We start from the raw sequence: 144,179 nt of genomic DNA on the forward strand, positions 1-144,179 counted from the left end.
GAGTTGGGAATAACACAGCTTAATAATTGGTGAATTTTTTCACCTTGCCTTCTTAAATCTGTGTTACTACTGCCAACAAGATAGGCATATTAAGGCATAAAAATGACCATTTTCTAGAACCTGAGGTCAAATCCACTTTAGATACCAAGATATTTATGTCTTTACAGATCTCATTGATCAGTTTAGACTGCCACTTACGATTCTTCTATTCCATCATTCCTAAGCATGAATTTGGTCACAGGAAATATTTACAGAAAGTTCATTTCTTTATTAAGAATTAATGGAGAATAACTTATTTAAATATGCTGGGATTTAAATGCATTCTGTAAATGATTTACTTATCAGAAATCAAATATTATGTTATATTATCTTATCTTTAACTATAAGATGAATGGGTGTCTTTTAGCATCTGGCTCTGCCCCTTCCTTGCTGTGGGCTGTTTACTGGACCTTCCTTGCTTGTTTTCTCGCATATAAAAATAGATAACAATTGCAGTTATCTCATAGGATTGGTGAGAGAATTAAATGAGATAATATGAATATGAAAACCATGTATCTGGCACATAAAAAGGGCTCCATAACTATCATAGTTAATAAATTAAAATGATTGACAGTCAAAGTATGATTGAGACTTTAAAATATGTATTTTTATATTTTGGTATTTCTTTCCAATTGCATTTTACTTGGGGCGCAATGTAGCCGTCACATTCGTACTATATTTAAATCCATGCATGCCATAAAATAAGCTGTTATAAATTTTATTTACGGGCTTAAAAGGGTGCTTCCAACTGTTAAAATTATGCAACTTCTTTACGAGGAGAGAGGAGAAAAGGAAATAATGTCTATTGAAAAAATATATTGTCTTTTTTGTCATTGTTTCATCTACAGAATGGGCAGTATTCCCTTTGGAAGAGCTGATGGGAATAATGCCATTTGGAAAGTACACAACACAGCAGCATGGCAGAACACAAGAAAGTTCTGAACTGTCAACTTCCAGGGTCCTTGCATGGCCAAATGACTCTTATTTTCCTAAAATTACTCTAAGAATATTTTGTAGCAGCAATTTGAATAAACGGACTCACTCGTCACTGTGATTTAATGTCTGCTTTGCTACTGAATCAGCTGTATTTGGCCAGCCCTGCTGTCTTCACATTTTTCTTTGTGTTTATCCCTAAGCTTAGCAACTAACCGAACACTGAGTGGAATATCGATATTTAAAAGTGAAATGTATTAATAGTTTACTAATTGTTCCACAGAGAGACTGAGTTTGTATGGTTTACATTTTTGTACTTCTTTCTGTTCTACTTACGATATTCTGAATGTCTGAAATTTTTTGACTTCCCCCCACTATTCACAAGCTTTCAAATACTGGTAAAGACGTGTCTTTGTGTGTCTTTAGTTCACGTAAGATTGCTATGTTAAGTGCTGATGAATATAGAAATGTTAAGACCACAAGAACAATTTTAATAAAGAATCAAAAAGTAACAGATTATGTAAACAGGACAGGTGGTTTTCTTAAGGTAGTGACCAAAATTAAAGCCCCCCTCCTCCACGCCCTACCCCTAACAGTTTTCTTTTGATCAAATAACTATAAGCCTGTGTTTCTGGACACAGAATGATGTTTTAAGTTGAAAAAATATTACTGACTTTTACTGAAAGCAAATTCAAAGCAAAAAGCTTTATTTTATGCCATTTAAAAATTGTCAGCCATATATTTACAGTCATAGAATTACCGTTTTGGGGTTTTGTTTTACCTTGGAAAGGCTTGAAAATATTTACTTTAAACCCATTTTTATACGTACTAAAGTATTATAACACTCTTTCAAAAAAAGAAAGTGATCATGTGTCATTTCAGGCATCAAATTGGTCTAGGCAAGGGAAAAGTATTCAGTGTTTTTGCACTGAGCTCTGGGCTCTGAATGGCACCTCTTCCACTAATCAGAAAAACTTTAGAGCCGGCAGGGTCTTTAAAGATCATTATTTTATACCCTCAGTTTAAAGCCTCAGAGAGTGTAAGTGACCTGTTGAAGGTCCGGAGCTCTCCAGACAGCGCTGCAGGATCTTTCCCCAACTTCACTATTGTGGAGGCTGCTTTCTATATGCCATTCTCTTCTTCCTACGACCCTCACAAAAATAATTTCGAGGTTTTTGGAAAGATTACTGGAAAATCTCGGGGCTTATGAGATGTTTTATTCCTTTCCTAACCCCTTTTCCTTGATTCCTATGCGTCCCCAGCCGTCCGCGGAGCCACTGGAAGAGGCAGCGGGCAAGGGCCAGGCTTCTTTTCCGGGAGACATGGATGGTGGCCCCAGCTGACCACTTCCCGCGGCCAAAGGCCCAGGCCTGGATCATCCTCGGGCTCCTGGGCCCCGTGATGCAGCCTAAAAAAGGTACAGCATCGCACGTGTCCCTGCCAGCGTCCGCGCCTCGCGCGTCCAGGCCTCGCGCGCCGCCGCCCAATCGCCGCTGCCGCCTGGCGCTCGGGTCGCGTCCGCCGGTCGCAGGGAGACTGGAGGCCGGGAGCCGCGCCGCCCGCCGCCATGCGGTTCCGCTTCGGGGTGGTGGTGCCGCCCGCGGTGGCCGGAGCCGGGCCGGAGCTGCTGGTCGTGGGGTCTCGGCCTGAGCTGGGGCGCTGGGAGCCGCGCGGGGCGGTGCGGCTGAAGCCGGCGGGCACGGCAGCGGGCGCTGGGACGCTGGCGCTGCAGGAACCGGGCCTGTGGCTCGGGGAGGTGGAGCTGGCGGCCGAGGAGGCGGCGCAGGACGGGGCGGAGCCGGGCCGCGTGGATACGTTCTGGTACAAGTTCCTGAAGCGCGAGCCGGGAGGAGAGCTCTCCTGGGAAGGTACTGGGAGCTGCGCCGGCCTGCATCCTGGCCTCGGCCTCGGCCTCGGCCTCGGCCTGGGGCGGGCCCCACAGTCCCCGCCGCGACTTCCCGGGCGCTTTGCCCGGCTCTCGGGCTTCACAAGCTGTCTGAACTCCCCGGACGCCCTGGGCTGACCCTTCTCTGTCCGCCCAGCTGTCGCCCCAGCCGCGCCTCCCGCACCCGACAGGTTCGCTAGATGGAGGCTGGGTTTCTGTCCTCCCGCCCCTTCGGTCTTTGCTCCTCCGACCTCTTTCCCACAAACACAGGACCCGGTTCAGGCCTCGGTCCCCCTCGCCCTCCGCGTCCTCCCTGCGCGGGTCCCCGGACTGCCAGGTCCCCCGCCGCTCCTGGGTTCGCTCCTCAACTCTGCCTTGACGGTTTTTGTGCCCTCATTTTTTTGCCCCGATTCACTAAAGAATGACCCAACCAGTGAAGCTACCCTTTTCGCTAATCCTAAATTGCAACGTACTATCTCTAGTGTATTTTTTTTTCTTCTTTTCGATTTGAGAATGAACTACTGGAAAAACATTGAGCGTTTCTCTTTTTGATTTTTTTTTAAAGTCCCGAATATATGACAGTTGAGATATGCTCTGATTTCTTAAAATATAAAAACAATACATGCTGGCTGTAAAATATCAAAAACAAAAGCAAAAAATGTACAAAGTAAAAACTTGTGTCCTCCACACACCCTGAGTCCACTGCACACCGACCAATATATGACATGTATCTATCTCACACATAAATTGGTTAATATATTATTCTCTATCCTGCTTTTTCTTGCTCTGTAAAGGTTGTGGATACCTTTTAGTGCCAGTCATATAAATGTATATTTCATTTTTTAAATGGTAACGAAATATTCTGCATCTACCAATGTGCATTTAGGTTGTTTTCTGTCTTCCTCTGTTATAAACAGTAATAGCTTAATTGGAAATCCGTGTATAAAGTTATCTTTGAGCATTTGGGAATGTTCCTGTATGGTAGATTCTGAGAAGTGAAACTGTTAGGTCAAAGCGTGGCCATATTTTACATTCCAGTAAGGACTACCAAATTATTCCCTGAAAACTTTATGCCAGTGTAGAATCCTGCCCGCGATGTGTGAATTTAGACAGTCCTTTCTTTAAATGAAATGTGCAAAGTTGGGGATTGGAGTATGTGTGGCTCAGTAGTTGTCTAAAGTGGATGAAATGTCTCTGTGGAAGTTTATATGACAAAAATGGGCCACTTAGCCCATAATGATGTGGAATCAAAGAATCTGCAAAGAGCATGAGTGTTCTGTAATATGTTTATATATATATATATTTTCCTTGTTCCTCTTTTTGTACCCCACTGAGTTTCATGGTCTGGTGACATTTATTGTCCTTTTGTATTATGATGCCGGAACTGAAAGGTACTCTCATCAATTGTGCCCTTCTTTACAGGATATTACTATTATTAATAGTATCATATAATTATTTTTCATAATAAAGTAATATCTGATCATTTTAATAAAAATTAGGATGGTAAAAAAGAAAGATTCTTCCCTTTCCCCAGTCTGTCTCCTTTTCTATTTTTAGTTTTTCTGCTATTCCTCCCAAAGTTCTGAATAATTTGCTTATATTGCTATTTCTTAATATAGCAACTTGAATTTTTCTGTTTTTAGATTTTCTGAGTTACCATACAAGTTATATATTACATTTAAATTAAAATTAGACAATATCTATTGACAGCTGCTGTATACCCATTAAATTAACCATCATACTTGCTGTGAAATATGAGGAATTTAGCTCAAGTTCATTATCTCTCTCCTCCCTGCTGGTTTTTATATTATTATTTTATACTGCATATATGTAGTTTATTGTTGACTTTCTATTATATAGAAATTTCTGTATTATGCTTCTGTTACACAGAAAGTTACTCCTATGTAAAAGGATAAGAAAAATAACTCACCTACACATTCCTCCCCTTCTCCTTACTTTGGTTAATCATCATTTCTACATTAAGTTCTATTAATATATAATTTGTATTCTGTTTTATAATTGTTGCTGTGCCTTCTTGTTTTAGGTGGATAGGTTGATTCTAAGAACTGTAAGTTAACAAAGAGCATCACGAGGCGCAGCATAGCCTATTTTGTTTGTTTGTTTGTTTTTTTGCGGTACGCGGGCCTCTCACTGCTGCGGCCTCTCCAGTTGCGGAGCACAGGCTCCGGACACGCAGGCTCAGTGGCCATGGCTCACGGGCCCAGCCGCTCCGCGGCATGTGGGATCTTCCTGGACCGGGGCACGAACCCGCGTCCCCTGCATCGGCAGGCGGACTCTCAACCACTGCGCCAGGGAAGCCCGCATAGCCTATTTTTAAGAGCAAGGATTTTAGAGCCAGAATGGCTTCACCAACCAGTGTGTGACCTTGGGCAAGTCACTTTACTGGGCTGTTGTTGAAAGGACTAAACTGGCTAATAAATCTAAAGAGCTTAGAATAAGACATATATTAAGTGTTAAATAAGTGTTTGTTATTGTTACTATTATGATTAGGAAATAATTAGTGTGGAACTAAGTAGTTCAGTTGCACTCATTAAAAGTTTGGAAATATAATTCTGTGACATGAAACCTGTGTACCAGGAGGAAAAGCTCTCTTCTCTCACACTGTAAATCATGCTCAGATTTTTATTTAAAGTGATACCAGAGTTCATTTTACTTTATATTTGGGTGGCCATGCTCTACACCTTGTTTCAAACTTTCTAGTTACTTTTTAAAAACAGAAACAGCATGTTGATCGTCAAAATTTCCTAGCTTAAATGCAGTATTGGATGAATGCAAATTCCCCACTTTTTGAAAACATTCTTTTCCTTGAAGAATTAGGATTTTTGTTCCAATTTTCACTAATATATAGCTTTCTGAGCACAGCTATCTGAGACTTTTATTTTTGTTGTTTTTAATTGAACTCTGATGTGTGTTGCATTGTTAAGGATTCCAAATCTTCCACTTTCTTGAATGTCTTAATCATTTCATTGGATTGTATCCTCAAATAATTTTTTTTTAGTTTTTTTTTTATACTTTTATTTTTCACATACACACCCTGTATTTTATTTTTACAAGAGATAAATAAACTGACATCAAGCATTGTAAATGGATGCCCACAACAGAAGCAACAATGATTGCAATTACCAAACACGAAACACACTCACACTATGTCATAATATTGACATTCAGTCCAGGAATCCTCCACTGTAACAGCTCCTTTACTTTGCAGTGAAAATTGATTTGTATATTTTTTGCCTCTGAGTCTTTGTGGGATTTTTTTTTTATTCAAGCAGAAAGTCACAAAAATTATAATCATCCTCATCAGTTCACTCAGTCCCATGTAATTAATTTTTATTTCATCTTGATCTTTTGTTAGCACTTTTATAAATTCATCAGTTTTCCATTAGAGTTCTGAAAATCCTTATTCATTCAGTTCAGCAGTATAGTCAGTTACCAGAAACCTGTACTTGTCAGAGTCTTTTCCATGAATTCCTTGAAGATGAAACCCTTTTATAGGAATATATTTGCAAAAGCATCAGAGTACACCCAGAACTGTCTGCAAATGACAAAAGACTTCAAAATGACTGTGGTTAAAGATTTGATGAAAGTTCATAATAATGCAATTGACAAGGAAATTTAGTTATTTCTGAGATACATATTTTAAAATAATAACTAGAATAATGATATAACATTATACCAGAACATATAAGATTTTTAGAAATTTCATGTAATGTCTGAAACATTTATATTAACATATTTCCATACAAATAACCCAAAGAAAATTTAGTATTAGTTGTTTTTGTTTGTTTGTTTTTTTATACTGCAGGTTCTTATTAGTCATCAATTTTATACACATCAGTGTATACATGTCAATCCCAATCGCCCAATTCAGCACACCACCATCCCCACCCCACCGCGGTTTTCCCCCCTTGGTGTCCATATGTTTGTTCTCTACATCTGTGTCTCAACTTCTGCCCTGCAAACCAGTTCATCTGTACCATTGTTCTAGGTTCCACATACATGCGTTAATGTATGATATTTGTTTTTCTCTTTCTGACTTACTTCACTCTGTATGACAGTCTCTAGATCCATCCACGTCTCAACAAATGACTCAATTTCATTCCTTTTTATGGCTGAGTAATATTCCATTGTATGTATGTACCGCAACTTGTTCATTCATCTGCCAATGGGCATTTAGGTTGCTTCCATGACCTGGCTATTGTAAATAGTGCTGCAGTGAACATTGGCGTGCATGTGTCTTTTTGAATTATGGTTTTCTCTGGGTATATGCCCAGTAGTGGGATTGCTGGATCATATGGTAATTCTAGTTTTAGTTTTTTAAGGAACCCCCATACTGTTCTCCATAGTGGCTGCATCAATTTACAGTCCCACCAGCAGTGCAAGAGGGTTCCCTTTTCTCCACACCCTCTCCAGCATTTGTTGTTTGTAGATTTTCTGATGATGCCCATTCTAACTGATGTGAGCTGATACCTCATTGTAGTTTTGATTTGCATTTCTCTAATAATTAGTTATGTTGAACAGCTTTTCATGTGCTTCTTGGCCATCTGTATGTCTTCTTTGGAGAAATGTCTATTTAGGTCTTCTGCCCAGTTTTGGATTGGGTTGTTTGCTTCTTTAATATTGAGCTGCATGAGCTGTTTATATATTTTTGAGATTAATCCTTTGTCATTTGCAAATATTTTCTCCCATTCTGAGGGTTGTATTTTGGTCTCATTTATGGTTTCCTTTGCTGTGAAAAGGCTTTGAAGTTTCATTAGGTCCCATTTGTTTATTTTTGTTTTTACTTCTATTACTCTAGGAGGTGGATCAAAAAAGATCTTGCTGTGATTTATGTCAAAGAGTGTTCTTCCTGTGTTTTCCTCTAAGAGTTTTATAGTGTCCGGTCTTACATTTAGGTCTCAAATCCATTTTGAGTTTATTTTTGTGTATGGTGTTAGGGAGTGTTCTAATTTCATTCTTTTACATGTAGCTGTCCAGTTTTCCCAGCACCACTTATTAAAGAAACTGTCTTTTCTCCGTTGTATATCTTTGCCTCCTTTGTCATAGATTAGTTGATCATAGGTGCGTGGGTTTATCTCTGGGCTTTCTATCTTGTTCCATTGATCTATGTTTCTGTTTTTGTGCCAGTACCATATTGTCTTGCTTACTGTAGCTTTGTAGTATAGTCTGAAGTCAGGGAGTCTGATTCCTCCAGCTCCATGTTTTTCCCTCAAGACTGCTTTGGCTATTCGGGGTCTTTTGTGTCTCCATACAAATTTTAAGATGATGTTTTCTAGTTCCTTAAAAACTGCCATTGGTAACTTGTTAGGGATTGAATTGCATCTGTAGATTGCTTTGGGTAGTATAGTCATTTTCACAATATTGATTCTTCCAATCCAAGAACATGGTATATCTCTCCGTCTGTTGGTATCATCTTTAATTTCTTTCATCAGTGTCTTATAGTTTTCTGCATACAGGTCTTTTGTCTCCCTAGGTAGGTTTATTCCTAGGTATTTTATTCTTTTTGTTGCAGTGGTAAATGGGAGTGTTTCCAGAATTTCTCTTCCAGATTTTTCATTATTAGTGTATAGGAATGCAAGAGATTCTGTGCATTAATTTTGTATCCTGCTACTTTACCAAATTTATTGATTAGCTCTAGTACTTTTCTGGTAGAGTCTTTAGGATTCTCTATGTATAGTATCATGTCATCTGCAAACAGTGACAGTTTTACTTCTTTTCCAATTTGTATTCCTTTTGTTTCTTTTTCTTCTCTTACAGCCGTGGCTAGGACTTCCAAAACTATGCTGAATAATTTTGGTGAGAGTGGACATCCTTGTCTCGTTCCTGATCTTAGAGGAAATGTTTTCAGTTTTTCACCACTGAGAATGATGTTTGCTGTGGGTTTGTCGTATATGGCCTTTATTATCTTGAGGTAGGTTCCCTCTATGCCCACTTTCTGGAGAGTTTTTATCATAAATGGGCGTTGAATTTTGTGAAAAGCTTTTCTGCATCTATTGAGATGATCATATGGTTTTTCTTCTTCAGTTTATTTATATGGTGTATCATATTGATTGATTTGCATTTATTGAATTTGCATATATTGCATCCCTGGGATAAATCCCACTTGATCATGGTGTATGATCCTTTTAATGTGTTGTTGGATTCTGCTTGCTAGTATTTTGTTGAGGATTTTTGCATCTATATTCATCAGTGATATTGGTCTGTAATTTTCTTTTTTTGTAGAAAAAAAGAAAATTTCTTTTTGTCTTTATTTTTTTGTAGAAAAAAGAAAATTTCTTTTTCTTTATCTGGTTTTGATATCAGGGTGATGGTGGCCTTGTAGAATGAGTTTGAGAGTGTTCCTTCCTCTGCAATTTTTTGGAAGAGTTTGAGAAGGATGGATGTTAGCTCTTCTCTAAATGTTTGGTAGAATTCACCTGTGAAGCCATCTGGTCCTGGACTTTTTTTGTTGGAAGATTTTTTTTTTTTTTTTTTTTGCAGTACGCGGGCCTGTCACTGCTGTGGCCTCTCCTGTTGCGGAGCACAGGCTCCGGATGCGCAGGCTCAGTGGCCATGGGTCACAGGCCCAGCCACTCCACAGCATGTGGGATCTTCCCGGGCCAAGGCACGAACCTGTGTCCCCTGCATCAGCAGGCAGACTCTCAACCACTGCGCCACCAGGGAAGCCCTTGTTGGAAGATTTTTAATCACAGTTGCAATTTCATTCCTTGTAATTGGTCTGTTCATATTTTCTGTTTCTTCCTGGTTCAGTATTGGAAGGTTATACCTTTCTATGAATGTGTCCATTTCTTCCAGGTTGTCCATTTTATTGGCATAGAGTTGCTTGTAGTAATCTCTCATGATCCTTTATATTTCTGCTATGTCAGTTGTTACTTGTCCTTTTTCATTTCTAATTTTATTGATTTGAGTCCTCTCCCTCTTTTTCTTGATGAGTCTGGCTAATGGTTTATCAATTTTGTTTATCTTCTCAGAGAACAAGCTTTCAGTTTTATTGATCTTTGCTATTGTTTTCTTTGTTTCTATTTCATTTATTTCTGCTCTGATCTTTATGATTTCTTTCCTTCTGAGAACTTTGGGTTTTGTTTGTTCTTCTTTCTCTAGTTCCTTTAGGTGTAAGTTTAGATTGTTTACTTGAGAAAAGATGCTTGATACGATTTCAATTTTCTTAAATTTATTAAGGCTTGATTTGTGACCCAAGATATGATCTACCCTGGTGAATGTTCCATGAGCACTTGAGAAGAAAGTGTATTCTGTTGTTTTTGGATGGAATGTCCTATAAATATCAATTAAGTCCATCTTGTTTAATGTATCATTTACAGCTTGTGTTTCTTTATTTATTTTCATTTTTGATGATCTGTCCATTGGTGAAAGTGGGGTGTTAAAGTCCCCTACTATGATTGTGTTACTGGCAATTTCCCCTTTTATGGCTGTTAGCATTTGCCTTATGTATTGAGGTGCTCCTATGTTGGGTGTATAATATTTACAATTGTTATATCTTCTTCTTGGATTGATCCCTTGTTCCTTATGTAGTGTCCTTCTTTGCCTCTTGTAATAGTCTTTATTTTAAAATCTGTTTTGTCTGATATGAGAATTGCTACTCCAGCTTTCTTTTGATTTCCATTTGCATGAGAAAGTTTTTTCCATCCCCTTACTTTCAGTCTATACGTGCCCCTAGGTCTGAAGTGGGTCTCTTGTAGATAGCATATATCTGGGTCTTGTTTTTGTATCCATTCAGCCAGTCTATTTCTTTTGGTGGGAGCATTTAACCCATTTACACTTAAGGTAATTATCGATATGTATGTTCCTATTACCATTTTCTTAATTGTTTTCCATTTGTTATTGTAGGTCTTTCCCTTCTCTTGTGTCCTGCCTAGAGAAGTTCCTTTAGCATTTGTTGTAAAGCTGGTTTGGTGGTGCTGAATTCTCTTAGCTTTTGTTTGTCTGTAAAGCTTTTAATTTCTCCTCCAAACTGAATGAGATCCTTGCTGGGTAGAGTAATCTTGATTGTAGGTTTTTCCCTTCCTTCACTTTAAATATGTCCTGCCACTCCCTTCTGGCTTGCAGAGTTTTTGCTGAAAGGTCAGCTCTTAACCTTATGGGGATTCCCTTGTATATTTTTTGTTGTTTTTCTCTTGCTGCTTTTAATATTTTTTCTTTGTATTTAATTTTTGATAGTTGTTTTAATGTGTTGTGACATATTTCTCCTTTGATTTATCCTCTATGGGACTCTCTGTGCTTCCTGGCCTTGATTATCTTTTCCCATATTAGGGAAGTTTTGAACTATAATCTCTTCAGATATTTTCTCAGTCCCTTTCTTTTTCTCTTCTTCTTCTGGGACCCCTATAATTCAAACGTTGGTGTGCTTAATGTTGTCCCAGAGGTCTCTGAGACTGTCCTCAATTCTTTTCCTTCTTTTTTCTTTATTCTGCTCTGTGGTAGTTATTTCCACTATTTTATGTTCCAGGTCACTTATCCGTTTTTCTGCCTCAGTTATTCTGCTATTGATTCATTCTAGAGAATTTTTAATTTCATTTATTGTGTTGTTCATCATTGTTTGTTTGCTCTTTAGTTCTTCTAGGTCCTTTTTAAACGTTTCTTGTATTTTCTTTATTCTATTTCCAAGCTGTTGGATCATCTTTATTATCATTACTCTGAATTCTTTTTCAGGTAAACTGCCTCTTTCCTTTTCATTTGTTTGTTGTGATGGGTTTTTACCTTGCTTCTTAATCTGCTGTGTGTTTCTCTGTCTTCTCATTTTGCTTCACTTACTGTGTTTGGGGTCTCCTTTTTGCAGGCCGCAGGTTCGTAGTTCCTGTTGTTTTTGGTTTCTGCCCCCAATGGCTAAGGTTGCGTTGTGTAGGCTTCCTGGTGGAGGGGACTGGTGCCTGTGTTCTGGTGGATGATGCTGGATCTTGTCTTTCTGATGGGCAGGACCATGTCCGGTGGTGTGTTTTGGGGTGCCTATGACCTTACTATGATTTTAGGCAGCCTCTCTGCTAATGGGTGGGGTTGTGTTCTTGTCTTGCTAATTGTTTGGCATAGGGTGTCCAGCACTGTAGCTTGCTCGTCGTTGAGTGGAGCTGGGTCTTAGCATTGAGATGGAGATCTCTGGGAGAGCTTTCGGCATTCGATATTATGTGGAGCCTGGAGGTCTCTGGTGGACCAGTGTCCTGAACTCGGCTCTTCCACCTCTGAGGCACAGGCCTGGGACACCCAGCCATAGAACCAAGACCCTGTTGACCACATGGCTCAGAAGACAAGGGAGAAAAGAAGAAAGAAAGAAAGAAAGAAAGAGTAAATAAATAAAATAAAGTTATTAAAAGAAAAAAAATTTTAAATTATTTTAAAAATATTAAGAAGTAATAAAAAAGAATAAAAAAGAAAGAAAGAACAACAAAACCAAAAAACATATCCACCAGTGATAACAAGTGCTGAAAAGTATACTAAAAAAAAAGCAACAACAAAAAAACAGACAGAACCCTAGGACAAATGGTAAAAGCAAAGGTATACAGACAAAATCACACAAAGAAGTATACACATACACACTCACAAAAAAGCAAAAAAGGAAAAAATATATATAAAAAAAAAGGAAGAGAGCAACCAAATCAATAAACAAATCTACCAATGGTAATAAATTCTGCATGCTAAACTATGATAAACATAAAATCAGAAACAAATTAGATGCAGAAAGCAAGGTTAAGTCTACAGTTGCTCCCAAAGTCCACCGCCTCAGTTTTGGGATGATTCTTTGTCTATTCAGGTATTCCACAGATGCAGGGTACATCAAGTTGATTGTGGAGCTTTAATCTGCTGCTCCTGAGGCTGCTGGGAGAGATTTCCCTTTCTCTTCTTTGTTTGCACAGCTCCTGGGGTTCAGCTTTGGATTTGGCCCCGCCTCTGCATGTAGGTCACCTGAGGGCATCTGTTCTTTGCTCAGACAGGGTGGGGTTAAAGTAGCAGCTGATTAGGGGGCTCTGGCTCACTCAGGCTGGGGGGAGGGAGGGGTATGGAATGCGGGGCTTCCCCCTCTCCCCATCTCCACCAGTGAAGTGGCTTCCTAGTGTGTGGAAAGTTTTCCTCCTGCACGGCTCCCTCCCAGAGGTGCAGGTCCCATCCCTATTCTTTTGTCTCTGGTTTTTCTTTTTTCTTTTGCCCTTCCCAGGTACTTGGGGAATTTTTTTGCCTTTTGGGAAGTCTGAGGTCTTCTTCCAACGTTCAATAGGTGTTCTGTAGGAGTTGTTCCACATATAGATATATTTCTGATGTATTTGTAGGGAGGAAGGTGATCACCACGTCTTACTCCTCTGCCATCTTGAACGTCTCCCCTCAAATAATTTTGAAGAAACAGTAAGTGGGTGATAAAATATCTGAGTATTTATTTATTTATTTATTTATTTTGCTGTATGCGGGCCTCTCACTGTTGTGACCTCTTCCGTTGCGGAGCACAGGCTCCAGACGTGCAGGCTCAGCGGCCATGGCTCACGGACCCAGCCGCTCCACGGCATGTGGGATCTTCCCGGACCGGGGCACGAACCCGTGTCCCCTGCATCGGCAGGCGGACTCTCAACCACTGTGCCACCAGGGAAGCCCTCTGAGTCTTCAAATGCCTGAAAAGGTCTTTCTTTTGATTTCACACTTGATTAGTCATCTGGTATTCCAGTCTCAAAATAATTTTCCCTTTGACGGAACTGCCACAGTACCTTTTAGCACCTGTTGTAGCTGATATTTCTGATGTCAAACTAAGCCCATTTCTTTGTAGCCACTTTTTTCCCCTCTTTTGAAGCTTTAACACGTCTCCTTGCACTATTTTACCAGGAGGTATCTGAGTTTGTTGTTCTTATGACTTGACAATTGGTTGGTTGTTTTGATTCCAGGAATTGTTTTTTTCAACTCATGGAAATTTTCTATTATTCCTTTATTTCCTCCTCTCTGTTTTCTCTCTTCTTTTGTCTGAAATGTCTGTTGGCCATATATTGTACCTTCTGCTTTTATGTGAGTATCTCTTAACTTTTCTCCTGTATTTTCCATCTTTTGTTTGAATAGATTTCCCTGGCTGTGTTTCCAGATCACTGTTTGGTTTTTAACACTAACCATTCCATCATTTACTCCCTACACTATATTTTTGAAATTTTTGGCAATTGTATTTTTAAGCTCCCACCTTTTTTTCTGTTATTCTCTGATTACTTTTTTTCCAGAGCTGATTGTTTTTCTTGTATGGATAATTTACACTTGAATCTTTCTGAGGACATCAAATAGAATTGATTAAAAGTTGTTTTTGTCTTACATTAACTTTTTTTTCCCTCACTGTAGTCAATTTTTTTTTAATGCTAAGGGTTTTCCTCAAGTATCTGGTAATCCCTAGGTGACCATTCATTTTTATGAATAAAGGTTATGTTGATTTGTATAGGCAGCTGTGCTGGTTCCCTGTTGAAGTTGCTTATGTTTATCCAAAATCTTCTCTAAATGGGTGGACACTCATGGGCTACCATGTAATCTGGCAGATTTTGTGGAGGGGAAGGTTTCTTCACTTAGGGTTAATGGTTGAGGATCTAGCAGGCTCCAGGTCCTTATCATTAGCAAAGTAAAGAAACAGAACAAACAAAAACTTGACTATAGGAAGAGATATTTCAGTCTGTTTTATTCCTGAATGGTGTTGCCTTTTTCTCTCATCTTCAGGTATGTCATTGGGTCCATAGATGTCTCAAGATCTGTTCTGTTCAGATATCTAGCCCCTATACCCACACTAGGGCCCTTTCCAGGAAAGCCATTCTCTACTGTGTTTACAGCACACTTATTTCATGTTAGGGGTAAGGTGGGGTGGAAGGAGGCAGGTGGGAAACCTTTCCTTCAACTCCTTTCCAGGTTGGCATCTCTCTATTTATTACGTCTCCTCTTATAAGTCTTCCCTAACTACCTTCTTATTCTTTCTCACAGCACCTGTTTCTTTCCTTATATCTCTTATTATAGTTTAAAATTGCATTAGTTATTTTGGCTTGGACTCTGATTGCAAGTAATAGAAACTGAGTATGAACATGCCTATAAAAGAAATATTATTAACTCATATAACCAAATTAAAGACGCATGGGGTCCAACCTCTTTCCTCACCTGCCCTCTAGTTTTCTGTCTCTTCCCTGTGCATTTGCCTTACTCAGGAACTTCATTTTCTGAAGCTAACTGACTCTGTCAAGCTGGATTCTCCACACAGAGCTCCAGGCTTACATACTTAGAACCAGAGAAGAAAAATATAATCTTCCCTGCCAGCTCTAGTTAGAAAAATCTGGGAGAAAGACTGAAATTCACCTTGTTGGAACCAATCACTCTTGCCAAGGAAGTGGGAGTACAGTGATGAGCATTTCCAACAACAAACACTTCCTGGAGTTGGGAGGAGGAACTGCCCCCCACCCCACCGCCGCCCCAGAAAGCATGTACTGTTTCAGAGGCAGATTGGAATGCAGTGGGCCACAGGTTAACAGAAAACACAACAAGCCCTTGCTTTAAAAAATAAGGGTTTGTTTTTCTGCTGTAAAAAGTTCATTGGTGGGTGGCAGTGGAAATGGGCCATAGCTCATGGATGTCAGGTGAGGTGTTATTGCATTTTCTTGGCTTTTCCCTCAAGGCAGCAGCTGCTGCTCTAATCATCACATATGCATTCAGTGGAACATGGGAGGAGTGGGAAGGATGGAAATGTCAGCCGTGGGTATCCCCATTTATCTAGAAAACATTAACTTTGCCAGGATTCTCCCCACCACTCAACATACATACAGGTATACCTTGTTTTATTGTACTTCACTTTATTGAGCTTTGCAGATATTACAATTTTTTTTCTTAAATTGAAGGTTTGTGGCAACCTTGTGTTGAGTAAGTCTTTAGGTGCCATTTTTCAACAGCATTTGCTCACTTCATGTCTCTGTGTCACACTTTGGTAATTCTTGCAATATTTCAAACTTTTTCATTATCATTATATTTTTCCTGGTGACCTGTAGTCAGTGATCTTTGATATTACTATTGTTATTGTTTTAGGGTGCCACTGACGGTGCCCATATAAGACAGCAAACTTAATGCTTAATGGATAAATGTTTGTGTTCTGTTCCACTGACCTGGCCATCCTCCCCTACCTTAACCCTCTCAGGCCTCCCTATTCCTTGGGACACAGCAGTATTGAAATTAAGCCAGTTACTAACCCTACAATGGCCTGGAAGTGTTCCCATAAAAGGAAGAGACACATTTCTCATTTTAAATCAAAAGCTAGAAATGATTTAACTTAATGAGGAGACCATGTTGAAAGCCAAGACAGGCGAAAAGCTAGGCCTCTTGCATCAGTTAGTCAGGTTGTGAATGCAAAGGAAAAGTTCTTGAAGGAAATGAAAAATGCTACTCCAGTGAACACATGCATTATAAGATAGTGAAAGAGCCTTATTGCTGAAACAAAGAAAGTTTTTGTGGTTTGGATAAATCAAACCAGCCACAATATTCCCTTAAGCCAAAGCCTAATCCAGAGAAAGGCCCTCACTCTCTTCAATTCATTGAAGACTGAAAGAGGTGAGGAAGCTGCAGAAGAAAAGTTTGAAGTTAGCAGAAGTTGGTTCATGAGATTTGAAGAAAGACGCCACCTCCATCACGTAAAAGTGCAAGGTGAGCAACAAGTGCTGATTGGAGAAGATGCAGCAAGTTATCCAGAGACCTAGGAAGATAATTAATGAAGATGGCTACACTAAATCAGATTTTCAATGTAGCCTTCTATTGGAAGAAGATGCCATCTAGGTCGTGCATAGCTAGAGAGGAGAAGTCAATGCCTGGCTTCAAATCTTCAAAAGACAGACTGACTCTTTTGCTAGGGGTTAATGCAGCAGGTGACTTGAAATTGAAGCCAATGCTAATTTACTATTCTGAAAATCCTAGGGACCTTAAAAATTATGCTAAAATGACTCTGCCTGTGCTCTATAAATGGAACAAGAAACCCTGGATGACAGCACATTTGTTTACAACATAGTTTATGGAATATATTAAGCCCACTCTTGAGACATACTGCTCAGAAAAGAAGATTTCTTTCAAAATATTACTGCTCATTGACAATGCACCTTGGTTACCCAAGAGCTCTGATGGCGATGTACAATGAGATTAATGTTTTCATGCCTGCAAACACAACATCCATTCTGTAGCCTATGGATCAAGGAGTAATTTTGACTTTCAAGTCTTATTATTTAAGAAATACAATTCATAAGGCTATAGCTACTGTAGATAGTGATTCCTCTGATGGATCTGGGCAAAGTCAATTGCAAACCTTCTGGGAAGGATTCACCACTCTAGATGCCATTAAGAACATTTGTGATTCATGGGAAGAGGTAAAAATATCAACATTAACAGCAGTTTGGAAGAAGTTGATTCCAAACCCCGTGGATGACTTTGAAGGGTTCAAGACTTCAGTGGAGGAAGTAAATGCAAATGTGGTAGAAATAACGAACTAGAATTAGAAGTGGAACCTGAAGATGTGACTGAATTGCTGCAATCTCATGTTAAAACTTTCACGATGAGGAGTTGTTTCTTATGGATAAACAAAGAAAGTGGTTTCCTGAGGTAGAATCTACTCCTGGTGAAGATTGTTGAACTGACAACAAAAGATTTAGAATATTACATAAACTTAATTGATAAAGCAGCAGCAGGGCTTGCGAGGATTGGCTCCAATTTTGAAAGAAGTTGTTATGGGTAAAATGCTATCAAACAGCACTGTATGCTACAGAAAAATTGTTCATGAAAGGAAGAGTCAATTGATGTGAGAAATTTCACTGTTGTCTTATCTTAAGAAATTGCCACAGTCACCCCAGCCTTCAGCAACCACCGCCCTGATCAGTCAGCAGCCATCCTCATCGAGGCAAGACCCTCCACCAGCACAAAGATTATGACTCGCTGAAGACACAGATGATGGTCAGCATTTTTTAGCAATAAAGTATTTTTAAGTTAAGGTATTTAAATTGTTTCTGAAGATATAATACTAATTGCACACTTAATAGACTACAACATAGGGTAAACATAACTTTATATGCACTGGACAATAAAAAAATTCATGTGATTTGCTTTATTGTGATATTTACTTTATTTTGATAGTCTGGAACTGAATTGGCAGTGTCTCTGAGGTATGGCAATACTTCTTTTCATGTTTAGAATTGGACAGAACGGTTGTGCTGGGCTACCTCTACTGCAGAAGAGACTGGAAAAGTACATTATTTAGCCTAGCACATTACTGCCCTGAGGAAAATTAGGATTCTATTTACCAAGAATAAGGAGAATTGATTTTAGGGAGGCAATTAACAATGTCTGCTACATTTTAAACAAAAGATATCAACTACAATATTTATTTGTTTAATGTATACCTTCCCACCAGACTGTGAGCTCTTATGAGGGTAGGGACTATGTCTGCTTTATTCACTGTTTTATATCCTGCAATTGTAATTGGCACATAGTAGCTGCTCAATAAATATTGGTTGAATGAGTGAAGCACAAACAGAAAGATCAAAGTTTTTCTTAAGTATCTATCATGTGCTAATTACTTCTTAGGTGCTTTCAACTAAATTACCCTTTGTTCTCCCCAGCTATGCTGTGAGGAGGAAGAAATTCAATTGCCTCTTACACAGATGAAGAGACCGAGGCTTTCTGCAGGGTCTAATCTACAATCTGCTGTTAACCTCATCCAGTGAAATTTTTTTTCAGATATTGTATTTTTCTTCTCTGAAAGTTTCATTCATACTCTTTTGCATATTTTCCTTTTGTTCTTATTTAGTTTATGTTTTTCTTTAAATTCTTGGCCACATTGAAATTATAGCTAGAGTCCATATCTTCTAGTCCCCTTATATTTGTTTTATATTTGGGTCTGATTTCTACTGACTAATTTTCCTATTGGTTATTAATAATACTTCTCTGCTTCTTTTCATGCCTTTCCCCCTAATATAATGGAGCTTTATTTGTGGATTTTATTTTTACACATTTTGGACCATACTGCATGTATTTTTAAAATGTTAACTGTATTTGGAATGGTTTTAGCTTTACAGAAAAGTTGCAAAGATAGGGCAGAGTTCCCATACACTCCCCACCCACTCTTCTATTGTTAACGTTTTATATTAGTATAGTATACCTGTCAAAATTAATTAACCAGTGTTAAAAAAAAAAAATTAATTAACCAGTGTTGATACATCATTATTAACTAGGGTCTATACTTCATTCAGATTTTTTTTTTAAAACATACCTTTCCTCTTCCAGGATCCTATCCACAATACCACATTATGTTTTAGTCATCATGGCTGTGTTGGTTTCTCAGATTTCAGTTGTTTTTGAGATGACCTTGACAGTTTTAAGGAACTCATCAAGTATTTTGTAGAATGTTCCTCAACTGAAATTTTTATGGTGTTTTTCTCATGATTAGACTGGGGTTGTGGGCTTTTGGGAAGAAGATCATAGAGGTAAATTGCCTTTCTTATCACATCATATCAAGGGTACATACTTTGAACATGATTTACCTTGATCACCTGGCTGAGGTGAGTTGTCTATTAATCTTCTCCCCTGTAAAGTTACTCTTTCCCCCTCTCTTTCAATACTGTACTCTTCGGAAAGAATTCATTATGCACAGCCTACAGTTTAGAAGTGAGGAGTTATGCTCCACCCCCTTAAGGATGGGCTATCCTCATAAATTATTTGGGATCCATCTGCATGCAGGATTTGTCTCCTCCAATTATTTATTTATTCAATCCCTTTGATTTTGGTATGGATTCATAGATATTTATTTTATACTTTGGGTTATAATCTCAGTATTTATTTTTTATTGAGGGATAATTGACATTTAACATTATATTAGTTTCAAGTATACAATATAATGATTCAATATTTGTATATATTGCAAAATGATCACCACAGTAAGTCTAGTTAACATTTGTCACCATACATAGTTACAAAATTTATTTATCTTGTGATGAGAGCTTTTAAGATCTGCTCTCTTAGTAACTTTCAGATATGCAATATGGTATCATTAACTATAGTCACCATGCTGTACATTACATCCCCATGACTTGTTTATTTTATAACTGGAATTTTGACCCCCTTCATCCATTTTGCCCACCCTCCCATCCATCTGCTACCCCCACCTCTAGTATTTTATTTATTTTGTTGCTCAGTTTGATCCAGCTTTGGCCACTGAGAGCTGTTTCAGTGGCTCCAGTGGCTCTTTGAGCTGCTCGCATCATTGTGTATGTGGTTTGTTTCTTTGTTTGTTCAACTTGAGCACTTCCTTACTTTCTGGTACTGCAAAGTACTCCAGGCTCATCTTTTGTATTTCCTGCCCTCATGCTAAATCAGCCATTTTTCCAAAGAGTTCCGGTTTGTTTTATTGTAGAATGGTATTAGAAACCAAGATCTGGGCACTGAGTATGCTCCTTGCTTCCGGGGTATTGCTGCTTGTAGGCCCTCTTAGCCAACAGAACAAAGAAATATGTATGTGTATATATGGGGAACAGATATACAGTTTGTAATATAAAGTTTTATGGGTTTTGACAAATGCACAGTTGTATATCATCCACCATTATAATATCATATAAAATAGTTTCAAAATTCCCTTGTCTTTTGTCTATTCAAGCCTCCCCCATCCTCAAACTTCTGGTAGCCACTGATCTGTTTACCATCTCTATAGTTTTGCTTTTTCCAGAATGTCAAATAATTAGAATCATTCAGTGTGTAGGCTTTTCAGACTGGCTTCTTTCACTTAGTAATATGGATTTAGGATCTACCCATGTCTTTCTGTGGCTTGTTAGATGATTTGTTTTTATTGCTGCATAATATTCCATTTTGTGGATGCATCATAGTTTGTTTATCCATTGTCTTATTGAAGGATATCTTGGTTGCTTCCAGGGTTGGTGATTATGAATAAAGCTGCTATAAACATTTATGTGCAAGTTTTTTTTTTTTTGGTGTCTTTTCTTTCACATTTTAAAAAATTGAAGTATAGTTGATTTAAAATGCTGTGTTAGTTTCTGGTATACAGCAAAGTGTTTCAGCCATATATATATTATATGAATATATATTCTTTTTCATATTATTTTCCATTATGGTTTATTACAGGATATTGAATTATTGAATATATTGATAGTTCCCTGTTCCATAAAATAGGACCTTGTTGTTAATCCATTCTATATATAATAGTTTGCAATTGATGTGCAAGTTTTTACACAAACCTGAAGTTTTCAGATCAGTTGGATAAATACCTAGGAGTGGATTTGCTGGATCATATGATAAGACTATATTTATCGTTGTAATAAACTGCCAAACCATCATCCAAAGTGGCCATAGCATTTTTCATTCCCACCAGCAATAAATGAGAGTTCCTGTTGCTCCACATTTTCATCAGGTGGTTTTGTTCATTTTGGGGGTTTTAACTATTCTAATAGGTGTGTCGTGGTATCTCACTGCTTTAATTTGCAGTGCTCTAAAAATAAATTATGTTGAGCATCTTTGTATATACTTATTTGCCATCTGTGTAACTTCTTTAATTGGATGTCTGCTCAGTTCTTTATTTTTTAGTTGGGTTGTTTGTTTTCTTATTATTGATTTTTAAGAATTCTTTGTGTATCTCAGATACAAACTCTTAAGAGATATGTTATTTGCAAACATTTCCTCCCAGTCTATGACTTGTCTTTTTATTCTCTCAACAGTGTCTTTTTTAACGTAAAAATTTTAATTTTAATTGAGTCCCATTTACCATGTTTTTCTTTCATGGATTGTGCTTGTGGTTTTGAATAAACAACTCTTCCCCAAATCCAAGGTCATCTAGATTTTCTCATATGTTATCTTCTAGAAGTTTTGTAATTTTGCATTTTATATGTAGGTCTATAATCCATTTTGTGTTACTTTTTATGTGTGGTGTAAAGTCTGTATCTAGGTCTTTTTTTTTTTTCCACCTATAGGTGTCCAATTTTTCCAGGACCATTTGTTGAAAATACTGTTCTATTTTGAATTGCCTTAATCAAAAATAGGTTGACTAGATTTGCATAGGTCTATTTCTTGGCTCTTTATTTGGTTCCACTAATCTGTGTCTATTCTCGCACCAGTGACACACTGTGTGGATTACTGTAGCTTAATACTAATCTTGAAATAGTGTAGTGTGTGTCCCCCAAGTTTGTTCCTCTTCAGTATCATGTTGGCTTTTCTTGTTCTTTTGCCTTTTCGTATACATTTTAGAATCGATTTGTTGAATCTACAAAATGGCTTGCTGTAATTTTGATTAGGGTTGCATTGAATCTATAGATCAAGTTCAGAAGAATTGACATATTAATACTATTGAGTTTTTCAATCTGTGAACATGGAATATATCTCCATTTAATTAGGTCTTTGATTTCTTTTATCAGTGTTTTGTAGTTTCCATATACAAATCCTGTACATGTTTCATTAGATTTATACGTAAGTTTTTTAAATGGGGGGGGTGCTATTTTTAATGGTATATTTAAAATTTTTTCAGTTTTAAATTTCAATTGTTCATTGATGGTATATAGGAAATAAATCAACTTTTATATATCTCTTGATTTTTGTTTGGATTGTAGACATTGTAGTTTTACATTGTTTCAAAGAAAGTTTGGGATTTTTTTTATAGCAGTTAAGTTATTGTTTCTTCTGAGGTTTATTTTGAAGGTTTATAAGAGAATAACTGCAGTAGCTTTTACTGTAGGACTAGTTTAGCCCCACTACTAAGCAATGATCCTTCTGTGTTCTCTGCTGGATGCTTCACATATTAAACAAGATCTTCCCACTCTATCTGGTGGAAACTCAAATGTTTCCCAGTTCTGTGTGAGCTCTGCCAATTCTTTGGCTTACAATTTTCAGAAATTGTTCTTTTCTTGTCATTTGTTCTTTGTATGGCTCTGTCAAATATCAACTTATGCATCCACAGATAGGCATGAAACCAAAGAATCTAAGAGACCTTTATGAAGATTTTTAAAAATTAATTATTTGTTTTTATTTTTGGCTGTGTTGGGTCTGTTGCTGCACACGGGCTTTCTCTAGTTGAGGCGAGCGGGGGCTACTCTTCGATGAGGCACACGGGCTTCTACTGTGGTGGCTTCTCTTGTTGCAGAGCACGGGCTCTAGGCACGCAGGCTTCAGTAGTTGTAGCACTCGGGCTCAGTAGTTGTGGCTTGCGGGCTCTATAGCGCAGGCTCAGTAGTTGTGGTGCACGGGCTTAGTTGCTCTGCGGCATGTGGGATCTTCCCGGGCCAGGGATCGACCCTGTGTCCCCTTCATTGGCAGGCAGATTCTTAACCATTGTGCCACCAGGGAAGCCCGAGACCTTTATGAAGATTTATGGACCTCTTTGTATGGCTTTCTCATCTCTAGAATTTGACCCTACAAATTCTAGTTACTTCATTCTCCCAAATTTGTATTTCTAGTTCCTCGATCAGTGACACTGTTGGGTTCTCTTTGGGATTCCATCCCTGTGTCATGGTTCAGAAATTCTCTATAGGCAGAAATCTGTGGCATTCATACTGTTCACTTTGTTTTTCTTTTCTCAGAGATTTCACTCCTGCACTGCCTTTTGTTCAACATCTCAAAACCGTTGTTTCATATATTTTGCCATTTTTCTAGTTGTTGCTTTTATAGGCAGGAGAAGTCTCTGACTGATTTTTAAAAGTTTACTGTTAGATATTTTTATAGCATATTATTAAAAATTTTGTGAAATGGCAATTCCTGATTTTGTCATTTAATTTATTTCTAATATATTTATGTATGTGTGTATATATGTATATATGTGTATACACACACAGACACACACATATATGTATAGTCTAACCTATATCTTTCTTGTTAAAATTAGGTTATTTTATTTGGTAATAGCTTCTTTCATGCTGAAGATTCCTAACTAATTATAAACTGGCATTAAATTCTGTTTCTACTGATTTACACTCTGGCTTAGGCATCCTAGTCTTAGATTTTAATGGCCATAAATTCAGCATTCAAATTATCACTATTTCTTACTCCACTTTTATCCCTCTGCAAAAACTGTAATTTGTCTTCATTTCATATTACCTTTCATGCCACTACAAAGATTGTGTTAGAGTAGAATTGACATGTTAAAATTTCTAATCCTTAAATAATCTATTATTATAATTTAAGAAGATTAAGCAAATCAACATGCAATTTTATGTTTTTAAGATAATGCGTTAGTTTGCTAGGGCTGCCATAACAAACTTTCACAGACTGGATGGGTTAAACAACAGAAATTTATTATTTCACAGTTCTGGAGGTTAGAAGTCCAAAATCAAAGTGTCAGCAGGATTTGTTTCTTCTGAGGCCCATGAGGGAAAGATCTGTTCTAGATCTCTCTCCTCAGCTTGCAGGTGGTTTTCTCCTCCCTGTGTCTTCACATCACCTTCTCTCTATGTGTCTCTCTGTCCAAATTTCCTCTTTTTATGAGGATACCCGTCAATATTGGAATAGAGTCCACCGCAATGGCCTCATTTTAACTTTATTACCACTGTAAAGACTCTGCAAATAAGGTCACGCTGAAGAACTGGGAATTGATTAGGGCTTCAACCTGTGAATTCTGGGGACACAATTCAACTGATACCAATAGCGCATCTCTTCCAATATTTATTTAATTCATCAAATTGTTCTTTACATTCTAAATTATTAAAGAAGGTTATCATTTGCCTTTGGGTAGAAAAACTTACCCTAGAGCTACTTCACTGTTACGTGTATTCAAGATAAAAACATCTATTTGGAAGGCAATATAGAGGGACACCATAGTATAAAGAACAAATGTTTGCAATAAGGTAAACCCAGATTAGACTCCAGGTTCTGCCATAGACTTGTTGTATAACCTTACATGAATTACTTAACCTCATGAGTTTGTTTCTTTCTTTCTAAAAAGGGATGATTAACCACACCAGGCTTGTTGTGAGGCCTAGTTTGTAAGGTGTCCAGAACAAGGTAGTAGGTATAACTTTAAGATAGCCAGCAGCTCTGGCAGCTGAATTACCTCTGCCTTTCCATTTTTACTAAGACGAAATTTCTTGATCTTAAAGACAGTTTATGTTCACAGAGGCATCAGTTTTATGTAATATTGGACTATTGCATACACTGACCCCAAACTATACCAATGTTCCAGTATATTCTAGACCATGCTGCAAACTCTTGAAAATTACTTGCATTGCCCATTTCTACTTGTGCTTCTACTCTGGCTGTGCTACGCCTTGGTGAAGACTGGGTTTGACTATGCCTACTACGCTCAAACTATCAAAGGAATCATTAAAAAGGGAATATAAACTGGTACCTGGTAGAGAGTTACATGAGATAGCTTAATGAAATAGATATGAAAGACAAGTATAAATAAAACTTTGAAGAGTGACGCATTAAATGGTCAAGAGAAATATTCATTTTGACAATAGTTTATTGCTGTTGAGTGAAAAATGCTACTCACTAAAAATTACAGTAGGTTTAATTTTCCTGTTCCTTGATCACCTGAAACCATCCAAGGAAACCTGAATCTATGTTGAACCATAACATCATCAAATTAACCCTCCTTATTTTTTTATTTTTATTTTTTGCGGTACGCGGGCCTCTCACTGCTGTGGCCTCTCCCGCTGCAGAGCACAGGCTCCGGACGCACAGACTCAGCGGCCATGGCTCACGGGCCCAGCCACTCCGCGGCATGTGGGATCTTCCCGGACCGGGGCACGAACCCATGTCCCCCGAATCGGCAGGCGGACTCCCAACCACTGCGCCACCAGGGAAGCCCCCTCCTTATTTTTTGATGGAGAAAGTGGGACCCAGAGAGGTTAAGCTCACACACTGCTAGCCTGTGAGAAACACTGGGGTAGAAGGCTGGTGTCATGATTTAGCACTTTTCCTTCCAGATTAGATTACATCACCTCTGCTAGGCAGGGCATGGAGATTTGGTGAGTGAATCTTAATGTCCTGTATATAAACTCTGAGCTCTGGGACTTCATAGGTGAGAAGAAGTTCACGGTGGCTGTGTAATATCTGGGATATCTCTGCATGATCAGTGAGAAGGGAACTGATGGAGAAAAATGAGAAAAAAATGGAGAAGTGAGTTGAGACTCTGTTCCAAATGGTTCTTTCTTTTAACATTCTCTTAATCCTCTTCCCACCTTCTTTTTCTTCAGAGCATTTATTTAATGTGTTGCTTCAGCTAAAACGACCCAAAGTTTCGAGAACATCAATAAGAATGGTATTTAAATCAGAATAAACAGCATTTTTTTCTCTGCTCTTGGACCAAACCACGGTCTACCATATGTCCAGAATAAGTTGTGCCAGACTAAAATAATCCAGGAATAGATATTACTGCAGTTTCTCGTTCCATCTTCCCCAGTACCTGACCCTCCATCATTTGCCAGAGAGCTGAATGGGAGCTGAAATGAAAATCCTTGCTGCTTTTAGATGACTTATTCATGTCCCCAGAAGCAGAATGGGGTTCTCATTTTAGGGAAAATTAAAGAAAATGTTGTTGGATGCTCACACAGTGGAGAGGGAGAGATGCTCTGGAAAGTTTTTATCAAAAAGTGGTAGAACAACTAAATGTTCCTTTGTGCTCCTGTGGAGACAAAATAATAAGTTGGATAAAGCATTGGTTTAAACCAGTATAACATTCTGTGGTGGGGAGTTTAGGGTAGTGAAATGCATACGGTGCAGATTTTATACTTCATTAATTATGTTTCTTTGTGTAAAGATAATGCTCATGAGTGTTTGGGACATGAGAGTGAATGAGAAAAAGATTTATAAATTGTGATTTGTAGAAAGCCAGAGATGGAGAGCTTAATGAGATGAAAGAAGCCTGAGAAGATTTCAACTTTCTGTGCAAGAGATGGGCTTGGCTGGCAGGTCAGGTCTAACTAGCTGTGTGGGTCGCTGCTGGGCGTGAGAGGTGGCTCTGTCTTGGTACCAGTGTTGGTGCCAGTGCTTCCATACTCGTAAGCTCCTTAAAGTGTTTTGTTATTCCAAGATGATCATCAATTCGAGTTTCATTATGTAGAACATTTCTCAGTTTTCTTCTCTGATGGTGGGATCATGGGCCAGTATCCAGCTAGTTGAGGTCTGTAGTACAGCCAGTATACAACAAAATGAGAAGCTTAACATTTTCAATTCTATGACCTTCATGTTTTTAAATGTTAAATCATAATGTCACATTAACATAGAGCTTTATTCCAAATTTTAGCTAATTAAACCATAGAGAATCAGAGGAATGGTTACTTTGAAATCATTTCCTTTTTCAGTTTAGTTGTAAAAGGCTCTATGCTATTTCTAGGAGAAATAATAGATCATCATTTGATCTGTTATTGCCAAAATTTCTGTATGTTATAGTTGTAGATTTGTACCTTTGGAAAAGGTTAATATAGCATTTACATTTGTGTCTTTTGCCATAAATTACCAATTTACTACCACCTTTATTGACTGCAATCACTAAAAATCTATTTGATGAGTGTGAAAGTCATTATCCAGAACTAGAATAATTCAGGCTCCCATATACAGAAAATTATATTTGGGAGTTAACACTGTTATTTCCCTGATCTTAGATTCAGAACTATTCTATACATCACCTACTGAATTTTGAGGTTGTGCAAATTCTGAATGTGGTGCAAAAGACATCGGTTTAAAGTGTTGCTTTAAAACTTACTAGTTCAGAATAATTATGGGGAAGAATTGAGTTAATATATAGGAACATTCTGTGTAAATGGAAGTGATAAATATTTTGTATTAAAATATTGCCAAGATTTTGTCATTAGTTTATTTATCTTTATTATTTTTTGGTGACATTTCACATTTTATTTGCAATGAAGGAGTATCCCATAAAAAATTTATTAGAAGTCCTTTACCCCTGAGGTGTGTATACTTTTTTGCACAGACTTCTGTCTTTACTTAATCTGTTTTGTAATCTGAATCTGAGATTTTCACTGGATAATATTGTCTTTTGATTGTGGTTGAAGAGGTTTTATTATTTCTCAGAGAGATGTACTTAGAATTCATTAGTGGATCAAACTAATTAGGTGTGGGCAATGTAGAGGGACATAATCCAAATCAAACTTAAAAAAGTAACTCTTCTAGGTAGTCTGCTATTACAAAGGGAAAAGGTGCCATGAAAATACAAATATATTAATACCATTAAACCTCGAATTTTAGTATTATTAAAAACCTTATTTTGGTTTTAGCCTTTGAGAAAGGATCTCTTTACTTTCCCTAACTCAATTAGGAAAAACAACCCCTAAGAAATCATAATCAGTATTGATTCATTTATTCAACTCATCTAACACAATTTTGAGGCTCAGTTATCCACCTGGAATTTCAATAAGTGCTGGCAAACGAAGATGAAAAATCACAGGTCTTGCATTTAAGAGACATATTCTAGCAGAGGAAAAAAAAAGGCTTTCAATCAAGTAAGGACTGTAACAGAAATCTGAAGATCTTTATGGAGTGTAGTGGAGCAAGTTTATCCTGGTGGGAAATCAGGAAATGGAGGAGGATGGGAAAGTCTCTATAGAAGGCAGAATATTTTGAACTTGGTATTTAAAGAAGAGAATCTTCCCTCGTTTATTTTCTTTCTGTAATTATGAAAATAAAAACAAAATTATTTTTTAAAACCTGCCTGATGTGAATCCAGCAGGAAATTGGTGCCCTGACTTTATCCTCCACAAGCGAGAGTCATGGTTTTACTAAACTGAGAAGGAAAAAGCCCAGATCTGAGGGCTCAGAGGCACGTAAGCCTTTCACACTTTTGTGGAGGGGCTCCTTGGGAGTCCTGGGATGGGGTGGGGTGAAGTGTAGGAACATCAGTTTTTGGTAAAGGAATCCTGAGGGAGGTGCTTTAGGGGCATCTGGTGAGGAGGGTGGGAATGGGGTCTGCAGGGGTCTGGGGGCATCCACAGGAGGGCCTTCTTTCTCGGGACCTGGAGGACTTGGGCAGAGATAGCCTCTCTTGCTGCATTGCTCATTTTGAGCTCTCTCTGTTGGCATCTTTTCTTTTTCTTAAAATGTAACTCAAGTAACTCTCTGGTGAAGTTTCTAGGTACATCAATGATTCCCCAACCTGACTGAGCATTAGGATCACCAGGGGAGCTTTTTAAACATACAGATTCTTGGGTCAATCACAGACTACAGAATATCCAAGGATGAAGCTTGGAAATCCATATTTTTGTTGTTGTTGTTGCCACTGTATTTATTTATGTGGGTATAGTTGCTTTACAATGCTGTGTCAGTTTCTGCTGTACAATGAAGAGAATCAGCTATGCGTATACATATATCCCCTCCCTCTTGGACCTCCCTCCCACCCCCATCCCACCCATCTAGGTCACCACAGAGCACTGAACTGAGCTCCCTGTGCTATACAGCAGGTTCCCACAAGCTATGTATTTTACACATGGTGGTGTGTGTATGTCAATCCTAATCTCCCAATTCATCCCACCCCCGCTTCACCCCCGTGTCCCGTGTCCGTATGTTTCTAACAGTTTTACTGAGATATAATTCACATATCATAAATTTCACCCCTTTAAAGTGTACAGTTAAGTGATTTTCAGCCTATTCACAAAGCTGTGTAACCACCAACACCAATCCCCCGATATTTTCACCACTCCAAAAAGAAACCCTGTACTCATTACTAATCAGTTCCCATTCCTCCCTCCCCCATCCTCCGGCAAACACTAACGTACTTTCTGTCTCTATGGATTTGCCTGTTCTGGGTATTTCATATAAATGGAACCATACAGTACGTAGCCCTGTATAACCTACTTCTTTCACTTAGCATAATGTTTTCAAAGGTTCATGCATGTTGTAGCATGTCTCAGTTCTTCGTCTCCTTTTATTGCTGAGTAATATTTCATTGTGTGGACGCACCACATTTTGTTTATTCGTCAGCCCATACAGACATATAGGTTATCTTCACTTTTTGAATTATGCTGCTATGAACATTTGTGCGCAAGTTTTGGTGTGGATGGATGTTTTTACTTCTTTTGGGTCTATACCCAGAAGTGGAATTGCTGAATCATATGATAACTCCATTGTTTACCTTTTGAAGAACTGCCAGACTGTTTTCCAAAGTGACTGCAGCATTTTACTTTCCCACCAACAGTGTATGAGAGTTTCTGTTTCTCACATCCTTGACAGTGCTTATTATTTTCTGTATTTTTTATTTTAGCCATCCCAGAGGGTGTGAAGTGGTATTTCATTATGGTTTTGATTTGCATTTCCCGAATGATTGATGATCTTGAGCATCTTTTCATATGCTTATTGGCCATTTGTCAATCAGAAGATACACGTGTCTGTGTATCTTCTTGGAGAAATGTCTATTCACATCTTTTTACCCATTTTTAATTGGGCTATTTGCCTTACAGATGTTGCGTTATTGAGAGTCCATGTTTTTATTTTATTTTATTTTGTCTTCTATTGCATTCTTTTTTTTAACATCTTTATTGGAGTATAATTGCTTTACAATGGTGTGTTAGTTTCTGTTTTATAACAAAGTGAATCAGCTATACATGTACATATATCCCCATATCTCCTCCCTCTTGCCTCCTGAGGTGGCATGAATGCAGATATTTGGATGGATAATAGAAAACTATAGAATAGGCAGCTGGTACATCTAACTTGGGCTGAACATTGAAGCTTTTACTTTGAAATGCATGAATTGGTTTTCTATAGTGCTTCACTTGTAAACAAGTGGAGCAATTTGGTTTAATGGATTTATCTGTTAAATACATTTGTCCTTTCTTGGCCAACCCTAATATTAACATGTTCATCTTTCTGTGCACTACTGTTCAGTGTAAGTGCTCTTTAAGCTTCTTTCCTCGGATCACCTGTTATATTATGTTCTTTCTTTGGAAGACCTCCTCCAATCCTGTGATGCTATAGCTCTAGCTGTAATCCCTTTTTTTTTTTAACATCCTTATTGGAATATAATTGCTTTACAATGGTGTGTTAGTTTCTGCTTTATAACAAAGTGAATCAGCTATACATATACATATATCCCCATATCTCCTCCCTCTTGCGTCTCCCTCCCACCCTCCCTATCCCAGCCCTCTAGGTGGTCACAAAGCACTGAGCTGATCTCCCTGTGCTATGCGGCTGCTTCCCACTAGCTCTCTATTTTACATTTGGTAGTGTATATATGTCCATGCCACTCTCTCACTTCGTCCCATCTTACCCTTCCCCCTCCCTGTGTCCTCAAGTTCATTCTCTACGTCTGCATCTTTATTCCTGTCCTGCCCCTAGGTTCTTCAGAACCATTTTTTTTCAGATTCCATATATATGTGGTAGCATACGGTATTTGTTTTTCTCTTTCTGACTTACTTCGCTCTGTATGACAGACTCTAGGTCCATCCAGCTCACTACAAATAACTCAATTCCATTTCTTTATATGGCTAAGTAATATTCCATTGTATATATGTTCCACATCTTCTTTATCCATTTACCTGTCGATGGACACTTAGGTTGCTTCCATGTCCTGGCTATTGTAAATAGAGCTGCAATGAACATTGTGGTACATGACTCTTTTTGAATTATGGTTTTCTCAGGGTATATGCCCAGTAGTGGGATTGCTAGCAGATATGGTAGTTCTATTTTTAGTTTTTTAAGGAACCTCTGTACTGTTCTCCATAGTGGCTGTATCAATTTACATTCCCACCAACAATGCAAGAGGGTTCCCTTTTTTCCACACCCTCTCCAGCATTTATTGTTTGTAGATTTTTTGATGATGGCCATTCTGACTGGTGTAAGGGGATACCTCATTGTACTTTCGATTTGCATTTCTCTAATGATTAGTGATGTTGAGCATCCTTTCATGTGTTCGTTGGCAATCTGTATATCTTCTTTGGAGAAATGTCTATTTAAGTCTTCTGCCCATTTCTGGATTGGGTTGTTTGTTTTTTTGATATTGAGGTGCATGAGCTGCTTATACATTTTGGAGATTAATCCTTTGTCAGTTGCTTCATTTGCAAATATTTTCTCCCATTCTGAGGGCTGTCTTTTTGTCTTATGTTTTCCTTTGCTGTGCAAAAGCTTTGAAGTTTCATTAGGTCCCATCTGTTTATTTTTGTTTTTATTTCCATTTCTGTAGGAGATGGGTCAAAAAGGATCTTGCTGTGATTTATGTCATAGAGTCGTCTGCCTATGTTTTCCTCTAAGAGTTTTATAGTGTCTGGTCTCAAATTTAGGTCATTAATCCATTTTGAGTTTATTTTTGTGTATGGTGTTAGGGAGTGTTCTAATTTCATTCTTTTACATGTAGCTGTCCAGTTTTCACAGCACCATTTATTGAAGAGGCTGTCTTTTCTCCATTGTATATTCTTGCCTCCTTTATCAAAAATAAGGTGACCATATGTGCGTGGGTTTATCTCTGGGCTTCCTATCCTGTTCCATTCATCTATATTTCTGTTTTTGTGCCAGTACCATACTGTCTTGATTACTGTATCTTTGTAGTATAGTCTGAAGTCAGGGAGCCTGATTCCTCCAGCTCCGTTTTTCATTCTCAAGATTGCTTTGGCTATTCAGAGTCTTTTGTGTTTCCATACAAATTGTGAAATTTTTTGTTCCAGTTCTGTGAAAAATGCCATTGGTAGTTTGATAGGTATTGCATTGAATCTGTAGGTTGCTTTGGGTAGGATAGTCATTTTCACAATGTTGATACTTCCAATCCAAGAACATGGTATATCTCTCCATCTGTTGGTATCATCTTTAATTTCTTTCATCAGTGTATTATAGTTTTCTGAATACAGGTCTTTGTCTCCTTAGGTATGCCTAGATATTTTATTCTTTTTGTTGCAATGGTAAATGAGAGTGTTTCCTGAATTTCTCTTTCAGATTTTTCATCATTAGTGAATAGGAATGCAAGAAATTTCTGTGCATTAATTTTGTATCCTGCTACTTTACCAAATTCATTGATTAGCTCTAGTAGTTTTCTGGTAGAGTCTTTAGGATTCTCTATGTACAGTATCATGTCTTCTGCAAACAGTGACAGCTTTACTTCTTCTTTTCCAGTTTGGATTCCTTTTATTTCCTTTTCTTCTCTGACTGCTGTGGCTAAAACATCCAAAACCATGTTGAATAATTTTGGTGAGAGTGGACAACCTTGTCTTGTTCCTGATCTTAGAAGAAATGGTTTCAGTTTTTCACCATTGAGAACAATGTTGACTGTGGGTTTGTCATATATGGCCTTTATTATGTTAAGGTAAGTTCCCTCTCTGCCTACTTACTTTAGGGTTTTTATCACAAATGGGTGTTGAATTTTGTCGAAAGCTTTTTCTGCATCTATTGAGATGATCATATGGTTTTTCTCCTTCAATTTGTTAATATGGCTTATCACATTGATTGGTTTGCATATATTGAAGAATCCTTGCATTCCTGGGTTAAACCCCACTTGATCATGGTGTATGATCCTCTTAATGTGCTGTTGGATTCTGTTTGTTAGTATTTTGTTGAGGATTTTTGCATCTATGTTCATCAGTGCTATTGGCCTGTAGTTTTCTTTCTTTGTGACATCCTTGTCTGGTTTCGGTATCAGGGTGATGGTGGCCTTGTAGAATGAGTTTGGGAGTGTTCCTCCCTCTGCTATATTTGGGAGAGTCTGAGAAGGCTATGTGTTAGCTCTTCTCTAAATGTTTGATAGATTTGCCTGTGAAGCCATCTGGTCCTGGACTTCTGTTTGTTGGAAGATTTTTAATCACAGTGTCAATTTCAGTACTTGTGATTGGTCTGTTTATATTTTCTATTTCTTCCTGGTTCAGTCTTGGAAGGTTGTGCTTTTCTAAGAATGTGTCCATTTCTTCCACGTTGTCCATTTTATTGGCATAAAGTTGCTTGTAGTACTCTCTCATGAACCTTTGTATTTCTGCAGTGTCAGTTGTTACTTCTTCTTTTTCATTTCTAATTCTATTGATTTGAGTCTTTTCCCTTTTTTAAAAAATTTTATTTATTTTTGGCTGGGTTGGGTGTTCGTTGCTGCACGCAGGCTTTCTGTAGTTGTGGAGAGCAGGGGCTACTCTTCGTTGCAGTGTGTGGGCTTCTCATTGCTGTGGCTTCTCTTTTTGCAGAACACAGGCCCTAGGCACACAGGCTTCAGTAGTTGCAGCACGTGGTCTCAGTAGTTGTGGCTCACGGGCTCTAGAGCACAGACTCAGTAGTTGTGGCACACAGGCTTAGTTGTTCCGTGGCATGTGGGATCTTCCCAGACCAGGGCTCGAACCCGGATCCCCTGCATTGGCAGGCAGATTCTTAACCACTGCGCCACCAGGGAAGCCCATCTTCTCCCTTTTTTTTCTTGATGAGTCTGGCTAATGGTTTGTCAATTTTGTTTATCTTCTCAAAGAACCAGCTTTTAATTTTATTGATCTTTGCTATTGTTTCCTTCATTTCTTTTTCATTTATTTCTGATATGATCTTTATGATTTCTTTCCTTCTGCTAACTTGGGGTTTTATTGTTCTTTCTCTAATTGCTTTAGGTGTAAGTTTAGGTTATTTATTTGAGATATTTCTTGTTTCTTGATGTAGGATTGTATTGCTATAAACTTCCCTCTTAGAACTGCTTTTGCTGCGTCTCATAGGTTTTGGGTTATCGTGTTTTTGTTGTCATTTGTTTCTAGGTATTTTTTGATTTCCTCTTTGATTTCTTAAGAGATCCCTTGGGTATTTAGTAGGGTATTGTTTAGCCTCCATTTGTTTGTATTTTTTACATATTTTTTCCTGTAATTGATATCTAGTCTCACAGCGTTGTTGTCAGAAAAGATACTTGATATGATTTCAATTTTCTTAAATTTACCAAGGCCTGATTTGTGACCCAAGATATTATGTATCCTGGAGAGTGTTCCATGAGCACTTAAGAAGAAACTGTATTCTGTTGTTGTTGGATGGAATGTCCTATAAATATCAGTTAAGTCCATCTTGTTTAATGTATCATTTACAGCTTGTGTTTCCTTATTTATTTTCATTTTGGATGATCTGTCCATTGGTGAAAGTGGGGTGTTAACGTCCCCTACTATGATTGTGTTACTGTCAATTTCCCCTTTTATGGCTGTTAGCATTTGCCTTATGTATTGAGATGCTCCTATGTTGGCTGCATAAATATTTACAATTGTTATATCTTCTTTTAGGATTGATCTCTTGATCCTTATGTAGTGTCCTTCTTTGTCTCTTGTAATAGTCTTGATTTTAAAGTCTATTTTATCTGATATGAGAATTGCTACTCCAGCTCTCTTCTGATTTCCACTTTCGTGGAATATCTTTCTGCATCCCCTCACTTTCAGTCTGTATGTGTCCCTAGGTCTGAAGTGGGTCTCTTGTAGATAGCATATATACGGGTCTTGTTTTTGTATCCATTCAGCCAGTCTGTGTCTTTTGGTGGGAGCATTTAATCCATTTACATTTAAGGTAATTATCGATATTTATGTTCCCATTACCATTTTCTTAATTGTTTTCGGTTTGTTATTGTAGGTCTTTTCCGTCTCTTGTGTTTCCTGCCTAGAGAAGTTCCTTTAGTGTTTGTTGTAAAGCTCGTTTGGTGGTGCTGAATTATCTAAGCTTTTGCTTGTCTGTAAAGGTTTTAATTTCTCCGTCAAATCTGATTGAGATCCTTGCTGGGTAGAGTAATCTTGGCTGTAGGTTTTTCCCTTTCCTCACTTTAAATATGTCCTGCCACTCCCTTCTGGCTTGCAGAGTTTCTGCTGAAAGATCAGCTGTTAATTTCATGGGGATTCCCTTGTATGTTATTTGTTGTTTTTCTCTTGCTGCTTTTAATATTTTTTCTTTGTTTTTAATTTTTGATAGTTTGATTAATATGTGTCTTGGCATGTTTCTCCTTGGATTTATCCTGTGTGGGACTCTCTGTGCTTCCTGGACTTGATCAGCTATTTCCTTTCCTATATTAGGGAAGTTTTCTACTATAATCTCTTCAAATATTTTCTCAGTCCCTTTCTTTTTCTGTTCTTATTCTGGGACCCCTATAATTTGAATGTTGGTGCATTTAATGTTGTCCCAGAGGTCTCTGATGCTGTCCTCAATTCTTTTCATTCTTTATTCTTTATTCTGTTCTGCAGTAGTTATTTCCACTATTTTATGTTCCAGGTCACTTATCCGTTCGTCTGTCTCAGTTATTCTGCTATTGATTCTTTCTAGAGAATTTTTATTTTCATTTATTGTTTTGTCCATCATTGTTTGTTTGCTCTTTAGTTCTTCTATATCCTTGTTAAACATTTTTTGTATTTTCTCCATTCTATTTCCAAGATTTTGGATCATCTTTATTATCATTACTCTGAATTCTTTTTCAGGTAGACTGCCTATTTCCTCTCCATTTGTTTGGTCTGATGGGTTTTTACCTTGCTCTGTCATCTGCTGTATGTTTCTCTGTCTTCTCATTTTGCTTCACTTACTGTGTTTGGGGTCTCCTCTTTGCAGCCTGCAGGGTCGCAGTTCCTGTTGTTTTTAGTGTCTGCTGCTGGTGGCTAATGTTGTTTCAGTGGGTTGTGTAGGCTTCCTGGTGGAGGGGACTGGTGCCTGTGTTCTGGTGGATGAGGCTGGATCTTGTCTTTCTGGTGGGCAGGACCATGTCCGGTTGTGTTTTGGGGTGCCTGTGACCTTATGATTTTAGGCCGGGTTGTGTTCCTGTCTTGGTAGTTGTTTGGCATAGGGTGTCCAGCACTCTAGCTTGCTGGTTGTTGAGTGGAACTGGGTCTTAGTGTTGAGATGGAGATGTCTGGGAGATCTTTTGCCATTTGGTATTACGTGGAGCCTGGAGGTCTCTGGTGGACCAGTGTCCTGTACTCGGCTTTCCCACCTCAGAGACACAGGCCTGACACCCAGCCAGAGCACCAAGATCCTGTCAGCCACATGGCTCTGAAGAAAAGGGAGACAAAAAGAAAGAAAGGAAGAAAAAAGTAAAATAATATAAAGTTATTAAAATAAAAAATTAAAAAGGAATAAAAAGGAAAGAAAGGAAGAAGAGAGCAACCAAACCAAAAAACAAATCCACCAATTAAAACAAATGCTAAAAACTGTACTAAAAGAAGAAGAAGAAAAAAAAACGGACAGACAGTACCCTAGGACAAATGAAATGGTAAAAGCAAAGTTATACAGACAAAATCACACAAAGAAGCGTACACATACACACTCTCAAAAAGGGAAAAAAAAATATATATTGTTGCTCCCAAAGTCCACCGCCTCAATTTGGGATGATTCATTGTCTATTCGGGTATTCCTCAGATACAGGTACATCACGTTGATTGGGGAGATTTAATCCACTGCTCCTGAGGCTGCTGGGAGAGATTTCCCTTTCTCTTCTTTGTTCGCACAGCTCCCGGGGTTCAGCTTTGGATTTGGACCCGCCTCTGCATGTAGGTCACCGGAGGGCGTCTGTTCTTCGCTCAGACAGGACGGGGTTAAAGGAGCAGCTGATTCGGGGGCTCTGGCTCATGCAGACCGGGGGGGAGGGAGAGGCACGGTGTGCGGGGCAAGCCTGCGGCGGCAGAGGCCAGCATGACGTTGCAGCAGCCTGAGGCGCGCCGTGTGTCCTCCCAGGGAAGTTGTCGCTGGATCACGGGACCGCGGCAGTGGCGGGCTGCACAGGCTCCCGGGAGGGGCGGTGTGGAGAGTGACCTGTGCTCGCACACAGGCTTCTTGGTGGCGGCAGCAGTAGCCTTAGCGTCTCATGCCCATCTCTGGGGTCCGTGCTGATAGCCGCGGCTCGCGCCTGTCTCTGGAGCTCGTTTAGGTGGTGCTCTGAATCGCCTCTCCTCGAGCACCCTGAAACAATGGTCTCTTGCCTCTTCGGCAGGTCCAGACTTTTTCCCGGACTCCCTCCCGGCCAGCCGTGGCGCACTAACCCCCTACAGGCTGTGTTCACGCCGCCAACCCCAGTCCTCTCCCTGCGCTCCGGCCGAAGTCCATGCCTCAGCTTGCAGCCCCGCCCGCCCCGGCGGGTGAGCAGACAAGCTTCTCGGGCTGGTGAGTGCTGGTCGGGCCTGATCCTCTGGGCGGGAATCTCTCCGCTTTGGCCCCTGCACCCCTGTTGTTGTGCTCTCCTCTGTGGCTTCGAAGCTCCCCCCTCCGCCACCCTCTTCTCTGCCCGCAAAGGGGCTTCCTAGTGTGTGTAAACCTTTCCTCCTTCACAGCTCCCTCCCACTGGTGCAGGTCCCATCCCTATTCTTTTGTTTCTGTTTTTTCTTTTTTCTTTTGGCCTCCCCAGGTATGAGGGGGAGTTATTTGCCTTTTGGGAAGTCTGAGTTCTTCTGCCAGCGTTCAGTAGGTGTACTGTAGGAGCTGTTCCACATGTAGGTGTATTTCTGATGTATTTGTGGGGAGGAAGGTGATCTCCACGTCTTACTCTTCCGCCATCTTGAAGGTGTCCTCTAATCCCTTTTCTACATTCCAAGCTTATATAGTCTATTGTCTACAAGACTTTTTCATCTGGATGTCCTGCAAGTACTTTAAACTGAATATATTCAAACCTCAGCTTATAATCAACCTTTGCAAAGCCTGTTTTTCTTTGTTCCCAATTTAAAACAATATAGCTTAGTCACTCAAGTATATGGAAACATGTACTTCTTAGCCTGGGCTGCCTGCATCATGAGCCCCTGGGGCATTTTCTAGGCCACATCCTTAAAGATCCTGATTTAATAATTCTGGAATTGTCCAGGGAATAAGAATTTGACAGTTTCCCCAGGTGCTTTTGATAAGCGAGTGGCTTGGGAAATCACGGAAAGTGCTTCTGCAGTTGCAGTATTTCAATCTGCACCCCGCCCCTTTTTATGTTCATCTTCCTGCCTCTTGCATAAGTTTGGTTCCTTTGCATTTCACTGGCCTTCTACAGATCTAATTCCTTTGCATCCCTTCTCTATTCATTCCTTCCTCCATGCTGCTGTTTTCCTAAAGCACAGATTGGATAATAGCCCATGTGTGATTAAAAATTCTTTGATGATTTCTTATTACCTATAAAATAAGTCTGAACTTCTTAGTATGACCTTTCAGGTTCCTTATAATCTGGCAATTATGTATTTAAAAAAATTACTTTTGCCTGTACTTTTCCTGCCACTTCCAAAGAAAGTCTAAGTTTCAGCCACCTAGACTCTTATTTTTCCCCAATATTTTATGCAATTCTTTATTAGTGCTGTACCCTTTTCTTGGATTTCTTTCAAAACCATGGCAGTCTTAGATCTGCAACAAACCATGCCACATTATTCCATTGGCTTTGGTGGAATAATATGAAAACCAGTTAGAGGTAACCTCTTGAAATAATTTATATTTATTATATAATTCTTAAGTACAACAAATGATTGTATAATGTAAAATGATTGAATCTGTCTAAAAAGATCTTATGACTAATGCACAACACACACATGCATATATATACTTCTTGGGATTAGGGATATAGGGGATGAGTTTCTTACTCTCTAAGGGGTGTCTGCCACAGTCCATTGGTGGCATTTGTAGGTAAGGTTGCTTTCTTTTTCTCTGGCAGCTGTCTAGGTTATCAGTGTTGGTTAGATTCAGTATGAAGGTTTTCATTTTAGAGCTTCTGGTCAGAGACTTAACCTTCCAGCATTGGCAGAGGGAAGGAACAATATGCATCCCCCCTCCTGCTAGAGCAAGTGTTTTGAGCTACGAAAATAACATGCAGTTTAGTGAACTCATATATTTTGGTCATATATGTGATTAGGGCACCTGCTGGCTCTGTTGACCCCACTTAACTGGTTGTGGGTTTCACATACATGCAAGTTAAGCATCCATTTGAGTTGACACTGGATATAATTTGCATGCATCTCGCTCTGATACCCCACCCACTTGGCTATAGTTTTGTGTTTATGTAAATTAAGTAATCCTGCCATGTTGCTTCTGATGAGATATGGTATCCTTCACTGAACACAGGCAGCTTCTGTGAGTTTGTACTGATAAAGTGCTATGTCCAGAACTAAGAGTTGTAATTCATACTTACAAATATTCTAAATCCCTTTTCTCTGTCTACTTGTTTAATACACACTCATTTATATCTCACATATCTGAAGCATCAATATTCCAAGTCCTCTAGGCTTCTGTGATAACCCTTTCTTTTGATATTTAAGTAAAGTTGCTTGAATTCCCATCCCATATATTGAGGGATCTGACCTCTTTCCTCTGTGTTACCCAGCACCACCTTTTCTCAGCATATTTGGAAAAGTTGGGGTGTGTAGATGATTGCCGTTTACCAATATCCACACCATCTCCCTGTGGGAGGACTATTCTTCTTTGCCCTGTTAAAGAAGTATACCTTTGTCACGTGGCTTGCTTTGGTCAATAAAGTGTAAGAGGAAATGATGTGTGTCATTTCCTGTTGTTTTGCCTCACTTTTTTCTCTCTGACAAGAGATTACTATTGATGTTCTAAAAATGATTGCTCTGTCTGATGGTCCCAATATGAAGATATTGGCAATGTGAAGAAGAGCCCTTACTTAGTCAGTCTACAATGAGCTCTAGCATGGGAGAGAAGTGCTTTTCTATGCCACTGCTAACTTAGACTTGTTTGTTATCACAGTGTGTCCTAGGATCTAAAACAATGCCGGGCGTTTGGCAGGTGTTCATTAAGTACTTGATGAATGAATGAACTTGAACAAGGCAATTTCCCGCTGTCTCGAACTAGTACAGTCATACTCTCTGTCTTCCCATCTTTGATGTGGTCCTGGACTAGTGAGTCTGTAGCACAGGATAGAAATGCACCATTGTCTTAAAGCAACACTTTTTGTAAAAGATCTTTGAGGAAAAAACCTCATTATTTTCAGATTAAAACAGACATGCATATGATATGGAAGAGAACACAGATTCCACAGAAATTTTAAAAGGAAAAAATACAAGAATTTTTATGACAGTAGGGTTCTGCTTTAATCTATATTCCTATAGATTATATATGCCAGTCTGTATATTAGAAATGTTTGAGAAACCCTGATAATCTCTGAGTCTCACTTTCCTCCTCTGTGAAATACAGGGTTTGGACAAAGGAAGAGATGTCAGAGTCTCTTTAGGAGGAGCTGTGTGGTGTGAGCAGCAGTGGACTGAGAGCCAGAAGCTTTGGGCTCCAGCGCTTCCTTTGCTGCTGGTTAAGCATAGGACTCAGTCGTCATGGAATCTGCTAGAATCTCAGACTCAGGAAAAAATGTACTCACACGTCTGCTATCTGTCCCACGGGATTTTTTTTTGAGGAATAATATATTTGAAAATACTTTGAAAATTATTAAGTTCTATTATCCCAATTGAAAAGTGATATGAAATTCTTGGCAATCTTTTCATTCAAATTTGAAGATTTTATTTATATTTTAAGTCCACTGGGTGGCAGTATTTCACTTGTACTCTACTATAATTTTATAGTTTGCATTAATCTCAAAGAAAAGAATTTAATCACCATCTCATTTTCTCCCAACCTTATCTTTACCCTTTCCCATCCTGTGCACTCCCTATCTCCCAAAACAATTCTGAGAAACTGTTACCATTTGTTTAAGAGTGATTTAATGACATATATGTGAGGACAATCGCAAAGGCTTAGCAATTTATGCGGAACTTTTGCGTCTTTTGGGAAGAAGTGTTAGGTAACCTAATTTTGCTCAGATGTAGGTAAATTAGTTTGATGTAGGTAATTAAAATCAGTAAAATCACCTACAAATATCTTGCCACTGGCTTTTTTTGTGAATGCTTTAACAATTTTTTTCAATAAACTCATGTAGACGTTTTTGACTGATAATACCACCGATGCTTATTTTATCCTGTGTATCCTAAGATGATAAAGTTGTTATGCTGAATCTTTTGACGTCTATGACATGTTTGTGAAACATGTTGTCATGGTTCCATATCAGTTTACTTTGCGTCAGAATTTCTTAGAAAATTAATTCTACAAGATGAGTTAAATAGGAAAAGTATACTTGTAAAGCTTGATAAGTTATTCCTTGCTGACTTCTGTTGATATTAAGGCTTCCATGTAAGTGATGATCTAGGTCTACTAGAGCAGTCTTTCCCTGTATCATGAAAAAAATATAAAGATTCTTTAGCAGTATAATGGATTTCTAGTTTTTAGTTGTAAGGAGACCATCAGTGCAGTTTTAAACTCCCGTAGTCACTGCTTTCTGTACAAGAGAAAATAGCTGCTTTGAAACTTAGGCTGTTGAAAAGTTGCTTATAAAATGGTGTGGATAGAGAAATCTTATTTTTAAATGGCTGACATTTGATAGAAAATTTTAATAGTTTTGTGCCAAATAAACTGTTGCTGTTTTCACGGAGGAAAAAAATGTTAGATAGATGTCTAAACATGAATTGATACGTTAATGAAAATTTCATTTCTTTCTCTTATGGTCATAGTTATGAATCAAATTTCCTCTTCTAATATACAGGGTAGTGATAAGCTGTTTGCACTGTGTGCATGAACATTTAAAAAAATTTTTTGTGGAAGATGATCCATAGCTTTTTACTGCTTATCGAAAGGATTTACGACCCACAGTAGTTAAAAAAAAAAAAACAAAACCTCTGGTATTTCATCATCATTACATATTTTAAAGTAGGTTTAAAAATTGTTTTAGAAGTTTTACCTCATCAAATATCAATCCTCATTTGTACAAAGGGAAAAAATGGAGGAGCAGTGTATCTTAGATAAGGATTTTAGAAAAACCTCTCAATTTCTTTGTCTACAAATTAGGAACCGACTGGCTGGCTAATAGATTAATTAGGTGGATTCATTGCAAGTTGAACAACTGAACCTAAAGTGCTCTGATTAATAAACCAGTAGGAACATGAGGGTGAATGCAACTGGCATTTCACAAGTCACTTTATTCTAGGTCCTTTCCTGCTAAATAATTTTATTAGTAATTTAGGAAGCATGCTTATCAATCTTGCTGATGAGAGAAAACTGGGAGAGAGAGTTGCTATTTCATTTGAGAGCAGCAGTCTGGAAAATTTTAAATCCCAAAGTAGGAATAAACCAGTGAGAAGAAATTAATAAAAGTCAAGTCTTGTATTTGCATTAGTAAGTTATTTTATAAAAATAGAGAACTAGAGAATTTGCTTTGAGAACAATTCAAAGTGAAAAGATTTGGGGGTTTCAATTAGTTTTGGTTTTACGGAGAAGTTAGCATGGTTTGGAAAGAGATTGATCAGAATTTGTAAACTAGGTGAGCTGCTGGAAAAAAATGGGTGATCTTATCTTTGGAACATGTAGGTCTGGACAGAGCTGTTAAAACAATTTGGACTTATTTTAGGGGTATACCTGTTTTGCAAATCAGTAAACAGTTTTGCAAACAGACTAGGAGTGGAAGAGTTGTAAGAGAAGACTAGTCAAAAGTTCTTATTGAGTTGTTATTGAACACCAACTGTGGTAGGTCCTGGGTTAAATCTTTAAAAGGATCATCTGATTGGCTTTCCTCACAACAGCCCTATGAGATAGATAGTGCTACAATCCCTTTTCCACAAACAGGAAAACAGAGGCACAGATTGCTTAAATGACTTTCTTAATACTACTTACAAACAGTAAATGGTATAACATGGGATGGAGTCTGAGTCTGGACCTTGAGTCCATGCACTTCACTGCTATAATATACTGCCGTCCTGGGAGAGAGTATTATGCAGCCAACAGAGGAGACTTTCAGCAGAGTGGCCACTATCATTACATGCTGCAGGCAGGTAAAGAAAGGTGAAAAATAAATCTGACATGAGGTGACTTCAGTTAAAGTTTTTTTTCCAGTGGGGTGATGAGGGCAGATGCCAAATTGTAGACCCCTGAAGACTGAACAGGGAAATGAGGGTATTTGTTGGGGACCAGCCTAGTTAGAAGAAAAAGCAGGTTATCAGAGAGGGCAGTGGGGCAGAGACTAAAGGAAAACTTGAAGAGGAAGGATGTGGAGAGATTTAAGGCTAGGAGTAGAAGGGAGGAGAGTCTGTGTGATAGCAAAGAGGTTATACAAGACAGGCACAGTCAAGAACTAGACAGCCTGTAGTCTCTCTCTCTCTTTTTCTTTTTCTTTTTTTTTTTTTTTTGGGTGAGGGGATCGTGTGTGGGCAATTTTTAAGGTTTTAAAACCTTAAACTGCTTTTAGTTGATTTATTTTCCTGTTGATTTATTTAAAAATAGTTTACAATTAAAAATTTAATGCATTGGGTACTATTGAATTAAATCAGGTAGAGACAAGTGCTACCTAAAGAAATGTGGTTTATCTTCCAAAATGATCTGCTGGAGAAAGATGATGTGTTCCAAACCACTACCATTACCATCAGTGGCCTAATTAGTATTTGTTTTCCCCAGCTTTCCCAAGATAGCAGAAATCCTGATTTGTTTTGGTAGCAGTGGGATGAAACATTATTACTTTAATCAGTTATGGTACTCTTATTCATCTTGGCTAACAATTGGTCTAAGGATGACCGTGTTGCCTAGTTCTAGCTAATGAGATGTGGGAAGTCTTTTGGGTGAAGCTCCCAGGAAAGCTTTCAATTTCTCATGAAAAGGAACAAGGGCGCTTCACTCTTCTTCATGGCTAGTGGAGTGTCAGACATTATGTTTAGAGGTCACCCTTTGAACATGGGTTGACAAGCATGACAACAAAGTCAATGTGTGAAGGATGGCAAAGCAGACATTTAGAAGGCACTTGGTATTTCACCAGTTCTGGACTGCCTGGCTTTGCACCTCTTGTTACATGAGAGATATATGTGTATTTGTTGAAGTCACTGTTAGTCAGCTTTTCTGTTGCTTGTAGTCAGATGTAGGACTCAGAGAAGCAAAATTCTTTATCAACTCTTTCTTATACATGTGTAGTTTATGGCTTTGGTAAATTTTAAGATAATCTACCTAATTGACACTTTTCTTTTTACAGCCTATATGTATCATTAAAAAGGTTTTAATCTGGCTTATCAATTTCAGAAACAATTTAGTCTTTAAAACTGTTTGACCACTTTATTCAATTAGCTGTTCATTTCTAGTTTCTTTTCAGTAACTAGAGCAGTGCCTCTATGATGTTTACATCAGCTGTATCTCTATACTATCAAAAAAATATTTTTGCCATGGAAGAAACCAAAGCATGAAGCAGAGATGGTTTTCACATCAGATCTAGATCAGCTTAAGGGAATGTCTCATTAAACCATTTAGTCCACATTCTAGAAAATCATAATTGAAGAGAGATTTCATGCCAAAGCATTTACTTACTATGAAACTACTAAAATGCCTGTCTGCTGGGTGAGCTGGGTTAGGATGGGGTTAAATGTAAAATAATCCTCAATGTTCTTCAGAGTTCCTGGGATGAATATGACTATTTTATGTTCTTTGCATCCAAATGTTGGACACTTGAGATATGGCTACTAGGGAAGGTATTGCCTTCTGCCTCAGCATTATTTGACTTAAAGTACACAAAGATAGGTGACATGAGAGCTTTTGTCGTGGGCTTCACAGTATGTCAAATGAAGTAGTGAAATTTGCTCAGAGGAATTTATGAGTCTAATATTAGTATAGATGCTTTATTTTTATAGTGTGACTTGGATTTGTGTTCAGACAATGAAACACAGTGAAATTTCTAGTCAATTCTGGGAGTGCTATGGAGAGAAAAATTGACCTGACAATTTAACAACAGAAGTCTAGACACTATTATAAAAATTACTTAAATGACAGTAGGAAAATCAACATTAAAAATTATTAGAGAAATCAAATAAAAATACATTAAACACATGAATAAACATCTCTGCATGTGACTATAGAAAGTAAATGCACTATGTAGAAATATATCCAATTATGCAGAGATGGAGCATTTTAATATTCCCATCTTGTTTAATCCCTTGAGTCATGGCATTATTAGCTACCAAAAGATTTGATCACTTCAAATCAGGTGGTCAAATCTTTTGGCTTCTCTCTAGATTATCATCACATTGAATGAATTATTAATAATTCAGTCTTGATGCTTTGAGTAAGCCTATTAAGAACAATCTAAGTTTCAGATTTTCTCTAAAAATTATATAAAAAGGAGAGCTCTGTTATTGTATTTAATTTTAAGTGGAAGCATAATTGCCTGGTCATGACATTTTGGGGATGTTTTTAAAGAGAATCTTCAATCTCTGAAATGCTTCCCATTTTAAGATGTGTGTATCCTCATGAATCACTAATTAATGTAAATTGTCTGCAATAAAAAAAGTCTGACTTCCTAAATAATGGTTAGAAAAGTGGTAATTCTCTTTTCTGCTTTTCCAAGTCATGAAATCCAGTTGTTTTACAGTGCTTGCTTTAGAATTTGGTAAGTAATATGAACTCCCTATGAGTCCATATTATGTTGTCACTTTACCCACTGAAGTAAACATTTGTTCTTGTTATCTATTTTCTTCTTCGAATCATACTCATTCATACATTGTTGTGCTCTTTGTTATGTATCTAAAGCATACTCTGTTGTCATCACAGTTTGAGACCCATCCCCTTTATCACAAAACTTTTCTCAGTAGATGTAGCTCATACTGATATTCTATTTTAGTCTTCTATATCCATGTACACACCGCAAATCTATCATAGTTTCCTAGTGAGCCAATTACTCCTTAAAATAAATCTCAACATAGCATTCCAGTCATCATACACTGAAAAATGTCATTGGAGATGCAGCTTATTTGCAGTCCTTGAACAGTCTGCTCATGTATCAGTGTCCTGAGTAGTTATAAAATTATTTTCACCATTTAGTTTAGTTTTGTTTCATTCACTAATTGCTTTGTGTAACCTTTGTCTAATCAACAAGAGTCAATTCATTGTGACAATCATGTTTTAAATTTCATTTGTCTACCTCAGTTTACCACAGGACTCGATGTACAGCAAGCTCTCATTAATACTTGGATATTAACTGGATTAAATTCTAGAATGTTTCACATACATGAGTGCATTAGTCTGTTCAGACTGCTATAACAAAATACCATAGACTGGGTGCCTTAAGTTACAGAAATTAATTTTCTCACAGTCCTGAAAGTTAGAAGTTCCAGGTCAGGGGGCCAGCAGATTTGGTTTCCGGTGAGGACTCTTTTCCTGGCTTGCAGATGGCTGCCTTCTCACTGTGTCCTTTCCTCTTTGCCTGCATGCAGAGAAAGATCTCTGGTTTCTCTTCCCCTTCTTTTTTTTTTTTTTTTTTTTGCGGTACGTGGGCCTCTCAGTGCTGTGGCCTCTCTCATTGCGGAGCACAGGCCCCGGACGCACAGGCTCAGCGGCCATGGCTCACGGGCCCAGCCGCTCCGCGGCATGTGGGATCTTCCCAGACCGGGGCACGAACCTGCGTCCCCTACATTGGCAGGCGGACTCTCAACCACTGCGCCACCAGGGAAGCCCTCTTCCCCTTCTTATAAGGACACCAGTCCTATTGGTTTAGGGCCCCACCCTTATGATCTCATTTAACTTGAATTCCCTCCCTAACAGCCCTATATCCAGCTACAGGCACATTGGGGATTAGAGCTTCAACACATAAATTTTGGGGGTACATAATTCAGTTCATAACAATGAGATATTAAATTATTAGTAAATCTTTAAGAAAAGAACTATTGAATTTTGCTTTTCCCATAACCATTTTAAAATTATATTTCTTCAACCTAGCTTGATCTAAGCCTCCACTTCACCTATATCTTCTTATAATCATGGAAATTTTCCCTTCTAATGTTTTCTGCTCTGTATGGTTTGGCAGGTGTTAAGTTTTTTTTTTAATTCTTAGCTGGAACTGATCAAGCCTCTTTGGGGAGTTTTACCTAAAAGATCCCCTCTGGAGACTTGGTAGAGAGTGAACCCAAGGCTAAGCTTTATTAATCACTCCTGCTGTTCCTGTTTTCCGCACACCTCAAGCTCACCTTTGAGAGAACCAACACATCACACCTGCCTACTAAACAACCATCTCAAGGACTTTTGTCGTCTCATAGCATTTGAAGAATATGTGAATCGTTTTAAGTCTGATTATTAATGAGAGCAAGTGAGGCCAGACCTATTATGTACAAAGCTTGGAGACCCCTGACTTGTGGTTCTATCAAGTAATTGTCTAAATTTTGACTGAAAGGGTTAGGCAGTGTACAGATTTACAGAAAGGATGATGCTTATGTATCACATTTCAACTTACTATTGGCCATAAAAATAATGATCACCAATAATAATCAGTTTTTTACCTTGAAAGACAGTCACACACACATATACATATTTGCATGCATGCACGCACACACACACACACATACACACACCCTGAGTCAGATGTTTGATTCGTTACCGTAATCATCCTGTCACATTTGATGTTTTCCTTTCTGGTCCTCCAAACTCTAGCCTCATTAACAATAATATTTTCTTATCTATTGTAGAAAAACATTATTATCTCTAAATCTAGTTCCTACTTTCATCATTGCTAAGTGTCTTTGTAGTCATTATAATTATTTTATTATTATTATTTTTTTCTTCATTTTAACATCTTTATTGGAGTATAATTGCTTTACAATGGTATGTTAGTTTCAGCTTCACAACAAAATGAATCAGTTATATATATACATATATTCCCATATCTCTTCCCCCTTGCATCTCCCTCCCTCCCACCCTCCCTATCCCACCCCTCCAGGCGGTCACAAAGCACTGAGCTGATCTCCCTGTGCTGTGCGGCTGCTTCCCACTAGCTATCTACCTTACATTTGGTAGTGTATATATGTCCATGCCTCTCTCTCGCTTTGTCACCGTTTACCCTTCCCCCTCCCCATAGCCTCAAGTCCATTCTCTAGTAAGTCTGTGTCTTTATTCCTGTTTCACCCCTAGGTTTTCATGACATTTTTTTTCTTAAATTCCATATATATGTGTTAGCATATGGTATTTGTCTCTCTCTTTCTGACTTACTTCACTCTGTATGACAGACTCTAGGTCTATCCACCTCATTACAAATAGCTCAATTTCATTTCTTTTTATGGCTGAGTAATATTCCATTGTATATATGTGCCACATCTTCTTTATCCATTCATCCGATGATGGACACTTAGGTTGTTTCCATCTCTGGGCTATTGTAAATAGAGCTGCATTGAACATTTTGGTGCATGACTCTTTTTGAATTATGGTTTTCTCAGGGTATATGCCCAGTAGTGGGATTGCTGGGTCATATGGTAGTTCTATTTGTAGGTTTTTAAGGAACCTCCATACTGTTCTCCACAGTGGCTGTATCAATTTACATTCCCACCAGCAGTGTAAGAGGGTTCCCTTTTCTCCACACCCTCTCCAGCCTTTATTGTTTCTAGATTTTTTGAAAACTCTTGGAGCTCTTTCCTGAATTTGTTGGATTGTTTTGTATTGGATTTTTCCTAGGAGTTATTTTAGCTTTAACTCTTGGCATGGCACTCAACTATATACACCTCCTATTATTTTAATGCAATATTATTATATAGAAACTGGACTTTTGTCTACATACCTACCTAAGTTAGTATAGAACTTTTTTCATACCCACAGGTAGTCATTGATTTCCTAATTTTCATTAGCCAAATTTCATTTTTTTACCATTAGCATGAAGTGTTGTCTACTTAACTCTTTGCATTTAAGGGTTTTGCGTTCCTATAATCAAATGAGATAAAAATCTTGTAAATCAAAATATTCTTCCTAAATCTTGTATTATTTATTATTTTCTTATTAGCTTTCCTTGTTTTCTTTCTTAAAATTTTATTTATTTATTTTTTTTTTGCGGTACGCGGGCCTCTCACTGTTGTGGCCTCTCCCGCTGTGGAGCACAGGCTCCGGAAGCGCAGGCTCAGCGGCCATGGCTCACAGGCCCAGCCACTCTGCAGCATGTGGGATCTTCCCGGACCAGGGCACGAATCTGTGTCCCCTGCATCGGCAGGTGGACTCTCAACCACTGCACCACCAGGGAAGCCCCTTAAAATTTTATTTTGTTGTGTGTGTACAGATTCTGAAAGCTTGTAAAGACTGTATAATTGCATGTTAGATTTTAACTGTGGTCTTCCTCCTTATGACATCTATATATCTAAATATCTATATATCTATATATCTATGTATATCTATCTAAGTCCCTGTTCCTATAGATTAGGGAGGATGGAACCCTGTCTAAGATGCCTGTGTAGGAGGGAAGGTTTAAATCCTCCTGTAAGGATTTACATTTGCTTTCCTGCTTCTGCTCTGCTTAGCAGATAAAGCTTCTTGTTGCCCTGTTATACATCATCAACACAGGCAAGAAATTGAGTTTTTAAATAAATTTTCATTAATGGACTATCCTCTCTGTCTCTCCACACAAGAAATTTGTGTGTGAATGCAGTAGGTTGAATTGAAGGTTGGGTGGGAGGAGTAGAGAGGAATATTACAGAAAGGCAAAAACAACTTTAAATTATTAAAATGCTTGCCTTTACCTGCTCTCTGGTGGTCTCATGACCAATGTGTTTGATTACTCACTTTATGTAGTTTGCCAGCTGCATCTTTCTCTCTTCTCTTTCTCCATCTCTTTCTCCATCTCACCTTTCCTTCTCCTTCTCAATCTTCACACCATTTTTCCCCATCTTCTCCTTTGTTGATCGCACCTGTGTCCTCTATTCTATCATGCAGTTTACCTGTCTCCCATTGCTACTCCCAAACTCAGCTATTTTCTACCGTTGCATACTGCAATTTACCAAAGTGCTCAAGCAGAACAGGATCCACTCTCTCAAAGAGGCAGTTGGTTGAACAAAAAGATTTTTTGCATTTTAGTTTGTTTTGCTTTTGCCATTGGAACAGAAAATCAAAATACCAGAGTTGGTAATGATTATACCATATTTGTACAGCTTTATGCACCAATAGTTTCTGAAGTAGTAAGTAACAGATGGGGCATGAGAGAGATCTGATTTGGGTGAATTACTAGCTAAAATTAGAGATTAATGTGTTAGGTTCAAAATTGATGTTCATGTGCTGGAAATAAAAACTGCAAGGTAATTAAACTCCAAAGAGGATAGATTCAAATAAAATAATATATGCAAAATAATTAGAATTTTAATTTTAAGTAGACTACACTATCCAATAGATTTTGCTTGTCCAATATAATTTCAAGCCTTCTGAGTTTATTAAAGAAGTCATTTTTAACTTGAACTTTCAAACTTGTAGAAATATTTAAAATAATGTGTTAGTCCAGATTTTTAAATTTTTGAGGTTTCTTACTTCTCTGTCTTTAATTGGAGTGCCAGAAAGCAGGCCTCTTACTCCTTCACATTTATTTGCTTTATTTTAACTTACCTAACTTGCTTCAGTGAACAAATAATATTATGGCCAAATCTGCTCTAAGGAAATAGGTGTTTATTGTTAATTAAACCAACTGTTTTCTACTTTTCTGCCAATAACACATGTTAGTTTATCCTGCCTTAGTGAGTTGTTTGTATGTTTATTTATTTTAAATTAATGCTAATGAATGACTGGCAATGGGCGGCTCTAATGGAACAGATAATTCACCTCCTACAAGCTCCCTCCCCACCCCCATCCCCCCTCCAAAGAAGCCACAAAGTTACTCCTTTAACCTTGTTACAGCACAGGCGGCTGACTCCTTTATGAGGTAGAAGAGACCTGTAAAAGTCAACTGAACTTCTAGGCGTAAATGATTACTGTGGTAGTAAACAATGTGTTATACATTGTACTCTTAGGCCAGTCCTATGGAAAAGAAAGTGAGTTGGAAACTTAAAAATTCTCCAGTCTATTTGGAAAAAACAGACAAACCAAGATTTATTTATTTTTTAATTAAACTTTTTATTTTGAAGTGATTGTATATTCACATGCAATTGTAAGAAATAATACAGAAAGATCCTGTGTATCTTTTACCAGTTCCCTCAATGGTAACATTTTCATCACCACAGGGATCTCCCATGTTCCTGTTTTCTAGCCTCACCTACTTTCTTCCTTCCCCAACCTCTAACCCCGGGCAACCACTAAACTGTTCTCCATCTCTATATATATATATATTTTTTATTTCAAGAATGTTATATAAATGGCATTATACAGTATGTGGAATTGGCATTTTTTTCACTCAGCATAAGTTTTTGGAGATTCACCTAGGTTATTGCATTATCAATAGGCCATTCCTTTTTTTGGCTAAATTATGGTATCTGATGTACCACAATTTGTTAAATCATTCAATCACTAAAGACATCTTAACACTTTTGCTGTGTTTTGTTTTGTAGATTCCACATTTAAGTGAGATCATATAGTACTTGTCTTTCTCTGTCTTATTTATTTCACTTAGCATAATGCCTTCAAGGTCCATCCATGTTGGACTGATACTTTTGGCACCATATAGTTTCCCTCCCTATCTCTGATTTTCTTTGCTCTGAGGTTCTACTTTACATGATAATAATATAACCATTTCTGCTTTCTTTTAATTAATGTTTGCATGGTGCATTTTTTTCTATACTTTTACTTTCCACTTACCTGTATAATTTGAAGTGAGTTTCTTCTGGGCAGCAAATAGCTGGTTCACTAAAAAAAAATCTATTCTGACAATCTCTGTATTTTAATGTGTATTTATTTAGACAGTTTACATTTAACGACATTATTGGTATGTTAGGACTTAAGTTTGCTATTTTATTTTTTGTTTCTGAGGTTTTTTTTTTCTCTCTCTGTTTCCTTTCTCTGCCTTCTTATGGCAATATGGTTCATACTTAAACATTTTTTAGAATTCCATTTTGATTTACCTACATTATACAAACATAACTTGTCATAGTTAACTGGTTTCATCATTTTGACAGTTTAAATGAATTGGAGGAATCTTATTTCCCTCTTTATTTCTTTGCCTTTCTCCATATAACTGCCTTAAATATTTCCGCTACATCCATGTAGGGCCACATCAGAGAGCATTGTAATTTTTATTAGAAACTCACGAGGAGAAAGAAAGTCTATTGTATTTACCCATATTTTCTTACCGTGTTCTTCTTTCCTGATGTTCAACAATTTCCTTTCTGTTTATAGAGATCTTCTGTTTAGCCATTTTTTTTGAGAAGCCTACTGACATTAGAATGGTTGTTTTCCTAAATTGTTATTTTTCTCTGGCTACTTTCAAGATTTTTCTTTGTGTTTAGTTTTCAGAAATTTAATTATGATGTGTTGTGGCATGGATTTCTTTTTGTTTACCCTGTTTGGAGTTTGTGCAACTTCCTGAACCTGTAGATTTATGCTTATTGGCAAATTTGGAAAGTTTTGAGACATTATTTTTCTCAAATATTTTTCCACCATACCCTCTTTCTCATCTCTTTTTAGGACTCCAATTACTGGAATGTTACATCTTTTGTTATAGTCTCACAGGTCCCTAAGTCTCTGTTCTTTTTTTTTTTTTTTTAAATCTGTTTTCTCTCTGTTGCTTAGATTGGGTAATTTCTGTTTTTCTATCTTGCAGCTTGCTAATTCTTTCCTTTGTCCCCTCCATTCTGCTCTCCCCTGAAGTTATTATTTCAATTGTTAATACTGATATTTTTCAGTTCTAAAATTCCATTTAGTTCTTATTTCCATCTTCTATTTCTTTGCTGAGACTTTATGATTTTTCATTTGTTTCAAATGTGTTCAGTGGGTTGTTGAAGCTTCAAATCTTTGTCAGATAGTTCTAACATCTCTGTCATCTTGATGTTAGCATCTTTTGAGCTTTTCTTTTTTCATTCAGTTTGAGATCATTGTGATTCTTGATATAATGAGTGACTTTGTATTGAAACCTCGACATTCTGAGTATTATATAATGAGACTGTACATCTTATCAAACCCCTTTTGGTTTAACTGGGTTCCTCTGATGCTGCTCCAGCAGGAGAGTGGGGGTATCACCTCATTACCCAGGTTCCTCACCCAGTCTGCATTGAGAGCTGAAGGAATTGGACTCCTTATTACTACTGAATGGGGTGGGAGTTCCTGCTCTCCCCTACACCTGCACTGATACCTCCCTGGCTGAGAGAGATGTGTCTTGTTTCTTCTCCTAAAACATGTATGTGTAAAAATGAATAATTCAGAAAACTAATTCTAGGAATGAAGAATTCTTAGGAAGTCAATGTTACATACATACTTTTGCTTGAACAGTGTAATTTATGTATATTTGAGCTCCTTGATAATTAAATTTATTTAAGTTACAACATTTAAATTGTTGTAAGCCTCTTATACTGAACAGTAGGAACCATAGATATTATTCTTTTATTACTAAAAAGTAATAACTTCCCTTTGTAGCAAATCCAATGGATTCAAAATAGTTGAAAGTAGTCCTTCCATCCCAGTTACATTCTTCAGATGTAACTACTGTTAACAGTCAGACATGCATCCATCAAGTTTTTAGTCTACGTTTACAGTTTCAATCATGCTCCCCCACCTCATTTACTCACTTCTAGTTTTCCTCTCCAGCTTCTCTTTCTGTGCCTCCTTTGTAAGCTCATCCCTCTGTCCAGCTTTTAAATGTTGAGATCCTTTTAAACTTGGTTCTAGAAGGCTTTTCTTCTCAATCAATATTGTTTTTCGAGGCTTCCCTAGTGGCGGAGAGGTTAAGAATCTGCCTACCAATGCAGGGGACATGAGTTTAAGCCCTGGTCCGGGAAGATCCCACATGACACGGAGCAACTAAGCCCGTGCACCACAACTACTGAGCCTGCGCTGTAGAGCCTGTGAGCCAAAACTACTGAAGCCCACACGCCTAGAGCCCGTGATCCGCAACAAGAGAAGCCACCTCAGTGAGAAGCCCACGCACCGCAACGAAGAGTAGTCCCCGCTTGCCGCAACTAGAGAAAAGCCCTTGCGCAGCAATGAAGACCCAACACAGCCAAAAATAAATGAATAAATAAAAATTAAAAATAAAAGAATGTATAAAGTATTGTTTTTCTTTGTGACTCACCTATATCCTTGTCTCAGTTACCATCTATACTTAGATGACTCATAAACTTATTTTTCTAGTTTAGATCTCTGGTCTGAGTGTCAAATCAATAACTCTAACTCTCTACTTGACATCTCCTTTTGTATCTAAATAGCACTTCAAGCCCCAAATGCCAAAACCAGATGGATGATCTTTTCTTGCAACTCCTCCAGATTTCACATCTCAGTGACTGGTACCACTATATATTGAGTCGTATTTGCCAGAATCCTAGGAGTCATTATTGGTTCCCTTTTTTCTTCACCTCCCATATCAAATTAATCACCAAGTCCTGTGGCTTTTCCCTGCTGAATCTTCCCACTCCTTTCCATTTCTATATCCAAGCTTTTACCATCTCTTTCCTGGGTTAATGCAGTATTTTTCTAAATGGACTTTCTATTTCTAATCTCATTGTGCTTGAATTAATATTTTACTCTATAACCAGAGAGATATTTTCAAAATAAAAATGTGGTCATGTCACCTGTCTGCTTAAAAATATTTTAATGTTTCATTGCTCTTATGGGAAATACCTAAATCTTTAACATGACTTAGTATAATGCCTGTCATATAGTGAACATTCAACAAATATTTGTGGAAAAATGTATAGATGAACTTACATAGTTTACAGTATTGCTATTAAAATAGTATTGCCACACACACGTATGCATCTATGTATCTTTCTTTAATCTTATATTTCTGTTGGATATACTTCTAGAAGTGAAATTGCTAGTATAGTTTGATTTTCATCTATTAAATATCAAGGTTAATAGGGCAGTTACAAGGTGTAGTGCCTTGTAGCCATCAAGAGAAAAAGAGGAGTCTGAGCTGGGAAGATCAATGATGATGTATTAAAGGAGCCATCCTGTACCTTCTATCTGATGGAAGGGAGTTACATTCTAAAGAAATGCCCAATGACTTAAGGATTTTTTAAAAGAGATTTTATGCCAAATAACCTTAGGTAAAATGTTTTGTAAGATAGAGCAAGGAACAAATGAGTCGAATTTTCATATTCATAATAAATGTGACTTTTCCCGTTTTATTTTGCTTACATGTTTTTCTTATAAATGACAATATATGGAAATTAGGTAATTTAAGGAAAAGAATTATTTGAAATGGGGAGGTCACATAAGGGCTAATAAAAATAATGTACAAATTACAATTTTCATAGAAATAAAAGGTCTGTTTACTAGTGTAGTTGATACTGGGGAGAATTGTGATATCGGCAAGTAGTGTTTTCAGAGACATGTTCTGTCTCTGCCTCTTTTGCTCCACTCACTGGAAAGAGGATGTGTGTCTTGGTGCTTGTGAAGTAGGCGGAAAACAGCATGAAGGTGTCAGGTGCCTGAAAGTTGGGGTCTAGGGGTATCAGTTTACTGATAGCTCTGCACTTATTAGTTCTGGACAAGCTAGTTAATCTCTGTGATACTTAGTTTTCCCATTTGAAAATAATACTAACCACTGATTTACATGCAAACTGGATTGGATGTGGTATTTGTTTTATTAATGTGTTTTTTAAAATTGATTGCTTAAGCTGATACTGAAACACTTTATTACTGATTTTAGTCATAAATTTGCATACCAGGAAGATAAAAGTATGCAGCGCAGGGACATTAATGGCTTTAAAAACCCGTTTCAGCAGCTTATCAGGCTACAAATTGACTCACAACAGGCTCTTAAGGCTCTGAAAGGTCCCAAGAAATTCTGAGTTAATATGCTTTTGGAAATATTCATGTATTCAAAGGGAGCATAGGACTCTATGAAATTCATAAGTAACTCTACAAATTGTTACTGTGTTCCCTGTTACTCTAGTCTATTTTTGTTTATACGGAAATCTGTAGATTATGCAGCTTTGTATTTATTTTCATCTTACTATTAATTTTGCATCAGCAACTCTGTGGCTGTTTAAGCAAAACATTGATGTAATTGCTTTGTTTGTCATTTCTTCTTGTTCTAGGCAATGGGCCTCACCACGACCGTTGCTGTATTTATAATGAAAACAACTTGGTGGATGGTGTTTATTGTCTGCCAATAGGACACTGGATTGAGGCCACTGGGCACACCAATGAGATGAAGCACACAACAGACTTCTATTTTAATATTGCAGGCCACCAAGCCATGCATTATTCAAGGTAAAAATAGTGCCATGTTTATAAGCATAGAAGTAGGACAAGGGTAGCATTAGGACAATGGAAGTATTCACTGTGTGTAAAACTGCAGTATCTCCCTTTGGAGGGTTATATAGGCCTGCAGTGCTTTGAGGAGGTAAATTACAGTGAATTACTGTGTGAGATTTTCTGGTTCTAGATGTGAAGGATCCTTTTTATAGAATTCTTTTATTAAGTATACACCCTGGCATCAACATATTTTGACCAGACAGTACTTTACCAATCTTTGTACTTACATAGTGGATTAAAAATAAAAACCAGACTAAAATATCATAAATCAGCATTTGTATCTTTTATGCTACAGACCAGCTGTGAAACAAAAATTGCTGTCTCTTTATAAAATATTATCCAAATAAACATATGTGAAAATCTAGACATAAAACTAGATAGGATGTGATCATCTGCTCTATTACTGGGAGGGCTAAAAAGTGCCTTCGGTTTTTTAAGTAAAAATAAAAGAAACATTTTTCATTTTCACCAAGAACTTTATTGAACAACGTATTCACCCTTTTGTTCCACTACCTTCTGCCATTTTTCAGGCAACTTCATAATTCCATCTTCCCAAAACTTTTTATCTTTTTGAGCAAAGAACTGTTCCAGGTGCCTTTTACAGTCTTCCAGGGAATTGAAATTTTTTCCATTAAGAGAATTTTGTAAAGACCAAACTAAATGGAAATCCAAAGGTGCAATGTCTGGTGAATATGGCGGATGAATCAGAACTTCCCAGCCAAGCTGTAACAGTTTTTGCCTGGTCATCAAAGAAACACGCGGTCTTGCATTATCCTGATGGAAGATTACGCATTTTCTGTTAACTAATTCTGGACACTTTTCGTCAAGCGCCGCTTTCAGTTGGTCTAATTGGGAGCAGTACTTGTTGGAATTAATCGTTTGGTTTTCTGGAAGGAGCTCATAATAGAGGACTCCCTTCCAATCCCACCATATATACAACATCACCTACTTTGGATGAAGACCGGCCTTTAGTGTAGTTGATGGTGGTTCATTTCGCTTGCCCCACAATCTCTTCCGTTCCACATTCGTGTACAGTATCCACTTTTCATCGCCCGTCACAATTTGTTTTAAAAACGGAATGTTTTCATTATATTTCAGTACAGAATTGCATGAGGAAATATGGTCAAGAAGGTATTTTTGCTTAACTTTAATATGTGGAACCCAAACATCAAAGCGATTCCCATAACCAAGCTGGTGCAAATGATTTTCAACGCTTGATTTGGATATTTTGAGTATGTTGGCTATCTGCCACGTGGTATAGCGTTGATTGTTCTCAATTATTGTTTCAATTTGATCGCTATCAACTTCAGCTGGTCTACCCGACCGTGGAACATTGTCCAGTGAGAAATCTCCAGCACGAAACTTCGCAAACTACTTTTGACACATTCAGTCAGTCACAGCACTTTCTCCATACACTGCACAAATCTTTTTTTGCATTTCAGTTGCGTTTTTCCCTTTCTTGAAATAATAAAGCATAATATGCTGAAAATATTGCTTTTTTCTTCCATCTTCAATATTAAAATGGCTACACAAAAATTCACCAATTTTGATGTCTTTCTTAAAAGTTCATGCTGATATGACAGCTGTTATGTAGAATCTAACAAAATTTTTTCGAATGAAGTTAAAGACAACTAAACACTACTAGGGCCATCTTACGGAAAAAAACGAAGGAAGCTTTTGACCCACCCAGTATTTATTAATAGTTTTATTTGTCTATTTAATTATTACACCAACAATATGTGCCAGAATACAAATTCAAACACCAAAGAGGCTGCTAAATGAAAAGTAAGGTTCAATATACTTTCCTTCATTCCTTCATTCACTCACCAGAAGTGATTATTTTTAACCATTTTATGGTTAGTTTTTCTGGAGCTTAAATCCAAGTCTTAAATAATATGCATATACTTTATTTGTTAATATGTCAATTTAAAAATAGCTTTTGATTCCCCTCTATGACATGAGAGAAATTTAGCTCACTTATCTTCTCTCCCCACTACCAAGCTCATGAAAAAAATTCTTTTGTTATTTAGCTTCATAAAAATTCTATTTCTTGACTCGTACGTTTTTGACAGTGCCCCTTGATTTCCTACTGTGTAAGATAAGAGAGTTACTGCCCCTATATCTTCCTCCACATCTACTTCCACCCATTAACTCCTGTTTTTCATTACTTTTACATTTCCAAGGGTTATAGAACTTAGATTTAATTTAGCAAATATAAATGAGTCTTTCATACTCAGGGTGTACGTGTGCATGTTTGATGAATCTAGTAGATCTACAAGCTTTCTTAGGAAGAGAAGTCTGCCTCTCCCCGGCCTCTGCACCTCCTCTCGTTTGGGCTGTCCACAGGCAACCGCTTTCACATCTTTAAGCTGATTATCTGCTAATTACTTTCAGTTAAATGATAAATAATATGATTATATTACTGCTTCTTGATTTTAGTTTTTGGTATTATTTATTGATTTCACACCTGAAAAATGAAAATGTAGCTCTTTTTTCTTCCCCTTCCCCCACAAACCTCAGTGACATCCTTCTGTTGTTCAATCCTCCCAACATAGTTATGCCATCATTCTGATGAGATTGGTATGCCACATGTTTATTTGTATGCCTGTGTAAATTCCGTTTAACACCCCCTAACTGTTCACACATGTCTAAGTCTTCTTTGAAGAATGTATAGCTTTCTGGTTTGCTGCTGAGTAGTTGAAGCCTTTATGGCTCCTAACCCTTTATGTTTGAGCTGAGTTTCCCTCCCCCCACTCTGGAGAAGCTGTCAGAATCTTCATTTTCAATATTATGAAATTTCATAATGGAATGTCTTGATGTGGTTACTTTTTATGCATTTTGCTAACCTCTCAGTGAGTAGATTTTTTAATTCTGTAAATTCTGCAAATTCTGCAATTTCAAATGTTTAAAGGTAAATTACTCGAATTATTTCTTTGATGATTTATTTCCCTTTCTGGACCTCCTATTACTTAGATATTGGAAACTTGGTCTGAGTATTTTATATGTTGCATATCTTTGGGTTTTTTTTTTCTCTCCTTTCTAACAGATTTTCTCAACTTACTTAATCATCCATCACTACTATTTAGTTTTTTTTCCCCCAATTAATTAATTTATTTATATTTGGCTGTGTTGGGTCTTCGTTGCTGTGCGAGGGCTTTCTCCAGTTGCGGTGAGCGGGGGCCACTCTTGATCGCGGTGCGCGGGCCTCTCACTGTCGTGGCCTCTTCCGTTGCGGAGCACAGGCTCCAGACGCACAGGCTCAGTAGTTGTGGCTCACGGGCTTAGTTGCTCCGCGGCATGTGGGATCTTCCCAGACCAGGGTACAAACTGTTTTGTCTAGCACATTTTCCAAATGAATGGAATTAATTACTTTCGAGAAAGAGTGAGGAACTTGGTGCCAGCCCAGCTCTCTCATTTACTACAGGGCAACCTTGGGACAATCCTGTAACAGTTCTGAATTTCAGTTTCCTGATTTGCAAAGTGAGTTGGTTAAACTAGATGAATACTGAAGTCAGTTCTGGAAATAATCAAGGATTAAAGTTAATTTAAAAAGCTAAGCCTTATTCAACATTTTGCCAATATATTATATTGACTTAACAGTGACTATACTTGGTATCAGCTTCTTTGATTTCAGATTCAGCCGTCAAATGCCTGCAATCCAGTGCTGCCTCTAGGTGGCACTTTCCTTCATTTTTGTAGCCCAGGACATACATTCAGTCCAACACTACAGAAATACTTGGAAATATACATACGTTATAGTCATTTTACAATTAATCCCTAATAAGTATGTAAATACTTATTATAAAATGATATTTTACATTGCTTATATTCATAATCAAAATTTGACAGGAGATCTCTTTTGGACTAAATACAGAAAAATCACAAAATTCTGTGTGCAGCAGGACCTAATTACATTGTCCTGCTTCTGTAGTTCACAATCAAGAAATTACTGGCCAAAGGACGAATCTAATTTCAGTTGTTATTTGCATCTGATTGAATGATTTGAGATTTTTCTAAACAGTAAAACCAAGATTATAATTGTTCATCCTACTAGGAAAGGAAAACAGTATAATCTTCCTTCTTACTGAGTTCTTCTGATCGGGCAATGATTTTTATTGAGTATTAACTGAGTGTGTGAGATTTCCTTGAAGAGTTCCTTTTCCCTAAATAGATAATGCTGTTCATATTTTATGAGGTCAACTTAATTGATGGATGTCCCCTTTTTCATATGATTAAAATACATTTTTTTTTTTTTTTTGCGGTATGCGGGCCTCTCACTGTTGCGGCCTCTCCCATTGCGGAGCACAGGCTCCGCTCCGGACGCGCAGGCTCAGCGGCCATGGCTCACGGGCCCAGCCGCTCCGCGGCATGTGGGATCTTCCCGGACTGGGGCACGAACCCGTGTCCCCTGCATCGGCAGGCGTACTCTCAACCACGGCGCCACCACGGCAGCCCTAAAATACATATTTTTATATAAAACATTTAAATATATTAAAATAGATTATATATTTTATATTATGTATAGTTACATTGGGATGATTTATTTTCAGTATCATTTTAAAAATTAGTGATATTAGCGTCCTAATGGTAATATGAACTAATTGTAAACATACCCCTTAATTCTTGTTTCTTAGAAGTTATTTAAAACATATTTGCTAAAGTTTATGGAGAAGTCAGTTTTTGCTGATAGTGCTGTTGTGGGTTCAGTACAATAATAAAGGAAGCAGCTGGATTCTTTGCTGCCTTTATATTATCAACAGCATTGTTATTGAAATTATGATTGAAATGTCTCTGTCAGGCCAATGAGAGAGAAGCTTGATTAAAGGAGAGAACTTGGTGGTCAGATCTCAGATTGTGTCTATAGGAATGGTAGTAAGAAAAAGGGAATATTTTATCATATAAGTTAAGCAATTTGGATTCCTAAGTCATTATGTGGGGAAAACTTGGCAATTTTACTATAAAAATATGAATTTTTACTACAAAAGAGAGCAGAGAAACAAGGAAATTTAGGATAGGGGAAGGTAATTTATAAGGTGGGTGCTGTTAAAGAATGTTTGGATGTTAATGACAATGATGTCATAGAGTGGAGAAAAATTAATGATTAAGAGGAGAAAGGGGAGAGTCATAGGGGCAAAATCTTTTTGTAAACAAGAGTGATCTGAATGCAGGAGAACAAAGAGTTCATCCATGGTCCTTGAGGAAGCGGAGAATTGACATGGGTGCAGGTATGTCAGTGAAGTAGTGAGGGCATGTGGAAGTTCAATTTCTGATTTCTTCTCTCATTTTTTTTTCTTTACTATCTTTATTGGAGTATAATTGCTCTACAATGGTGTGTTAGTTTCTGCTTTATAACAAAGTGAATCAGCCATACATATACATATATCCCCATATCTCCTCCCTCTTGCGTCTCCCTCCCACCCTCCCTATCCCACCCTTCTAGGTGGTCACAAAACACCAAGCTGATCTCCCTGTGCTACTTGGCTGCTTCCCACTAGCTATCGATTTTACATTTGGTAGTGTATATATGTCCATACCACTCTATCCCTTCGTCCCAGCTTACCCTTCCCCCTCCCCGTGTCCTCAAGTCCATTCTCTACGTCTGCGTTTTTCTGATTTCTTCTCTTTTCTCCATGAAATAGGAAGCAAGGTCATCAGATGAGAGTGAGAAGAGAGAAGAATTTTAGGTTTGGATGAGATATATAGACTGGGTAACTAATGGAATGTGAAAGTACTGACTCATGAACTTTTATTTTTACAAGACTCTCCCAATTCCTATATTACAGTGACTATGACAAAGACGTTATTCTCTTCTTTTAAATGAGTACAGAAGACAGAATATTTTTGACAGTTTTCTGTGTGACTCTAGCCAGATCAGAAAGAAGTCTAAGTAATATGCTAAAATGTAGGCTTTGTAGATTGGGAATTATATGACATATTTTTCAAAGCTAGAATTAAATTTATTATGCTGGCCATTATGGAAGGTCCACTTCTGGAAGAACAATGGATCTATTTATATTGGAGTCAGTGAACACATTGGGGAATGCTCCTTTCTTGTTTTCAAGGGGTTGGTATATTTCTATCACTTTGCCAATCCCTGTGATCATTTAAATTGACTGAAAATGATTAGTTTCTTAGAATATAGTCTCATCTTTGGTTGAACAGAATGCAAAGATTATGAAACCCATGGAGGAGGGGTCAGTGAAGAAAGAGTAGTGAAAATGCATATGTTACATACTAAATAAGATAATCAGTTTTCCTGTTGACTATTTCTATATCGTAAAGGTCCTATAATGACTTGTACGTTTACGGATGTTTTTTGAAGAGGAAGATCTTTATTTTCATGCTTTGATACATTGTGAATTGCCTTTCTCAACCTTCTTTCTCAAAGTTAATTTTTTTCTTTGAATGCCTTGTAGACTTATCGTCCTTGATAAATGAATCAATAATTTAATTGATTAGCATATGTAAATGCTAAGTGTTTCACCACGTAGTTGGTAAATACTCTGAAAAAAAGTACTGGGTGTAGCAACACACACACACACACACACACACACACACACACACACACACACACTGGTAACACCTACTTTGCAGGCTCTCCATTTTATAAGGAAAGGATTGTTTTCTACCCGCAGCCACGTGATGTGTTTGACAGAGTGCTGGGTGGGGCACAACTCAGATTCAGGCTAATGAAAGCAGGGGGTAGATTTTAGGTGTTGTCTGAGGATTTTGGGCAAGTAAAACCTTAATAATGCTTTATAACCCTGAGGTACTTCTGACTATGAGAGAAAAGGCATCCTACACAGTATCCCTCCTGTTGTAGAGAAGCAAAATGGGAATCAACTCTACAAGGTCCTGCTCTGAGGTCACGACAGCTGACCCCATTCTCAGACTCTCCTCCACGTGCCTCTGTTTCCTCCTCATGAAATGGGGGCTCTGTTTTCTTCTACCATCACGTTCTGCCATCAACTTCTGATCCAAATACACATCTGAACACAAATAAAGGACAAAAAACTCCTGCTTATTTTCACGAATCAACGTTTAAAGTTTAGATAGTCTGTATAAGTCAAAATAAATTGAATTAATTATAAGAAGTACCTAAAAACGTTTTCTCTCCCCAAAACGTTTTCTCTCCCCCAGCACCTTTATGCCATTTTTTGGAAGTTGCTATTTATTCAGGCAATCAGCTTACCTCAGTATCCTTCCTCACCATATAATCGTAAGTTGTAGTATTAATTGCTTGTCTCATTTTCCCTTTTCCTAGATCGCAGATCCTGTCCCAACACCCCTTTCTTCCAAAAGATTCATTCGTTTGGGCTGTTTTGCAATTATTATTAATCTTCTTAATTTAATCACTGGCATTTCCATTGCTACGCCCTCTCCTCAGACATGTTTACCCCCCTGCCCCATTACGACTAGGCTTATTAACGGTAGAGGAAGACATTTTATGAGAGGATCTTCCAGTATAAACTACATCACATTGTTTTTCTGCTGCTACTCCAGCTTAGTTATAGTTGGTGTGACTCCTCATGCTAAGTTCTATGGAAACGATATATAAAATCCCAAATCTCAAAGAGACATTTTTGCATTAAACAGGAAGTTACCAGAGAATTTACATAAATCGTGACCTTCCCAAGGATCTAAGAGTTTGTTTCCAGACTTTTATTTTTCAGTCTAGTTTTAGGAGGGAAGAGAAACAAACCTAAAGCCAAAATTAATGATTAATCAGGAATGAAAATTAAGCATCTCAAAAATGATAAAGAGAAGCATGATCAATTTGTTACAAAATAACAGGTTTATACAACTTTTTAAGGACCCCTTTTGTTGTGCAAAGTGAAATATATCTATATCTATACAGCTACTTGTATGTTTGTAGTTGCTTCTTCATCATATCCTAGAAAAATTAGAAAGAAAAAAGGAGGGAGATGGAGAAGAAAGTGGGAAGAATGAAGGAACATAGACTTGGCCACTTGTCACTTAGCTATTCTGTGATAACAGGGGGAACCATGGATTATTTTCTTAGTCCCATTTCTTTCCGTCGCTCTGTCCCTTTAAAGTTCACCTTGATAAATCTGTTGTTTCTGACGTTACCAGAGGTTTGAAAATAGGGCCTCTTCTGTGTCTCATTGCTTTTAGCCATGACAGTGAGTTTTTATTACTTCAGATGTTTAAAAACAACAACAAAAAAAGCTCAGGGATGCAGTGAAAGTGAAAGAACCATTCTGAGAGGGGTCAGCAATGCATTGATCAAGGATCTGCAGCCATCATCATAGCTATTTACAGTTGCTGGGGTTTTGAGAGCTGCCCTTTAATTCAGGATATTCAAATAATATATTGTTAATTAAGTCAAGATGGAATAAAAAGGATGATAAAAATGGTATCACAGAAGTGGAAAATACGTGTAAGTAATCGATTATAGAAATAGATTTGAACATCAGAACACCAACTTTCAGAATGCCCTTTTCATGAGACTAACATTCTCTACTTAAAAAAAACCCAACAACCTCAAAAGCTGAATTTAGAAGTATCATTTTGATTGTATAGCATGTGCCCAGTACTGTGTTAGGTACTGTTAACAATTTTCAACTTAAATAATAATGAAATGATGTGGTATTTGTTTATATCACAAAAGTGTTCTTCCCTTTGTGAAAGGATTCTCTTGCTTTAGATGGTAGACAGTATCAGGATAGAGCTGATGGGAAAGGATCGCTCCCTGACCTGAATTAATAATAGGAATGTTTTTGTTTTGGCCTCTGCCACTATGACTAAGAAAAATTAATTACAGGGAAACAACCCCAAAACTGTGAACAGTAATTAACCAGCTAACTCACATTTCAAAGATGAGTGATGAGAAGTTTAGACTCTGAAATTCATGGCACTGGTGAGCTGCAGATTGCAGGAGGGCAGTTATAAATTTTTTGGTACAAATGCACCTTTGTCTATTAGGTTTTGCCCTTATTCTTTGCCACCTTTCCTATTTCTCTACCGTTTTCTGTATTTCCAGTCTACTCCTCTCCTACCCCCACTTCCCTTTTATTCCCCACTGTCTCTTACACTGTACCTGTTTCCCTGTTGGTCCTTTACCCTCTGTCTTTTCCTGTCCCCTTTTTGCTTGTCTTAACGTCCTTCTTCCATTCCTTCATTTTTGTCTTGATACTTTATTAACTGACCAAAATATGGAATTAAAGTCCATGTCTAAACAAATATTTAAAACATTTAGTACTTTCTGTTCTTAATGTGATAATCAACTGACTTTGGTCTGTCTCCATTCATTTATTCAACTATTTTTCGAGTGCCTACTTTTTGCCAGATGCCAGATACTGGGGGTACAAAGTTAAACACGACCTAGTGTCTCTCCTTCAGAAGCTAATAGTCCCACAGTAGAGAGAAAACAAATATGTATTACTGTGAAAACCTTAATCCATTAATTTAGTTCTTTTCTGAGATTTTTCACCCTATTTTCTTTAAGTGGCTTTGAGTGAATCAAGGTCTTGAATTCCTGCTGAAATCTCTCCACGTGTAAAATGTGACTTTGCTTACAAAAACTTAGTTAATATTTAATTCTCAGGAACAGACTTTTTTAATAAAGGGAGAGACCATGATGCTTAACATTTTATGAAGTAAGGAAATTAATAAAAGTGTTATTTACCTCACATTCTTATTTTCTCACCCTAATAAAATCTTTTAAATAATTATTCTGTTGAAGTACAGAAAAAGCCTTCCGGGTAAAGTACAGCACTGTCTTAAAATTGGGCTTTAGATTTTTATCACTATTCAAAATAAATTTTCATAGAGGCTTGGGTCCAGGACCTTTTCTGTGCACAACTCCAGAATATATGACTCATATAGTAGTTTACGTGAATCCCCTCTCCACCCACCCTGCTACCACTCACTCTGTGCAGTACAAAGCCTGCCTTGCTGCATGTGGTGGTCCTGGTTGGGTAATAATTTTAGACAGTACACACAAATCTATGTGGTGGGCATTATAATTTTTTGGATTGACATATACTTAAAAACTTTATAGTATGTTTTGGACCCAGATGTAATAACTTCTAAGAAATTACCTGCGTTAAACTATTTAGTTTGCAAGGCAATTGACTGATATTCCATCACATTTCCTAAGGGACTCTGAGTGAGTTAAGGCCTATTGTTGCCAAATCAAACTTGGGTCCCCTTGCCCACATGCAGTAAAGCCAATCTACTGATAGCGGGTTGTGGTGAAAGAAAGTGCAGCATTTACTGCAGGGTGTCCTATAAGGAGTCCGGGATAGCTAGTACTCAAAAAGCCCGAACTACCAGATGGGTTTTAGCAAAGCATTTTTAAAGGCCAGGCAAGGGAAGGAAGTCCCAGGGTATGATCAGCTCCCCACACAATCCTCTGATTGGTTGATGGTGAGGTAAAGTAAAAGGCCAGATAAGTCGTTGCAAATATTTCCTGGTTCCCGCCATACTGCAGAGGGGATGTGTTAATTTCTTCCACTTGGTGGGGCTTTAGCATCTGTAAAACTACCCGGGAAATGTGCATCTGATACTGTTATCTCAGTACTTCAGAGAGGAGCTAAAGCAGAGTGTGGGAGTGGGGGTGGCCTGTCCCGGGAAGGCCCATAACGTCCTGGTTGGTTACACTTCATGTTATATAATCTTCGCATATGTCCAGTTTCACAGTGATGGGGTTTAGTATACGCTACTCCAAATATGGCACCTTAGGATATCAAATATTTTAAGCTGAAGGAATTTGAGAAACAGCATGTATCTGAGCTTCTCCTAAAGCAGGTATCAAGACCTTTGTGTGAATAGTGCCCTCCCTATACCCCTACACCTGGAGGAAAGGAGCGTCCTTGTCTCTGAAGACTGAGAGGAATCCAAATGCACATACCTTGCTAGTTTCCCCCAGTTCACCACCCTTAGCTCACATCCTTTTGTTCTATTACATTTTCCCACTACTCTCCACTCTTCATCAAACCTAGTATAAAAATGCTCAGGTTTAACCACTTCTTCAGGTCTTTGTGTCCCTGTGAAGGCTCCTGTGTCTTGTAAATTTTATATTAAATAAGTATATATTAATATAAATAAATTTGTATGCTTTTCTCATGTTAATCTGTCTTTTGTGAGTCTGACTTATAGAGCTCCAGTCAGAGAACCTAGAAGGGTATTAGAAAAAGAATTTATTCCTCCCCTGCAACAGTCTGAAAAATCTTCCTAGAATTTGCGTAGGGAAAAGTATCTAAGCCTAGAAACAAATATTTCTAAACACTACTTGAAAATGGAGATTAAAAAATTATATGAAGGCCCCTAATGTACTGGGAAGATTAAGAGTTGACATTAATTTAATTAAAAATCAAAGCCACTTTTAGATTTTGAATTTAGAAAACCATTATGGCTTTTCACTACATTAACTTATAAAAGGCAAAGTAGATTTTTCTACATATATGGGTTTTTGAAATAGCCTTATAAGGCATGTGTCATCCCAGAGTAGATTTTTTATTGCTTAATTATGAAATGAATTTTAGCGAAAACAACATAACTTTCATCTGGAATTCAGGGAACTATGCCATTACAGAAAAAGTTATTTTAAATGAAAAAGAATAGGAAAGTCCTCTTCTAGGCTTAGAAGTAAAAGTAAGGAAGAACTAACTCTCTGGCTGAAACTATCTCAGAGTTCTAGTAATTGTAATGAGAAGGAGAAATAATGAGTTTAGGAGCAAAAGCCATCTATTGTATTGTAAATGGTGAATCCAAACTAACAGATCTTCAGTAAAAATAAGAAGCCCATAAATTTTAAAAATGCTGTGGGCTAGTACGGAACAGGTCAGTCATTTAACGGAGCATATCTGTAAATAAAATGCAAAATAAAGAGACAGTAAAGTATGACTGCATACTGCCGACAGTATTTACTATGCAATTTTGGCTTAACGTAGTGACTAATTTCTTCAGCTTATTTAAAGATGTTTGTCTTAGGCTGCTCTCTTGCTAATTCAAATAGCTTTTTTGGGAAAATCAAAATAGCAAATATAGAGTGCACATAAAGGTAGCTAGTGTACTAAAAAATTAAGAAAACAAAGTTTTATTCCAGACAGTCAAAGGAACAAACGTAGTCTTATGATATACTAAGCTGATGGGAATTTGGTATTATCAGTTTAGGACAAAGTTGAAGGGCAGTCCCATGAGATACATCACCTGAGTGACTGTATGTCTGAGTTCAGCAGACTCTGGGAAGAGGGATTGTAAATCTTCTGCTATTTTAAGAGTGAAATGATAGTCTTTTGATTAGAGCATGAAATTGGCCCTTAAAATGAACTTGAAAATCTTAGCAAAAGGCTGCTTCGTGTTCCTAAAATTCTAATTAAAACCTGCCTTGTGGTAGCTTGAGGCCCCAACTGACCAAAAAGATTATTACAAAAATGCCACTTAAATTGAAAGTCAGATCTCTGATTATGGATCAAGTGGTTAAGAGAAGCCAGCACAGAGGGAGCATGAGCAAATGGAAGAAAAGGAATAAAGAATGTAAATGAGAAAAAGCAAAGGCCAGAAAGAAAAACCTAAATACAACTTAATGATGAGAATAAATCCCATCCATTAGATAGGAAGCATAGCTTCCATTAAAAAAAATTACCATACATGTCTGGAAAAAAAATTAGAAAGATGAAATTTCTCAAATAAAAAATAATGATGGAGCATATTCTTTTGTTTATTGTAATTTATCATTCTTCAAATTTTATTGTTGATTCTAAACCTATTGTAAACATTCTCTAAAGTGAGTCCTGCCTTGTTTTATGAGAGGACACTGAAAAAAATTTCTAACATTTCCTGAAAATAAACTAATAAACATAAGATTCAGGAGATTATTTGACCTGTAGAAGTACAATATTGAATTGTACCCATTTTTATCTACAAGATTGGGCAAATTTCATGCTGCCACACTGTCAAAGGAGTGTTAAAGAGCCTTGAAGAGCAGGGATGTTTTTGAGACTTAGAATACTATGCATGGCATTCTGCAGATAGAACATAGTCAGTCACACTGGATCAGGAAATTATCCCATCCGGCTTCATATGGCTCCTTTGGCAACAGCACTTTACCTGTGTCAACTGTTTTCCATGATGATGACATTGTGTCATCATGTTGACATATCCAGATATTGATTAGGCCCATTCTCTGATGCCACCTGCCCTTTCTCTGGTAATAAGAGTAAAGACTTTGTCTATTTCAGTCACTGTTGTATTACCAGTTACGGTGCCTACACTTTGTAATCCATCACTTCTTATTTCATATAAAAGTTATTTAATCATGCATCCTATAAGACTATATACTCCTTCGATGTAGGATATATGTCTGAATTCAGTGTCACATCTATTCACTGCTTTTAACACAATGCCTTGCACATAACTGATGGTTATATGTATAGATTGAATGATGAACTTCATTCAGTGGCTCACTGTTACTTGCCATCTAGGAACTTACCCAAAAGTTTTGCAACTCATAGGTAGGTCATGTGCAGTGCTGGGGTGGGGGCTGAGAGGTGGAGGAAATGATAACTGAATTGCTACAGAGTCATAGCTTGGCCACCAGCAGGCACAATGCCTTCTCCCCTCTTTGAATCTCTGGAGTGCCAGAGAGTCTGACTGTAATGTCAGCAATTCAGAGGGGGTGTTTTTCAGAAGTAACTAATGATGATGAGTACACATTTCAGTGGATAGAGTGAGTAAGCAGGTGGGAGTAGAGAAAGGTGAAGAAATCTAAATTATAAGGAAACTAAAAATATAGGACTGTAGAATATTATAGTGTCAATTCACAAATCATAGAGGGAAACTCAGAACGGGGTAGTTGAATGCTTCATGTTCACTGTGCAGAAAAAAGAATAGTGCAGGTCTGAAATTGCCTATTCTTAGAAAAGCCTGCTTGCAAGGTTGGCCCTCTTGCTGGTCTTTGGGAATTTGGCTAGTAAACGGTCCCACACACTGATATAAAACTCTCCCTAAATACTATTTGTGGTTCACTGTGCCTAAACTGTGCAAAGAATGTATTTATACTTAACACCTGCCTTCCTTTTGGGAATCTAGAATTTTGGTACATACTGGGCAGAGGATACCTACATACCAGCCTCCAAAAAAACCATTGGTGGTGTCTCTAATGAGCTGCCCTGGTAGACAATACTTCCCATTTATTTTAACAACTTGATGCTGGAGGAATTAAGCATGTCCTATGCAATTACACTGTGTGTTTGGGGGACTCTTGGAAGCGTGCACCTAGTTTCATCTAGACTTCTTCCATGCACCTTTTCCTTTTGCTGATTTTCCTTTGTATCCTTTTACTGTCATAAATCTCAGTACAAGTACGACTATATGCTGAGTCCTGTGAGATCACCTAGCAAATCACCAAACCTGGAGTGATCTTGAGGAGCCCTGACATACTCACTTTATGGGATTCAGCCTAGCTAATGCGTTGAGCCAGTCCTGGCTAGGACTGCAGGCTCTCAGAGGGCCCTTCACCACCAATCGGTAGAGGTGCAGGTAGACTTTTAGCCTTAGACTGGTATCTGGTCATCTTGGTGCAAATCCCAGGTACATGCGTCCCATTCTGTGTGAATGGGGTTTTTGTTATTTTTTCCCACCATATTTTAATGTAGTCATTAAAAGCATGTGCTCTGAGTTGGGCTGCCAGGGATTGAGTTCCAGCTTTACCACTCCCTAAGCAGTGGGACTTTGGGTATGTTACTTCAGTGCTGTGCATCATCTGTAAGAGAATGTTAATAGTAAACTTAAACCTCAATAGGCTGTTGCTAGGATTAAATGAGATAAAACGTTAACACAGTAAGTGCCAAATGTGTTTAATTATTTTCATAACTGGCATTATAAACAAGCAACAAGTTTATTTTGTCTTCCAGAATTCAGTAGGGAAATTCTCCCTGGATAAAAATATGGGGAGGTCAATAATTTCTTTGGCCACTTATAGATAATAAAAGCTCTATATTCATTTAAGTCATAAAATACAATCTTAATTTTCTACTCAGAAGGTTGGCTCCTTTGAAATAATCAAATCTTTCAGTTTAATATAAAATGAAATCCTTTAATATTCTTGCCTTGAATTCAATCTTGCCTTCTATTAAAATCTTGTTCCTTGATTTATTTTTGCAAATAATAATTTAATGATAAATTAATAGTAAAAAGATAAACTTTTGTCTATTTACTTTACCCATTTCCAAATTACATTGTTTTTACTTTGCTTTTTATATTTAATATGTAGTTAGATTTGTTTTTTGAATCAGTGGGAGAGTAGTTTTTCTTTAATAGGTATAAATATAGCCCATTAATATTTAGTGTTATAAAATGCTCAGTCTTAATTATACCATCTTAAGTCTCCTGTTTTTAATGCTTTTTAAACATTTCCTGTCATTCTGTCTTTTATATATGATCATCTTTCTGATAATTAGAAGATATATAGAATGTTTCTTGTTCTACTATAGGTTATCTTTTGAATGTGAACATACTGTTACTTCAAATTCAATTTAATCAGTTGAAGGCACCCAGAGAGGCCTCCTTTTGAAAGACCATAGATATTATTACATAGATAGATAAAGAACCCACTATCCCTTGGCTACAACCTCAGTTTTTAGTATTAGTGGGATTTTTCCCTGTCCCTTATAATTATTTATTTTTATTTTTAATATTGTATAGCTTTACTTTTATAAGTGACAACACATTGTTTTGTCACTATAATCAATTCTTTAGATATAACTACATATTTAAATAAATTGCTTGACCATCATATCTTTCATATAAGGGCATTATCTTTCCTGAGTCTTTTTAAAGTCATCACTGGGTTGGTTAGATTAAGTCACAAGGTAGTTTTTCAAGAAGGATTCATGAGAGTTTATTTCTTAAATCTTTTACATATTTAATATGTCTTCATATTGTCTTTATACATAGATGGCAACTTGATTAGATACAGAATTTTGAACTACTTTCAAATATATTTAGATGTTGTTTTTAATCTCCTGACTTGATTATTGCTGTGGAGAATTTTGAGGCCAGGCTTATGTTTGGGGGGGTCAATGAGGATTTGTAAGATTTATTTTATTTTATTTTATTTATTTATTTGTTTATTTTTGGCTGTGCCGTGCAGCTTGTGGGATCTTAGTTTCCCGACCAGGGGTTGAACCTGGGTCCTTGGCAGTGAGAGTATGGAGTCCTAACCACTGGACCACTAGGGAATTCCTGATTTGTAAGATTTAATGTGCCCACCCTTGACCCTATGGAACTGACATCTTTAGGGTTAGGAGAAGTTCAGAAGTTCAGTTATCTTTATGATGAGTAAAAAGGAGTGTGAGGAGAGTCTTCTAGGGCCTGGTAGAAGTTCTGTTTCTGAATCTGGGTGCTGGCTATATGAATGCCTTATTTGTAAAAAGAATTATTTAGTAGTACACTTACGTGTATTTTTAATGTATATTACATTTCAATAAAAAGTTTTTAAAAGTTCATGTACCCAGTCTTGCAGATACTTAGAAAAATTGATAGGGTGCAAGCTCTTAATGTGTTACAAATATAAATAACCAAAATAACTTGTTGCAGAATTTCCCTTCAATAGTTTCCATCAACTATTCCATAAGAAAATTAGATTCCCATTAGAGGCAAACAAAAAGGGATGGTAATGTATAGGCAAAGAAAAACAAATTTCCTTGAAGTCCATTAACTGATTCTCAGTAGATCCACATAAATTGTGTCTTAGATCTTTGGTACTGTACTTATTTTACTTGTTGATGTTCATCTCAAGAATGCAGAGAGACCAAAAGATTGTATTTGTAAAAGTGCTTTTAGATGTTCATTAAAACAGGATGGAAAAGCCAAAGTAATAGCCGTGTAGCCTTTTTATAGATCATAAAAGGAATAAATAAAGCCTCTTAAAAGTATATTTGAAGCTTCACTTGCCCTAGTCAGAAAATGGAATTATTTAGTATTTCAATAAAGCAGTGGGACCATCCTCTTTTTATGAACCGTTAGTATCGTGCCAGCTGCCTGCTTTTAACGTCAGTGAAAAGAGGATGGATGGAATTTTCACACGCACAGTGTGTGTTGGAAACAATAAAACATACACGAACCTTTTCTGCAGATCCCCTTTGACCTATTTAATAAAATAACAGAATCCCAAATTGTGAATTTTTTTTAAAGCACCTGAGTAGCTGAGAGATCTCATTGCAGGTGGGCGGGTCACTAGGGCAGATATCAGTGTAGCTCAGTCCTCTCAATCACTGCCACACTCCCTTTTCTCTTTTTGTTTTTTTATATTCATGACCATTCTTTCTTTCCTTATGTAAATATAAAGATATACCATTTAATTCCTGACTCTGTTTGCTAAATAGAGAAGGCAATTCATTAATGCATCACTCAGTATTTCTCGTTGTAGAAATGTTGTGCCTTGCTAAGCAGAGGAAAAGGCTCTCAGGAAGGCTTCCTTTACATTGATAGAAACAGGTGTTCTCTTTTAGTTGTCGAGTCAGCTCCCTTCTGAGAATCTCAGATAAGTGGTCCAAATTACATCTAAGAGGAAAATTTGTTAAAGCATAATTACTTTTCGTCAGAGAGCCACAAATAATGAAAAGAACAGAACACTGGAAGTATATTGTAGTCTACTTAATCACCATCATTTTAAAAAGCTGATGTAGAATTCCTTACTTCAAGACAAAACTATATAGGTTTGGTGGTAAATTAGGCATATTTTCTAAACACTAAATTGTATTTCTTCTAATTCACATTTGGCTAAGAAAAGCTGACTAGTCTTTGTAGCAGTGGAATATAAGTGATAAGATTTGCAGCTGCCATTTCAAACAGTGCATTTTTGTCTGTTCTTCAGTAGCTTCCTGTGTTTCTATTCATCCTGAATGAATTCCTTTCTTTATCTTTCTTGATAAATTTCAACACGGTTGCCTCTCTATGCAGAATGCAGTCAGACTCCTTACATCACCTTGCCTATCCATTCCCCTCCTCCCTCACCCCCACCCAAGAGCTAAACTTGTGGAGATCGATAGATTGTTTGTATGGGTAGAAACAGTAAAGCTTTGCCCAGTGATAAACAATTATTTAGAATAGTGCATAAAAAATTCTGGTCATCAGAATTTTATCTAGCATTTATCTGCATTTAAGAGAATGTCTAAAACCAAATAACTTCAGCTGAGGCATAATGGAAAATCTGAGATCAGTGAAACTAGTTTTGACTAAGAGCTCAGCCATTGATCAGCTATGGGAAAGTTGCTTGAACTTTGCTGTTTATTCCTCTAAAATTAGGATAATAATTATATAACGAAACAAATAGCATAACATTTGACATATATACACTACTATGTATAAAATAGATAACTAATGAGAACCTACTGTATAGCACAGGGGACTCTATACTCAGTGCTCTGTGGTGATCTAAATGGGAAGGAAATCCAAAAAAAGTGGGGATATACGTATATGTATAGCTGATTCATGTTGCTGTACAGCAGAAACTAACACAGCATTGTAAAGCAACTATACTCCAATAAAAATTAATAGAAAAAGAAACAAATAGCATAACAAAAGCATTTTCTAGGATTGTACTTGATTAATAGTAGTAATTATAAAAGAAATCTAATATTTTAGGGAGGATGAGTAGACTTTTGGAAGGTTATGGGAGAAGATGCCCATCCTATGTCAGCACCTTTAACTAGTGTCAGGGTCTTTGGGTCACCTTCTGTTTTTCCAATTGCTTTCTGTTTTTTCGCCATCAGCAGTTCTTCCTCTATGATCCTTGCTGTTTATCCTTTCCAGACCATATAATCGAGAACCTCCCACCCCCATACCCAGTCTCTTTTTGCATCCCACATTGATGACTGTTTCCTCTCTCCAGCCAACTGGGTCGATGGAATAGAAATGCCTATTCATAAAATAAAATTTGTCTCGATTAAGTTACCATGGAGAAGAGCTGTAGGCTTTGCAGTACATTACACGTCTAAAGCAGGGATTGGCAAAGGGTCGGACAGTGTATATTTTAGGCTGTGTGGGCCATATGGTTTCTGTTGTAGCTATTCAACTCTTTTGTTGTAGTGTGAAAGTAGATATAGAAATATGTAAACAAATGAGAATGGCAGTGTTCCCTGAAAACTTTATTTACAAAAACAGATGGTCGTCTGGATTTAGCCCATGGGCCATAGTTTTCTGGGTCTCTAAGACATGGGGATGAGTCATACAATACTACTGTTTAAAGGGATATGGCAATCATGCAGTCCAGCTTTCCCCAATGTGTGATCCATAGACAGCTGTCCCCCTGCGATCAAAGGTTAACTGGTCAAATATATCTTTGAAGTGCTACATGATGTTCCCCCTTCTTAGAGGCTCACCAATACATTAGCAATACTCAAGGCCCTGACTTTCTTCAGGGGTGGAATATAAGTAATAAGAATGATAACTTATGCTTTAATAGTGTTTACTGTGTGCCCAGAACTATTCTAAATGCTTTTACATATATTTGTTCATTTAATCTCAAAGCCCTATGAAGTATGTAGTATTGTTAATACCATTTTATAGTTGATGAAAGTGAGGCACTGAAAGGTTAATTAATCTGCCCAAGGTAGCATAATTAGTGGTGCCTCGATACAAATTTACGCAGTCTGCCTCCAGGGTCTGTGCCCTCAGCTACCCTTCCACCTCTGTGTAATATCTAGACACTTCTGGGAAACAGTGTGAGCTAAGAAAGTGCTTCTTTCATCCAGTTCTCTCAGTTAACACATTGGAAAAGCAAGGTCTAGAGAGATTCAGGTGACTTTGCAAAGGTCACAAGTCTAATTAATAACTGAGACCAGTCTACAAATCAGTTAAATCACCACCTGGTACTTGAAGAAATGCTCGAATTAATCCTTCGTAAAGACAGAAATCCTTTTAAAAATGAGTAATCGTCTCTAATTTTCCCTTTTTAATTCAGGCTTTTATAACCAGCTTCATTTCAGTGGGGGTAAATACAGTTTGATTTTTAAAAAGTAGAATTATTTTCACTTTAAAAAATCTGATAGGCAATCTTCTGTTAAGAGAAATATGACCAATATTTATCTCTAACTTGGACCTCTTTCCCCGGCACTGAGCCATTGATTCTCAAGTCTCAATGTACAGTAGAATCACTTGGGGTACTTGGAAAAAATGATGGTAGGCCCCACCCTACTTCTTCAGAAATTACATTTTAATTGAGGATCTGGTTTTAGTGTTTCAAAAGCTACCCCCATGAGGTTCTTGTATGGAGCTGGATTGTGAACCACGTTTGTTATCGTCTGCTAAATTTGTCCACCTGCATTAATAGCTAATATTTAAAATGCTACATGGCATGAAATGAAACTTACGGCTATGGTCCACGGGTTATAATTAATAACAATGTGACCACATTCCAAGCATGAGTGGAACTTCAGCATTGCAGATAAATTGTACTGGTGGCTATAATATGCAGTCAGTTTTATGTGAGTGGGACGTTTGGATCGACGTGCATAGCTGCAGAATCAGACTAACCAGAAAACTCAGATTCTGATAGGTTGCCAGAAGTCTGTATGGCTCAGATAGAGGCTGGTCTTGACTTTTTAAAAAATTGAAGTATAGTTGATTTACAATATTGTATTAGTTTCAGGTGTACAGAAAAGTGATTGTTATTTTTTTTCTGATTATCTTCCATTATAGGTTATTACAAGATATTGAATATAATGCCCTGTGATATACAGTAAATTCTTGTTGCCTATCTATTTTATGTATAGTAGTTTGTTAACCCCATACTCCTAATTCGTCCCCCTCCCCCTCCCGCCCTCAGTCTTCACTTTGACGTGGCTCTTTTTTCTTTCTTTTTTTTTTTTTTTTTTTTTTTTTTTTTTGCGGTACGCGGGCCTCTCACCGCTGTGGCCTCTCCCGTTGCGGAGCACAGGCTCCAGACGCGCAGGCCCAGCGGCCATGGTTCACGGGAACCAGCCGCTCCGCGGCACGTGGGATCCTCCCGGATGGGGGCACGAACCTGTGTCCCCTGCATCGGCAGGCGGGCTCTCAACCACTGCACCACCAGGGAAGCCCTGATGTGGCTCTTTAATGCCTGGGACTTAAGGTGGAAGAAACACATATTTTGAAGGATTAGGTTTTGCCACCATTCTCTACCTACTTACAAATATTAAAATCATTTATAATAGAAGAATTTAGAGAATAAATCATGTGTAGTAAAGTAATTTAGGATAGAAATAGAACATTTATGAGAGGAAATGGGATAGAAATTAGCAGGGACTTGAGATGGTCTAATTACTACTACTGAACACTAAATTTGTCTTTAACTTTTTTGGTAGTTAAGGCAAAAAAAAGATATAAATATAGTTTTATGTTTTGGCTAAAAACAGCTTTCACTTTGTCTGCAGAAAAAATTGTTATTTTTAAATTAATTTCAACCAGCAGTTTAACATATATCCTTGGGATAGCACAATTAAAAATATCTTCACCGCAGTTTTGCAAAAGTTATAGAAATGCTGTTCAATTGGTGATAGTTGTAAGAACCATCATGTAGTCGAATGAACCAAATATTTTGAGTAAGTAAAGACATTTCTACAGTTGTTCATTCACTCATTCATTTATTCAATCACCTGTTTGCTTTTAATTGCTAACGTTATGCTGGATACGATGTTAAGTTCTGGAAATAAGGTGATCAATAAGATGTCATGCTTGTTCTCAAGGGGTACACAGTACAGTGGGAGAAATGCTCAGAAAACCCAAAATTTCTAGTGAGAGAGGTCAGAGACTGAAATAAAGGTGTGTATATGTTATGGGAACACAAAGAAGGAGGACCAAGGAAGATTGAATAGGTTTAATCAGGTAGATGAGCAGTGAAAATGCATTCCAAGAGGAAGAACAGCAGGATAAATATCAGGGAAGGGAGAGTGCGTGGTGCTTCAGAAGAATTACAAGTATCTCCCCTAAATTGGACGGTGGGGTTCATATGGGGCTTCAGAATGAGAGACCTACGTCGGGGTCAGATTCCAAAGGGTCAGGCCAAAGACTTGAGACTTCATATGGAAGTGATGGGTAGTCACCTTAGTATTTTCGGCAGTAGGGTCATGTGATCAGAGTTGTGTTTTAGAAAGATCACTTTAGCTACAATGTAGAAGGGAGACCGACTGGGAGATCACTTAGGAGGCTGTTAGTGTAATTCACTTCTTAAGTGTTGAGGCTGTGAAGGAAAGCAATGGGAAGGGAGAACAGGGTACCGATTCTGCAGCTTTTCAGGAGTTTGACTTGTATGACTGGGTTAATGACTGTAGAGAGGGGAAGCAGAAAGAAGGAAGAAAAGTTTCCTGGCTTAGATGACTGGGCAGCTTCTGGCACAATACATGGAAATCTAGAGCAACTGGGGAGAATCAGGTTTGTGGGTCGGGAGCAAAGATTGGAAGATGGTGAAAACGAGTTCAGGTGATACTTACGGGACTATAAGTGGAGAATTCCAATAGAGCGTTGAGGTCTGAGCTGGAGACAGTAGATTTGGAATTTACCAGCATGTAGATAGCAGTTATAGTTGGCAACATATATTAGTGAGATAACTTAAGAGTATATAAATTGAAGAGAGACCAGAGTTTGGAACCCTGAGAAACACTCACACTTAAGGCTTGTAGAGGACACAGAGTTTATGAGGGAAACAGAGCATAAGTATGAATAAACTAGGAGTATGTGGGATAATGGAAGTGATCAATAGGATACATGTAATTTGGGACAGAGATGTAATTTGGGATAATAGAATAGGGATGTAATTTGGTAATTTGATAGATGTAATAGGGAGGTAATTTTTTTTTTTTTTACGGTACGCGGGCCTCTCACTGTTGTGGCCTCTCCCGTTGCGGAGCACAGGCTCCAGACGCGCAGCCTCAGCGGCCATGGCTCACGGGCCCAGCCGCTCCGCGGCATGTGGGATCCTCCCGGATCGGGGCACGAACCCACGTACCCTGCATCGGCAGGCAGACTCTCAACCACTGCGCCACCAGGGAAGCCCATAGGGAGGTAATTTGATAGATGTAATAGGGAGGTAATTTGAGACAGAGATAGAAAGTGTACATTAAACTGTGAAATATCAACTATGTCAGATGGGACTTGATAGGTGTTGGGTCTCTGGCTGCTGGACTGAATTCTCTTAGTAGAAGCCTATGGATGATTTATATTATTTAAGGGACAGATGTTTTAGATATCAGATATGTTTCAAAAGTTGGAAATCCAAACATTTCTCCACACACTTAAGCCCAGGTGTGAATGCAGAATAATGTTCCTGAAAAATCTTGAAAACATCTAAGCACAGCAGTCGGAGGCGATGATGTCCTTGACCATGAAACATGGAAGAGACAATTTTAGCTTAAAAAATGTAAGACCAGTTTTTCCCAATTAAGCACTTCAATGGATGGAAGCTAATATATGCTCAGTGGAATGGATGATCTGAAATAAATCTGTATTGTGAAGGTATTGCCAGAATGAATTAACTGCATATAAGGGCACCACATAACTGAATTCACTCTCGTGATGATTAGGGTTATTTGAAATTCACCAATTTAAATATGACAGTTTTCGTTTGGGTATTACTGGTGTTTAATTCTCTTTGTGAATTGTATTAGACTACATGCCCGACTGTTTATTTAAGACCTTTCCTAGTTAGAAATAATGTAAGTAGACCAAGTATCACTGATACCTGACATATCTGTGGATTTTCTTCCCTATCTATGGATTCTCAGAATCTGTGGGTAACGTAAAGTAAACAGAGGCCTTTTTGATTTGTACCTCTTTAAGTGGGTTTATTGACTGTCATGACTTTGTTTTGGTCCTCATGAAATATATGTGCCCTGATTTCAGGCTGAATGAAAGAAGCAAAACTTCCCAGGGATTTTCTCAGTCCCAATATTACAGTATTTGTAGCTATGAATCTCTCTTCTGTACCTGTCATCTAAACTACTTACATCTCATAGGGGAGAGGAGGTGTTTCTGTTTGTCTTTCTGGAAGCTTATCTAATTCCTGACACTCCTGACTGCAGCACTGCTAATTGCATCAGAGTTCTCAACCATTTAAATTCCTTGGTGTTCCCTAAATTTCAAGTCTTGCGTGTATCATCCCCAGTTTTCAGCATCCACATGTAAAAAAGTCTCAAGCTTCACTTTAAAAAGATAACACAAAAGGGAATTTTTCCCCCTATCAAGAGGCCAGTGAGCACTGTAAATAAGGAGAAAAGAGGAATGTTTTAGAACCAAGGAAGGTCATTATGTAAATACAACCATTTGGCTTCCTACAGATTCTTCACTGAGAAATCAAGAAAGAGGGCTAAAGAGATTTAAAATTTTTTCTGTAATTAGTAGAATTTTTAAAAGTAGCAAGCCTCTCTACAGTTATTAGTGTCTAGTATTAGTATCAACAATAGAGATAAAATGCTTCTCTTTTTGTTTCTACTTGCAAGAGGGACCTTATTTTGTTTACTTCTCAGTGCACCTGAGCATTATGAATTGCATTGATCTATTGTAGAATGATATCATAATAGCATATAGATTAAATATCACTATTAGAGTACTCCTTGCTACTCAAAGTGTGTTCCAAGGGCCAGCAGCATTGATATTACAGGGGAGCTTGTGAAAATGCAGAATCTCAGGCTCTAACCTAGATTTACTGAATCACTATCTGCATCTTATCATAATCCCCAGATGATTCCTCTGTACATTAATATACTTTTTTTTAATTTATAAATTTATTTATTTATTTAATTATTTTTTGGCTGACTTGGTCTTTGTTGCTATGCGCGGGCTTTCTCTAGTTGCGGCAAGTGGGGGCTACTCTTCGTTGCAGCGCGGGCTTCTCATTGCAGTGGCTTCTCTTGTTGCGGAGCACGGGCTCTAGGCGCGCAGGCTTCAGTAATTTTGGCATGCGGGCTCAGTAGTTGTGGTGCATGGGCTTAGTTGCTCCACAGCATGTGGGATCTTCCCCGACCACGGCTCAAACCTGTGTCCCCTGCTTTGGCAGGTGGATTCTTAATCACTGTGCCACTAGGGAAGCCCTGTACATTAATATTTAAGAAACACTGGTCTAGATGAATAATAACCATACAAACACCCCAGATGATTTTTTTTGGTCAAGAAAATTATAAGGAAAACGCCTACTGTGGCTCAAAGTACATAATAGAATTCCTTTCACAATAGAACTTCCTTGTATTTCAGTAAATCAAATGATTAGTTGGCAATGATGAACAATTAACATAAAAAAGAAAAAAATCATTTTTTTCATTTTTCCAACCGTCTTGTTTTCTAAATTCATTTTTGTTCCAGAGCTGAAATAACGACCCACAGGTGCAAAGAATAAATTTTAAAAAATAACTCTTTAGAGAACTGATTAAATAAATCAATCAGTTTCATTGTGTATCACTTTGCCTACAATGGATATTTCCTTGATGTGAGTTAAATGTAATTGATGGGCAACATGTCCTCTGTACAAAGTTCTTACATCAAAAAAACAAAACAAAACCCTACCTTATTAACAGTTCCATAATAGAAATGAAAGAGTTGAGTGGAAAACTGAAAGGAAGTTTGAATAGTTTGATATTCTCAAGACTTTGGGCATATGGATGCCATTAGCATGATGTCTAGTCAATGAAATGTTGGTTAATCTGAAACTTGTAAAAATATGTAGTAAGGAAACTTAGAGAGATAGGCTTCATTGAGGGCAGACCTGGTTAAGCAATTGTAAATGATAATATTACATTAGTAAACTTAGTCATTTTATAATCTTCCCTTTTCTCAATCCTTTCATCCATTTAATGTGCAAGTTCTGTTGGTTCCACTGCTAATGTACATCTTGAATTAATCCACTTCTCTATCTGCACCACTAACTATACTCAAAGCTGTCACTATCCAAAAGGTCTTCCCTCTTCCTCATAGCAGCCAGAGTCACCTTATAAAAATTATGAAATAAGTCCATGTGACTCCTATACTTAAATATCGTTCATTGACATTTCATTGGTTTTATATTCTTATACGAATTCCTTAGTACATCAATGAGGCCTGGCATGGTCTTTTCAAGCTGTCTCATGCCACACTTCTTCCTTATTCCCCTCACTCCTGTCTCTACGTTTCTCTTGGTTCCTAAAGTATATACCTCTCTTCCTCACCATAAAACATTGTATGTCTTGCTCCTTTTTCTACATCATGTCTCAGGGGTTTTTTTGTTTGTTTGTTTGGGGATTTTTTGGCCATGTCAAGCAGCATGTGGGATCTTAGTTCCCCGACCAGGGATAGAACCTGTGCCCCCTGCAGTGGAAGCTTGGAGTCTTAACCACTGGACCACCAGGGAAGTCTCTCTATATCATGTCTCAGTTTTAATGTCACCTTTTCAAGGGACATTAAACTGTCTGTAGGAATGTAAGTTGGTGCAGCCACTATGGAAAACAGTATGGAGGTTCCTCAAAAAACTAAAAATAGAATTATCATATGATCCAGCAATCCACTCCTGGGCATATATCCAGACAGAACTGGAAGTCAAAAAGATACATGCATCCCTATGTTCACAGCAGCACTATTCACAATAGCCAAGACATGGAAACAACCTAAATGTCCATTGACAAATGAATGGATAAAGAAGATGTGGTACATATATGCAATGGAATACTACTCAACCACAAAAAGGAATGAAATAATGACATTTGCAGCAATACGAATGGACCTAGAGTTATCATGTTTAGTGAAGTTATTCAGAAACAGAAAGACAAATACCATACGATATCACTTATATTTGGAATCTAAAATATGAGACAAATGAACTTATCTACAAAACAGAAATGACACAGATATAGAGAACAGACTTGTGGTTGCCAAGGGGGAGGGGGAGTGGATGAGGGATGGGGGGAGTTTGGGGTTAGCAGATACAAACTAGTATATATAGAATGGATAAATAATAAGGTCCTACTGTACAGCACAGGGAACTATATTCAATATTCAATGATAAACCATAATGGAAAAGAATATAAAAAAGAATGTATGTATATGCATAACTGAATCACTTTGCTGTACGGCATAAATTAACACAACATTGTAAATCAACTATACTTCAATTAAAAAAAATAATGTCACCTTTTCAGGAAGGAACTGCCTGATTGTCTTACTTGAATTCTGATTCCTCTGTGGTTCTCTATTTTAACTCCCTGTTTAAGTCCTCAATAGCACATGACAAATTAATTTATAAATTTTATACATTTTGGATATTTATTCATTTATTGTCTGTCTTCCTCAAAGAAAGTAGGCTCCAATAAGGGCATGCCTTGACTGTCTTGCTCACCACCAATTGTTGAGTACCTGGCAAAAAGCAGGCATCATTACACTTTTCTTGAATAGAAAGGATGACTGTAGAATAAATATAAAAAATTTCACATGCTTAATTTTTTATTACTTCCTTGATCTTCTGTGGTTCCTAATTCATTATGCAAGTGATTAATTTTGAAGAAATCCTTTCAAGTTCATTATGTGAAGAAATATTAAACATGACATTTTACTCTTTCAAGGAATGCTCAGCATTGGAAACAAAATTAACATGCCAAGAGGATATTTTAATGGAACATTTTGTTGCAATTTGTATCAAGGGAACCAATTGAGGCTGCTAGCCTAGTTATTTGTCTTAGTCTGTGGTACCTTGTGATTGACTTTAAGAAAGTGAAGTGTGCTAGTTGCCGTATTTACCAGTACAATCTGTCAATATGGCATATAAACCAAATTTCAGGCCAACACATATGCAAAAATAAGAAGAACAAACTCTATGGGACTAAGAGTCTGAAGAAATCATGAGTCTGAGAGACTGTGCTCTTATACATTTCAGGTAATTCTCCAATGAGATGCATTCCCTGAAAGCCAAGCAAAGGGGCCCAAGACTCTACTGTATTTATCAGAACTATTGATAGATACCTCAGGACTTTAGAACTGAGTTATTAGATCAAGAAAAAAGACAAATAGCCCAGCCAGGGGCCTGATGGTCTCTTCCCCTACATTGGAGGTACTCAGGTGATGGATTGAAGGACCTGAGTGAAGGAAGGAGTGTGGGTAGTATTGTGTATAAAGAACAATTTGGCACCACAATCAAACGTTAGTTGCAATTTTAGAATTCCAAACATCAGGATGAAAGGTGAAAAATATCTATTCAAATGCTTAACTTTAAGTGCACCTGATATATGGCTATTTGAAGAGTCTGGATAATTGTATATATTTTAAGTCTGAATTTTACACCTTATATTCATTTCCTGGGGCTGCCATAAAAAAGTGCCACCAACCAGATGGCTTAAATAGCAGAAATTCATTGTCTCACGGTTCCGGAGACTAAAAGTATGGGATCAATGTGTCTGTAGGGTTGATTTGTTCTGAGGGCTGTGAGGAAAGGATCTGCCTCTTTCCTTGCATTGGAGATTGACATCTTATTCCTTTTATCTTCACATCATCTTCTCTCCATATGTGTCTGTGTCCAAATTTTCCCTTCTTATAAGGACACCATTCCTATTGAATTAGCCTACACTAGTGGCTTCATTTTAACTTGATTATCTCTGTAGAGAACCTTCTCTGAATAAAGTTACATTTTAAGGGATTAGGACTTCAACACAGGAATTTTGGGGAAATGCAATTCAACCCATAACAGACCTTCATAATTAATTTACTTAAATGGCATTTTATAATATAGAAAATAAAAGAACATGTCAAAAATATTTGCTTTATGTGGCCAAAAACTACACAGCACATCCAAAAAATCTAAGAAACTAACTGCACTTATAAAAATTCACATATGCTCTATATAGACTATAGTCTATGACCCATAAGCAAACTATAATAAAACTTTTTAATTGGGACTTCCCTGGTGGTCCAGTGGTAAAGAATCCACCTTATAATGCAGGGGACGCAGGTTTGATCCCTGGTCTGGGGACTAATATCCCACATGCCGCGGGTCAACTAAGCCCGCATGCCACAACTACTGAGCTCGCACACCTCGACTAGCGAGCCTGTGTGCTGCATACTACAGAGCCCACGCACTCTGGAACCCATGCATCACAATTAGAGAGAGAAAACCCAGACGCCACAGCTAGAGAGAAGCCCACACGCCACAATGAAGAGCCTGCATGCCACAATGAAAGATCCCGCATGCCGCAACTAAGACCTGATGCAGCCAAAAAAATAAATAAATCTTAAAAAAAAAAATACAAAAACTTTTTAATTGAGGAAGTTAATTAGCATCATTCTTTAAATTGGAATTTGTCTTTGAGCATTTATTCAGCCTTAACTGGAGTCTGTTATAAGCACCCTTTTGGGGTAGAAATTTGGCATTAATAACTTAACACCTGACACCAGAGAACACATTTTCAGCGGAAGGAGCTATATGTGCTAATGAAGCTTGGAGCTTACTAGAGGTTGATTTTAATGTTTCTCTTGCTTTCCCCCTAATGAGATCTAAATTACGGCACTAATAGACTTATTTTCTTCACCTATTGTTTAAAAGCCAGATCACATTTTAATTGCACATCGAATTGCCCATAAAATAATAAATAAGGTAAAATGCAGCACAATTACGCATCTTAAGAAATGTGCTAATCTCTTTTTGTTCCTGAATTCTTAGCTGGATTTTGTGAAGAACCTCAGCAAAATCCATTTTCTCTGTCTTTGAAATGGTGCTGTGTTCGTATGGCTAAGAAGAGGGTGCTACAATTCAAGAGTTGTGGTCTCTTGGTGGGATAAGAAATAAACAAAAGCCTATGTTCATACATTGATCCCACCATTCCTGTGGTTTTCCTAATTTTTTTCCTGTGGACAAAAAATAATGCTAATTTTCACCTTCAGGAAAAGGCTATTCTGCCATTTCTTGTGGCCATTAAGGATGGAACCCGCGATGTGGAGTCTATTCAGCTGTCTCCTTTCCTGATATCTCTTGTCTTTTCCATGCTCCCTCCTCCTGTCCGTCCCCTGTGATGTTTTTGAAAAGTGCTTGGGTGCTCATTCTGCTTGATGTGCTCATTACTGCCAGTGAGGCCTCCTTTAACTGACAGCTGAGATGGAGCGAGTGAGTTCTGATTCAGATGCTTCAGTGGCTGTTGTACCGTAGGTCCTAGCCTGACAAATGAAGCAATTGGTGTGGTATTGCGATGGGATTACCTGGGACCACAAATCCAGATTCACTCAAATGAATGAAACTGATTTTGATTTGCAATCCGAGAAAGTGAGGTTCCAGAATGTCAGCCATCTATTTCTTTCCCCTGGTCTTTAGCCAAGTTGTGATATGACTGGGATGGGTTTTATTTAAATTCAATCTTGTTGAATCATAGTGGCAATAGTCAAAACCCAAGTGAATAATTTTTTTCTACTATAATACATTCTTAGTGGATATAACTGTGTTAAGTATTTGGCATGACTCAGAAAGAGATTTAGTTTTGATGTTTTGGAAGATAATATGCATTAAACATAAAGACACATGTTCTCACAGCTACTCTCTTATAACAGAGTTTCCCATTCTTCACTCTCTGTCTAGGAATCAGTTGCAGTCTTGAAACTATTTTTGGAGAAAGTAAGGGCTTCACTTTATATGTCCATGTGTAGAGCTGAGCAAGTCCACATCCTCTCATCTCCATATTTTTCACCGCTACTAAAAGGTATTGAGATCTATATACTCAGCTCCTCCTGGATGTTTATTGGGATCTGCTAGGCTAGTGGTTCTGGAATCTAGCTACATATGTAATATATGTAATATGGTTAATTTCTAAAAAAAATAAAGTAAGAATCAATTCGCAGAATCTGAGGCCTCCCTTTAGAGCCACTTTATGAGTATCTCCGGGGTAGATCCTGGTAATAGAAGTTTTTATAAAAGCACTGCATGTGACTTGAATGCAAAGCCAGATCTGGGAACTTCTGTTCTGGGTTGACTGAGTGTCAATGCCCATTTGGTACAGTGGTTTCTCTTTGACCTTTCCAAATAATCTATAGTGGAGCTGTGAGAAATCTCTGCTGTAATTCGTGATTGATAGTGAGTTATTCATAAACTAGTTCTCTGGAAGTTTTATGATGTCGTTTACAATATAATAGTAAGCTCTGCTTTTTTTTTTTTTTTTTTTTTTTTTTTTTTTTTTTTGTGCGGTACGCAGGCCTCTCGCTGTTGTGGCCTCTCCTGTTGCGGAGCACAGGCTCCGGACGTGCAGACTCAGTGGCCATGGCTCACATGCCCAGCAGCCACTCCACGGCATGTGGGATCTTCCCGGACCAGTGCACGAAACCATGTCCCCTGCATCAGCAGGCGGATTCTCAACCACTGCACCACCAGGGAAGCCCTAAGCTCTGCTTTTTATTCTGTTATTGTATCTTTGAGGTTTGGTATGTCTTGCATTAAAACTACCTTTACAGAAGATTTTTTATTCCCTAAATCTTATATTTCAATAAATTTCTTCTCACCTTTACAAAAAAATCCTGATTTAAAAAATCATTTAAAGTATCATTGACACCAAAAGAAGATTAAAACTAAGATGACATCAGTAAAAATTGATTTTTAATGGTGTCAAATCATTCTCTTTTGAATGAAGTAAAAGTTTAATTACTGTTTAGAAAGGACATCATGCATCTTATTACTGTAGTGTATCGTGTAACTAGAAATGTATCACCTACTATTAGAGACAACAAACTGAAATAGGATGCATATAAAGGGCACTTTATCTGTCTAAGTAGAATCTATTGATCTGTGTGTTTCCAACAAGTCCAGTATTTTGTCTCTATATCCCATGTAATGGTTCAGTATAATTTACTTTACAACTTCAATTCTCTATCCTTCACTACACTGCTTGTTTTCAGAATTTATCTTTAGTTATCCACCTCCTAGGTTCAGAACATCTTACTCTAAAAAAATCAGGAATTATTTTATATTAATTTCTTGAATATGTACTCTGGCTTCTAGCATTGTTAGAGGAAGAATTAATTATGTTAAGTAAAAGTTGGAAGTATCTGGTATAGAAACTGGTGTTATTTGTGTGTGAGTGAGTATGTGTGGGTGTGTATTTCAAGGGCTTATTTCCATTAGAAACTTGATGTGGGAAATATATATGTTAGGGTACCAACTTTGGACCTATTTATCTTTGATTTGTTCTGAGTTTCTTAAGGTTACTGGCTAGTTTAAATGCATTTGAAGGCCAGGGCTGAATGAGATGATAAAATAACACCTTTTTATTTAGCAATACAATGTGATCTATATATTGAGTCTGGTTTTGGGTTCTGATTTCTTATTTTATAGGGTCAAGTGTCCTGATTTACCCTTTATATCTCTCTATGAACTACTCTTTGGTATATATGCAAATCTGGCATGCCAACCACTTTGTTTTGGCATTTATTTACTAGTTGAATACTAAATGCTCCCACTCAAAGAGTACAGTACTCAAGAGAACTCTGGATAACATTTGGAATTTAGCTTACCTGTCATGAATATTCATTCTAATATGTAACCAGTCCACTTCAAGATTTGGACAGTAAAAGTACACTGTTGTTCAGAAGGTTGTATAACTGAGGTGTCCACTTCCTTCTTTTTCCAGCTGAGTGTTCTCAAGTACGCTCAGTTAAACCCCAAAGTATAGGTAAAGCAGCCCAACACTGTTACCTACTAGGCATCCAGCAGGTTGCTGCAGGAGGAATCTTTATGGAATAATGGAAGGAAGGATGGAACATCTACACAGGGGAAGGTTCCTACTCTCACTGAACAGCCGGAGTGTAGGGGCAACGACCCAGGGGATGTGAAGTTTCCATTCCTGCAAAGACCAAATACTCAGCTAACAGTGTCCTGGCCAAGCGTACCTCTGGGATACTCTAAATGTGTCCCTGCTGGTGGTCTTTCTCTCAGTTCACTGGGCCCAATGGGGTGTCTGAGAATTCTTTGGAGTCAGAAATAAAGTTTAAAAAAAACTTTGGATCCTGTGCCCTTCTTCACAGCACCTGGGTTTCTCTTTGTTTTAAATTGTATCCTTTTATTGCTTCCATAATAATCCTCAATATCCACAAGGAAATTCCTAATAACCTATTATACTTAGAACCCAAGCGGCAATAAAAATTGGTTTATCCTCTCTTGGAGAGTAAGTAGGGTTCAAGCTTTAGAAAGATGATGCTCGCCCTTGTAAGATATTTTCATTCAGGATGAATAATACCCACATTTGGGGATTAGTCAGTTGGCTTCTTAATGTTAACATCCACAGTGACAACAACAACAACCAAAGGAGAATAACTAGCTGGATTTCATATTATAAAATAGGGTGAATAGTCTACGCTCTGCAGCATTCAAACGAAGGATATATAGGACAATGAAAAATTATATCAATAGTCATTTCAATATCAAATAAATTACTAAAATAGGTAAATTATAATAACTAGACATAAACTCCACTGGTATTTATTGTGTATCCACTAGTGTCAGACTTATTCAAATACATTACTTAATTGTATTTACTCCTTACAAAATTCCTGTGAATTAGTTATTTTGAGACCCATTTTAAAGATGAGCACACCAAAGGCTCAGAGATGATAAATAGGTTGGCCTAAGGTCAGACAGTTACTACCAAGTGCTTTTAAAAATACTGTGCTAAAATTGGTATTTGAACCTAGTTTTTCTTGTGTTTAGTGCCCTTTCCATTATGCCACACTTAACATGTTATCCTGCTGTTCAGCTATCTAATATTAGGCTTTTGCTTCATTCTCTATATCTCTCTTCATATACACACATACATGCATACTTATATATTTCCAAATACGACATGGAATCATATTATCATCAGAATATTGTAGCTGATGAGCTACAAATTCTGTGTCAGGTATGTTGGTCTTACTCCAGCTCCACATTCCTTTTCTTCCTACAAAAAGTAAAGAGTTCTAGTCCACTTTTACTCCCCTAAATGAAGGTTTCCTAACCTCCACTTTATTGACATTTTGGAGAAGATCATTCTTTGTTGTGGGGCTGTCCAGTGCATTGCAGGATGCTTAGCAACATCTCTGGTCTCCATCTACTAGATGTCAGTAGCACCACCCAGTGTGACAATCAAAAATGTCCCCATAATCACTGTCAGATATCCTTCGGGAAGCAAAACTGTTCCCAATTGAGAATGACTGCTCTAAACTTAAAATGAAAGTAACTAAATAAAAGTGTAGTCCCTCTGCTCTGTTTCTTCCCTGCATATTAGAGACTTTAAGCAATTAGTTTATTTAGCCTTTATATTAGTCAGAACAAGTCAAGTTAGGCTGTGGTAACAAACAATGCCCAAATTGGCTTAACACAATGAGCTGTTAGCTCTGTGGGCTGCTGTCCTCCCTGAGTTAGGTTACCATCCAGGTGACTTCAGCTCCTAGAAGCTCAGCATCCACATGTGCCTTCATACTCATTGCAGCAGGGAAAGAGGGAGTGGAAGATCATGCATAAGGTCTTAAGTATGTCCCTCTGAAGTCACACTGGTCACTTCAGCTTACGTTTTATCGACAAAAGCAAGTCACGTGGCCATATCTGACTTTGAGGTGGAGAGGAAGTTTAGTCCTCCATGCTTGAAATGGGATACCTGGGAACACTGGTGAGCATCCGTGATGCCTGCCACCGTCATCTAAGGACTATAGTCTGAACGCCCTGTAATGAACCTAGTAAGGTTCTAGGTTACATGAATCAAGTAAAGTTTGAAATAGATTATTCACCTATTAGTTCTGGAGAGAATGTACACATGTGAAATAATCAGTGAATAAGACAACATATACCATATGCAACAGATTATAATAACGTGTTCAATTTATATATTAATTTGGAAAATATTTACATTTTTAAGATACTTACATTTTATGATTTTAAGTCTTGCAACTAAAGAGCATGGTATATCTTTTGGGTCCTGGGACCTAATTCCAATGTACGGGGTAGGGAGTGTTCTCACATATCCAAGCAATTCTCCAGAGACCAGCTTGGTGTCCTGCAGTTCAATGCAATTCTGACACTACCTACCTACAGACAGCATCAGATTCCACAGGTTAAGGGTTCAGTCACACAAGACCCAGCCCCCAACCTGCCTTCAGAAGCCAGTCGCAAACCCAGGTTGTTACCCGTGTTTCTGACTGGCTACAGATTGGAGATTCCCCATACCTCTCCTTAGACTCAAGTTTCATTAATTTTCTAGAGCAGCTCACAGAACTCAGATAAACATTTTACTTCCTAGATCACCAGTTTATTATAAAAGGATGTAACTCAGGGACAGTCAGATATAAGAGACACCTAGGTGAAGCATGGGGAAAAGGGCAGGGCCCTCTCTCAGTTCCATGTGTTCACCAACCTGGAGGCTCCGCAAACCCTGTTCTTTTGGGTTTTTATGGAGGCTTCATTTCATAGGCATGGGTAATAAAATCATTGGCCAAAGGTGATTGATTCAACCTCCAGCCCCTCTTCCCTCCCAGGAGGTCAGGGGGTGGGATGAAAATTCCAACTCTCTAATCACAAGGTTGGTACCCCCTGGCAACCAGTCTCCATGCTTGGGTGTATTCCAAAAGTTACCTCATTAACAAAAGACACCGTTACAGCTCTCATCACTTAGGAAATTTCAATGGTTTTAGGAGCTCTGTGCCGGAAATGGTTATGAAGAGCAAATATATATTTCTTATTATAAATCACAATATCACAGTATGTCTCTCTATTTATTCGTTGTTGTTTTCATAATGTCCTCTAATAAAATTTTATAGTGCTTTCTGGTTAAAGGTATTCCTAGATGTTTTATAATTTTGTTTTTTGTTTGTTTGTTTGTTTTGTTTTGTTTTTGCGGTACGCAGGCCTCTCACTGTTGTGGCCTCTCCCGTTGCGGAGCACAGGCTCCGGACGCGCAGGCTCAGCGGCCATGGCTCATGGGCCCAGCCGCTCCGCAGCATGTGGGATCCTCCCGGACCGGGGCACGAACCCGTGTCGCCTGCATCGGCAGGCGGACTCTCAACCACTGCACTACCAGGGAAGCCTTTGTTATTATTTTTGAATGAAAATTTCCCTGGTCCTCCCATTCTATTTCTACCTGGCTATGGTAGTACAGAGAATGGTTGCTTGATTTTTTATATTTTTCTTCATCCAGATATCTTAATACTTTTAATATTTTTCATAGCTTTTGTAGTTTAATCTCTTTTTCAGAGTTACATTTCCTCTTCTTACATTGTAGCATTAGGTGAATCATACAATGTTGTTACTGATGGAAATAATCTTTACTTTGATTTTATTTACAAGAAGATTGTTGATTATTAGTTTCTGTTAACCTCATGCTATTTGAAATTTTTGTGTAGAGTTTTAAACAGGAATGAATGCTGAATTTTAGCACATATTTTCCAGAATTAATCATAGGAGTTTTACATTTAATTTGTTAGTATTTGAAATATGTTGATGGGTTTCCTAATATTGAACCACATATACATTCCTGGAATAGGTATAACTTGGTGGACGTACTTTAATATATTGCTAGATTTGGTTTGCTAATGCTTATTTCCTGGCGTTCTAGTTAATTGAATCATTTGTTTCCCCCAAAACACCACCACCAGTATTTCAGTCTTTTGCTAATAATATTGGTTCTCATATTCTTAATACAGCTTTTCCTGTTCCAGCTTTAAAGGTTAATTGCCTTTTAACACTACATGTTTTATGCAGCTCCTATAACACCAACAATAGTAATAGTTGACTCCATGTGTTCTTATTAGAATTCTACCAAATATCTGGCTGGGTAGCTGCCCTCGCCAAGTGGAACATGTAACCATCAAACTGAAGCATGAACTGGGGATTACGGCTGTAATGAACTTCCAGACAGAATGGGATATCGTACAGAATTCCTCAGGCTGTAACCGCTACCCAGAACCCATGACTCCTGACACTATGATTAAGCTGTATAAGGAAGAAGGCCTGGCCTACATCTGGATGCCGACACCGGATATGAGCACTGAAGGTAAGCATGAGAAGGAGCTTTCTGGCTCCTCGTTGAATGTGTTTCAAAGAAGCCCTTGCTGGTTTTTCGCCTGTCTGTCTGTCTATCTGTCTGCCTATCTACCTACCTACCTTGCTGTCTATAATTGAATGACCTAAACGTGAATGACAGATATGGAATAAATATAAGGTTTTTGGTTTAATTTATTTAATATATATATCTTTTGACACCTTGGCTTAGATTCTGTTTAACATGGGTCCTTTGATTTATTTATTCATTAAACATGTATTTACTGTGTATCAACTATGTGTGGGGCCCTAGGCTGGTGGTTGGGAATACAACAGTGAGGAAAAGCAGGCACAACTCCTGTCCTCATGGAGCTTCTAGTTCTATAGGGCAGACAAGCGTTAATCAAATGACTACAAATAGAGTTGTAAAGCTATGATGAGTTTTTGGTTAGAAAGATACATAGATATTGCTGTGAGAGCCTAGGCAGGCAAATCAGACCTAGGAAGAAGGGCCAGAGAAGGTTTTCTCGGGTGTGTTTGAGCTGAGATCTGAAGCGGGAGTTGGCACGGGTGAGGTGGGAAAGAGGCTTCCAGGCAGAGGGAACAGCTTGGGAAGAATTCCCGTTGCAGGAGAGCACAGAGTGTTGGAGGAACTGAAAGAAGGCCAGTTTGGCTGCAGGGCTGGGAAGGAGGGAACAGAGTCTTGCAGGATTTGGGGCACAATAAAAACTTTAGATGCTATCCTAAAGCAGTGAGAAGCAGTTGAAAGGGCGGGAGGCTGGGAGATGTCAAGTTAACTTTTCTTTTCCCCTCTAAAAGTGCCCTTCGTTTGCAGTGTAGAGAATGTCGGAGTGGGTCCCAGCTGATCTGGGGACGCCAGTTAGGAGGCGACTGCAGTAGGTAAGGTGAGAGATAATGAGAGAGAACGCAGCTCGGGGCAGGGTGGCAATAGTGACGCTTCATTTACTGCACAAACACTGGCTGAGCGTGTCTTTGTGAAGAGGGAAGTAGGGTGTGACATGGATGCTGCCAGGGAAACAGAGATAAATAGGCACACTTTTTTTTTTTTTTTTTTGGCTGTGTGGGGTCTTCATTGCTGCACACGGGCTTTCTCTAGTTGCGGCGAGCGGGGGCTACTCTTCGTTGCGGTGCGCGGGCTTCTCATCGCGGTGGCTTCTCTTGTTGCAGAGCACGGGCTCTAGGCGCCCGGGCTTCAGTAGCTGTGGCACGTGGGCTCAGTAGTTGTGGCTCATGGGCTTAGCTGCTCTGTGGCATGTGGAAACTTCCCAGACCAGGGCTCAAACCCTTGTCCCCCGCAATGGCAGGCGTATTCTTAACCACTGCACCACCAAGGAAGCCCAAGGCACACTTTTGATCTCATGGTAAGAGGCAGTAAGGCAAGTTCAAAACTAATTATAGTAGAAAGAAGAATGTGATGAGAGAGATGAGCCCTGCGCACTAGAAGGGTTATAGCGTGGGAGGAGCTCTTTTACGGCAGAGCGCAGGGAGGCTACATGAGTATCCTGGGATTTGAGGTGGGCGTAGCAGGTCCAGGTAGAGGGAGAGAGAGCATGCCAGGTGGAAGGAACAACCAAGGCCCAGAGGCATGGTATTTTAGAGGAACAATCTGTATGTCAGCCTGGCTGTGGAGGAGGGTTCTTGTTTGTAGAAAGGAGTGGAGCCAAGAGAACAAGTTACACGAATCATATCAACCAGATGTCAGCAGGGGGCAGCAGAGAGCTATGGACTGGTGCAGGCTGAAGGAGTTGGGTGAACTGCTATTCTGGGGGAAAGAAGGAAGACAGTGATGCCCAGGGAGGAAGCGTCTCTATCATCAGCCCTCTTCCCCGCAAAGTACATTATGTATCAAACACTCTTCTCAGTAATTTCATACATTAGCTCATTTAATTCTCAAGACAAGAGTCCAGGCAGATGTTGTAGTTATCTGCATTTTGCAGAGGAAGAGAATGAGGTACAAAAAAGTTAAGTAACCTGGCCTGTGTCACATAGCAGAGACACAGCCTGGATTTCAACCCAGGCAGTCAGGCTCAGAACATTGCTCCTGACACCATATGATGAAGCTTCTCTACGTGCTCACGTGGACTCTTCATGCACTTTCTGCAGACCACCACCCGCACTTCAGTCTGTCACGTACATCGTCAGCTGGAGTTAGACAAAGTCACGAGTTTCCAGGGAGGTAGCTTGTCACCCCAGAGTGTCCCAGGACCTTGGCCATCTTGGCTCTTAATGAATCTTTATGGTCCTCCTGTCTGGGCTAGACCCCTTTGTGGGTCTGTCTGAACTGAACTGTCACTGGGGATGTATAATTTTTCTTCCTGAAGGAGGAGATACTTTGGTTACTCTTCTTGGTAATTAATGCCGATCCAAAGGAGCTTGATTCAGCTGCAAGAGCTCTGTCTTTTTTCAAGGAATTAAAAAAAAAAAAAAAAACCCACCTTATTTGCACAGAAGAGCCCTGGTCGAATCTAGGCCATATCTGCCCTGTCCAGTTTGTTTCTCTGGTTTCAAAATGGAGAAGGTCGTTAGGCCAGTGTGCCTGTAGCTTCTTGGGAGTGTTTTGATTTTTGCTTCTTTGGTCGTCATCTTAGAGCATTGTTATCCTGTTGGAGTAGGATGTGAGACGAGGCTCAGAGAAGCTGAGATGAATATGGCCTGCTCCACCCCATGCACTGATTCTCCAGGACCCTGCTGACTGATAGGCAATTTGCTCGATAGTTTGGGAATATACAGAAGCCTGGTGGAAAATTCTACCTCCAAAGACCCGCTGTAATGGTATGAAAACCTTTGTCAGGGGTGGGGTGGGGTGGGGGAGGTTACGGAGTCACCAGGACCCAGTCATACAACGGAGTGTCTTCCACCCTGAGGCACTTTGGAAACATGAAATGGCAGCAAAATGAAAGCTCCCACTTGAAAAAGGCCAAACATCAAGACTAAATAAAGGGTTTCTTTGGTTCAGCATAACCTGGGGGAGTAATCAAAGAGTTAACAACACTCCTGAGTCGCCGAGGAATTTCTGACCAATAGATCAATCTCCGTGGCTCACAACATTAGCACAATGAACACACAGATGAATTCAGCTGAATATTTTTAGAACTCTAGAGAAAAATCCATCTGGAAGTGTTTTGAGCCGCAGCATAATGCTGTCAGATAAAGTCTGAGAAAGAAGACAGTTTGTTAGGCCTGACTGTCACCACTGGTTGTCACAGCCCTGGTACAGTCAACTGTGCCATCGATTCTTTCTCTTGTACTTTTTGTCCTATGCAGTGGGACTGGGGCTGTTTAGGGTTTTCCTTTTCTTTTCTTTTCTTTTGATTTGTGTCTTTCACCTGAGGAACAAAAAGCTCCCAAATCTAGCACTCACCTGAAAACATAAAATCTGTTCATTAAAAGTCAGTTTTCCTTCACACGGGAAGTACTCAGATTGGGTTTTGACCTCTGTAAGCGCAGTGCTGTTTATAACAAATGGTTTACCCTTGTCTCCCAAATGGGTTAACATGCTCCCCAGAGCCACTCATCTGTGGTCACAGTCTTAGTTCTTTCTCTGACTCAGCATGCTAAATTCAGTGCTGCCATGAGGCGGAGACACTGGCCTTGGAGCCTCACTGCCCGGGCTTGAGCCTTATCACCATCGTGTGATACGGGCAGGCTTGTTCCTGCACTTGGAAAATGGGGAATAATAATTGCAGACTTACACGGTTATAACAATAGAATAAAATAATTGATATGAAAGTGCTTTCAGAATTCCAAAGTTGGGACTATAATATTAGTGCCAAGTTCTTCAGTTTCTACGTTACAGATAACATAGACCTTATCAATATTAAGGAAAAGAAGATATGCTCAAATAAAATAGTAATATATTCAGCGATAAATCTGCCTCTGGATTAAGAAAGGAAAGATGTGTGTGTGTGTGTGTGTGTGTGTGTGTGTGTGTGTGTTGGAAGGCTGAAAGTTGTGCCAGGAATGATTTCGTTCAGGGTCAGACTTAGGTCAACCTCAGATATCTTTAGGGACCCCCCACTCCCACTTATTTCAGGCCCCCTCATGCCTCAGGCTGCCCCACCATGCCCTTGTCCCCTTTCTCACCTGTGCTTGCTTGCTCATTGCATGTTTTCAGGTAGCTTTTAATCATTCCAGAGTTGGATTAGCCTGGAGGAGATGTGGACCAGAAATTTAGATAAGAGGGGTCTCGGACTGTCTCAGATCAAATCGGTATTAACGGGTTTTTTTACATTGTTTTAATTCATGTATTTAATGAGTGTTTATTGAGCATCTGTGGAGAGTCAAGGCTTGTTTTAAATTCCAAAGTAAGAATCACAGATGGTAGAGTGTTTTGTTGGACCTGCACAGGCTTTAAAATTTTCAACTTAGTTGCCAACACTTAAAATTTGGAATATTTCACATTAAAAAATCAGTGGTTCTCTTTTGCCTTGGGGTGTTATTGTTTTTAAAAATGGAAACATTTTATCAAATTAAATTCTATATGGAGCCTAAATATATGAAACATAAAAATTAGGGGATCTGGTTGACGCTGGCTTTACTGTGTGAGCCCTGACCCTGGGGACCGTCTTGTGATTCCTTGGTGGGTTACGTATTAGCTCAGCCTCCCTAGGATGGGTTTTCAAGCAGAAGGACATGCGCCTGTAGGGCACAGATGGCCCCTCTAGGGTAGGGGCAGAGGTGCTGAGTCTCACAGAGGGTGTTACTGTCCCACAGGAGTGAGAGCCGCAGCATAACCAGGTAAGTGGGGGGCAGGGACTGACTGAAAATTCAGATTGACAGCATAGTGGCTAGCAAGTGCCATTGACCAGGTAGGTTAGGGAAGGACAGTAGTACAGAGGTTAAAACCAGAGGCTTTAGAATCTGGATGGCTGGGTTGGAGGTGGCCATTAGGGAATAACCTTGGGCAAATCTCAGATATAACTGAGGATAATAATAGTACCAACCTCATAGCTGTTGAGAGGTAGCCATAAAGGAGCTATTGCACACAGAGTGCTTAGATCAGCGCTTGGCAGGTAGAAGAGGCTCAGTATGTGTTAGCTGTCATCAATCAAAACAGGGTCAAAGTAAAGGAGGGCTCCAGCTGAAGCCAGGCTGAGAGGGGTGGGCCCCCTAGACAGACTGCTTCTCCGGTGCTCCTTTTTATTCTTTATTCATTCTTTATGTTATTTAAATAATTGTTTGACAGTTCTTAAGTGGGACGGCCGAGTGATTCTAGGAGAAGACCACTGGTGGGTGAGACCTGTGTTTAAACTGGGAGCCTGCTGGAGTTTCCACGTGGCAGCTGACATTTACATTCCAGGATTATGTGTCTGAGCAGTTGAACCTTAAACTAACACAAATCCCTTTTCAACTGCTAAGCTGTGTACATACCTGTTGAAGAATCTTTTACAGATAAAAAGGAGAGGGGGAGATACTAGGTCATTTCGGCCATTTGGTGCAGACCCTTCCTTGGGGAACCTCTGGCCAGGGTGAAGGTCAGCGGAAGGGATCCTGATGGGTCCATATAGACGTGGCCGGGGCAGGCTGGCTCCACGGATGCTGGAAGAGCTGAGCATTGACTCTGGGACTCTGCAGCAGCTCCTCCTGCAAATGTCCACTGTGGTTTACTTGTGTATTTGGCATTTGATGGAAACCCATATTAAAAATGTTTATGTTTATTTCCTGGCAATGAACATGGTAACTGGAGAGGCAGCCGTAACAGGGAACTTGAAAAGTGATGCCAACTTTGGCAGAAGCAGGAGTGACCCAAGCTTCCCAGATCCGTCACTGGTAGTTCCCTTCCTGGACAACATCACTTGAAGTAAACCTCTAACATGCCCTCAGCGGAACAAAAGCTGTGCCCTTGAACAGGCCTCACCCTTATCAGCAGGGCCACTCAAACAGACCTTGGAGGTTTTGCCGCCTCTGATCCCTCAACTCAAATGGTGGACCAAATAGTCCTTTCCCTGAGACATACAGTGAGACACCTCTCTGGTACATATGGTGTCTTCTGCCTTGTTACATCTCCGGAGATACTTACTGCCTCTAGGAGAGGGCCATGAGTAACTGACTGAATGGCAGGCCCACCTAGCTCTAACCTCAGATCACCCTGCAACCAAGCGCAGAAGCATAGATCAATTAAAGTTTATGTTTGGACTCTGAGAAATCAATCAAGGCTTGGAGCTGGTGTGTCTCCAATTCAGATGCCTTCAGGGACAAGGCAGGGAACATGAAAGTGTGGCAACAGGTACTGGCAAGAGATGGAGCTTCAGGAACTTCAAAGTGTGCTCTGCCTCAAGCATTCCTGTTAAAAGCATCTCTAAACTGCCGCGTGGGGCCTTCAGATCCCTTAGTCAGAGGCAGCAACAGAGCACCAGGAGAAACTAGAATATTATCTGGCTTCCATATAGATCTCCTGCTCTGATCCCAGAGCAGGCTGAGCCTGAAGCCAAGTGCTAGCCCCCTCCCACCCGCTGCCCCAGCAGGGAGGTGACTTCAGGCCACAATGGGATTTTGGTAACTCTCTCCTTCTAAGGTGGTGATGCCTGATTGCAATGTGTTGTGTTGGTCCCTGCAAGGCACTTTAAAAAAGGACATCTAAGGAAAGTCTAAACTTCCTTGAGCAGCTCTCATGGGAGAATTCCAGGCCTCATGAAACCATTTGAGGGAGGGGTTTTTCCCACCTCTGCCGTCATCCAACGGGATGGCAATGTGAGGGCTGGACAGGGCATTCTCTGTGGCCCTTGGAAGATCGCCCCAGGACTGTGGTGTCTCCATGTGGTTGAGGACGAGAGCAGCTGGAGAATGTGAGGTCATAGCACAGAGTTTTCATCCAGGACTCTGTATAGTTTCCCTCTTTAATTGCTTCTTGAAGCAATTTATAATGACCATCCTCCACTCTCCAAAATAATGCACTAAATTCATTTTGCTCTGAGAATCTATGAGCAGAAGAAACTCCAGGCATCCAGGAGTGTGCTGGTTCTAGGGGGCTCTCTGTCCCTAGAATGATGAAAAGGGCCTGAGTCCAACGAGCCTCAGCAGAGCATTGTATATCCCGTCTCAGTGTGACGAGGGGAAGACGTTGGATCCTCTAATCATCAAGATAGTAGCCATAGAGCAGCAACACCTATAATCATAATTGCACAGTAAAGGAGAAATTGGATCCGTCTTTTTGTTTGTTTTGGTTTTTTTTTGCGGTACGCGGGCCTTTCACTGTTGTGGCCTCTCCTGTTGCGGAGCACAGGCTCCGGACGCGCAGGCTCAGCGGCCATGGCTCACGGGCCCAGCCGCTCCGCGGCACGTGGGATCCTCCCGGACCGGGGCACGAACCCGTGTCCCCTGCATCGGCAGGCGGACTCTCAACCACTGCGCCACCAGGGAAGCCCTGAATCCATTTTAATACACACTGCATCGTGAGGGAATACATGAATGACTGGCTATCCCACATGTATCAGTTAATAAGTTAGCCATTTCATTGGACAAATTAAAATTAGCCTATGTTGAAAGAGCCAGATTGACTCCTTTAACCAATGTGGACTAACTCTGTTTTGGATTTACCTGGAAGATGCTTTTGGATTAAAGGAAATTCAGGTGACAGGACCTGTGAGCTTCTCTTTGAAATCCTTTAAACCTCTGCCCAGTCTGTACAGACCATTCTGATGAATGTAAAAATCCATTCTTCTGAGGATAGGCGGTAGTGAAATTATCTTTGAAGGGAGATTTGCACGGATGCAGACGTCATTCAAAGGAAAATCAAGTGGAGGTTCAGAGCTGACCTATTGCCTCTGGCTGCTCTTTCCACTTTATAATTAGCAGGTTTTGGTCTTGTCTCACCTTTTCTTTCAAAACAAAGGAGTGAAGCAAGCTCCAACATCCCTGCCCCTCCCGCCAAAACATTGTGATTTCTCGGTGCTCTGGAGGAGTGACTATTAGCGGCAACAGGGAGTTCACTTCTCACTGGTCTGTGCTGTGCTCTCTCAATCCCAGGCCGCGTCCAGATGCTGCCACAGGCGGTGTGTCTCCTCCATGCGCTGCTTGAGAACGGACACACCGTGTACGTGCACTGCAACGCCGGGGTGGGCCGCTCCACCGCCGCCATCTGCGGCTGGCTCCAGTACGTGCTGGGATGGAATCGCAGGAAGGTGCAGTACTTCCTCGTGGCCAAAAGGCCGGCTGTGTACATTGATGAAGACGCCTTGGCCCGGGCAGAGGAAGACTTTTATCAGAAATTTGGGAAGGTTCGGTCTTCTATATGCGATGTATAGGTGACGGATCTGCCTCCCCTCCCTCCCGGTTTCCTTATGAAGTCTGGAGTGATGCTTGTAAATGACCTAGAAACCAAGATTCTTCCTCAACTGGAAAGACGGGTCTTGGCTTCTCCCCTGACCTGCCTTCTTTAGTCTGGCACTGACTTTTGGTTACGCTTTGATTGAGCTGTATCTTCTTTGGAATATTTTACAAAGGAAGCTGTAATTGACACACAAGAAAAGTCCACAAGCAGCTGAACTGTGCAGTGTGGTTCTGGCATCAGACAGAAAGTGAATGGGTGCGGTTCTGTGCCTGCAGGCGGCTCGGCCCCTGCAGCATGGTGGCTGCTGTGCGGTACTGTGAATGCACGACTGCCCTTGCTTGTTGCGTTGTGACTTGTCTTGCGGAAGAAAAGGTTGGGAGTTATGTAGATGGCATCACTGCGTGTGTCCATGCACACACACACATACACACACGTACACACACACACACGTACATACATGCTCAGCTTTTCTGCTGAACTGAGATGGAATTATAAAGTAAGAAGGTTGGTCATTTGACCAAAGAAGGGAATAAGTGTGGGCGGGAGCCTAGGCTATGATAAAGTAAGAGCCTCGTATGACCCAAAGTGATGACTTTCTAGATTTTTTTTTTTTTTTGCATTCTGCTTCATGGTTGTTAAAATGTGTTCCAAGGCCTCGCCTTCCTTCTCTACCCACAACCCTGTGTGACAGCCTCAGTAGCATTATTATCTCTATTTGTTTTAGCTGAGGCTCCGGAAGCAGAGGGAGCGTGCCCAAGGTCTCATGGCTGGTGAGGGACAAGCTGGAGTTTATCACCCGGGTTTATTTGACTCCGCTCTTTTTCAACACAACCTGTGGTTTTGCCAGCACAGAGTTCAGTCTCTGTCAGAGGAAGGTCGATTTTTTTGCAGCAGTTTTTACAGTAAGAAATGGAACAGCGTTCTGACCAGTTGCCATAGAATTCAGGAAAGCAGTTATCCTAATTTAAACCATGGGGGCTGTCTCAAGGCCAGAGTGGCCTGAGCCATACATAGCTCACAAGAGGAGCTGTATTCCCAAAAGAGCCCCAAGTGCCAAAGTCCACAGACAATTGATCCACAGTTTAGGAGTGATAACCTAGGCGTTATCCCTCAGTTTAATACAAAACACAGTTACTGTGCCTCCAGACTATGCAACTCACTATCCTGGGTTCTATAGGAAATATAAAGATTAATAAGATGTTGTCTTCAAAAAGCTCATAGCCTAGAAAAAGCCCTGTGTTCAATCAGGTGCACTGCAGGATTGAACTAGTTATGATTTGCTGGAATGCGGAAGGGGAAGTAACTTTTATTGGGTACTTCTTATGTGCTAGATGCTTTAAATCTTATTTAATGTAATCTTCATGGTACCTTATGAGGGAGATTTTATTTTCTTCATTACACAGATGAGGAAACTAAGACCCAGAGAGATTAAATCAACTGTCCTCTATCACATGGTGAATAAATAGATGAAATAAGATACAAAACTAGATTTGTCTGACTCAAAGCCCATACTTTTTCTGTTAAACTAAAATGCTTATTTATTTTTCTCCTCCTCCTTTTCTTCCATAAACATTTATTGATAGATATGAGAGACTCTGATTTAGGAAGTATGGGGAAAAGCAGGACGAAAGGTAAGTCCCAGTGGAGTTCAGAGGAGGGAGAGGCATCTTATAACTGGGACTCAAAGGCGATGGCATTTAATTTGGGCAGAGAAGGCTAGACAGTACACATGTATCCTAGTTTTACAAAGTTAGATTTATAAGCCAGGATTAAGTAATGTGAAGTCTAGTTCTCTTGCTAAAAATAAGTAGAAATAACTATGGTATTCGAGTAACCCATAGTCATAATGTGTTATGTAAAATTTAATCTTAAAAATGGAATATTTCTAACTAATTATATAAATGTGTGTGTGTGAGAGTTTCTTGAATGCCTATGAAGTCCAGCTACGTAACCTCCACCATAGAAAGACTTTTTTGGGGTGGATTTTCCCCTTTTTTGCTTTGATAGACAAAATCAGTTTAGGGCTATTGAAAATGTTTTGGAAAAACTTCTCATCCTCAATGAATGGAATGTCCAATGTATTTCAAAATCACCTGGAGCTTTTGTTAAATAAAAGCATTAAAAATGACCTCTGTGTACAGGATTTTTTAAAAAATGTTGTTAATTTAGTCTGAAATCCAGAAGAACAAACTGTGTTTCCTTATTTGTCAAAAGAGGCATTCGGTCGAGCTAAATTGTTTTTTCCTTGTCGCTCTCATTAGCTGATCAAAACTGGCAGTTACAGGACAAAAGAAAGTCAAAGGTGAGGCCACCACAGAGAAGTGAGGATGGAAAGCTCAAGGGTGTGTCAGAGAAAATCAAAGCAGATGTTGTGCCACTAGCTGCTCGTCACTGGCATTAACAAAACTTTCCAGTCACAGATTTTTCAAAGAACAACATAAGATCTCACTCAGGGTAAAGAGATGTCCCAATAAGTTTACTTTCTTTTAGACTTGAAACATTATCCTTCAATTATTTTGTGTGCTAATGTTAGGAAAAATTTAAGAAAAGAAATGCTCTTTTGACTAACATTAAGGTGTGGGTGAAAACCACTTGGCTTGGCCTAAGAAATAATGATGAAAAAATGTGGTTAGGACTTTGGAACCTATAAAGAAGTAATGAAAGGAAACATCGAGGACGAGCTAGCTAGGAAATGAGAACTTCCACACATGAAAGAATACTGAATAGCTAAACGTAGAGTCAGTTTGATCAAAAGTTAAAGCTGAAAGTATCTTTGAAGATAATCTGTTTAATTCCTTTATTTTATAGAGGAGCAAGCTAAGTCTCAGAGACCTCAAATGGGTCTTCCTGCCGCAAAAAGCTTTAGTTGAGGGTGGTGGAAAGGGATGAGCTAGGTAGATAGGTCAGGAGATTTATTGCGGTATTGAGGGGTCATAGGAAAGTTCATGGGAGTGAGAGCAGACAGTATTGTTAGTGGGGAAGAGTTAGTGGGAAGATTAATGGAAACTAGAGTAAGTGGAAGAAAAGTGGCTAAAATGAGAAAAAGCAAAGGGCAGCGAAGTTTCCAAAAGAAGAAAAAGCAGGTGGTTCCTTTCATAATGATACTATTGGGGGGATTGAGAAGGAAGATGTGCATGTAGAAACAGGCATTTAGGGTCAAGTTTATGTTCCCAGGATAGGGGGTCATGCTAAGTATCCATCTATAATACTTCTCTTTGGGACTAAATCACAGTAGGAAAAGGGACCAGTCTGATGTAATGTGCTGACCAAATAGAGGGGAGGGATGCACAGAGGTTTATTACCTGCTGGGAAAAAGAGAAAATCTGATAGGAGATGGGACTAAGAATAAAATGGGAAGGACTGATGCATCTACCTCTCATTACAACAATAATAATGGCAATAATAATAAAGGGAAAAAGCAGAACAACTTTGTTCTTTCCTTCCCCAATTACTCCAGCACTCTTTCCCAACTCGTTTAATGGAAATATGCTTCCAGAGTCTCAGGTTCAAACCTCAGAGACATTCTTAACTCCATTCTTTCTTTCAAACATCACATTTAATCCATCAGGAAAACCTGTCACCTCTCCTGTTAAAATATCTATAGCCTGACTATGTTTTACCTCTTCCCCCAAACCACCCTAGGTAGAGCCACCATGATCTCTAGACTGGACCTCAGAAACAGCCTCCTACCTGCTCTGCCTGTGTCTTGCCTTCCCTCTCCCTCTGCCTCTACTATTCTCATACAGTGGCCAGGGTGATCCTCTAAAAATGTATGTCAGATCATATCATTCCCATGTTCAAAACCTCCAAAGTCTTGCCATGTCGCTCAAAATAAAAGCCAAAGACCTCTAAGAACTTACACAACCTGGTCCCCTGTTATGTCTCTGACCTTACCTCCTACTACTTTCCACCTCACTCTGCTCTCCCCACACTGACCTTCTTGCTCTTTGCCTATTCCATAAAGGCTCCTATTTCAGGGCACTCGCACTTGCTCTTCTCTCTGCCTGGAATGGTCTTTTTCCAGGCGAGAACATGCCTCACTCCCATCCCTCCTCCAGGGATGCCTCTCTGGACCACCCTACTGAAAACTGCCGCACCCAATCCCAGACCTCCCTCTCCTAATTCTCTGCTTCATTTCTCTTCGTGGAACTTACTACTGGCCAGTATATCACATAATCTGCTTATTTGTTTTATTCTCTACATCCTCTCACTACAGATGTAAAAATCATAAATGCCAAAATTTGTATTTGTTTTGTTTGGTGATGTACTTACAATGCCTGTAATGGAGCTTGGCATGTAGCTCAATGAGTCAAGGCCAAGAATAACTAGTAATTATTGAGAGCGTATATGGTCCATGTACTTTTCTCCAAGTGCTTTACCTATACTTGGGAGCTTATTTAATCTTCCCAGCAAATCCTACGAGGTAAATATTATTATTATCCCATTTGACAGATAAGAAAGCACAAAGAAAATGTGACCTTATTCTAAGGCAAATAGGACAGTTTCACTCCTGGTTTGGTGGAGAAGCGCCTATATGAATTCTGGGCACACCACATGTATTAGTTTGTTAGGACCTTCATAAATATGTACTACAAACTGAGTAGCTTAAACAACAGAAATGTACTGTTTTACAGTTCTGGAGGCTAGAAGTCCAAGATAATGTATCAGAGGGTTGGTTCCTTCTGAGGGAGAATCTGCTCCAGGCCTCTCACCTGGTTTCTGTGATTTGCTAGCAATCTTTGGCAGTCATTGGTTTGTGGAAGCATAACCCCAACCTCTGCCTTCACCTCCCCATGGTATTCTCCCTATGTGTGTGTGTCTGTGTCCAAACTTCCCCTTCTTATGAGGACTGGTATAGTCACATTGGATTAGGGGCCCACCCTACTCCAGTATGACCTTGTCTTAACTAGTTACACTGCAGAGACCTTATTTCTGAATAAGGTTGTATTCTGAGGTGCTGGAGGTTAGGACTTCAACATATGAATTTTGGTGAGGATGCAGTTCAAACCATAACACTACAGAAAACAGCTTCCAGTAGACTATGGTGAATGAAAAACCAGGCAGGTTGGAGAAGAGTGGAAATGTGGAAGAAGGGATCAGAATGGACTGAGTTTCCTGTTTTTACCGGTTTAGCCTGATGTCAGACCACAGTCACAGTAAAACACTTGACAGGAAACACTCTCCTCCTTGGTTCAGGAACCCAGAGTTGAGTAAAATTAAGTATTTCCCTGGTAATAGAGATGAGTTCAGGAAAAATACGTGACTTAACACGGTCCCCTGACATACATAAAGCATTTCTGGGGGCTTCTGGGTAAAGTTTTCTCCCTCTTGAGAAAGAACTACAGGAAGAGATGCTCTTTCTTTTTTTGGTGGTTGTTTTGTTTAGATATGTGATCCAGACTAGTGGAACCATCTTCCTACCAGCCTGAGAATAACACAAAAGGAGAGAAAAGAGAAGTGGTGAAGCTGGAGCTACTAGATAGGTTAACCTGAAGTCTTCCCAACTTCTTGACTTCAGTTGTGTGTGACGACTTATTTGTGTATAAACCAGAGAGCTGGGTTTTCTATTGCTTACAGCTGAAGGCATTGTATTTGGTTCATTAACGATATATAAGTTCTAGTTTTATGAAAAAAATATTTTTGTCATAACTTGTGGCATTAAAATGTATTCTGATTTCTGATGTCACTTCAACGGCTTATGGTTTAGATTTGCTGCCACTGGGATATTGCCCAACAGCAGTGTTTTCACTACCGGGCTTCAGAGGATCGTTCTTAAAAGGAAGATGGAAGCTCTTAAATGATGATCTGCAAATGAAAATGTTACAGAGAAAAGTCGTTTGTGATGCATTTCTTAGACTGAGAACATTTTTCTATTTGTGATTTCCAGTTATTGTCCTTTGAGTAGTGGTTCTTACCTAGCTAACTGAAAGCCAACCCCAAATGAAAGATATTGAAAACTCACCATTTTTCTTGGCAATAAACAAATATACTCTGCAGGATTACACCTTCAGATAGTCTCCACACCTTATGTGAGCCAGGTAATCTTAATATCTAGCCAAGTAGATGGTGAAAAATTAAACGGACTTGGGCTGATTTGAAGTTTATGACTTCATTTCCCTACCTTTAGACATAAATTATACTGAGTATAAAGTTTCTTTTTTTTAAAGAAGAAAAGAAACAAAAGGAAAAAGTAGCATGTAAAGGAAGAAGCAGTAAAAATAATGGACTTTCACAAATGGAATCATTAGCTCCTTAATATATGAATTGGATTTTCACATTTTAAAAGCAGAATTTTCAAGTAGGTAATTTAGATGAGGGAAACTTTAAAATATGATTCATATGACAATGTTCAGTGTTTCTAGTTGTATACTTACACTGTAAACTTGGACCAAGTTTTTAATCTAATAAAACTTATATTCAAAACCCTAACACAAAACACATTCAAAACTTTGCTTGGTTGAATTATTAGCTATTATTATTATGTGAGATCATTTAGAGTTTGGTAAAAATGTATTTGTGTGTTTCATATTATTAGTCTTCTACTGAGCAGCTCTTTTATTACCTTCTAAAGATGTCCCATTAGTCTTGTTTGTTTTTCTTTGATTCCTTAGCATTAATTTAGTGTCAACATAAAATATGTGGTTAGTTTACATTATAGTAGGCATGGACTAGCTCTGGGCTCCTGTAGCTAGAGGATATAGAATATCTAAGAATATGTCCAATGGGGGAAAAGCTTTAAGCTTAAAGTTATCATTTGGCCCAAAGGACAGAAACCCAAGAAGAAAATCCAGAGAGAGCTGAAAGAATAGTCGGAGGCAGACAGAAAATGTTGGGCCATTCAAGTAACAGGCAGGATGAATTCCTGTACTATAGTTGTATCAGGCATTATGCCAATATTACTAAAGGAGTACTACTTAGCATTCAGTGGATAAGATTGTTGTCATTTAAAGCCTGAACTATAAATAATTAGTATTAAATGATCTGGCCTAGCATCAAAGTGGTATGGATTACAAAAAAGAAATTCAGAAGAAACTGGCAAGTGAAAGAGTAAAGAGCTGGACCTAGCACAGAACAGAACAGATAATTGTCATTATCACACCTATCAAGGCTTTCATCAATTTCTAGTGAGAGAAAACTCAGAATCACTGAATAAAATTTAGTTTGCTGTATATAATTATTTAAGAAATTGGAATATATTTTTCATTTAATAGAGATCCTTATTGTTGCTTCTTAAAGTTAAATGACAAATCCAAAGATGGATTCATGGTCCAGATAATTGCAGTGAAGATGTTGTACCAACTGTGGACAAACAAGATAAGTATCCTCCATTTCTTATAGAATGGTATTCAAACAAAGTTTACGTCTGCCCAGCACCTCACGTGCTTCGGGGACTTAAGCCATTTCTGTTTATTATGATTACTGATATATTTGAACTTGTTTCTATTGTTTAGTTTTTATTTCAAAATCTTTCTGCTTTTTCTATGCCTTATTTTCTCCTTTCTTGCTTTTAGTTTTGACTTTATTTCCTCTTCCTTAAAGGAAAGAACATTAATGTTGACCTACAGCCACTTGTGTTTATCCTTCCTTCCTGTTGACATTATTACAATTATAATTATGAATTGTTTTAGATATACTTTCTTTTTTCCTTTTTATATTCCTCTTTTTTAATTGTTAGGGAGGGCAAAGCAAATGTTGGTGAGGACGTACTCTTTATCGCCAGACTTATAATTACCACCCCATCTCATTTTTGCCTTTCTATATCTCCCAACTTCCATTATATTTGAGAACTTTAAGCTCAGTGAGTCTCAAGGTTCCAATGAGCACATTATTGCCCATCTTCCTGCAGTACGACATCTCCTCATTCGGTGATGAAATGTCTTATCTGCTGGTCATCCTTCTTAACTTTTCTATTCATTGTTGTAGGTGGATTTCTATCCTCAAATTTTATGTTGTAATTTCCATTCAGATATCTGGAGGGATAGCATGTTTGCCATTTTAAATCAGAATTTTCTCAATCATCATCTATACCAGTGACACCCAAATCTCAATTCTAAAGCTCTTTCTTGAGTGCCAGGCCCATATATCAATTTTTTTTTCTGAACATTTTTATTTGGACATCTCCCAGGATAGCTTTCAAATTCAACATGCCACAAAATGAAGTTTTCTTTCTTTTGCTGAACTTCCCACATTTTCTCCTTTGGGCAAACAGTGACAACATCTTCCCCCCAGTTGCTCAAGTCAGAAGATTGAATGTCATTTTTGCCGTTTTCCTCCCATTCACCATCCCTCTAATCACTCAGCAAGTTCTTTCACTTATACCTCCTAAATATCTCGTAAGTGTGTCCACTCCCAATTATCAGCTCTGCTATAGATTATTAAAACATTCTGAGTTATCTTCCTACTGTTATTCTTACCCCTTTCCAGACCATTCTTTATGTGGCTACCGGAGAAACCCTTCTAAAATTCAAATATGATACTGTCTCTTCCTTGCTCAGCATTTCTCAATGTCTCCTCATCGTTCTAGGGAAAAAGTTAAAAAGTTCTTATTGGGTCATATAAGGCCTCTTATGATCCAGACCATGTCTTTCTCTCCAGTCTCTCTTGTCACTCGTGTAACTATCCTCCAAGAGTACACTTCAGTCACAGTGAATTACTTCAATGTTCTATGAACTTTTTTACCCTCTGGTTTTTGCACATACTCTTTCCTCTGCCTGGAACCCTCTTCCCTCCCATCTATGTCTGGCCTGTCCTTTGTTCTCCAAGGTCACCGTCTCCGAGGTGTCTTCGTGGGTCCTCAAGGTTGCTCCTCCCAGGCATTTTCATAGGACCCACGTTTGCTGCTCTTCAAGCACTTAACACACTGCACTCTAACATCTTTAGGTAGGAATTGTAAATAGTGTTTAGCAACACAGGCTTTTGCACATTCTCAGATATCATTTAAGCCAAATACTTCTTTGGCTCCTGTGCTCAGATCTGATGTATATTTTAACCTAAGAGAAATACGAAGAAAACATTTCAGAATAACTTTTTTTCATGTAAGTTAATGATTGGGTAATTTATTGAAAAGTACTATCAGAGGCTTCCTTTTGTTGTTTTTTGCTTAATATCCATTTCTATATATACCACTAGTATTTAATGTTATTAAATCATAACAAATATATATCAACAGCAGAAAGCCATGATTCTATAAAATTTTATATTGCATTTTCAACCCAATCTCTTGCTGAAAATTGCATTTATTCAATCCCCCTTTGGTTTGCCGTCATAGGCTAATGCTGATGGCATTCAAAAAAGAACAGCCTTGTGAAATACATCGCTAAGTGTACTAAGAATATTATTGATTGTATTGCACTGCACAGTATTCTCACAGTGAGTGATCTCGTGGAAGAAATTTCCTTCTGGCCAAGGAATTAGGCACAGTTCTTGTTTTCTTGAGCAATAAAAAATACTTCATGCAAGTGTGAAGCTTACAAATAACTGTTTTCCTCTTCTCAGTAACAATTAGGATTATGTAGTACAAATTTCTTGAACTAAATTTACTCCATGGTCTACCGTGTTTTTCTACCCATTTTTACTCCATTGCCTTATCTTTCTTAGTTACTTAAAATTTTATTTTCATTTTGCTGCATTGTTTGATTCATTATAAGTGTCATATTTAATCCCTTTTGGAGAAAGAGGTATAAATAAATACACAAATAAAATAGTTGCCATGTTAAAACACTTGCTCAATAAAGAATGAATATGAATACTATTTGTGTAAATGTCAAAAAGTGGTGAAATGTCATGAAATGTCATATATGTTTCAGGATAAAATTCCATATTTTGGAAATGAAGATACTCTAAAAATAGCATCATCCTTTATACTTTGCCTCATGGACACAAATATCAGATGACTGTCTCAAACCCACAGATTGTCTTCCTGCCTATGTGTTGATTTGATTGATAGATGCATTCTTATGATTAAGCAAGGATGAGCTAGAATTCAGGTCATCATCATAAGTTTCCTGTATGTCTAAAACGTTACAGAGGGAGGAATGTGTTTTTGTGTTTTTCTTTTCTTTTTCTGATTAATCCAACAAATTGCCTCATCTCCATAATTTCATTTATAATCAATGGAGTAAATAATCAGATGTGAACACCTGTTCTTCCTCTGTACATTCTCTTGAGCATAGAAACAGCTGCAGCAACTTGCCTTATCAGGACTGGGTGGGGTAACGCCAGGCTTTCCGGGCAGGGTGGGCTGGGAACTACTCTCAGCCTCGGCTCTGAATTAATTCCCCTACCTGGGCGGTAGCACCAGAACCCTCCATGTGGTTCGGGCTTTTCTCGGGACGCTGTCAGCCCCGCCTACCCACTTCTCAGCTCCAGCGCTGTTGGCTGCACAGCTTCCAGGTGTCCGCTCCTTTGGTGAGACGGAGCCGGGAGACGCCTGCCTCAGCTCTTTGCCTGGGTGGGCAAGTCAGGCTCTAGGGTCAGCAGAAATCCTTGTTTGAGGGTCCCACCGAGTTCCCTGCTCAGAGTGCTGCAGCTGAGCGGAGTGGCTGCTTGGGAATACTGCTCAGGTGCTGCAGAAAGCCTTCTTGGAATCTAACATGTTATCACTTTGGGACCATTGGCCAGCTGCTCCTGACTTGGCTACATGAAGCCTCAGACTGTCCCAGTCTCTGAACTGAAGAGAACCAACACTATTAGCATATCTCTCACCACCATAAATGCAAGCTTTGTCCTGTGACACATGTACCTTCAGCTGACTTTCGAAAGCCTGCTATTTTGGAGGTCATAATTTTGACTGATGGGCCTATAATTAGTATTTCAGGGAAGAGTATCAGGAGGACATCTACAAATCCCAGACTGGCATGTGCAAGTTCTGAGGAATGGTGGAGTAATCCAATGTATCTGGGTGACCTTTGGAGATAGCTGAGACAGAGCTACAACAGGGCAGTGGCTAACACACAACTCAGAGCCCATCTTCTCCAGCTGTGTGGCTGACAGGGTCATGTTGCTCCAGCCAGCCAGGCCTGAGCCTCTGAGGTGGGAGAGCCGAATTCAGGACATTGGGCCACCAGAGAACTCCTGGCCCTATGTAATATCAATTGGTGAGAGCTCTCCCAGAGATCTCCATCTCAACGCGAAGACCCAGCTCCACTCAACGACCAACAAGCTATAGTGCTGGACACCCTATGCCAAACAACTAGTGAGACAGGAACACACCACCACCCATTAGCAGAGAGGCTGCATAAAATCATACTAAGTTCACAGACACCCCAAAACACACCACCGGACACGGTCCTGCACACCAGAAAGACAAGATCCAGCCTCATCCACCAGAGCACAGGCACCAGTCCCCTCCACCAGGAAGCCTATACAACCCACTGAACCAAACTTAGCCACTGGGGGCACACACCAAAAACAACAGGAACTATGAACCTGCAGCCTGCAAAACGAAACCCCAAACACATTAAGTTAAGCAAAATGAGAAGACAGAGAAATACACAGTAGATGAAGGAGTAAGGTAAAAACCCACCAGACCAAAACAAATGAAGAGGAAGTAGGTAGTCTCCCTGAAAAAGAATTCAGAGTAATGATAGTAAAGATGATCCAAAATCTTGAAAATAGAATGGAGAAAATACAAGAAACGTTTAACAAGGACCTAGAAGAACTAATGAGGAAACAGACAACGATGAACAACATAATAAATGAAATAAAAAATTCTCTGGAAGGAATCAACAGGAGAATAACTGAGGCAGAAGAGGGATAAGTGACCTGGAAGATAAAATAGTGGAAATAACTGCCACAGAGCAGAATAAAGAAAAAAGAATGAAAAGAATTGGGGACAGTGTCAGAACCTCTGGGACAACATTGAACACACCAACATTCAAATTATAGGGGTCCCAGAAGAAGAAGAGAAAAAGAGAGTGAGAAAATATTTGAAGAGATTAGAGTTGAAAACTTCCCTAATATGGGAAAGGAAATACTCAATCAAGTCCAGGAAGCACAGAGAGTCCCATACAGGATAAATCCAAGGAGAAACATGCCAAGACACATATTAATCAAACTATCAAAAATTAAATACAAAGAAAAAATATTAAAAGCAGCAAGAGAAAAAAACAAATAACATACAAGGGAATCCCCATGAAATTAACAGCTGATCTTTCAGCAGAAACTCTGCAAGCCAGAAGGGAGTGGCAGGACATATTTAAAGTGAGGAAAGGGAAAAACGTACAACCAAGATTACTCTACCCAGCAAGGATCTCATTCAAATTTGACAGAGAAATTAAAACCTTTACAGACAAGCAAAAGCTTAGAGAATTCAGCACCACCAAATGAGCTTTACAACAAATGCTAAAGGAACTTCTCTAGGCAGGAAACACAAGAGAAGGAAAAGACCTACAATAATAATTAAGGCCTACAATTAAGAAAATGGTAATAGGAACATACATATCAATAATTACCTTAAATGTAAATGGATTAAATTCTCCAACCAAAAGACATAGGCTTGCTGAATGGATACAAAAACAAGACCCATGTATATGCAGTATACAAGAGACCCACTTCAGACCAAGGGACACATACAGATGGAAAGTGAGGGGCTGGAAAAAGATATCCCATGCAAATTGAAATCAAAAGAAAGCTAGGGTAGCAATTCTCATATCAGACAAAACAGACTTTAAAATAAACACTATTACAAGAGACAAAGAAGGGCACTACATAATGATCAAGGGCTCAATCCAAGAAGAAGATCTAACAATTGTTAATATTTATGCACCCAACATAGGAGCATCTCAATGCTAAAAGCCATAAAAGGGGAAATCGACAGTAACACAATCATTGTAGGGGACTTTAACACCCCACTTTCACCAATGGACAGATCATTATAAATGAAAATAAATAAGGAAACACAAGCTTTAAATGACACATTAAACAAGATGGACTTAATTGATATTTATAGGACATTCCATACAAAAACAACAGAATACACTTTCTTTTCAAGTGCTCATGGAACATTCTCCAGAATAGATCATATCTTATGTCACAAATCAAGCCTTGGTAAATTTAAGAAAATTGAAATTGTATCAGGTATCTTTTCCAACCACAACACCATAAGTCTAGATGTCAGTTACACAAAAAAAAAACTAAAAAATACAAACACATGGAGGCTAAACAATACACTACTAAATAACCAAGAGATCACTAAGGAAATCAGGAGGAAATCAAAAAATACCTAGAAACATATGACAATGAAAACACAATGACCCAAAACCTATGGGATGCAGCAAAAGCAGTTCTAAGAGGGATGGTTATAGCAATACAGTCCTACCTCAAGAAAGAAGAGAAATCTCAAATAAACAACCTAACCTTATACCTAAAGCAATTACAGAAAGAAGAACAGAAAAACCCCAAAGTTAGCAGAAGGAAAGAAATCATAAAGATCAGATCAGAAATAAATGAAAAAGAAATGAAGGAAACAATAGCAAAGATCAATAAAACTAAAAACTGGTTCTTTGAGAAGATAACTAAAATTGATAAACCAGACTCATCAAGAATAAAGCCAGACTCATCAAGAAAATAAGGGAGAAGACTCAAATCAATAGATTTAGAAATGAAAAAGGAGAAGTAACAACTGACACTGAAGAAATACAAAGGATCATGAGAGATTAGTACAAGCAACTCTATGCCAGTAAAATGGACAACCTTGAAGAAATGGACGAATTCTTAGAAAAACACAACCTTCCGAGGCTGAACCAGGAGAAATAGAAAATATAAACAGACCAGTCACAAGCACTGAAATTGAAACTGTGATTAAAAATCTTCCAACTGACAAAAGCCCAGGACCAGAAGGCTTCACAGGCGAATTCTTAGGAACATTTAGAGAAGAGCTAACACCTATCCTTCTCAAACTCTTCCAAAATATAGCAGAGGGAGGAAGACTCCCAAACTCATTCTACGAGGCCACCATCACCCTGGTACCAAAACCAGACAAAGATGTCACACAAAAAAGAAAACTACAGGCCAATATCACTGATGAACATAGATGCAAAAATCCTTAACAAAATACTAGCAAACAGAATCCAACAGCACATTAAAAGGATCATACTCCCTGATCAACTGGGGTTTATCCCAGGAATGCAAGGATTCTTCAGTACATGCAAATCAATCAATGAAATAAACCATATTAACAAATTGAAGGAGAAAAACCATATGGTCATCTCAATAGATGCAGAAAAAGCTTTCAACAAAATTCAACACCGATTTATGATAGAAACCCTCCAGAAAGTAGGCATAGAGGGAACTTACCTCAACATAATAAAGGCCATATATGACAAACCCACAGCCAACATCGTTCTCAGTGGTGAAAAACTGAAACCTTTTCCACTAAGATCAGGAACAAGACAAGATTGCACACTCTCACCACTATTATTCAACATAGTTTTGGAAGTTTTAACCACAGCAATCAGAGAAGAAAAAGAAATAAAGGGAATCCAAATTGGAAAAGAAGAAGTAAAACTGTCACTGTTTGCAGATGACATGGTACTATACTTAGAGAATCCTAAAGATGCTACCAGAAAACTTCTAGAGCTAATCAATGAATTTGGTAAAGTTGCAGGATACAAAATTAATGCAGAGAAATCTCTTGCATTCCTATACACTAATGATGAAAAATCTGAAAGAGAAATTAAGGAAACACTCCTATTTACCATTGCAACAACAAAGAATAAAATACCTAGGAATAAACCTACCTAAGGAGGCAAAATACCTGTATGCAGAAAAGTATAAGACGCTGATGAAAGAAATTAAAGATGATACAAACAGATGGAGAGATATACCATGTTCTTGGATTGGAAGAATCAACATTTTGAAAATGACTCTACTACCCAAAGCAATATACAGATTCAGTGCAATACCTATCAAACTACCAATGGCATTTTTCACAGAACTAGAAAAAAAATTTCATAATTTGTATGCAAACACAAAAAACCTCAAATAGCCAAAGCAATCTTGAGAAAGAAAAGCAGAGCCGGATGAATCAGGCTCCCTGACTTCAGACTGTACTACAAAGCTATAGTAATCAAGATAATATGGTACTGGCACAAAAACAGAAATATAGATCAATGGAACAGGATAGAAAGCCCAGAGATAAACCCACACACATATGGTCACCTTATCTTTGATAAAGGAGACAAGAATATACAATAGAGAAAAGACAGCCTCTTCAATAAGTGGTGCTGAGAAAACTGGACCGCTACATGTAAAAGAATGAAATTAGAATATTCCCTAACACCATACCCAAAAATAAACTCAAAATGGATTAAAAACCTAAATGTAAGGCCAGACACTATAAAACTCTTAGAGGAAAACATAGGCAGAACACTCTATGACATAAATCACAGCAAGATCCTTTTTGACCCACATCCTAGAGGAATGGAAATAAAAATAAACAAATGGGACCTAATGCAACTTAAAAGCTTTTGCACAGCAAAGGAGACCATAAACAAGACGAAAAGACAACCCTCAGAATGGGAGAAAATATTTGCAAACGAAGCAACTAACAAAGGATTAATCTCCAAAATATACAAGCAGCTCACAGAGCTCAATATCAAAAAGACAAACAACCCAGTCCAAAAATGGGCAGAAGACTTAAGTACACATTTCTCCAAAGAAGACATACAGATGGCCAAGAGGCACATGAAAAGTTGCTCAACATTACCAATTGTTAGAGAAATGCAAATCAAAACTACAATGAGGTATCACCTCACACCAGTTAGAATGGGCATCATCAGAAAATCTACAAACAATAAATGCTGGAGAGGGTGTGGAGAAAAGGGAACCCTCTTGCACTGTTTGTGGGAATGTAAACTGATACAGCCACTATGGAGAACAGTATGGAGGTTCCTTAAAAAACTAAAAATAGAACTACCACATGACCCAGAAATCCCACTACTGGGCATATACCCTGAGAAAACCATAATTCAAAAAGAGTCATGTACCACAATGTTCATTGCAGCACTATTTACAATAGCCAGGACATGGAAGCAACCTAAGTGTCCATCAACAGATGAATGGTTAAAGAAGATGTGGCACATATATACAATGGAATATTACTCAGCCATAAAAAGAAACGAAATTGAGTTATTTGTACCGAGGTGGATAGAGTCCAACTCACTAGAATCTGTCATACAGAGTGAAGTATGTCAGAAAGAGAAAAACAAATACTGTATGCTAACACATATATATGGAATCTAAAAAAAAAAAAAAGGTTCTGAAGAACCTAAGGGCAGGACAGGAGTAAAGATGCAGACGTGGAGGGTGGACTTGAGGACACAGGGAGGGGGAAGGGTGGGCTGGGACCAGGTGAGAGAGTGGCATGGACATATATACCCTACCAAATATAGAATGGGTGGCTGGTGGGAAGCAGCTGCGTAGCACAGGGAGATCAGCTTGGTGCTTTGTGACCACCTAGAGGGGTGGGATAGGGAGGGTGGGAGGGAGATGCAAGAGGGAGGGGGGATATATGTATATGTATGGCTGACTCACTTTGTTATACAGCAGAAACTAACACACCATTGTAGAGCAATTATACTCCAATAAAGACGTTGAAGAAAAGAAAAAAACAGCTGCAGCCCCCTGAAAGTCATAAATAAAACTCACAACTAAAAGATTAGGCTAACCTAATGCCACTCTGTCACTTTGTCCCAGCTTACCCTTCCCCCTCCCCGTATCCTCAAACCCAGAGATCTTTTTGAACTAGTAAATTCATCTTTTTATTTATTTACTTTTTTTTTGCGGTACGCGGGCCTCTCACTGCTGTGGCCTCTCCCGCTGCGGAGCATAGGCTCCGGACGCGCAGGCCTAGTGGCCATGGCTCACGGGCCTATCCGCTCCGCGGCATGTGGGATCTTCCCGGACCGGGGCACGAACCCATGTCCCCTGCATCGGCAGGCGGACTCTCAACCACTGCGCCACCAGGGAAGCCCCGTAAATTCATCTTTTTGAACAATCGTGTAAATGCTTACTATTCTCCAGGCACCATTTTGGACTTTCACTTAATACTCACAATGGTTTTGTTAAACGGATGTAATTATCAAAATATATAGAAAAGAGCTTAGGACAATTCACTTGGAGAAAAGAAGACTGTGGAAAGAAATAACACTCGAAATATTTGAAGAATTGACATAAAAATAAGGCAAGTACCTTGCACTTGCTGCTCCAGAGGGCAGAAGAAAGATTCATGGCTGTGAGTTATAAGGTAGTAGGTTTTGGCTTCCTTTAAGGAAGAACTTTCTAAACAGAATTGGAAAATGGTAACACGGATTGCTTTGTGAGATAATGAGCTTCCTGCCACTAAATGATTTTAAACCAGAAGTTGAAAAATCCCCTCTACAAATTTTTTAAAGAGGGTCGGTTCCTGGATGGAAGACTTGATCCTATGACCACTGAGGTCCTTTCCAAAGTTAACCATCTATGCTTCTAATTAGTGATTTATGTCAACTTTCAATTTCCTCTTTTCCCTTGAACATTAAAAAGCTACAAATTGGCATTTACCAAGGCAACCAAAGGACCTGAGAGGACAGTAAAAATGTTCTACAGTGCTCAGAGAGAAAACTGAACGCTCAACTGGCTCTTACCCCTTCCTAGTGATGTTGTAGAAGATAGGGTAAAGGAATGAATGAATAATGAATGAATGAATGAATGTACAGATAAAAAATAAGTAAGTGTAAACCTTCTGAAGCTATGCAGGGGTCCACATTATGTGTGTAGGGAACACTGGGATAACATATCTGGGGCCAAATGGAATGAGCTGTGGATAGATTCTCCAATGAGAACTTTAAAGGAAAAAGAGGGTCATAGCCTGCAAGAGAGGAGAGGCCATCTTTGCCACAAGAATAAACCCCTGAAATCATTTAGAGTTCATGTAATTGTCTTGCTTGAATATACATCATTATCTTCTCCACGCATTTTCCACGTAAAATTTTTATTCGGAATTCATGAAAATTTCACTTTAAAACATCTCTGACAAAAATCCAGTCTGGTGTCAGTAAAGCAAATTTAAATTTGATCATTCCTGGACACAGTTCTAGTTTACTGGCTGACAGTTCTGTGTTATATTAGGTATATTGACTGGTCAAGTCCTGCTCACCTGTTCATTTGGTATTTTAACTTTGAGCAAAGCAGTATATCAGATCAATTAACTGACTCAGAACACTGCTCAAGGCCAGTGTATTAGACATGCCAGGATTTTACTAATTACCTAGTCTTGTGGCTAACCACCGTCCCCTCCCTGTCCCTGGGAGAACTTGCTTCCTTTTACTGTTTCATAGGATGAGAGCTGTTTGCTGAGACGGTGTCTTAGCCAAGTAAAGAGAAGAATACTTGTGAGTATAATCACATTTCTCAAATAAATAATCTCCTGAGTAGTTTTCTCCCTATTTCCCCTGCTGTTTATTTTTTTTCCCTTTAATATAATTTACTGCCTATTCTGTTAAAGCAATTAGATATTTGTGTTAATTAGTATTTGTTGTCTGTGCTGAAGTGGAGGTACTTAGCTCAGGATGGGAGCTGGCTCTCAGATGCTCATTCTGAGAGTAACTTTTAGTTTTGCTCTTTTCTTCGTGGCACACTTGCATGTATTTCTTCAGCACTGTGTTATGGCTCTCTGAAAATACATCAAACTTAAATGGGCCCTCAAAGCAGCACTTCTTCTGTACTGTTGTTTAAAAATGTGTTGCTTATACTACTTTCTTTCGTACCACGGGAGAAGAGAGATGACCAACTAGGGAGGTATTGTGAACATTTCCTCTTATTTTCCACAATTCAACTGTTTATGAAGTGATACATGTGAAACAAATGTAAGGAATAACAAAGATATTTTTATATGAGTAAGTGCAGAAAGCAGGAGTCATTTTACCAAAGAAAAACAATGTGGAAAGGGCATTAATGAAATAGCTTCTTAAGTTTAATTCTGATACTGTTTTCTAGCTTTGAAAGGTGTATGTATGTGCACGCATACTTCAGTCTGTGTGTACATAAAACTATCTTTGAGGGCTTCCCTGGTGGCGCAGTGGTTGAGAGTCCGCCTGCCGATGCAGGGGATGAGGGTTCGTGCCCCGGTCCGGGAAGATCCCACATGCCGCGGAGCGGCTGGGCCCATGAGCCATGGCCGCTGAGCCTGTGCGTCCGGAGCCTGTGTTCTGCAATGGGAGAGGCCACAACAGTGAGAAGCCCGCGTAACGCAAAAAAAAAAACCCAAAATCTATCTTTGAATCCTAGGTTCTGTCTTCCCCCTACACAGGCCAGATGCCTAACTACTGGGTAACTGATAGAGACAAAGGGTTAAGAAAAGGAGAGAAGCAGCAGCGAGTTTAGATAGTAAGTGCTGACCTCACATGGTATCAAGAACTTTGAAGTACAAATGTAATTTTCCTTTTGCCTGCTCACACTCTTGATTTACATTTCCCTGAACATAGGATGAGTTGCGATGGAGATCCCATGTCAGCTGAAGATTCAAGAACAATGTTATGTTTTCCTTCAAATCCTCTGTTCCACCCTGCTGTCAATCAAAGCAGCTGTGTCATCATCATCTCTTTCCCATTTCAAGCCACAAACTAGCGTCATTTCACCTCCTCTGCATTCTGCATTCTGTTCATGCATTTTATTGCTAAACTAAACTTTATTCTGCTTCATGCTTTTCCCTCGTATCTGTCCCGCATTTTTACCACCTGTCCCGAGTACTTTTCGTTTTGTGTCTTGATCAATTTTAGTCTCCTTCTGGACTCTCTGCCTACAGCTGTCCTGCACTTCTCGCTGTCATCCTGTGGTCAGCATGGTTTTCTTCATCCATCTCTTAGCCCCTTGAAGTTCTTCCTGAAATGCTCTTGCTTATCTCCCCCCAAAGCCTGATAGTGTCTTGTCACTGATTATGTTCTTGAGAACTCTAAGATCCACATACTGAGCTTCACAGCTCGTCAGGGACAAGCCTTGAACTTCATTTCCTTAGTTTCTATTCTTTGGTTCATGAGTCTTTAATCATGTTAGACAAAATTGTCTCAAACTCCCATGATACAGTCATTCCAGTCCAAATGCCAAGTCTTTAAGATAACAGCCTTGTAAGCCTAGATAATGTTCTTTTCTTTCAAATCCACCCAATTGTGTCTCTCCTCTCTTAAAACTGTCACTGCTCTTCCATGAAGCCATTAACCAGAGGAGATCTGTACTTTTCTTTGTGAAATGCAGAATTCCCAGGGACTTCCACGGGCACCTCCACATCCCTTCCCATTTACCTTTAACCTGTTTCTAATGTCAGCACAGCACATCTGTAGATGATGTCCTTAATTGGTTATTTCAGAGTTTGGTACAGGCCGTTCTATTGCAGGATGTGTGTACATGTGCACATGTGTGGGTCTGCAGGTTTTGAGAGGACTCAACTGATGAACTCATGTACCTAGCAAAGCATCATGTGTCTATAAGTGCAAATTGATTCTTGGGGATGATAGTGAAAACAATACCAAGATATCTCCTCGGCTGACGCTAGACACAATAGTAACAGTAATGGCTTTAAATGAACAGGGCTCATAACAACTCTTTGAGGTAGTTGCTACGATTGTTCTCATTTGCTGATGAGGAAGCTGAGGTACAGAGAGGTTAATACCTTCTGTAAGGTAAAACAGCTTGAAAGTGTTAGAGGCAGAATTAAAATCAGGCTTTTTGATACCACATACCCTGCTCTTAATCACTGTGCCACATTGCCATTATAGCTGATTAATTTTTAAATTTGTATTGAAGACAACTCAAACTGTACACATGGTTTTTTAAATAGAAAAATAACATTTAAAATCGTTAATAAAAAACTATGAAGCAAATATTTATGTCTTGGCATAGCTCAAATGGATTCTGGTTTGTAATTTAGAAATGCCTTCTGCATAAAAGTTTAATATAATATAAAAATATTTAAACATGAGAAATTAACATCAAATGTAAACACATGCTTTAAAAAGCATATATATTTTTTATTTATACCAGGGTATTGAGTATTATTTTTTCTACATATAAGAAGTGCACCAGTGGGGATAAAGAATGACAATGTCTAAAAAATAAAATAAATTACACAGTTAAGAAATGAAAAATTAAAGTATACATGTGTGCTGCCTCCAGAAGTTCATGCAGGGCACAGAAATAGCTGAGAAGGGGACACAAGAACCATAAACAATTGGGTTTCTATTCATGTAGAGTCAAGCTTTTCTACTTTTGTTCCTGGATTTGATTTTCATTTTCTTCTTTTTCTCTTTGGTGGTTATGAAATTGAATAAGAATTTAGATGATTGCTAAAGGAATAATCAACTGGCAGAAGTAAATTTCTATAGCCAGTCACCTGGTTTGAGAAGTATCCCATGGGACAAAAAGCCATATGATGAATAGTTAGGGTTATCAATGAATCTAAGGTGTGATGAAAGTTTCCTGTAGTTTTTTTTTTTTCACAATTTCTTCCTAACCATATTAAATATGCTGTCGTTTGATGTATCACTTTCTGAGTTATTTCTTCTGAATCTGAAAGCATATTTTTTGTTTCTTTTTGACCATGGAGTTTTTAATTTTAAATCTTTTTAATTTTAATGTACATAAATGGTAAATTACAGTATACAAATTTGATGCCAAGGTTACCACTCCCTTCTTGTATCTGGAAAGCCAGCATTATTAGTAAGCAATGTGTCTTTCTCTGCCTGAGAACACTCTCTTTTGAGTGTCAGTTTTCCTGAATTACAGTGATGTTGGTTTACCTCTGAGCCATATATAGGAGCCATATATATTCCTTTTTGACACTTGCAGTCTGCATAATCATACTCTTACCTTTCACTGTGGCTGAACTTCAGAATGAAGAATTCCTATTTAGCATCCCAGCTTCAGAGAAGATGCTAATGGAAGAGCCTGAGCTTATGAAGCACACATGTCCTAGTACAGGGCCAGTTACTGGGGGTTGGTGATCGAAAGTTAGAGTAGTGCCCAAACTGTTCAGAGTATGTTTTTCTATGTTTCTATAAAAGATAAAAAAAAAAAAATCTTTTAAATTCTCAAGTGAGAACATGCTAAACCAAAGAGTATTTTACTTACTATGTATGGCATTTCGGTATAATTGTTGTAACTTGTGAATAACTGCTGCTGCTGTTGTTGTTGCTGTTAGAAATACTGAACGGTCTCTCAAAGGAAGGTGAACTCCAGGTTGGCAGTCAAAGCCACTTTCTGACTTTCAGAAGCAACTTTTCTGTAATAAGTAGACCACGAAACATATAATCTGTCCCTGGCAAAGTTGTAAATTTAATTTTTGCCATCATCTTGCTGTTCCTTTAAGCATCCATTTCTGTTCTCTGTTCCTTCCTTCCCTCTCCCCAACCCCAGTGATACCAATAAGCCACAATATGAATGCAGAGATGCCTCATTCTGGTCCCCTAGGCCTGCCCTACTTGATTGTAGGTCCTCTCTCCTCATCTCTCCAATCTAACTGATATTCCTTCCGGCTTGTGACTTACTTTCATGGTTGGGCTGACAGTATTCTAAGTTATAGGTGCAACATGATTGAATAGTAAAAGTTTGATATATTTAGTGATCCCCCCCAAATTAGACACCAAAAAGGGACCTGCTTCCCCATGGCAAAAATCCCCAAGGAATGAATCCCTAGTAGTGAAATGTCTGATACTCTGACAATCTAGCTGAGTTCATCTTTCGAGGCCAGTGGTCCTCATTACTGTTTCTCAGACTTAGATCTTTTTCTACATACTTATATTTTAGATCCACACAGTCATTTGAAAGTAGAGGTTGGAAGGAGTTGGAGGTAATATACTTTATTCTATTCTTACAAAAGGAAGTAATCTTGTCGATTAAGGGATGTATTTTTTATGAGGATATGAGAAAGCAGCTACTTTCATTTACCCGGTGTTCTCAAATTGCCTTCCTTTTCTGTTTCTTTGAAACATCTTGATGAATTATTTGATTTATGAAAATTATTCTCAGGCTCTGGAGCAAATGCCACTAAATAAATTATTTATTTTGAAGATAAACAGATTTTCCAGTAGTTGCGTTGTGTAGATTCAATATAGAATTTACATTTGTAAGAGCAGGGTAAAAGCTAAAACAGAATCATTCAAATATACGTGTTTTATTCTTTACCAGAAATCACACTTGTTAAAAGAGAGTTATGTTAAATGGTCCAATGTGCCGAGTATCTACTATATTCTCCTTGAGTGTAATAGTAAATTCCTAAAGGAAACTTTTAAATCTTTGTGTACAGTAATACTACCCAGCAGGCATAATCACATTTCTCAAATTCCCAAGAAGTACAAACTACTTTATTTCCTGAAATGATAAGCTTTAAAAAATGCACACACATTTTAGGGATTTTTCTGGCCCCAGAAGAGCATAAACTCTTTGTGGTTATCCAATTTGGCTTCTGTGAATAAACATTTTATTGTTTATACTTCTGTTGAGTAAAAATCAAATAATTGACAAAATTCTATCCTATATATTTTTATGGAATTTCTCCCCACATCTTCAACTTTACCCTGAAGCCCTTTTTTTCTCATTTAAATTGCTTAAGATATGGCTAGTGATTTGAGATATGAGAATGTATTTTATATTTAGAATCATATAACTTTAAGCTTTTTTAATTGGAAGGGATCCTAAGAGATTATTTCTATTCTAACTTCTTCACTCTACAGATAAAAAAAAAAATTGAATCTCAAAGAGGCTATGTAAGCCATCTGATATACATGGCAGAAATACTAATTCCCAGTTCAGGGCACAGATCAGTTCAACAAACATTTATTGAGTAGTTATTGGGGATTTTTAAATAATTGAGAAATAATGTTGAACTTCTAGGGGTTTATACTCTAAGAGGGTGTGCAGACCAGTAAATGGATAATATCAACAGAATGTGTTAAATATGGTAAAAAAAAAAAAAAAGGCAAGTGCAGGATGAAAGCATAAAAGCAGAAGAATGAATTCATTTGATAAGTGATTTTTATTTCTCTTCAGTGAACATTTATTGGGCACCTACAGGTGATAAGTACTGGTGAAGTAACATAGACATAGTCTCTGATCTCAGGATTCTTAGTCTTTTGGGGGACAGATGTCAATAAACTAATTGCATAAAATGTATAATGAAAACTAAAATTAGTGCCTTGAATGCAGCTCTAGAAGGACACATAACAAAAGAATCTGACTAGCTTGGGGGTTCAGGAAAGGCTTCCCTCTCATCTAGTCCTTGGGATAACCCACAAATTGAAGGGGTCAGGCTCACTGACTTTTAACAGTTAAGTTAAAATTTTTCTTTTATTTAGAAATAACGGATTCTCTTCTAGATAGTTTCATTGTACATTAAAGGTGTTCACGAAGGCGTATTTGGCAGCTTCACAGGCTTGGTTGGGGGAGTCACAGCCAGAAATGATGTCCCAGTTGCACCACTGGGCAGCTTTGGCAGAGATGCTGTTGTTTTCATGGCCAAGTATGGACACCGCAGAGTGCACTGCCAACATGGTGCATGTATGCCATCAGGAAGACTTCTGTTGGTCTGTCCCTGGACCCAGGACGTCTCTGGCCACTCTACTGAACAGAAATCCAGGAGGAGCTTACATCTTCATGTTGCAACCTTCCAAAATTGAAGTCTTAAGAGTAGAGGCAGAATTGCCATGAAGGTACTGAAGCTTAAGCTTCAGCTCAAGGCCGCTCACTTGCCACGCCCTGGGTATGACAATGTATTCATTTGGGTCACATATTTTTGTAAAATTTGGAAAAGTAAACTACTTCAACTTCAACAAATTAAGACAGTTGTTTTCTTTTACTCCAACTTCCCCTCCATCACACTTCTGTGTCAGATGGTTTTGAAGTGGCCCCAGAGATTCAGTGGAGTTGGGGTATTTAATTTACACTTAATGGGGTGTGTTTATATAGTTTTCGGGCACTTCTAGGCAAAGTTAAACTATTAATAACCATCCTGGTATAGGAATGGCTTTCTGAAAGAAAAGTCTAAGGAATATAAGAGTAATGGACATGGGAGCAATACCTACCTCTAGGGCTGAGATAGAGCACACAAGGAAGAAACAAATATGGAAGATTCCACCTTCCTCTCCTCTTCCCTACCATGAGATTCAGACCTCATTGGAGAGGGTGCAGCCATGCCCCACTGCATGGTGGGGACCTTCCTGAAATCAATGTAAAATGTTCTAAGAATTTATTACATGATTTTACACTCAATCTGAAAGAATAAAGTAATCTGAGTAGCTATAAAAATTAAAGAAATTTAAAGGTAATATATCATTTCCATAACTAAAACAAGATGGTTCTGATGTCAGAGAAGAAAGGTATATCAAAAGAATGTAATAGAAAATACAAAACAGATCCCTAAACTTATAATTAACAATAAATTTAAAGATGAAGGTCAGTGGGGGAAACAGATGAATTGTTATTCCAGAACATACCATGCATTAAATACTCAGATTTTAAATTACATACATATTAAAAAAATAACTTCCTATGGCAAAAACACCAAAAATAGATCTTATAAAAATTCTTATAAATCCTTACTGTATAAATCATTATTTTAAAACTTGGGAGAAAACCTAACAGAAATAAAACAAAACCACCAGAGAGGATACATACAAGCTCAAACAGCTGTCTTAGATTATTGTGGTGGAAATAAAAATTAGGTCAGCTCTCTTGAAGGTAATTTTAATAAAAATCATTAAAATTCTTCAGAATATGCACACCCTGTAATCTAGCAATTCTATTTCTAGGAATTTATCCTAAGGAAATAATTGAATAAGTACACAAAAATATACATACAAAGATGTTTATCCAACTTGGTCATGTTGTATAATCTTTTTTATGTATTTATGGATTCAATTTGCTAATATCTTATTAAAGATTCTTCATGTATGTTCATGAGCAATGTTGGCCTGTAGTTTTCCTTTCTTATGATGTTTGTCTGATTGTAGTATTAAGGTAATGCTGCCATCATAGATCAAGTTAGCAAGTGTTTCCTCTGCTTCTATTTTCTGGAAGAAATTATGGAAAACTTGTGGTTTTCTGTATTCTCTTATGTCTCCAGTCTTCAGTGCAGCAGTTTGCTGTATGACCGCAAGTCTTTGATGGAGGTCATCGGTTTTGAGTTTTTTGTTGTTTTTTTCTTAATATTAAGGATGGGAGTGACAATTTCTAAGCTCTTTACATGTCAGAATGGAAACTGGAAGTTGGGATTGCTTTTTGAAAGTTATGTTTTACTTTTGTCATGCTTCTTTCTTTTAAAAATTTGAATTGTACGGTGACCACGCATTGCTTGAGTAACCCAGATATTAGCAGTCTTCTCACCCATTCAAGTTGATCCTCTTTTGGCCTAACATCAATCAGTACATGAAATTCGACCCTTCACTTAGTTTCAGATGAAATCCAATTGCACTTACCATTCATCATCATTTTTGTCTTCTTATTTTTGTAAGTGCTACTTAAAGAGTTATAGAGGCTCTGAAAAGGATGACAGTCACAACACTACACATCCTGCTCCTAGACAAATCTCCATTGAACACAGCTCTTATAAAATCTGTTTTGTTGCTACGTCAGATAGCCTATTTCCAGGTCCCCTGGATACCCTTCATACCCTCCATACCCTCCCCAGCAATGAGACTCAGCTTCCATTTCTCTAGTAAAATTTGGATTCTACACATAAAATATATTATTTTGTGGAACTAAGCACATTTGTAAATGAGAAGTGAAATAATGAAATACTCTGTGCAGTTGCATTTCTGACCATCCTTTCCTCACCAGTAACCACTTCCAAGTAGGTCTAATCCATCCACAGTCTCTCACAGTGATGGGCTGCTTCTGTAAACCAACTCCAGGCTGCCCTCATACTCCAAAACATGGGCTGTTTCTACAGAACGGCACTGTCCCTTTCCCTCTGGCAAGTTTCTTTGTCAGCAGCAGATTTTGTGTTCCTGTCATAGACATGCCCTTTTCGAAGAGGGCTAGATCTCGGCCTTGGTTGGGGGCAAAGTCCTCTCCTAGTCATTAGTTTCCATATTTTCTATTCTTCCTTAGCCTGGGGGTAGTAGCTTTTGCATTTGCTACCTGTGGACCCCTTAGAGTTCTCTTTAGTCTCCTAATTAATAATTCCTTGTAGTACAATTTCCTTGTTCAAATAACACTGTGGTTTCTGTATCCTGATGGACCCAATCCATTTGTCACAATGCATTGTTTCTGAGTCTTTACCTGTTGCTTTACGATACTAAAAGTTTAAGTTTAAAGACTATAAAACATAAGTCATAGACTGTATTTTGGTCATCTTTTAATGTTTAACATCTTGCACTATTTCTGGCATGCAGTAAGTGTTCAAAAATCGTTTGGCAAATAAATAAATGAATAATGGTGATGATTTTTTTTAGCAGTAACCTGGGGATGTTTATATACATTTATGATACAAAAGGAAAACAAACTTAGAGCAATGAGTGATAGTTAACATGATTATTTTAAAACTTTCATACTTCAAAATTTTCCCAAATTTGAATTACTTTCAAATTGAATAAAGTTTCCTGAAGGCACTTTCTCAAATATAACTCAATTCTCCAAGTTAAACATGTCCTACGTGAGGAATTTAACTTCTGTTCTCTAGGAATAAATTCATGAATTGCGTGATTTGTCCATTCTTGTTAAATGAAGAATATATAGGCCTCCAAAGTAAAACTAATTTATTTCACTGCAGCACTTATGCTTTTTATTAGGTTCTTTCCAATATTAAAGAATGTTAAACTGTGAGATTATATTTTTTTCCCAGAAGATAAACATGTCAATACTATACTCAATGGAGTCTAAAAAATCCTGTATTTGGCAATGAAGACACATTATTAAGGCATTCCAGTCATCTGGGTAGTTCATCAGAGAAACTTACCCTGAGGTTTTTGGTGTTCATTGTTAGCAGTTGATAAGCATGCCCTCAATACATTTTGCAACAGAGTGAATGACAGCTAAACCTGTAAGCGGTTTTCCAAACAGGCTACTATCTGATTTGCGCATATATAATTTATATTTAATTCAGAAGCTTTACTTATGAGATTTCACTAACATTTTCAAATCTCTTGATAAATTGAATTATAGAGAGTAAGATGGATTTGTTTAAGAAAAATGGCATACCCCTCAAGGTTTTAGATATTTTGTTATGGTTTATACCTCATCAAAAGTTCCTTTACTCAAATTCTTGGTTTTTTCTCCTCTTGGGAATGATATGAGTTGGGTAAATTGAGATTTATGCTCAGTCATGACAATTAGAATATATTAATTGGGTACTCATTTTGTGTGATACGTTACAAGGAATTACAAATATGTTTTGGGCCTAGCTTCACCAGTTTGGAAAAAAAAATAACTCCCTTCTCTCCCCAACTTGCTGTACTGAGAGAATTCTTATCTAGAAGTCAAGGAACAGATCTTTGCTGATGGATCACAGCAGGCGAATAAACACAGCAGCCTGTGCAGAGGATATTTTTCACTCTTGTGCAACTTGTTTCTCAATATTTTGTCCTCTGTTGTGGATTATAAAGTGTGTATGTGAGAGTAAACATCAGGCAATCACTCTTCCTCTCCCTGCATGAGGAATAACACTTTGAGGCATATGAGTAATTCATATATTCTGAGCCATGTGCAATACAGTTCTTTATTGAATAAAATGGGGACAAAATAGAAACATGGATTGAGTTTACTTTTCTCATTAATCATAAGAACATCATGTTAAGGTGGGAATATTTCTTTCAAAATGGGACATCCCTGATTTGGCTGTTTCTATATTCTACCATATTATGCTGTTACCAATTACTTCATGCCTTTCATAATTACATGGCTATTGTAATAGTCTAGGTGAGATATTATGAGAGTGAACCAGAAGAAAAGTGATTGGAATAAGAAAATTTCAAGAAGATAAAAGTTTTCAAATACTTCAAGGAAGTCATATATAAAAGAAAAAATAAACCTAACCTAAGAACTCTAATTAAATTTGGCAATTAAGAAGGTTTTGGTAATGTTTCAGTACACTTGGGAGCCATACTACAAAGGATAGAGATTTATTACTGATTAGTCTTTCAAAGAGATTGGCATTAAAAACCATCAGATTTCATTTGGGGTTTTGTTTCAGATAGAGTAGGCAGTATGCATTTCTTTGGATTGGGAATAATCTGGAAATATTCCTATCATATTAATTTTTAAATTATCATATTAATTTCTAAAATTTTCTGTTTGGAATTTGGGTTAGGGCTATGGAGGATGCTTAGAAATTACTACTAAATAAATAGGAAAGATCATTTTGGGGGACAAGGGATTGTCTCCACATCATACAAAAATCTAAAGGAATAGATCTTTGAGTGTGTATCTTGTACATAATTTACCATGTCACTTTATCTTCAAATATAGTGGCATTCACTGCTGTTCAAAAAGTAGATGCTTGGGCTATACCCTTAATGACACAGAAAGTTAAGATATTTTCAAAGCATAAATAGTTCTGAAGGGATGTTATGGTATTTGATAACCCCTTGCTATTACACCTAAATTCTGTTGCTCCTTCCCTGAGGGCAAGCCCCCATTCTGAGTGCCAAAGTTTAGCTCATAAAAATGTAGAAAGAATAAGCTCTCTATAAAAAAACACTAAAGTTTTTTTTTTTAAAAAAGGACTGTGAATATGGTATAACAGGAAAAAGATTTATCATCCCACATTAAAGAAGCAAAACACTAGATAAAATACATGAAAAAATAGTCAAGACACTATACATCAGGTAATGAGGGTAAATGACCCTGAGTGATGAGAAACAAGCGGCTTGAGCCCAGTGACTGCCCCCAGAATACTGCCTTAAAAGTGTTTCCAGGCTGCAGCCCAGGGAGGGGGAATCTAGGAAGCCGAGCAGATGCCCTGAGTTGAGGAGATGGACTGAGGATTTAGGCTGATTAAAGAAGCTAGAGTTTGCAGGACAGAGTACTGAAGAGGTAAGAACTAGATCGAGAGAAAAAGAAGAGATGTGAAAGTTTCAAGCATTCATGCAAAGTTGGGAATTGTGCCTGTTTCTACTAACCAGAATGGAAAACCTGATAATTCGTGGGAAATTGGATAAGTACATAGAAGAGATTTGCAATCAGTAATGAGGCAAAATTAGCCTTAGACTAAAGGTTGTTCTTATCCTCCTTGAAATATTTTAAACACAAGACCCCAAAAGATCAAACTGTTTCCAAGCAACTTAATTTTATACCAAAAAAATCCTTGAAAAGATTTACAGATACCTATATTATAGTCATGTAGCAGACTTACACTATGTGAAGTAATGAATAAAGTTCATTAGATGGACAAAAATACCAGATGGAAATACGCATCTAACCAGAGAAATAAAGAGCACTGAAAATAGTAAATACACGGGGTAAATTTATAAGAACTTTTTATTATTATTTAAATATTTTTGAAAAAAATTGACTCTAAAAAATAATAAAAATGTAGTCTAGGGTTTATAACCTATGTAAAAGTCTTAAAGACCAAGATAAGAGATAAGTGGAAGTATTCTATTGTAAGGTTATTATATTTTACCTGAAGTAGTATACTATCACTAAAATATAGACTATTATATGTTAGAGATGTCTACTGTAAAACTAAAGCAACCACAAAAATAAATATACAGAGAATAATAGCTAATAAGCCAACAAAAAAGATAAATTGAAAAAAAATTCATTTAATCCAAAAGACAGAAGAAAAAGAGAGACAAGGGAAACAAATGTGGCAATTAAAAAACAAACAGCAAGATGCTTGGTTTAAACTTAACCATATCAGTAAGCACAATAAATGTAAATGACCTAAATATCCCATTAAAAGGCAAAAGTTGTCAGACCCAATTATATGCTGCATACAAGAAAGGCTTTTAAATAGAAAGACACTACTAGGTAAAAAGTTAAAATACAGATAAATACACACTATGCTAACACTATCAAAAGAAAGCTGTAGTAGCTGTATTTCTGTCAGACAAAGTATATTTCAGAGCCAGGAATAGTACAAGGGGTAAACAAGATCATTTCATAGTAATAATGGGGTAAATTGGTCAAGAAGACATTACTGAAGAAGACAATACAATCCTAAGTGTTTATGGGTCTAGAAATAAACGTTCAAATACCTTAGGAGAAGGCTGATAGAACTGCAAGGAGAAAGACAAACAATGATAGCTGGTGATTTCAATCTCTCAATAGTTGATAGAATAAGTAGTCAGAAAATCAACAAGGGTGTAGAAAACACAAACAACACTACCAACTTGAGCTAACATTTATAGATCATGTCATCCAACAATAGCAGAACATTCGTTTTCAAGTGCACGTGAATCATTTACCAAGGCAGACTGTGTTCTGGGCCATAAAACAAATCTCAATGAGTTAAAAAAGATTCGGGTCATGCAAAATTTTGATATATTCTCTGATCACAATGGAATTAAATTAGAACTCAATAAGAAATCCTTGAGAAATTACCAGATATTTGGAAACTAAACACCACACTTCTAAATAACCTGTTGGTCAAAGAAGAAATCAAAAGAGAGATGTGAAGTATTTTGAACTCAATACCAGTACACCAGAATTTGTGGAATGACTCTAAAACCATACTTAGGGGAAAATGAGTAGCACCAAATGCCAATATTAGAAAAGCAGATCTTAAATCAATGACCTCTGCTTCCACTATAGGAAACTAAAAACATAAGTGAAAATTAAACCTAAAGTAAACAGAAAAAAAGAAGTAACAGAATTAGATTGGAAATCAATTAAATAGAAAGCAGAGATACCACAGACAAAAATCAATTAAACCAAAATTGTTTCTTTGAGAAGATCAGTGAAACTGATAAACTTCTAGCCTGAGTGATCAGAAAAAACAAAGAAACAAATGAATCAGATCAAGAATGAAAGTGGTAACATCACTATAAATTCTTACAGATATTAAAAGCATTAAAGGAAATGTATGAACAACTCTATCCCATAAATTTGACAATTTAAATAAAATGGACAATTTAATTAAAAGACACAATTAAATATATTATTACCAATTAAATATATTATAATTAATTAAATAGAATAATTTAATTTATTAATTTACAACCAATAATCTTATTAATTTAAAAAATAATTATTAATCAATTAAATTATTAATTTTGTAAGTAAAATTTTTTCCACAAAGAAACTCCAGGGCCAGATGTCTTCATAGTTATTTTCTACAAAACATTTTAAAGACATATTCCTAATTTTACAGAGACACTTTGAGAAAATTGAAGAGGAGGGAATAACTTCCTAACTCATTCTATGAAGCCAGCATTACTCCAATAACAAACCAAAGATCTAACAGGAAAAATTAGACTATAAACCAATATCCCCCATGAGCATAGATGCAAAATTTCTAACCAAAATTTTAGCAAATTGAATTAATCATATATAAAAGGAGTATAACATCATGACTAAGTAAGGCTTATTCCAGGAATTTCAGGTTGGTTCAACATTCAAAAATCAATGAAGGTAATTCACATACTACAAAGCAAAAAGTAAATCTATATGATTATCTCAATAGATGCAAAAAATATATCTAACAAAATCCAAAATCGATTTCTGTTAAAAACTGTCAGAAAAGTAGGAATAAAAGCTTCAATATGAAAAAAAGGGCATTTACCAAAACTTGGGCTACCATCATAACTTAATGATGAAAGACTGAATGCATTCCCCTCAGGGTCAGGGACAAGACAAGTATATTCACTTTCATTATTTTTATTTAACATTGTACTGGAGGATTTAGCCAGTGCAATAAGGATAGTATTTTTAAAAAAATACTTGATCAAAATACTACAGATTGGAAAGGGAAAAGTAAAACTGTTGCTATCTGTAGACAACGTGGTCATCTATGTTGAATATCTGATGATATCTATGAAAAAGCTTCAAGAACTAATTAATAATTTAGTAATATTGTAGAAAGCAAAATCAAAATACAAAATCAATTGTGTTTCTTTGTACAAGCAATGAACAATCGAAAACTAAAATTTTAAAAGTGTTTCATTTACAACAGCATTAAAAATGAAGTACTTATGCATAAATCTTACAAAATACATATAAAACTAGTATTCTGAAAACTACAAAATTATTGAGAAAAATTAAAACAGACCTAACAAATGGAGTGATATACAGGGTTTGTGACCTGGAAAAGTCAATATTATTAAAATGTTGATTCTCCATGTAAGAGCTCTATAGATTCAAGGAATTCTATTCAAAAGCCAACATGCCTTTTTTTTTTTTTTTCGGTAGAAATAGATAAGTTGATTCTAAAATTCATAAGGAAATGCAAAATAATTTTGGAAAATAAGAACAAATTTTGAAGACTAAGACTACTTGACATGAATGCTTACTATAAAGACAGTGTAGTATCAAGACAGTGTAGTATCAAGACAGTGTAGTATTGGCATAGAAAAGGACAAACAAATCAGTGAACCAGAATAGTGAGTCCAGAAATAGACTCACATATATATATGACAACTGATTTTCAACAAGGTACAAAGGGGATTCAGGGGAGAAAGTACAGTCTTTGCAACAAATGGTGCTAGAACAATTGGGTGTATATAGGCAAAAAAACCAAAAAAAAAATCACAGAATAACAACAAAAGCATTGATCTATATCTCACACCATATAAGAAATTAACTCAAAATGGACAATAGACCAAAGAAATACTAAATATATAAAACTCCTGGGAGAAAATATTGGGGAAAATATTTGTGACATTGGGCTAGACAAAGATCCCTTAGATAGGAAGAAAATTCACTATCCATAAAAAAGAGAAAAGGGAAATTGGACTTCATGAAATTTAAAACTTCTGCTCTTTGAAAGACACTATTAAGAGCATGAAAAGAAAAGTCACAAAACTGGAGGAAATAGTTTTAAATGATATATGTGATAAAGAACTTCTACTTAGACTATACAAAGAATCCAACGCTTATCAATAAGAAAACAAGCAACTAAAAAATGGGCAAAATTTGGGGTCAGACATTTCACCAAAGAAGGTCATCCAAAGATAGTGGCAAATTAGCACATGAAAAGATGCTAAATACAATTGGCCATTAAGGAAATGCAAATCAAACCTATGATAAAGTACTGCTGCACACCTATTAGAATGCCTAAAATGAAAAAGATTTAACCATACCAACGTTGGAGAGGATGTGAAAGATCTGGAACTTTATATATGGCTGCTGGGAATATAAATGGTGCAAACACTTTAGAAAACAATTTGGCACTTCCTTAAAATTTTAAACATATGCCCACCATACGATCCCGTCATTCCACTCCCAGTTATTTTATCTAAGCGAAATGAAAGCCATACAAAGACTTCTACAGGAACATTGCCAGCAGCTTTGTTTGTAATCGCCCCCAATCAAACATAACCCAAATATCCATCAATAGGTAAATGGATAAACAAACTGTGGCATATCCATACAGTGGAATACTACTCAACACTAGAAAGCATAAACTGTTGATATATCCAACAACTCAAACTAAATCATGCTCAGCAAATGAGGCCAGACCAAAAAAAGAGCACATAGTGTATGACTGATTCCATTTATACAAAGCTCTAGAAAATCTAAATAAAAAACAGATGAGTGAGTGCCTGAGGCTGCGAAGGAACAGGAGGGAGAGATTACAAAGGGGGATGAAGAAACTCTGGGGGATAAAGGACTATGTTCACTATCTTGACTGTGGTGATGGTTTCATGGAGTTTACATATATCAAAACTTATCAAATTGTACACTTTAAATATGTACAGTTCATTACACGTCAGTACCTCAATAAAGTTGTTTTTAAAAAAAGAACTGCTATTTATTCCTGTGCATTAGCTTTTAAACTGCTACATTTTTGCTTTGACTACTTCATAAATTAGGGTAAACTGTTGCTATGTTGTCTGGATGAGGATATTTCTTGCCGCCTAAATCTGACCCCTAGTCTCTCCCCAGCTAATCTCTCCTTAATCGGACAACAAAAGACAAGAAAGTGCAGCCAGAAGAGGGCAGCATTCCCCAGAAATCCATAATGACTAATTCTTTCCATTCCCCATCTAGTGTTGCTTCTAAATTTGAGGACAGTAGTTTTAATCAGTCTGAGGAGACCTTATTCCAGGGCAGGAATTGTGGGGTGGGAGAGATGGGGAGAGGATGGAGAGAAAGAAAATATTAACATCTTTGGAGGGTAGGATGATGCATGTAGTTTAAAAACAAAGCTGATCTATGTCCTATTTATACATTTTCTTTATTATGCTTCTTAATTTATTTTGATTCATGAAAGAGAAGAAGGTTTATAAAGATTGGGAAATACTGTTTTAGGATATTCCTATTACTTTTGAAGTATTGGCTCTTAACTTATTGAACAGTTTGGAAAGTCAGAGGCCCTTTCCTCAGGAAAATGAGCAAGACTTAGTGTTTTGTAAACGTGTAAGGGTTCTACAGAAGCAGCCCCCAGTGCTCATGGATTCCAGGCTCAGGTCCTGTATCTTCAATCACCTTGTTTTCAGATGCCCTCCCGTTGCGGAAAAGAGGCTCCGGACGCGCAGGCTCAGCGGCCATGGCTCACGGGCCCAGCCGCTCCGCGGCACGTGGGATCTTCCCCGACCGGGGCACGAACCCGCGTGCCCCGCATCGGCAGGCGGACTCCCAACCACTGCGCCACTAGGGAAGCCCCCCTCTCAGGAGAATTTTTTAAAATGAGTCTGACTGGTAAACATTGGAACAATGAGGCTATGTAGTCTTGTATCCTTTTGAAAGGAAGCAGGAAGTGAGTCTTGTCTAGGAATATTGGTTTTATTTCCTGCTAGCTGTGTAATCATGGGCAAAGTACCTAAATTCTCCGAGTCTCACATTTCCTCATATTTAAATAGGGGGATAATAATATCTGTCCAATCTACTTTGAAAGCACTGTATGAGGCTCGAAAAAGACATTATTAAAATCTGGGTGTGTACGTGCAAAAACTATCAAATGTAAATAACTATTACTCTGCATAGAAGGATAGGGACTACAAAAGTCAAAGGGGTTTTTTAAATAATGCATTTGCATATATGCTTTTGAACTGGGACAAATGAAACTACTTTGCCTTCCAGAATGATCAAGAGCTATTTGAGATTGCAAGGGTACTATGAAAATGCCAGAGATGAAAATCAATTCATTTGTTTTCTATAATGCATTTGCCATTGCCACTAAGGTTGTGCGAATTTTCATCAAAAGCTTCTGTAATCTGCTGCTGCAGGATGACCTGCTGGAGTTTTACGAGGTCCCGTGTTGTCACGAATGTTCTGTCCCTTCAGTAGTCGTGTGCCACAGCATCATACACTTCCCAGATGCTATCATGGAATAATTCTAGTACCAGTGAAGAATAAAACATGTTTGCAAAACTTACGGCTGCTTAACAGCAGCTTTTTAAAACTACCTGTCTAGGCTATTATTACAAAAGTGAATGTTGACTACACCATCCTGGCAGGAGTCAGGGCAGAGTCAGTGTTGAAGTGCCGTTTTGCCTTTTCTTCCTCCAAGTGTAAAGCTTTTAAAGAGGTGTAAATTCTCCTGAACAGCATTTCAGCAATTCACATATCATTTGGTTTCGAAAACACCGTGCCTGTGGCTGCCCCCTCCCCCTTCATATTCCATTGTATTGGCTGCGGTGACACCTCCAGGGCAGACTCATTTATAGTCTGGGCACTGGCAAACTCGAGCTGCTTGAATACCCCATGGGGAAGCAATTATTCCATCAGAGGCCTCTTGTCCTCATCATGCCACTAATTTCTGCATGACTTAAATGGGCATTTGCCACTGCCTATTATTTCCCTGGCGCTGACACCACGGGTGCCATTATCAGAGAGGGCGTGGCTATATATCTTTTTCTTCCCTGCAGTGTCAGCTTGGTATTCTGACATTTGAAAAGAGAAAGCTTGGAGGTGATTGTAATCTAGTTCTTGGCATGCCCTTAACATAGCACTTGGCGCTGGATTAGAAGTCACAGATCCCGGGCTCCTATTCTGGCTTTGCCATTTACAGGTCATGTAAACACAGTTAATTTACTCGATCTTTCTGAGTGTCAGTTTCCCATTTCAGAGTGGGATGACAAAATAAGAGTTTCAGCCTGCTGGAGAAATCTTATGTGTATTTCCTAGATATCTTCTCACTTTCAGCCCCTTGGAAGTATCTGAAATGCAGAACGGATAACATAATTTTAATTAACATAAAATGACGTCGTTACCTGACATTCTTCCTTCATGCTGTCAAATTCTTAATCTCTGAATCTGGAGATACAAGTTCAAATGTTCCAGAGTCAACAACAAATGTGAACGGCTGGGATCCCTCTAAACGCCCAGCCTATTATGGGAGAAAGTCACATATTGTGGACAGAGACAGAAGAAGGCCAGATGTTAGACTCTGAAGGAATGACCGCTGGGCCATCGCTCCTGATCAAAGAAGCACCTACTATGCCTTGCACAATCTGGTTTCAGGATTCAATATCACCGTGATGGATCAAATCGTGGTACACGCCTCATCCTTCCATCAGCGTGCTTGGTTGGGGATACAGGATGTGGCAGACACAGTTGGCACCCACTGAATTCCTACATTTAGTGCTTTCCTTCATTTCTCAGTTTTTAAGGCATCCAGATTTGGGGATTGTCAGTTGCAGTTCCGAGCAATGAATTTGGAGCAGATGTGTTGGCACTGACAGACTGAAGCACTAAGAGCTAGTCTGCTCCCCCCAAATTTCTGTTATCCGGCCTTGGCAACACGTTCCAGATGGTAGAGCTCTAAGATGGAGCTGGCTCTCCAACCTGAATTGGACTTGAGCAAGAAATAAACCTTTCTTGTTTTAAGTCATCCAAATTTGGGGGCTTGGCTGTTGCAGTAGCTAGTGTTTAACTGTCCCATTTAAAACAGGGTAAAATCTATGGGAGAGTGAGAACCAGTATTTGAAAGTTACCTAGAAACAATTTCAGTTCTTAAGGAAGAGTGTTCTAAGAGAACTTTTCAAAAATAGGCTGGTCAAGAAAAAAAATATTGACCCATCCAATGAGACAGTAAGCTCTGGGTCAGGACAGTGTTTAAGAAGAGCTTGCGTGCAAGGATGCTGTGAAGTAGCTGCCAAGATCTTCCTGCTGCCCCAGTCCCCTAACCATCAGGATGCTGGATAGGATGACGCCTGTGAAAGGCTACGTGAGCCTAGGACAGCATTAACTCATTAATGAGGGTTTATGGAAAGTGTACCCAGCATGTCTCCCTTCACCGAAGTCAACTCACTCTTCTGTGATTTCTAGGGAAGGAAAGACTCCAGACTCGGCTTATTGGATTTTCACTGTCCTTTTAGGACTACTAAAGCAGAATGACTTTGACATGGGCAGCAGGCACTTTTCTTTCTTAATTTACTAGATCCCTTCAGGCCTTAGGCTACTCTTGCCTTTAGGATTGTTTCCAGGCAACAGCCTAAAGCCCTTGTTCTAAAACACCTCAGAGAAGCTCATCTTTTAAGAGTCAAACTTTAGTAGTTACTTTTGACCCCAGTGAAAAGCAAAAGATCGACTAGCGTTTTGAAAGGTGGCCTGAGGTACCTTCAGAATGTTCTTTGCTGTTTAGGGTGTTGGTAATGGCTCTTTGCTTTCTTACTCTCCGGCCATATAAAGGCAACTCACCTTCAATAACCTTCACTGGCTTATGCTTAGGAAAGGAGGTAACATGGCGGCCAAGGTGATCACCGCTCAGCAGACAAGTGAGATTGTGGTTCTCACCTTGAAAGAGGTGTTAGGGGCAGTAGGAGAGTGAGAGATTGGACTGGGACCTGTACAATGAGATAGAGAAAATTCAAGATAACAAGTTGACTAGTCGGGTGCAAACATAACATACCTAAATAAGAGAATTGGCCACCAACAATCCAGGAACTGTCCAATGTGTTGTTTAGCATTTCTATTTTAAACCAAAAAAATTTTTCAGAAAGGAATAAAATGTAATGAGCTTCGAGCTCTTCTAGTTCAAATTCCCCAATTTTCAGAAGTTTGAATATCAGCAGACAGAGATAAGAAGTGGTTCACGGTGATCCAGGACTAACACTCAAGCCCCCCAGTTTCCAATCATTGCCTTTTGTCTTATACCCACTGATACACTCCTTGGAGATGTACTATGCAGATAACTTTTGATAAAACTCACCCACCTAAGAAAAGATGGCCTCAGATTGTGGAGTTTCTATGGCATTCATTCATTGTTTCTGATTTCAAGGAGCTTTCATGCTTACATGGAAATGGTATTCACTGACACTGACTTAAAGGACAGATGTGCATATTCCTCTCCTTATTAAGCACGTCAGTGTTTACCAGGGTTCAAGTCTTAAGCAGCAGCGATCCACAGTGTGCCCCCCATTCCTGATTTCTGCAGGTTAATGCCTGTCTCTCTGCCTCGTGAGCAGAGAGGATTCAGCTCACCTGTTCTGCTTTTCCAGAGCTTGTCAGGGACAAGAAGGATGGAAAGTCCTTCCAGGATCATTCAGACAGGTTGACACCCATCCTTTCAGGGCTATGTGGATTCCACGGGGCCAACCTCTTTCCAGGAAAAGCAGTGCTCTCCTGCCTACCCTTGGACTTTCTTTCCTGGGTTTCTGGGCTTTGGTCAGGCTCAGAGAGCAAACATGCAGCCTCTCTTGATCTAGGCTCTGACAGCCGCCCTGCTTGGGAAGGGGGTTGAAACTGTGAGGGCAGAGGGGGCAGGTACATGTTTTAGGATCGTATTTTTCCAGGAGTCCCAATTTGAATCTATAGTTTAGTTCATGTTGTTTTTTTTCTTACCTAGGCATCTCCTCCCCACTGCTTCATAGATAGCCACCTCCTCTGAGCTCACAAAGAGGTTACAGCTGCTTGGGGGCCCTGCTGTAACCTCTCGTTTGCATCTAGTCACCACATAAAGCCATATTGCCATGAACACCACATGTTAGTGCCATGTGTTGGGAATAAGACACTTTGGGAGCAGAATCGAGCAGCAGGTGAGTCAAAAAACCATGGGCTTTACCTTTTGGGATCATAAAATGGGCATTCCACTACAAAGGGGGGCCAGTCTGAGGATGCCAAGCTGAGAGAGAGGACACAATCCATGAATGCTGTGAGCTGGAGGCCAAGGCTGGAGATGAGACCCAGGCAGAGAGGAGGCTTAGCGTAAACAGAAAAATCAAAGTTCAGACAAGTCAGAGAAGGAAGAAAAGCACAAGTCTCCTGTGAACTGCAAAGTGTGGCATGCAAATGCTCTTCATCATGGAGCCCTCTCTTAAGACAGAGGCGCCCACTGACAGAGGAAGAGGCTGAAAGCTGCTCCACACCTATATTACAGTAGCAGTGATGATAGAAGCCCTTCCTTTGGCACAAACACAGAAATAAGCTTCAGGCAAATTTAAAGGGCTACAGGTTAGCTGGCTCACCTTCCCTGTGAATGTAAGTCCTGGCTTTGATGGGAATCTGTTACCTCTGTGTCCACTACAAGACTTCCCACCCTGACCCCTAAATACACAAACACACACATATGCACACGTGCACACATACCCTATGTGTGTGCATATATACATGTGTGTATATACAGTATAGTTTATATATTACACATGAGTAATATACATAAAATACTATATATATATACTTATACACACACAAAACTGAGTTTTGCAGGACTCTCGTGTCCTTTTCAGAGATCGACTGTCTTCCTCTTTCTAAGGCTGCCTCCTTACCCCCACCCCATCCATCGTGATTTCTCGGTCATGGTCACTTCCTGTGCCTTGGGCAGTGCCATAGGCTTCAAACCTTTTCAGATTCTTTCTGTTCCTCAAAACTGATCTGTTCAGTGCCCCATTTTCTAAGAACCCTTTTGATGGGGTTGGTTCTAATCTAATAAGCTAGTTCCATCAGGTGGTTGTTAATGGCTTGCCATGTTATACTCTTTGCATGTTAACTGGATTCTTCTGGGCTTTATCCCAAATGACTGCTGCCAGGGCCTGGATGAGGGCGAGGTAAGTGGGTGCCTTGGATGCAAAATGCAAGGAGATTCTCGCACAACCCTGAGAGTGAGTGTCTCTTAGATTTAGTGCCTTAGGAGCTTCTCTTGCCTCCCCTGAATTCAGACCCTGACTGCCAGATCGTGGAAATGTAAAGCTTTGTGATCAGCAAGAAGAGAGAAACTTCTTGTCTCCAGAATCACATTCTATAAGTATCTGCTCACTCTAAGGCTTAACCTGGGGACACCCTAGGTCTTAAATTCATTTGCTAAGTCAAAATGTAAAATATCACATAAGACATGTTTACTTGTCAAGATATTTCTTAATGCATGACAGTTTTGAAACAGCAAAAAAAAAAAAAAGATTCTGGGTAATAGCAACAGAAGAGAGCTGGGCATATACAATAATGCTGATTTGGCCTGACTTCATCTTATTTTTGTAGAATAGAAATTCTGAAATAGTATGGTATTAAGGATAAATTTAAGATATAAAATTAGACAATTATGAACATAAAGCTTGTGAGGTCAAAACACAAGTATATTTCTCAAATAGACTAATTGCTTTAAAGGCAAAATTTACAAGATTCCCAGGGACACTCATCTCCATGGGTGTGTTGCACCACTGAGGTGGAATCTGCATATTTCCAGGTCCTAATGGATGAATGTAATGCTGATGTCTGGTGACTTACTGTCACCTTGCCTAAGTCAGGAGTGCAAAGGCAACGTTCTGATCGTAAGGAATGTGTGGCGCAATCATTTTGGAGGTTCTAGAAATCATTTTGGTCATAAACATGTTATCCAAATAGGAAATTAAATGAACAGGAAACTATTACATTATATTCTTATTAAAGGGATAGTGGTTTTGAACAATTGCTTTTGAAAACAAATGGGCAATTATTTCAAATCTATCACTAAAGGCGAACAGCCTTAGCTGAAAGTAAGTGACGTGAGCTTTGTTGCAGAGATTCCTATTAAAGAAAAAACAGGACATGATTTCCTCCAGCAGGCGCATAAGGATGATTTTCCGGCTTCAGAATTTCCCTTTTGACTTCGAATCATG

General features: G+C 38.4%; 1 protein-coding gene across 1 annotated transcript; it reads left to right on the forward strand.

Moving 5' to 3' along the window:
* Positions 1-2,539: 2,539 nt before the first annotated feature.
* On the forward strand, positions 2,540-102,055 carry EPM2A (EPM2A glucan phosphatase, laforin). Its single transcript, XM_065889020.1, has 4 exons — positions 2,540-2,840; positions 56,638-56,812; positions 93,563-93,804; positions 101,778-102,055. The coding sequence occupies exons 1-4, from the start codon at positions 2,540-2,542 to the stop codon at positions 102,053-102,055; spliced, it is 996 nt and encodes a 331-aa protein (XP_065745092.1).
* The last annotated feature ends 42,124 nt before the right edge of the window (positions 102,056-144,179 follow it).

This window comes from Phocoena phocoena, chromosome 12 (assembly GCF_963924675.1).
Source record: "Phocoena phocoena chromosome 12, mPhoPho1.1, whole genome shotgun sequence".
In the NCBI taxonomy this organism is placed as follows: Eukaryota; Metazoa; Chordata; class Mammalia; order Artiodactyla; family Phocoenidae; genus Phocoena; species Phocoena phocoena.

Bases quoted from the DNA above. Each gene is read 5' to 3' on its own strand.
- EPM2A (XM_065889020.1), top strand. From the start codon at position 2,540: ATGCGGTTCCGCTTCGGGGTGGTGGTGCCGCCCGCGGTGGCCGGAGCC. The intron at 2,841-56,637 runs GTACTGGGAGCT...TTCTTGTTCTAG, and splicing joins AGGAGAGCTCTCCTGGGAAG to GCAATGGGCCTCACCACGAC. The intron at 56,813-93,562 runs GTAAAAATAGTG...TGTTCTTATTAG, and splicing joins CAAGCCATGCATTATTCAAG to AATTCTACCAAATATCTGGC.